We start from the raw sequence: 144,179 nt of genomic DNA on the forward strand, positions 1-144,179 counted from the left end.
TCTTATAGTCAACAGCCATAAACCCAATATTTTCATGACCTCTAGCTTGCATGCTCAATAATTCAATGGTTTTTTTATTGATATTCCAGACCTCTTTGATTTGCAATGGCTTTTTGAGTAGGTAAATTTTTTTTCTTTGATCTTAACATATGTTTCATTGGCGAAGGAGCAAACTCATGATTATATTGGCCGTGAAAGGAAACAACAAGTAACATACCATCCTTTTGAAGATGACAGGTCATCTATGCTAAACAATTTGTTCGTGAAATTGGGCGATGATAAGATGCATTTTCACTATGTTTGTCAACAACTCGTTCACCCTCTTTTGAGCAACTAAATGTTCTTATAATTTGCCTCGTATTTCCTTGTTTTACAAAATGTTTCCGTACACCAAAGCCGATTCGGTGAGCAAATTCCTTGTAAAATTCATATGCACTCTCATCACAATCAAATTTCATTCCAATTGCTAGAGTATTTGATTTGTTTAGGCTTCGAGGAGTAAGTTCTACTTTAGCCTCCACTTGTTGATCAGCTATCCAACCAATAAATTCATCTTCTAATACAATTTTTGTTACTTCTACAATTTCTTTGCTATGTCTACTTGGAGTATTTAATTTGTTTGGTCTTCTAGGAGTAAGTTCTACTTGAGCCTCCTCTTATTGATCAACTATCCAACTAATGAATTCATTTTCCAACACAATTTCTAGTACTTCTACAATTTCCTTGCTATATCTACTTGGAGTATTTGATTTGTTTGGGCTTCCATGAGTAGGTTCTACTTGAGACTCCTCTTGTTGATTAGCTGTGCAACTATTCAATTCATCTTCCAATAAAATGATTTGACTAGTATCCATCATCTATAGTCAAGATACATATTCAAAATTAAATAATAAAAAAAGGAAAATTTTTATAGATAGTTGGAAAAATACTCATTTGTTCACTTCTGTTTGATAGCTATTGTCATTCAGCATTCTTTTTCTTTTTTTAAGTGACAAACATTTTATTAGAAAGAAAGCAGAAAAACCCTCTAATTTCTAAAGATTTTTTTTGGTAGAAATTACACACACCCAAAAGGGAAATGGCATTAATCTAAAGAATTGCAAGCTAAAATGTAAATAAATAATTTACAAAGTCTACAAAAGAGAAGGGACTGTAACTTTGCCAATACTAGTAGTCCACTCATAAAAAGGCAACAATCATGAATAATTTAGTTAAAGAGTACCACCGCACTCCCTTAGTGCGATGATCACTCCACAAGTATAAGTGCTTATGGGGTGTGGGGGGCAAGGGTCGGAGTTTAAGTCTCCAGGAGGGAGTTTCACACACATATACACTTAGATTAGGCTAGAGTAGAATTCTATCTTGTATCAAAAAAAAAAAGTTAAAGACTAAACATTAAACAACTCAATGCCATTAAATATGTGACTATTTAGCATTCAATTTAAATTCTTTTGACAACTAATGAGTTTCTATAATTGAGACTAAAAGGTGCTGGACTCATGCAATGTCGTAATTTTCATATATGATATATCTAATTCTACATTGCTAGGTTATTAATATGCTTAGCATCCTTATAAGAATGTAAGTAACTTCTACCTGCCATGCTAATGAACTTAATGCACTCACCAAGTAAACATTGTTCACAGAACACCAATTAATACTTCTTCATTATATACACAAAATAACAAATCTGAATCATTGAGATTTTAGTTTTCAATACCAGCAACATTTATCAATTATTTGTACCTGAGCCACAATATCATTACCTTTGTAGACATTGTTTCAAACAATTGGCGGGCATTGAAAATTAAACGCAAACGGAAGATAAGAAAGAGAGAGATTCACATGATAACAGTAGATGGAGATTAAGGGGTGACCAGTGGTGAGAAGTTGATGAAAGAGAGAGGGATTGGGTTTCTGGGTTATAGAGAAGACTCAGAAGAGGGCTGGGTTTACAGAGAAGTCAGAGAGAGAGAGAGAGAGAGAGAGAGAGAGAGAGAGAGAGAGAGAGAGAGAGAGTATACATATAGGGATTGGGTTTTAGTTTTTTAGTTTTTAGTTTTTTTTTAATAGGTGGTGTAGTTAACTAGGGTTAGTTGGGTTAAGTTTACTTAAGTAATTATGTGCAATCCACATGTCATTTTTTACTCATGTCAGTTTATTAGAGTAGTTTGTACTCTTAGGCTACAACTGATTTTATAGCTAAATTTTGTCCTTAAAAAATAGTTATTCATAAAAAATGACTATTCTCTATAATAAAAATATAAGCAAACTATTAAATAGTTAAATCATAAGAATAGATTGAATAATTAATACATTACAATGCTTATTATAGTCTACCAATTGTATCCTTATTTTTTTGGAGAATAACCTTAAAAAGCAAGTCTTAAAATGTGCCAAATGTGTCTGTAATGTAGTACCATAATAAATTACAAATGTTATTATAGTACATGACTTAAAGGATTATTCAATAGATAAATAAAAACAAAGCTTCCAAATATATTTTATTGACATTCATATAATAATACCATAATAAATTTACAAATGCTACTTATAGTTCACGACTTACAAAGATTAGTTAAAAAGAAAGAAACTTCCAATTAAATATATTTCATTCACGTTCACATAATAATACATGCATAATAATACATGCATGCACATTGTAAAAAATCTCACATCAATTATGTCAATTATCTGCAAGTAAATACCTTTTAATATTTAGTAATGAATAATGCTAGAGATACAAACTTTTTTACAAAAAAATTTACAAACTGTTGATGTGGTGGGTATTTATTGATAAATGAAAAAAAAATGATGCTAATGATAGGCGTAGATGAAAACCAATAAAAAGTTGACCACATCAACTATTCGTAAAAATATTGTAAAATAATTTGTGACTGTAGCATTACTCATTTAGTAATTATAAATGTTCTATTTATAATTTTTTTTAAATTTAAAATCACTTAATTTTACTTTTAATATGAAAAAATCACTCTATAGTTGTATTTCTAAAAATCCATAATTCATTTTTGGAAAAATCCTAGAGTATTTGACAAATTAACGTGACAATAAATAAGAATAGTAACATTTCAACAAGATAATAAATGAGTATTTAAATTATACATTCCTTGTGATTAGTGACATATTAATTTATAAAACCTAAACAATTTCAAATGCACTCTAAACAACCCATATTATTTTTGTAAAAAATAAAATAGTTGCCAATGACTTGAGCTCCTCCTGACAGTGGCGGCTCCCTGAATTGTTTTTTAGGATGGTCCTTTAAAAACTTAAATTACACAATCTAATAAAAAGAGAATTTCATATATTGATAACAATATATACATATATATATATATATATATATATATATATATATATATATATATATATATGTAGGGGTATTGGGCCCAATAGCATATGAAGGATGGCCCAACGAAGTATTTTGGGTGGAAACCCAAAATCCGAAGACATCAAAATGGCCGTGGACTATTTACATATCCAAACACGTCCGAGGAGTAGATTTGTCCTCGGATTTCAAGGCCGAGGACATAGAAAGAGAAGTTTGGTATCCACTGGTTACACCAGAATGAGTCCTACAATTATGGGGATGCACGGTATACGTGGAGGGCGAGAGAAAGAACGGTGGAATGTCTAAAAATAAAGGCTCTACCACCGCCCATACATTAAAAGCTCTGTAAATTGATACACTGGCTTGTATAGATGGAAGGATGGGACCTGAACATCGAGCTTGGAACTTGGTCCCTAATCCCGGCGGAGCTTTAGGGAAGAATGGATGGGACAAGTATCCAAAAGGGGATAATTGCAACCAGAAAAGTGGAAGGTGATGAAGGGAAAGGAAAGGATATAAATAGGAGGAAAGGCATACGAAGAAGGAGGGGACTTTTCTGAGTAAAAGAGATAGAGCCAATAGTAAATGATAATCAACACTTGTATCCAAACTTGAGAAATATCATTAGAAACCATCCTCGGACACAATCCGAGGACGATTTCTCAGTCTTACTCTTTGCAAACGATTCTTTGTTACGTCTATTGGGCCCATAGCCCGTTCTTTTTTGTAATTGTCTAAACCATCCTTGAAATCTAAATTACAAGCCCATCCTCTACAAATTCATTGTAAAGAAAGGTCTTTCAAGCCCATTTTTCTCCAGCGTAGTTTGGGAACTTGAATTGTGTCCTTACAAGTGGCGCCGTGGGAATTTAGTCTTTAAGGAAGTTTAGGACATCATGGTAGGCTCAGGACCACAACGCAGTGCGGAGTCCGTGGGCTCTCAGCGTGAGGATCTCTCCTTGCATCCTGATCACGGAGAGAACCGAGAGGGAAGTGTACATACTACACATACCATCAGAAGTGCAAGTCATTCGCAAGGAGGAAGCAGAGCTCCTTATGAAAGAAATGCCGAGGGCCATGAGAAGGAGATTGACGGCCTAAAGAGGAGATTGCGCCACGAGAGGCGAAGGAGAACTCCTCCGACCTCGACCCCTCTTCGGAAGGATCCGAGGATGACAATTACGGGCAAAGATCCAAACTCCCCCAGGTGAATATGCCTCTTCCGAAGAAGACAATCTGCATGGGAGACGTGGCAGAGACTACCCCCCTAGGGGCTTAGGAAATGACGCAATGGGGAAAGACATTGCACCAAATCTCCGAGTCACCCTTCGCGCGCAATTGGAAGAAGGAAGGTTGCCTCGGCGCTTCACACAACCGGCCTTCACTCTTTACAATGGTCGGACGGATCTGGAGAGCACGTAAGCCACTTCAGCTGAGAGAATGGCGGTGCATTCCGGGAATGAAACTTTGTTATGCAAGATTTTTCCTTCTAGCCTAGGGCCGTAGCCATGAGATGGTTTGACGGCTTAAGGGCAGGCTCCATTGATTCTTTCAAAGAGCTTACTAGGGCATTTGGTTCTCGCTTTATCACGTGCAGGTAGAGTTCCTCGTCCATTGGATTCTTTACTATCCATGGCCATGAGGGGAAGGGGAAACACGAAAACATATTCGGACTTGGACTTGGGAAATGTTCAACGAAATTGACGGAGACTTTGACGATGTAGCAATAAGGACCTTCAAGGTCGGCCTACCAACAGAGCATGACTTGAGGAAATCCTTAACGAAGAAATCATCGAGAAGCGTACGTCGACGATGGATCGCATCGACGAGTACAAAAGGGTTGAGGAAGATCGAGGAAGGAGGGGAAAGGGCAAGGCGAAGGTTATCCCACAAGAAAGGAGGGGATTTCGGTCGGACCGATACAACAACAATAGGCCTACGCGGGATTTTTCCGGGCGGGCCGGCCACATACCCCCACAAGTGGTCAACACCGTCTTCGGGAGCCGGTGCACGCGTTGGAGAAAATAAGGCATGAGCCTTTTTCAAATGGCCAAATAAAATGGCGAGGGGACCCTTTGAGACGCAACCAAAATCTCCACTTGCCATTATCACCAGGAGAGTAAGTCATACCACCGAGGACGTCGCACTTTGTGGAATCATCTGGAACAATTGGTTAAAGAGGGAAGCTTGAAGGTTTGTACCAACCCAACGGGCGAGGAAACCAATCGGAGTGGCAAACCACGACGGTCCTTCATCCGGACCTCCTCTAGGCACTATCAACGTCATTTTTGCGGCACACAGTAGGATCGCTCGGCTCCTTTCGAGGGTAATGTCAGGTTGCTCGAACATTGGCCGAGGAGTCACGGGATCGAGCCGAAGAGGATCAAGGCAAGTATCCTGCCGATCCTAAGTTTCTGCGAAGAGGACAAGATGGGGACCATCCAGCCTCGTGATGACGATGCCTTAGTGGTAACCCTCAGAATTGGGAACTATGATGTAAAGAGGGTAATGGTTGATCAAGGTAGTGGTGCGGATATCATGTACCCACGACCTATTTAGAGGCTTGAAGTTAAGAGTTGAAGATCTTATGCCATATGACTCACCCTTGATAAGCTTCGAAGGGAGAGCTTGCGTTCCAAGGGACAGATTAGGCTGTGCAATCGAGGTCGGAGGTAGTAGACGTAGATTTCATCGTAGTCGATGCCTACTCTCCCTATACGGCTATTGTGGCGAGACCTTGGGCGCATGCGTTAGGGGCTCGTTCCTCAACCTTGCATGTCAAAATCAAATTTCATTCTGGAGATCGAGGTGGTGGAGTTACTTGGGAGTCGGTCACGTGGCTCGACGGTGTGTCACGGCTGCACGGTGCACGTCGACCTAGAACCGGACTCCCCGTCCTCGGCTAACGGTGAAGCATAGCAATCAAAGTCTCTTCCCATAGCCGAGGTAGATGAAGCAACGTGTGAAGAATTGGAGAAAATTATCATAGACAATGATCCTGAAAAGTTCTTCCGGGTTGGAGTTCAATTGCCGCGGAAGAAGACGATAGGCGATTTTATTTTTAAAGAAAAATATGGATGTATTTGCTTGGAACGCGTATGAGGCCCCGGGGTTGATCCGAACTTCATATGTCATCATTTAAGGGTCAATCCAAATGTAGTGCCGAGGAGGCAACCACCTCGGAGGTCCTCAAAGGAACATTCGGAAGCCGTCAAAGAGGAAGTGCTCAAACTCAAAGCGGCGAGGGGCTATCAAAGAAGTGTTTTATCCTGAATGGTTAGCCCATACGTGGTGGTGAAAAAGAAGAATGGGAAGTGGAGAGTATGTGTAGATTTCACGATTTTAAACAAGGCTTGCCCAAAGGACTCATTCCCGATGCCTCGGATTGATCAATGGTTGACGCTAACATTGGACATCCTCGGATGAGTTTTCTTGATGCTTTCCAAGGTTATCACCGGATACCTTTAGCCGTTGAGGACCAGGAGAAGACACATTCGTCACTCCTACGGGAAATTATCATTATAAGGTAATGCCTTTTGGCTTGAAAAACGCGAGGGCTACCTACCAAAGGATGATGACGAGGATGTTTGAGGCACGGCTAGGAAAAAATATTGAGGTATACGTGGACGATATGGTAGTAAAGAGTAAAGAAGTTTACGCACATCTGGAAGATCGAGCAACACTTTTCAAGAAGCTAAGAGAGTATAAATTGCGGCTCGATGCCTCCAAAATGCTCTTTCGGTGTGGGGTCGGGCAAGTTTCTAGGATATATGGTGACTCACCGAGGAATTGAAGTGAATCTTTGCTCGAGTTAAGGCAATAAGCAGCTTACACCCACCTCGGAATCCTAAGAGGTGCAAAGACTAAGAGTATGACTGCTTTGCTCTCAACCGATTTATATCTCGGTCCGCGGAGATGCGAGGCCTTTCTTTCGAGTTATTAAATAAATGGAAGGGTTTTGAATGGACCGAGGAGTGTGCAACAGCCTTTCCAACGGCTAAAAGAATATCTCTCGCGACCACCGGTTATGTCTCGACCGAGAGGTTGATGAGATGCATTTGCATATATTGCGGTGGCTAAACATGCGGTTAATTGGTTCTTATCCGAGATGACAATAACATCCGAAGGCCGGTGTACTATGTAAGCAAATCTCTGCATGAGACGGCGAGTTATTTGCCACGGAAAAAGCTATCTTGGCTTGTGGTACATGCTACACGAAGACTTCCCCATTACTTCCGGTCTCATACGGTTGTTGTTCTTACACTGACTCCCTCTCAAATCAATTTTGCGAAGTGCAGATTATATGGGAAGAATTGCCAAATGGGGAAGCGTCCTAGGGAGCTTTCGATATCAAGTATATGCCTCGCACCTCTATAAAGGGGCGGGTCATCGCGGACCTTGTGGCAGAGTTTTTGAGCCTTCGTTAGAAGACTATCAAGAAGGCATGGGTAAAAATCGGTAGGCATGATTTCGTGTGAAGGGCCTCCGTTATGGAAAGTCCATGTTGATGGAGCGACAAATCGAGGAGGGATCGAGGTATCGGATTAGTTTTGATATCCCGAGAGGATTACTTTTGAGAAATCCCGAGATTAGGATTCTCGGCCACCAACAACGAAGCGAGTATGAAGCGGTCCTCGCGAGGGATGAACATGGTTCATAAAATGGGAGGAAAGGCGGTGCAAATGTTCTCGGACTCACTATTGGTGGTAGGCCAAGTAGAAGGGAAGCTAGAAGCAAGGGATTCCGAATGCGAGAATACCTAACCCGAGGTCGGAGTTTATGCAATCTAAATTTGAGTCTTTTCTACTATTGCATGTATCCGGATGTGGCAATACCCATGCCGACTCATTAGCCACGCTCGCGACGTCCTCGGCACAAAGTCTACCACGAGTTATCCTCGTTGAAGATCTGTGAAGCCCACTTGGACGGATGGTAACTCCACTCAAATTCTTCAAATTAGGACGAGGACCTAGTTGGATGGATCAAATAGTAACATTTCTCAGAAATGACATCCAACCCGGAGAAAAAGCTGAAGCGGATAAGGTTCGGAGAAAAGCCACTCGTTTACGGTTATCCGAGGACCAAAAATTGTACAAACGTTCCTTTTCGGGACCATATTTGCTATGCATACACCCCGAGGCAACGAGAGCTACTTTTGGAAGAGCTACACGAAGGGATTTGCGGAAGTCACACATGAGGAAGGTCTTTAGCTCACAGGGGCCACTTACTCGGGGGCTATTGGTGGCCAAATATGCGAGAGAGAAGCGCAAGATTATGCAAAGAAATGTGACCAATGTCAAAGGTTCGCTCCAAACATACATCAACCAGGTGGAGTCCTAAATCCTCTATCTAGCCCATGGCCTTTTGCCCAATGGGGCTTGGACATTGTTGGACCCTTCCCCAAAGCAACGGGAAACGACGGTGGCTTCTCGCTGGGAACAGATTACTTTACCAAATGGGTTGAAGCGAGCCATTATCAAACATCAGAGACACGGAAACAAAAAAGTTTGTATGGAAGAATATCGTTACCAGGTTCGGCATCCCTCTTACTCTCATTTCAGATAACGGTGTACAATTTGATAGCAAAGCCTTTCGGAAATACTGCGTGATACGGGCATTACGAATAGATATTCCACTTCCGGCTTATCCCCAAGGAAATGGGCAAGCCGAAGGCCGTCAACAAAGTAATAGTGAGCGGACTCAAAAAAGAGGTTGGGTGACGCCAAGGGGAGGTGGGTGGAAGAACTGCCACATGTCTTGTGGACGTATAGAACTACACCACGAAGATCCACGGTGAAACACCCTTCGCCATGACTTATGGAGCCGAGGCAATAATCCCCGTAGAAAGCTGGGTTCCCAACTGAAGAAAAGCTCCTTTATTTCAGATAGCAATGATGATCTATTAATGAGAAACTTAGACTTAGTTGAGGAACGAGCGAAAGCGCCATGGTTCAACTAGCTTATTATCAACATAAGCTCAAGCAGGGATATGATTCTCATGTGAAACTTCGACCTCTTGGACTAGGTGACTTAGTATTAAGGAAAGTTTTGGGCACGATGAAGAATCCTGCGTGGGGAAAATTGGGGCCCACCGGGAAGGACCTTATCGTATTACTTCGGTCGCGAGGAATAGGGGCCTACACTCTGGAAGATTTGGACGAGAATGTTGTACAACGTCCCTGGAATGTAAATAATCTACGAAGGTACTATTACTAAATAAAGGGCACTTCGGCCGTTCTTTGTTGTAAACTACATTATATTCGTTATCTTCATTCGTCTAAGTATCAGTTTGAAACTTGGTATGCCTGGATCCTCTGACCACATACCTCGTCTAAATTGATATTCTTTACTAAGTGTTAAACGGAGAACCTAAGTTACGTCGGTCCTCTGATCATCTACTTTGGGAAAATTAACATTTTAAATTTATTCAACTAAGTGTCAAGTGAAACTTGGTATGCACTGGATCCTCTGACCACATACCTCGTCTAAATTGATATTCTTTACTAAGTGTTAAACTAGAACCTAAGTTACGTACGGTCCTCGGATCATCTACTTTGGGAAAATTAACATTTTTAAATTTATTCATCTAAGTATCAAGTGAAACTTGGTATGCACGGATCCTCGGACCACATACCTCGTCTAAATTGATATTCTTTACTAAGTGTTAAAGAGAACCTAAGTTACGTCGGTCCTCGGATCATCTACTTTGGGAAAATTAACACTTTAAATTTATTCATCTAAGTATCAAGTGAAACTTGGTATGCACGGATCCTCGGACCACATACCTCGTCTAAATTGATATTCTTTACTAAGTGTTAAACGAGAACCTAAGTTACGTACTGGTCCTCGGATCATCTACTTTGGGAAAATTAACACTTTAAATTTATTCATCTAAGTATCAAGCTGAAACTTGGTATGCCTGGATCCTCGGACCACATACCTCGTCTAAATTGATATTCTTTACTAAGTGTTAAACAGAACCTAAAGTTACGTACTTGGTCCTCGGATCATCTACTTTGGGAAAATTATCACTTTAAATTTATTCATCTAAGTATCAAGTGAAACTTGGTATGGCGTACGGATCCTCGGACCACATACCTCGTCTAAATTGATATTCTTTACTAAGTGTTAAACAGAACCTAAGTTACGTCTGGTCCTCGGATCATCTACTTTGGGAAAATTAACATTTTAAATTTATTAAAATAATTTTAAATCATAAAATTGTTATGCATGGATCCTCGGACCACATACATCTTCTAAATTTATATTCTTTACTAAGTGTTAAACGAGAACCTAAGTTACGTCTGGTCCTCGGATTATCTACTTTGGTAAAATAACATTTTTAAATTTATTCATCTAAGTGTCAAGCTGAAACTTGGTATGCCTGGATCCTCGGACCACATACCTCGTCTAAATTGATATTCTTTACTAAGTGTTAAACAGAACCTAAGTTACGTCTGGTCCTCGGATCATCTACTTTGGGAAAATTAACATTTTTAAATTTATTCATCTAAGTGTCAAGCTGAAACTTGGTATGCCTCGATCCTCGGATCATTTACTCGATCCTCCTGGAGTATCAAATTTCAATTCAAGTTGTTGCTAGTAACTTTGGTAAAAGACGAGAAGATGATATTTATGGAATGATATGATCAGCATAAAAACAAAAAAAAATATATGTATAAGAATCATCTAAAAAACAAACAGTCATTCTTGTATTAAATTCCAAAAAAGTACTTTTGCACCTATACTTAGGTATTACACTTGGAGACAAAATAAAAATAAAGAAAGGAAAGACAACAAGCAAGTCACTGTTTCAGCTTAATCTTCAGAGGGCCTTTGGAGTCTTGAGGAGATGGAAGCTGAGCCGAGGACTCAACGGCAATTCCTTTGCCTTTGGGATCATCTATCAAGGTTATTGGGTTAGCTTGATCACCCAACTCATCCTTTGAAGATTCGAAGATCACTTGAAGGTCTGGACGTCTTCAATTGCCTTTTCTTGTGCGGGGTCAAGTTGTTCAAGGGCATCTTCGGGGAAGAGTTGAGTCTTCGACCAAATCACCCCCCTTATCCTCGGATGATCTGGGCTTCTTGTGCGGTGTCGGGAATGGAAGAAGCGCGAATTGCGGGGAGGATAGTAGACACTCCGCTTTCCAAAGAGTGGAAGAGGCATCAACCCCGGCTTGGGAAAGTGCCTCATTCCACACTTGGAGGAAGGAGTGCCTACATACCTCGGGAACCCGAGCCTTGAAGGTTTCGGTGACCTCCTTCACGCCTATATCATAACCGTCTTGTTCGGCTTGGTCCCTCGAGTTCTCGGCCTCTTCCTTTGCTTTCTCGGCCTTTTTCTTCTCCTCGATGGCTTCTTCTTTGCCCTTGATGGCTTCTTCTTTGGCCTTCTCGGACTCGTGAGATCTTTCTTAAGATCCTCTACGAGCCTTCGTGCTACTAAGAGGTTATCCTCGGCTTGGCGAAGCATTAGGCACTTGATCCTCGGCCGCGTTTAGTCGTCGTTTTCAGGTTTAGCCTCGGCCGAAGCCCGCCTTGGCACTCTCAACCTTAGCCAATTTTGCTTGACCTCCTGAGTTTCTTCTTATGAAGGTCCGAGATCTTTTGAGGTTTCACGCTGGACTCCTCGGCCCTCGAGACTTATAGGAATTAATGGCAATCTCTTCCGCCCACGGGCGAGATTGAACGGCCTACAAACAAAACATATAAACCTTAGACGTATAGATATATATAGGAAATAAAAACAAAAGTCAAGGTTTTAGAGAAAACTCACCATTGCAAGCTCCTTCTTCTTGAAAGTCATGAAGACGGTGTGGTCCCTTTCTTTCTCGGCTCAATCATATCCTCGGGGAGTAACGGTGCTTGCTCCAAAGCATGCGACGCATGCCGCGCCTGTCCCTTCATCGGAATTTCTAATGGACGCATCCACGGTAATGACCTCATCGTCCATAGAAAGGTCAGGAAGCCATACGGGGGCGCGTACGACCGCCTGTTGGTCGGTTCTTCTTTCCGACCTAGTCGTATGGTGCGGGCTTGCTTTGCACCCTTTTCAACCTCGGGCTCCTTGGATACGTAACCCTTTCCTACCTCCACAACTTCCTTCCCTTTCGGCTGATCCCTTTTTCTTTTGAGATCGGCTATGTTGGCACGTTGAGTTTGGGAGGATGGAGGAGGAGGAGGAAGCCTAGCTTCAGGCGTTTGTCAGGACCCTTTTCTTGAGTCCGAGGGCGCACCTCTTTTGGAGGTTCTTGGACTCTAGGGTCCTTGTCAGGCGCCCTCAAGGACATCTTTCAAGGTGTTTAATCTTTCGTTGAATGCCCATAACATCAAGTTCTTCGGTAGTAACCTTTGAGATTGGGGTAGAAGTGCCGAGGATGGAAGTTGAGTCTTCGGGGAGAGTAGAGTTGATTAAAAACCTCGAACTCGTCCTCGGAATACGGTACGTCAACTTCTTCTTCTTCTTCTTCTTCCTTTACGGTAAGGTAGGAAGATGCAGCTTTATGAGAGGTTAAAATTGTGGAGAAAGGAACTGTGGGAATCCCAATGGAACAAATGGTGGCGGTTGGATTGGTTGGGTGACCAAGGTACCTTGAGGAATGGTAGTCCCCCCGGTAGCAAAAAACCCTCCACGGCAACGCTGTCAGGAAGACGAGGATCGCGGGCTTTAATCACGCACTTCGGCGCCGAAAGGCTTTTGATATTGGAGTGTAGCCGAGGGGATGAGATGAGCCGCGCGGAGTTGACCGTCGGTGTGCACGAAGATCTCGGCTTGTAGGATCCTATCCAATCGCCCGAAATCCACAAGGTTAGGATGACGATCCGCTGCGTGTGGATCTTGGAGAGTTGTCCAAGTAAAAGTGGGTAAGAGTCAGTAAATAGTCGAATGATAATAGTATGTAATAGAAACTTCACCTGGAGTCCATTCCCTTGTCGGACGAGGAGGAGGCCGTCGTGCCAATTTCCTTATGATCGAGGAAGTCATTTTTTAGGCCCTTATTTGATTCGATGGAGACATTGAATTACTTTGACTTCTGGGTGTCTAGACTTTAGGTAATATTCATCTTTTTTGCTTAGGTGATGGAGGTTATAAACCCAGTTCACGTCGTGGTGAGTGAGCCCTAGGTTCATCTTCTCATTTAAAGCGTCTATGGAACCTAAGATCCTAAAGACATTTGGGGCACCTTTGGGTGGGAGCCAACCTAAAAGCCCTAAGATAATCCCTAGTCACGGTTTCCCATGGGGATTTTCATTCCCCCTTCGATGAACGCAATCATCGGGATTACAACTTCCCCGTTTTTCTTTTTGTATAAAACTCTTCCTCGTTAGATACCTAATGGATACATCCGAGGGAATTTTGTACTTAACCTTAAACTGTTCTATTTTTTCGTTTGAATCCACCAGGGACGCAAATCTACCCATTCTTTTTGAAAAAAGGCGGGGTGTGGAGAAAAAATAACTATGCCGAGGATGAAAGACACAGTGAAAAAGAGAAGATGGGAAAGAAAAGAAACAAACGAAACCAAAAAGCTGATAAAGGAGGGGGAGTATTGAAGAACTTACTTTTAAAAAGGAAGACAGCACGGTCACCTCGGACCGGGTACTTGATAGACAGAGAGAGAGTACGGGGAGATGAAAAGTGTGGCAGGTACGTTATGAGGTTTCTGTAGTGTGAAGAATTTTGAAGAAAATTAGTATTTATATGTCGAGAAGATGTTTTAAAGCGGGCGAATTCCCGCCTCGAACCCAAGAATCGCTCTCGACCGTTGGATATGTGTCATATTAATGAAACGTGGGGGACATAAGAAAGCGCCAACAATCAATTCGGGGGCGTTTCGCATACCGAAGCATCGGGAACACGCGATGGGTGATTCGGGAAGTTATCTCTGTCAACAATGTTGCCAAAAGTACTGAGGGTAACGGGGGTCTTTTTAAGTCGAGATTCTATTTTTCTCCCGAGGTGAAAAAATAAAGAAACTCGAGGGGCTATTGTAGGGGTATTGGGCCCGATAGCATATGAAGGATGGCCCAACGAAGTATTTCTGGGCTGAAACCCAAAATCCGAAGACATCAAAATGGCCGTGGACTATTTACATATCCAAACACGTCCGAGGAGTAGATTTGTCCTCGGATTTCAAGGCCGAGGACATAGAAAGAGAAGTTTGGTATCCCTGTTATATTATAATGAGTCCTACAATTATGGGGATGCACGGTATACGTGGAGGGCGAGAGAAAGAACGGTGGAATGTCTAAAAATAAAGGCTGCTACCACCGCCCATACATTAAAAGCTCTGGAAATTGATACACGAACTTTGTATAGATGGAAGGATGGGACCTGAACATCGAGCTTGGAACTTGGTCCTAATCCCGGCGGGCTTTAGGGAAGAATGGATGGGACAAGTATCCAAAAGGGGGATTGCAACGAGAAAGGTGGAAGGTGATGAAGGGAAAGGAAAGGATATAAATAGGAGGAAAGGCATACGAAGAAGGGGGGGACTTTTCTGAGTAAAAGAGATAGAGCCAATAGTAAATGATAATCAACACTTGTATCCAAACTTGAGAAATATCATTAGAAACCATCCTCGGACACAATCCGAGGACGATTTCTCAGTCTTACTCTTTGCAAACGATTCTTTGTTCTGTTCTATTGGGCCCAAAGCCCGTTCTTTTTGTAATTGTCTAAACCATCCTTGAAATCTAAATTACAAGCCCATCCTCTACAAATTCATTGTAAAGAAAGGTCTTTCAAGCCCATTTTTCTCCCAGTCGTAGTTTGGGAACTTGAATTGTGTCCTTACAATATATATATATAAAGTTTTACAAATTCCTTCTACGAGTTTTCATATTTTGAAATCGTTGAGTAATAGTCACATTATCAATGTTACAAGTCACATCTATTTCAATGTACATAACCAAACTACAAGTTTATTATTTCTTAATACAATAAAGATAATAATTATTATTGTGTCTATTGTATGACTCTATTAACAATTCAATTCAACATAAATTTTTATTGGTTAGTTGTTTCATTATTTTTCATTATTAAGCACTAGTAGAGTAGCAGTCTAGCACCCACCCCACAACAATAAAAGGCAAGTATTAGACAACTTTTATAGGAAGTGGTTTTTTAATTTAGGCATGATCTAATGGATTTTGACATTCATATTGTAGCTGTGGTCGCACCAGGATTAATTTGTGGCTGTGAACATAACTTTTCATAATACTGTTGGGGCAATTAAGCACCAACCAGTGGTAGTTCGAAAGATACATAATATCTATTTTCTCATTAGAAATATGAATAGGCAAGCCTGAAGCCATAGGAAATGTTTGCTTCTTTGAACTAAAGCCAAAATTGTGATCAATAATTTATTTTATAAATGAAATTTACGGTTGTTAACTTGTTATGATTTCTCCATATAGTTTAAAAATGTTAACTCTATCTTCAATTTTTCACTCAACTTCTACCTCTATTTGGCTAAGCAACACCTGTCCCACCTTGTGCTAGAATAAGTGACAACAAGGTATTGAAAATTGGTTCTAGCAAAAATGCTCAGGAGCTTGTCAATTTCCAAACTGTGTATTTCATACAAATTTCTTTCTTGATTTGTGGGTTAGTAGTGGTCCCAGTGCCACTTTTATTGGCTTCTTGTGTTAATTTCTTAGGGTATGGACAAAGACTTAGAATTAGTTGTCACTTGTGATTTGTGATAATGTTCATGTCTCTAAGTCAGTCATCCAATTTACTAGTAGCAGTCTCCGTTGATTTTAGTCCTTTTCAGTGGAATAAAAAAAAGTTTCTATTCTTCCATCTTGATTGAAAGTAATTGACATTCTTGTATTAAGTAATTTAAGTATACAATACAGTTGATCCTCACTAGCCAAAACCAAGCTGTTCTTTGTAGAAGCTTGGTCATTACATCCTTTTCAATATCACACCTTACCTATGTGTGACGACTCAACAACATTGAGTATCTTTTTTTTTAGAAACACACACACACACATATATAGGGGAAATACTTGATTGAAAATAATTGACATTCTTGTATTAAGTAATTTAAGTATACACTATAGTTGATCCTCACTGGTCAAAACCAAGCTGTACTTTGTAGAAGCTTAGTCATTACATCTTTATTATACTTAATTAAACAATTAATGATGAAAAAAATAATAATAAAAGAGTATGTAAAAGAACAAAGTCACAAACAGCTAGCTATAGCCTATACCTAAGAAGCTCCTCAAATTAAGCCACCATCGTAAGGTACTCCCGTTTGAGGCAACCAATTGTCAGCCAGCAAGAAGTTAGCCACAGTGAAATTAGCAGCTTCCGTAGCATTATTAATCACATGGTAAGTAGGCCACGAAACTCTGTTCGTAGTGTTTGATCCAGGTCCCGTGTTATCATACTCGGCATAATACAATGTGCTTAGTGCAAAATCTCCATTCCAAGCAATCCAACCAGCAGGGTTTATCAAACCATCCATGAAAGTTTCCATGTAAATTGTCCTAGAGTAATTCTTCCATGGCCTTCCTAGGTATGTCTGAAAAGTAATATTGCTTGAAGCCAACTCATCGGCAGCTCTAATAGTACAATTTTGAATCGAGGTACCCGTGTTTTGATTTGGATCTGTTCGACCTTGTGCTGTGATGGCATTGAACTGTCCACTCATTGGTAGTCGGGGGTATATGTTACAATTTTGAAGAACAGCCACTGCGTTACCAAATATGAAATCTACCGTGCCATATATGTCACACTCTCTATAGAATTGCCTGAGAGAATGTGCATATAAGGTGTCTTGATAGGCTTCAAAGCTGCAGCTATAAAATGTGGACAAATCAGCCCCATTTCGAACTGCTACTGCTTGGTGCTTAATTGCCCCAGCAGTATTGCGAAAAGTCATGTTCACTGCCACAAACCCTGTTGCGACCACAGCTGCAATATGAATATCAAAATCCATTAGATCAATCCTAAGTTCAAAAAAACCACTTAGGGTGTGTTTGTTTGGAGTGAAAATAGGGAGGATGGAAAATAGGGAGAGAAAAATAGAGTGAAAAATGACATTTTCTACTGTTTGGTTGAGAGGGGGAGGGGGAGAGAAAAGTGGTGAGGCCCACAAGTTTTCTCTCCTCCCATTCAAAATACAATCTCTCCAAATTGGAGAGAAAATTAGAGTAAAAAGTGAGAAATTTTTTTTTGACAAAACTACCCCCACTTTTCTGGTTTTTTTTTTTTTTTTTTTTTAACGTCATGGGAAAAATATTATAACGTTTCTAGCTCTTTTTTTTTTTTTTTTTTTTTTCTTTCTTTCTTTCTTTTGTTTTGTCAGGAGGTGGTGGGTTCTTCTTTTTTTTCTTTTTTTTTTTGCTCTTAATTTTTATTTTTAATAGTTTAAAAAAAAAAAACACTTTTGGATGATTTTTTATGCTATTTTTTGAAATGTTCACTTTCATCTATGAACAATTTTAAAAAAAAGTATAATATATTCTTTTCTATTTTATTTAAGAGAAACATGATGGTAAATTTATAAAAATCTTATTTCCAACCAAACCAAAAAATTTTCTATCCTTCTACTTTTTCACCCTCTCAACCAAACACAACCGAGGAAAACTAAAAACTTTTCTATCCTCTCACTTTTCCATTCTCCTTCTATTTTCTATCATCTCACTTTTTCATCCTCCCAACCAAATGGACTCTTACTGTAAAAATTTTCTAATGCTTTCTTCTTGTTGTTGGCTCTTGTTTTATTTATTTTTAATCTGCCCCTCTCTCCTTTGTTTGAAAAGTAATATTTTTTTATTAATTTATTTGAATTTGATTTAAATAACGTAATTCAAAATTTTGTTTTTACTCATATATTAAATATTACTATCTTCTAAGGTTATGTTTTCATATATTAAATATTACTATCTTCTAAGGTTATGTTTTCTTAAAGTAAGGCCATAACTTGTACATACACTAAAAGGTAGTTTAAATAGTATAGTGAGACTCATAAATAGTAGCAAAAATAAGTTAAATAATAAAAAAATCTGTCTTTTTAAGTCAATGCCAAATGCACACTAAGTCTAACATTGCTACAAAAAATATGACGGGTTGATTACAATCGCGTAAAATAATAATAGTATCTTTAATGAATGGACAAAACTTATATACAATATCTTAGATGCTATTTTTTATGTTCCTATTTTAAAATTTTGTCATGTGACCATTTAATTAAAAATTACATTTTTATCTTATGAGGAAAAAAAGCTACATAGTAAAATTTTAAGAGAAAAATATAAGGAATAACGCATGACTACTGTACCTAAGTATTCTCTTAATATAACTTATCTTCCCTTAATATAATATGTGAAAATGATATGAAATATGTGAAAATGAGGTTATATTTAAGATAACTTGTCTTATCAACCATTTTTTATTTTTTATTTTTTAAATCTAAAAGTCAATTTTTTCCTAACTCCTAACGATGACCATAATATATACTTATCATACACATAGTACATATTTGTCAAAGAAAAAAAAACGAACATATTATATTTGAATGGCAGACCAAATTATCGAGAATTGAGCCGTTTAGTTGACTTTGGCACCTAGAATTTGAATGCGTAATAATAGTTCTTACCAAATGTTGCAGAATTGAAGGTTGTGGAGTTGTCCACGAAACTGCGGTTGCCTGTGATAATTGTCTGATTGATACCATCTCCAACCATCATCAAGTACCTCTTGTTCTTCGCAATGGACACATACTCTTCGTACACACCAGCCGTGACATAGATCAAGAAGTACCCATCAGTCAGGGCAGAATTGTTTGGAGCTGCAGAAATAGCATCATTGATGGTGGTGAAGTTTTCACTTCCATCTTGACTCACAGTCACAATGTCAGACACCGCAACCACCTCATCAACACCCTGTGACTGAAATAGCTTTCTCCGACTAACTGACTCGTATATTGCTTGTGTCTTGCTTGACATCTTTAAGGGTAAGCGTCCATTTCGGAAACCAAGTTGTTTCTTAATAGGTTTCCATGTTGTGTTTTGCTTTTTCTTAGGCACCCACCCCTTGGTGAAAAGAGCCAGAGAGACACTGTATAGTTTAGTGTCATTTGAAAGTGGGAGAGTGAGGCCTTTCCTTACGCTCCAAGCTGAAGCTGTGACTTGAAGGCCATCCAGACAAGTTTGTTCGTTGGTAAGAATAGCACTAAGCAAAGTCTGGATGTCCTCAGCTTTTGCACTAGAAAGAGTTTTACTAGTGTTGCTCACAGTTTGGAATGAGCTCAAGAGGAAATCCATGTTGAGTTCAGCTAGTTGCCTGCAATCTTCGAGGGCTTGAATTGCTGAATTTGTCAAAGTGGAGCTTTGCTTTAGATACTTGTCTATCATTGACAAAAACTTGCGGGATTGAGACAAAGATTTTCGGACTGTGTACCTGCCATAGTCATAGACATTGGCGGTTTGGTTAGGGAGCACTGTTTTGCAAAAGTGAGGATCTGGGGTGGACTTGCAAATGGTTCCTGGTGAGACTGGGCTGGTTGAATTGCTCTCAGTATCAGCAAAAGATACAGAGGCAAACAAGGCAAGGAAAACGAAACATGAAAATGTAAAGAAAGTGAAGAGCTTTGAAGCCATTGGGGTTTCAAAAAGAGAGAAAGTTCAAAAAATATATGTGATGTGGAGGTGGAATTCACTCAATGCATTAGGCTTAATTTATAGGGAAAGGGGGTGAGCTTGATGAGATAAAAAAATTGTAAAGAGAAAGAGAGAGATTTAATTTACATGGGGATATTGAATATGTGAAGTCAACGTTTACGATTTTTCCAAAGCGCGTTGGTCTTGGGCTTAATGTTAATCAACTTAATCTATTGGTTGCCATGGAGAATGAGGCGGCAAGCTGTAATCCAAATATTAATTAGTGAGTCTAGTAGAACTTAAGCTAATCACAAATCTAGTCTTTTGCCTAATTAATCAGATACTTTGCTGCGGGGTACTACTATATATGTATATGCATGTGTTATCTTTTGTCAAACATGGGGTCGGTGACAGCCACATTGGTGACATATTCAAATACAATCTGCTTATTAAAACATGAGTAGTTCTAATAAATTATTTTATAATTTTTTTTCTTCATAATTTTGACTTAGCAAATTATGAGTATTTAATTATCACTTAAATATAAATATACTATATTTTCTCCACTCCTCACACTCTGACCTATTATAATTATGGCAAAAAGGTGTTAAAAATTATATATTTCCGTGTGATTTTCCTAAAAAGAGACCTGATTTTTGACGTATCTAAATTCCTTTGTATCATCCTTCTCAAAAAAAATAAAAAATTAAATTCCTTTGTATTTTTTTTCAGATTCAGATCCTCTAGATTTCTTAGGGTACTCTACCAATAAATTTTCTTAAATCCTAACCACTCTTTAATGATTTAATGGTCAAAATTCTGTCATGTCAGCATTTTACTAATAATATTCTTAAAATAATAAAATAATGTTGCAAACAAAACAATTAAGATTATTATTAGTGAAATGTTGACATAACAGAATCCAGACTATTAATTTATTAAAAAATAATTAAAATTTAAAGAAATTTATTTGATAAAATACCTTAAAAAATCTAGAGAATCTGGATCATTCGTTTTCCCAAGAGGCAAAAAAATCGTCTCCGCTTAACAACTTTCCACCAAATTCGTCCTCCTTACTGTCAAACTTTAATTTTTAACGTCTTGTCATGTTGGTTTAGGGTCACCTAGTTAATTTAAAGACCTTGACAATTGACATGCAAGTCTTTGAGAAGAGTTAAAATCATGCCATCTAGACTCGAGTAAAGAGTAAGGAATTTTTTAGCTCTCCATTGAGGTGTTCAAGAGATGTGTCAATGGGAAAATAATTGTTAATCATTCATAATTTTTTATCTCGATAATCTCAATAAAATAAAATAAATTTGAGAAAGAATATGATGATGTATAAATTGTCAATCTAGTTCATTTAAATGGTGTTGAATGCTCGTTACTATTCCTATAAAGGTGGAACAAAGGCTCTCTTAAGATGGTCACTAGTGTGGTGTCTGCCACAACATCATCAATGTCAAAGTCAGTATATAGAAACCCTTTTAGAAAAATAAAAAAAGCTCCAAATATCTGAGATGTTTATGTAAGGGTATCTTTAGGTGGAAGTTCTGTACCTTCTTTGCTTCTGATGAGTTTGTATATATAGTTTTGTGGTCTCTAGTTGTTGGAGACTTGATTATGGTTTTAATGCTCTTCTTGTAATGCCTTAGGGCTTATTACTGCGAGTCTTGATGAGGCTCCAATGGTCTGATAGCTAGCTAGTAATTGTCCAATGCATTGAATCCTCTTATTAATGACTTGTCTGCCCTCGTTCATGCCGCGTTGAGGTAGACGAAGGTGTTTCATGAGGTCATCCAAGAAAAGTGGTTTCATCAGTACCATCAGAACATGTACACAAAACTCAAAACCCGTTCATCATTTTTGACCAACATTATGACAACTCATACTTAAAAGTGAATATATATCATTATCATAATGGATTTAGTACGCTAGACTCAAATTATGTAGCATTATTATTTGTTAGGAGCACAAATTAGCATAAGCATGTGATAAGAAGTGAAAACAAACGGTGGGCAAGCAAATGAGATAGAGACTTGCTTTCTCAATGGCTTAAGTTGAACTTACTGACACTGCTATTCTTTTTGTAATAAATGATGTGTCAAATATTAATAGTTGAATTTTTCATCCATGTCATATGGAAGACCAAATGCTACATGTAATGAGCAAAGTGCTCTAAAATAATAATATTTAGATAATGCCTACTAAAAACCCTCTGATAGTTAAGTTAGACATTAAAAGTATAAAATAATTTACATAGAAGAACAGATAGAGTTTCTGAATGATTATATGTGCCTCTTTCTGTCCTTGAAGGCTGATGCATGTAGTTTTCCTTCTTATTAGAGCATCCACAGTAGTGGAGCTAAATTTTAGCAATTTAGCTCCACAAAAAGTTACTTTATCTATTTTACCTACTCATTTTACAAAACATGTTGCAGCAATGAATCTATTTTAGCTTTCAACACAATAAAATAATATAAACATTACAATAAAATAATATATCTACTACAATAAAATAATATATCCCACTATCCAAAAAATATTCAACCACCATTTAATTGAAAAGGTGAATAAATTTTTTTTTTTTTTTTTATAGCTCTCAACTACAGTGCTTATGTATTGATACATGAGCACTGTAGCACTTTAGCTAAAATTTTTTACTTTACCTCCACTGTTGCAGGAAGATTTTTTGTGTTTGAGTGGAGCTAAAATAACTATACAGCTATTTAGCTCCACTACTGCAATTGCTCTTAGAGGCTTTATTCCTAATGGCCTGTTTGGGAGTTTAGAGAGGGAGGAGAGTAGAGGAGAGTAGAGGGGAGGGGAGTAGTGGGGAGGAGAGTAGAGGAGAATGATTACCCTCCACCTTGTTTGGATGTTTTTATAATTAGTAAGGGGGAAGGGAGTAATTAGCCATTCTCCTTGTTCTTAACATTGTAATTTTATAAATATAATAAGGGTAAATTAGGTAATTTACTTTATCAATAATTTTATGTGCTCTACTCTCCCTCCAAATCTCTCCAATTTGGGAGAATTAAAAATGAGGGGGTTGGAGGTAGTTGAAACCCCTTCAAACCCCTTCAAACCTTTCCCCCTCCTTTTTTTAAAAACTCCCAAACAAGGTAATTGAATTACTCCCATTCCCTCTACTCTACTCCCCCTCCTTTTTTAAACATTCAAACAGGCCATAAGTCTTTTATGGTGGTTGTAATGCTCTCGGTGATTAATTGCCAATCATGACTTCATCAACGGTATGTATTGTCTTCCGTTGATTACAAAAGAGTTAGGGGTACTTATTAATAATGCTATTTTTGGCAATAGAAATCTCTTTTTTTTTAAAAGGGCAAGTTTTTATTTAATACAGAATTGATATTTTTTCGTTATTCAGCAAAAGAAAGAGATCTAATTTGGTATACGTTTATCATATCTTTCCGACGACAAAGTGAACAAACTGTTTAGAATCTACGCCCGTAGTTAGCCCAATCGATGTGACCGATTACTTTTTTTTTTTCTTTTTTAAACGATAAAGACGTGTCCCACTGCACTTATCAAACAAATTAAGGTGGACTACTATTTTTGTACTTAGTTATACTTTTCCACTTGTCTCACGTGGGGGGCTCTATCCGTGAGATTGGTGTTAGAAAAATATCATCTACGGTGCGAAAATGATAGAGTAATATCAAAATAAAAGGTAGGCTATATTTATTATTTATACTTCTAACTTTAATCAAATTTCTATTTAGTGTCCTAACAAAAAAAAAAAATCAATTTAATAAGTATTTGATAAAGTCTTTAAGAACAGCTTATCTAGATAGCTAAAATAAAATAAGCACATGACTCAGGTAAGATTTACAAATAATAAGAAAGAAAAATTAAACTTACTTATAGTCAAAATTCAATCGCACACTTACTCTTGAAATATTTTATTCATTTCAATCATTTAATTTTTCCGTGGATTATATCTTCTTCTTATATCTTTCATACTTGTAAAATTTCTAAAAAAAATTAAAGATCAATAGCTATATCATCAATAAATTATTTAAATTGCAAGTTTTTGTAGTTTAAAATTATGTATAAAATATAATCTTATAGATCATATAGTAAATAATATCGGATTATCACAAAATTTAACATATATATTAAGAACGTAAAAAACATGCAATCCAACAGTTAGATTTTCAAAATATGTAGTAATGTTAAAGATATTGAGCAAGGTTGTAGACTTAAGTTACAACCAATTTTGTAGCTAAATTTTATCATTTTTTATGTATTAAATGTAATATTTACATCTCTTTCCATAACAATGTAATATTAAGTATCTTTAAAAACAACATTGTTAGCTAGTTTTTCGATTTTAAATGGTAGAAAAAATATTATTTTTAAAATTTTTATTTTTCTTGAAATAATTGATTAAGTAATATTAAAAAAAATTAAAGTCATAATCGTTTCTTTTTAATAAATTCTCTCTCTCTCTCTCTCTCTCTCTCTCTCTCTCTCTCTCTCTCTCTCTCTCTCTCTCTCTCTCTCTCTCTCTCTCTCTCTCTCCATGCATTTTTTGGTCGAAGTTGGAGTACTAGTCACTCGTCTCGCCAGCCTAGACCTCCCGATCCTCTAGTAATAAATATTACAATGAGCCAATAACGCATTAACACATGTTTATCCAATTAATTCGGCATGACTTATTACACATATTTAATTCTATTAATTTACCATTGACACAAGGCCGATATCCCCCTTGAGAGAAGCCATGACGCGTGACACTTATGCCTAGACGTTTTTGCTTTCTTTATGTCATATTTTTTTGTGTTATGTTATATTTTTTACTAGTTTTATAAGGTGTGAAGCAAATAAATCCAACTTTTTGAGTTTTTTTTTTTTTTTAGAAGAAAACTTTTTGAGTTGTGGTGTGCCTTTGTGTTAGAACTATTTTTCCTCTCTCCTGAGTGTGTGTTTGTTTCTCAAAAAAAAAAAAATTGAGTTTTACCTATCACTTTAATTTTGTCAATTTTTTATTAGATGGATCCCGCAATAACTCATCTTTAAAGAGCACTTATGACGTCTGCTGCTAATGATAACTCTTTATCATCAGATTAAGACCCTAATTAGTTTTTGATATAAATGAGAATTGAATCTCAAATCTCTTATTCAACCATAAAAAAGTGTAAAAAGTTATGCATAAGATATAAAAGCAAAAAATAAATAAATAAGGAAGAAGAAAAACCTGCAAAGTTTAATACTTGGGGCTTAGTCCGTTAATTTCTACTGGTATTAAATTAAGTTTAAAAAATAAAAAAATAAAAAATAAAAAATAAAAAGAAGGAAGAAGAAAACCCTGCAAAGTCAATGAAACATTCAAATTCAATACACTTGACTGAAAAGCACAATCTAACCGAGTGAAATTAATTGACCCATTTATTGAAAGACGTTAGCAAAAAGGGGCGCATCACGACGGTGGACGCGGACCCTAGCTAGTTTCACCAACTCTAAAGCTTTCAATTATCATTGTTCGTCTTTACCTTGCAAGAAGGGTTCGCTTTAAAAAGTTAGAGAACCAAGAATTTCTAACTTCAAAGTTGTAACGCGGAAACATGTGCTGCGACTGCGAGATAAGTACGAATGGAGTCAAGCTTCACCAAACCTTAATTCTGTTTTTAAGCTACTCCACTTGCATTTATGCCTTTGGATTATTAATAATTGACTAAACTGCAACGGCTAAGTCCATAAATATTTGTTTCCAGAGCTAAAATCTGAAAACAGAATAGCCTTAACTAGCTCAAAGTTATCATTAAAAAATTATTCGTATATCCTTTATAAAAGTAATTAACTTGAATTAATATAGGCCCTACAAAGTCAAGGTTTGTAGATTAGTATATTTTTGTAGGGTACTGAATGTTTGAAATCAAAAGCGTGTGCAATGTATGTTGCTGAGTCAATGAAATTGGAGCCATTAACAGGCTGGCTGGAGATGCTTCGAGGACATGGTTTCTGGGCGCAAGGGACAAAACTAAAACACCTAAATCCACCGACATTTCATTTGTCATGACTCATGACTCATGACTCATGAGGACCTTAATTTGCTTCTTACAACTTGTTTTTTTACGTCTCTCTCGGTCTCACCAAATGTAATTGATCCAGGGATGTTGCTTTCATGAAACCTTGATATTGCCATTTGATTTGTTTCAATATCAATACCATATGGGCCTGAAGCCCCTGAATCGTAATCAGCTAGCTGGCTCGATCTTCTCTTTTATTTTTCTTAGTAGTCATACTTGCAATAAGAACATTACCTCATTAAATTAATAAAAAATGTTAAAATTACTACAAAATTTACAAATTAATGTAAGAAAATAACTCTATTGGACAGTTTGTACAATGCTAATATCAGGAAATGGAATAATCGGGAATCATTGATGTAAAAAAAATTCTTTGTGTGTGCAACATAGTGTATTCATGATTTCTCAACTAAGTTTTAAAATGGAATTACTTTATTGTTTATAAGTTAAAAGTTTGACTCTATGTCTTTTTCTTCCTCCTAAATGAATGTGATTAGCGGAGTATAACATACTTCAACTGAGACTAATTTTTACATTTATCGAATTTGTGTTTGGTACTTTGAAGTTCGCTGTTCGGACAATTAATTCAATATGTGACGTTAATGTTGAGATTTCATTTATAAGTAATGTGCTTGGTTAAACGGTTTTTTCATATTATATTTAATATTCCACATAGGAACATAATAATACTTATTTCTAACACATTTTAAGAAGCATTTACATAGTTCATGTAACTACTTCTAAAAATGAAAGGAATATAGTGAATATATGGCTAATGGGGAGCCTAACAAATTAGTAGACTAACTTTAACTTTGTTAATGCTTCTAAAAATGTAGGGGATATAGTGAATATATGGCTAAAGAGATCCTAGTAATTAAGAAATTAGTAGACTAACTAGCCTCTGAGCACGCGCTCACGCGCGTGATCAAAGGCTCTTCTATTTTTTGGGTAATGGTTAATTTAGAGCATTTATTATAATTTGGGATTACTACATTTTTCAATCACAGAAAAAAAAAAAAAAAAAAAAAAACCTAGGGGTGTGATGATGAAATAATTTTTCATCATACCCCCTAGGTTTTTTTACCACACATATATACTCATCACACCCCTAGGTTTTTTTTCTGTGATTAAAAAATGTAGTAATCCCAAATTATAATAAATGTTCTAAATTAACCATTACCCAAAAAATAGAAGTGCCTCTGCGCGCGTGCTCAGAGGCTAGTTGTCTTCTATTTGTCTACTATGTCGATCATAATATCTCCATAGTTCTCGACGACGTTCTACGTCTTTGGTATGAGTCATAGGTGTATTGCACATATATACATATTCAGCACAATAATTATTCTCTAGTCCAAAGAGGGTGTATTTAAACCTGTAAACATTGTAGTAATATGTGCAATTCTAATAAAATTTTAGTAAAAGTGGAAGCATGTCTATGTTAAAATTTTGTCGTCAAATTTCTTAAATAAAAGTTTTACAAAATAATATTGCACCCTTATTTTTGAGTTGCAATGGTCTTACACTAAAATATGTAAACACAATATTTTAGCCATAATATAATGTTTTTTTTAAAAAAATAGCTCAATTGGTTGAAATTTCCCTCCCCCAACTATTGAAGGATATATATATTTTGTATAGAAAAGGCTTTATGTTATTAATTGGTTGAAAATCTATAAAACGTGGGTTTTTATTTTTTTCCTCTTTTCTTTAAATATAAAAGTAAAAAATCAGGGAAAAATTATTTCTAAATAATATCTAAATAATAGGTAAAATTTTAGGAATAAAAATACTTAAAACATTTATAAAAAAAAAAATTAAATGTAAAACAGTGCTGGCATATTAATAGAATACCTAAAACATTGGGATTTTTTTTTTTTTTTTTTTTTGCTTGAAGTTGTAAAAAAAATAGGAGACCAACGTTGAAGGACTCACCACCCCCAAAAAAAAAAAATGTTGATGCAAATTTATTAATTGAGGACAGGTAACACTTGATGCAAATTCAAAATGCATGGTTTGTTTGGAGTCTTTTTTGTCTTTTGGTAAGTTATTTTGGAACAGATTAAATTTTACCAATTTTTAAAATTTTAAAATTTAAAATAAAGTAACATTTCAAACTATCAAATATAAGATATATTTAAGGGTGTAGGTTTTTACCCCTAAAAGTTAATCTATTATTTAGAAGCAATTTTCAGCACAATTTTAAAATTTTATCTTTAAAGATAAGTTCTCCAGTATCATTCTTGCTTTAGTATCAAAATAATAGGCAAAATTTTAGGAATAAAAATACTTATTTTTTAAAAAAATTTAAATGTAAGATAGTGTAGGCGCACAATTGTACCTGGACCCAAAGACAACTACGGGCTCAGGCCTAATGAGCCTTAAACAATAAGATTTGTAGAGTGTGGGCTTGAAACCTAGATTAGAAGTACTGAGAACTTGATAACAGGCTAAGAGTTACAAACACATGTAAATAACAAATGATAATTATAAATAGGCCTCCTCGAACATAAACCGAGGACTACTTCTGTATTATTTCTATTTCTTACTTAAAAATTACAATTCTTAGTTTTTTTCTTCGTTGCCCATCCTCCCTTCTCTTTGGCCTTCACCCCCCTTAAACACTTCCTTCCCTGATATTTTTTGGACAGTGACTAGAAGTTTCAGCCCTACTGTTCAGGGGTCACTTCTCCATTAATGCGGCCAGGGAGGTAGGTACAGAGCCTTTAATGCGGAGGTGGCAGCCTTTACTCTTGATATTTTCTTTGACACTGGTGCATCTAGAAGGTTCAAGGTGTCCCCCTTTAACCATTAGTCTTTCCAGTGTTGTGCCTTGACCTTCATAATGAAGTTTTGAGTTCTCTTGGATCTGTCCGAGGAGAAGCTCGCCCTCGGCTATATCCTCAGGTCCTCGACGTATGGGTCAATTCGTAGAGTTTAATTCTGGAGTAGGTCGGCCCACCATGCTACAGTCCAAAGGCCCATATGCCCACTTAGGTCCTTTTACTCCCCACAATAGCCCCTCAAAACTCTATTTTTCATCGTCCGAGGAGGAAAAAATAGGGTTTTGATTCAACGAGGACTTACCCCACACGTTTTGTAAATAACTACACATGTGGAAATCGTTTCGCGTTCTAGAGGATGCCACTTGGCGGTTTTATTTTCAAAAACGCGCGCATTTATTACCGTAAGTTACACCTTGTCCCCCACGTTCAACGGTGAGATGAGCATCCAACGGCCCCTGTTACTCCATGAAAATTTGGGGGGGACAAATGCAATTTCGAGGCCGCTTCCCGCACGTCGTGACGCTTCGGGAACCTGCGCCCTCATTTATTTCCTCAGAGGCTAATCCCATCAAAACATCAGTAATCACCTTTTGTCTGCAGAAATTCGTGAAAATTCGCACAACTTGAAATTTGTAAGTTCTTATTCCTTTTCCTTAACCCTTTCTCCTTGGATCTTATCCTTGACCCCCCTTTTAAATGTTCCATCTCTTAGAACTTAGTCTTTCGTTTCTTCCTGATGGGAAAGTTTAAGTGTCTAGTAGATACTGCTGCTGGGATGGAGGGTTTTAGAGCTAAGTACCTCATTCCCAGCGATGTAGGTTTAAGATACTGCCCGGCAGAAGCCGTGGCCGGTTCTAGGAAAGCTGGAGAGGTCATCATCCCAATGGTTGCCTTCGTAGAAGGTGGGATGACCCTCCCAATGAAACCCGTTACCAGGGAGTATCTCCGCAACCACTGATTGTGCCCCGATCAGTGCGCTCCCAACGTTTTTAGGGTCTTAGGAAGCGTTGATGCTCTAAACGAGCAAATGGGTCTGAACCTTACGTGGCATGATGTCGTCTTCATGTACAAATGCCACAAACTCACTGGAGTAGGTTATTACATCAAATCCTGCTCTAGCGTAGTTAGGTTGATCTCTTGTTTGCCCAAGTCCAATAAAGGCATGAAGGATGACTACCTCATCGTCTCTGGCAACTGGCACGACGGCCTCCACTGCCCAGTTGAGTGGGGAGATCCAGGTGCGACACCTTAGGATTTAACTTCCCACTCCATAACTCCCTAAATCATCTAGACATGTGCATTCGCATTTACTTGAGCGTCTAACTTTAATTTATTATATGTTCTACAAATCTAACCATGTTTGTTTATTTGGATGTTTTTCTTTGCAGATAAGCAAAACGTGTGCCCACGCTTAAACCACTGCAACATTGCAGATTTGAATAGAGTGCTACGCTCCGAGGTGTTCGTCAGCGGAGAGTTACAACTTAGGGCGGCCCACTTGATTCTGGGGTACGATCCCATCTCCTCGGACTTCCAGGAGATCGAGAACGCAATAATCGCGGGTGATCGAAGGCGTAGGAGAATTAACGTAGCCAGACCCCACTTTTTGGCCAACCACGACATCCCTGTCGCCCCACACACAGTGTTGTACACACAGCCCATAGTGGTAGTTCCCCTCGTTGTGCACTCTCAGGCAATTGCTGTCCCAGAGGAGCGAGTGTCTTCTTCGAACACGTTGGACGAGGAGATAGAACAATTTCAGTTCGAGGATTCCCCACGACCTCGCGGAAACCCGTTCGTTGTTCTTTCCGACGAGGAAGAAGAAGCAGCCGAAGCCTCTGGGATAGAAGGTCTAGTGGTAGCGCCTCCAGACGACAGCTCCATTGAAGAAGAGATGGACGAGCTGAAGGGCCTTATGACCGCAAGAGGCGCACGAGTGGCGAAGAAGGGGACGAGGGGGTCCCAAGTTCCCCCGGCTCTACCACCACCTCCTCTTCCTACAGCCGACCCCAAGCCTCCAGCCGAAGATCCCAAGAAGAAAAGGAAAGCGGAGGCCGAGGGGGCTGGAGGTGAAAAACAAAAGAAGATAAAGCAGCCCGTGCCGGCCCAGCAGCAAAAATTGGACAAGGGCAAAGGGCGCGCTCGCTCAGTTGAAAGCGGGGAGATCAGAGATGTGGCTGAAGTGCGCCGAGCACCAGCTACCTGGTCTCCTGACTTGAGACTGGACGGCGCACCCATTCCCTGTCACTCCAGCATCAGGGCAGTCCAACAAGGCCACGCCCACCATTTAGCCGAGGTGTTGGAGCGTCCTCTTCTGCTGCCCAAGGACATGGAAACCTTGGAGAAGATGGGCCAGCCGCAGTTGTTCCTCTCATTAAAAAGGGGTTTAGCTCTGGTAAGTTCCACCTCGCACTCGTAATTTATATTTATTTATAAACACTTTACCGTATTTAACCTCCTGACATTTTTGCAGTCCATCCAAGAAGTTTTTGCGGCCGAGAAGTTCGTGGAGGATTCTCGGAAGCGCGCTGGGATGGAGCAAGAGCTAAGGCAAGAGGCAGAAAGGTCCCTAGGCCAGGCCCTAGCAGAGAACGGGAAGATTACGTCACAGCTGGCCGACCTGAAAAGAGAGAGAGATGGTGACAAGGCCAGCTTGAAGACGATGGAGGGCCAAGTGGAGGGGCAACATAAGCTTCTCCGCCAAAAGGATTACGAGCTCGCCCAAGTCCAACAGGCACGCTCTGACTTGGAAAAGGAGCTTACGCGGGCGAAGAAGGAGGCTCGCGCCCATAATCACGCACTAGAGGCCGCGAAGAAGGCCAGCTATCAGGAGGGGGTGACTAGAACGCAAGAACAGCTGACAGAGGCTTTTGCGGCCTTGTGCCGAGAGTACTGTCAGCAGGTCTGGGGAGAGGCCATGAATGCAGCAGGGGTTCCTCAAGCTTCCGAGCTGAGGAAGCCCGAGAACATTTAGCTTCCCCTAGACATACAGGAAATTGAAGACCCTCATGTTGCTGCCTCTCTTGCCCTTCCTTCTATGGTGCAAGAACTTGTTCTCGATCCTACAGAACCTGAAGGTTCCTATAAAGAGAAGGACAAGTGTGATGGCGTCGAGAAGGAGCAAGTTCAAGACACGGAGCCCCTCGTCCCTTCAACAGACAAAGGGAAGCAAGTTTTGTCCACCTTTGAACTGGAGTTGAAGAGTATCGAGGCTAGCAGCAGCTCCCTCCAAGACCCCCCTGCACAAGCTTAAGGCCTATGATAGAACCTTTTGTACTCCTCCCCCTTTTTTGTATATAATTAATGAAGAACATTTATATTCAACTTTCGTTCATGCTGTCTTTGTTTTGCCTTATTCTTTTTGTGCTTGCCATGAAAGTTTTCAATAACAAATGGTTAAAGGGAAAACAGAATAAATAAGTCTAACTCCACCATGCAAACAACTATGACTTCTAAACAGCCACATAACTTAATTTAGATATTAAATAATGTCATAGTTAGACAACTCACATGATGATTAAACCTTTGTAATCTGACGTATTGCTTTCAGTAGGATGTAAGGTCCAAAAACCATTCCTTATAAAAAATTGATTAACACTTAAAAATGTGGAACTTAAGATCCAAATTAATGAATGGTGAGATACTGATTTCCATAAAACATGTGATAAGAATAAGAACAGTGACAAGATATTAAGAACAGTGACAAGGTTTGTGGTCCGAGGACTATACTTAACCAAGTTTCTGTTTGATTCTTAAGAACAGTAACTCCAAATGTTAATTTCCCCAAAGTAGGAGGTCCGAGGACCCGGCATAACAAAGGTTCTGTTTAACAGATGATAAGATATCAATTTTCACAAGGTTTGTGGTCCGAGGACTACACTTAACCAAGTTTCTGTTTGATTCTTAAGAACAGTAACTTCAAATGCCAGAGGTACTTATAACTTTGAAATGTTAACTAACAAAAGCACATTTTATTAATAATAATACCTTCTAAGGTTATTTACATTCCACGGGAGTGGTACAATTCTTTCATCTAGGTCAGCTAGCCGATATGACCCTATGCCTGCTACTGAAACAATGCGATAGGGGCCTTCCCAGTTGGGTCCTAGCTTACCCCAAGCTGGGTTCTTAGAAGTGCCCACAACTTTTCTTAATGCAAGATCACCAGGTGCGAGCGGCCTTAGCTTCACGTGGGCATCATATCCCCATTTTAGCTTCTGTTGATAATAAGTCATTTGGACCATAGCTGCCTCGCGTCGTTCCTCAAGTAAATTGAGACCTTTCTCCAGGAGTCCATTGTTATTCTCTGGGCTAAAAGAACTTGTCTTCAGGGTGGGAAAACCAGATTCCAGGGGTATAACCGCCTCGGCTCCATAAGTCATAGAGAATGGTGTTTCTCCTGTGGACCTGCGCGGCGTAGTTTGATACGTCCACAGAACATGTGGGAGTTCTTCTACCCATCTGCCTTTCGCATCGTCCAACCTTTTCTTGAGCCCACTAACTATGACCTTGTTAACAGCCTCGGCTTGCCCATTTCCCTGAGGATAAGCTGGGGTTGAGTATCTATTTATGATGCCCATATCACCACAGTATTTCCTAAAAGCCTTGCTGTCGAATTGAACGCCATTGTCTGAGATAAGTGTGTGTGGAATATCGAATCTAGTGACGATGTTTTTCCAGACAAATCTCTTGGAGTCAACGTCTCTGATATTTGCTAAGGGCTCGGCCTCAACCTATTTAGTGAAATAGTCTGTCCCCACGAGAAGTCATCTTTTGTTTCCTGCAGCTCTCGGAAATGGCCCCACTATGTCCAATCCCTATTGTGCAAAAGGCCAAGGACTGGAAAGAGGGTTAAGAGCCCCTTCAAGTTGATGAATATTAGGGGCGAACCTCTGGCATTGATCGCACTTTCGAGCATAATCCTGAGCCTCCCTCTGCATATTGGGCCACCAATAACCTTGAGTCAGAGCTCTATGGGCTAAGGACCTTCCCCCAGTGTGGCTTCCACAAATCCCCTCATGTAGTTCCTCCAGTAGTGCTTCCATTGATTCAGGGTGCACACACAACAAGTACGGTCTTGAGAAGGATCGTTTGTACAGTTTCTGGTCTTTGGACAACTAGAAATGTGGCGCTTTTCAACGTATCTTATCTGTTTCAGATTTGTCCTCAGGAAGGGTGTCATTCTTAAGAAAAGATATAACCAGGTCGATCCAACTAGGTCTAGGCCTTATCAGATGAATGTGAACTGCGCTGACAATGGTAAGAGTTGGCTCTAACAAATCCTCCACAACGATAATCCTGGGCAAACCCTGAGCCGAAGACGTTGCCAACGTAGCCAAAGAATCTGCATGAGTATTTCCACTCCTAGAAATGTGAGCTAAGACGAAGGAGTCAAATTCGGCTTGCTGACGCTTGACCTGGGCCAAATATTCCTGCATTCTGGGGTCTCTAGCCTCCATGGTGCCCGTGACTTGGCCGACTACTAACTGAGAATCCGAGAACACCTGGACTACCTTTCCACCCATCCTATGCACCATCTTCATGCCCACCAAGACTGCTTCATACTCGGCCTCATTATTAGTAGCCGAGAACGCCAATCTCAAAGATTTTTCGAAGACAATCCCCTCAGGGGACATTAGGACAAGTCCAACACCAAACCCTCTTTGATTAGCTGCCTTATCCACATACACTTTCCAAGTTGGGGGTACTACAGCTGTGATCACACCAACTAGTTTTTCATCCATGTGTGCCTCTTTCAGGGTTTCTTCTAGCAATGATTCGGTAAACTCTGCCACCAAGTCAGTGAGGACCTGGCCCTTCACCGAGGTACGAGGCTTGTATTTAACATCAAAGGCTCCCAAAATGGTTCCCCATTTTGCCACCCTGCCAGAGTAATCAACACTGCGTAACACCGCCTTGAAAGACAATTGGGTCAGGACCACCACAGTGTGAGACTGGAAATAATGAGGAAGCTTACGCGTGGCGTGAACTATGGCCAGAAGTGCTTTCTCCAGAAGCAGATAGCGCGCCTCGGCCTTATTCAAAGACTTACTAACGTAGTAGACCGGTCTTTGCACCCCGCTTTCATTTCTTATAAGAACTAGGCTGACCGCGTGGATGGCCACTACCAGATAGGCGAATAAGACCTCGTCCACCTCGGGGCGAGACAAAATGGGTGGCCGAGAAAGATATTGCTTAAGCTGTTGGAAAGCTAACACACAGTCTTTGGTCCATTGAAACCCTTTCCACTTATTCAACAATTGGAAGAAAGGATAGCATCGGTCAGCTGACCAAGAGATAAACCTATTCAATGCAGCGATCATTCCGGTCAATTTCTGGATCTCTTTTGGGTTCCGAGGCGGCTGCCAATCCTGAATTGCCTTGACATGCGCTGGGTTCACCTCTATGCCTCTGTGAGTAATCATGTATCCCAAGAACTTTCCAGACCCCACGCCAAAAGAGCACTTTGAGGCGTTAAGGCGCAGCTTATACTTTCTTAGCACCTGAAAGGTGTCGGCCAGATCTTTCACGTGTGAAGGTATTGTTTTACTCTTCACCACCATATCATCCACATATACCTCAATGGTCTTCCCTAGTTGCTGTTCAAACATTCTAGTCATCATTCTTTGGTAGGTAGCCCTAGCATTCTTCAACCCAAATGGCATGACCTTATAGTGGTAGTTCCCTGTTGGAGTAATAAAAGCAGTCTTCTCTTGATCCTCCAATGCTAATGGAATTTAATGGTAACCCTAGAAGGCATCCAAAAAACTCATTCGAGGATGTCCGACAGTGGCATCCACCAGTTGATCAATACGCGGCATTGGGAACGAATCCTTGGGGCAGGCCTTGTTCAAATCTGTGAAGTCCACACATACTCTTCACGTTCCATTCTTCTTTTTAACCACAACCGTATGCGCCAACCATTCGGGGTAGAAAACTTCTTTAATAGCCCCAGCCCTCTTGAGTTTGAGCACCTCTTCCTTTACAGCCTCGGCATGCTCTTTGGAAGAGCGCCGAGGTGGCTGCCTTCTTAGCATAATGGCAAGGTTGACGTCTAAACGATGACAAATGAAGCTCGGATCAACGCTTGGGGCCTCATAAGGGTCCTATGCAAAAACATCAATATTGTCCTTCAGAAATTCCAACAACTCCATCTTCTCTTGGTGTGGCAAACGTATGCCAACTTGGAAGAACCTCTCCGGGTCATCTGCTATTAAAAACTTCTCTAACCCCTCACAAGCAGCCTCATCTCCTGTCACCGCCCCAGGTGCATCCGAAGCTGTTAATTGCTATGACTCTTGGATGGGCAAAGCTGACGACTCGGCTTCTGACTGATGAAGCACTATGGCCGATATGCATTGCCTGGCCACTGATTGGCTGCCGAGGATTTCCTCAACATACTCCCCCGAAGGAAACTTAACCTTAACATGCAAGGTAGAGGAGACAGCTCCCAGAGCGTGTAGCCATGGCCTGGCGAGGATGGCTGTATATGGGGAGTACGCGTTGACCACAATGAAATCCACCTCAACCGTTTCTGAGCCGGATTGGACGGGCAAACGAATCTGTCCCTTCGGCACAACGGCCCTTCCTTCGAAGCTTATGAGTGGCGAGTCATAAGGAGTAAGATCTTCCAACTTCAGCCTTAACCCCTTAAATAAATTAGGGTACATGATATCTGCACTGCTGCCCTGATCAATCATAACTCTCTTGACATCATAACTCCCTATCCTGAGAGTGACCACAAGAGCATCGTCATGGGGTTGAATGGTACCAACCTTATCTTCCTCCGAAAATCCCAAGACGGGTAAGGTCACCTTTAACCTCTTCGGCCTGCAGCCTGATTCCTTGGCCTGAGAATGGGAAACCGCCATCACCCTAGTGGGACCTGAGCCAGTCCTGCCAGGTGCAGCGAAGATAACATTAATCGTTCCCAATACGGGCAGAGATGGATTATTCCTCTGATTGTTCGAGCCAGATTGACTGCCCTGTCCACCAGGTTGACACGAGTGCTGCTTTAGTTTCCCTTCACTGACCAGCTGCTCCAAGTGGTTCCAAAGGGTCCGACAGTTCTCGGTAGTGTGACCCACATTCTGGTGGTACTGACAAAAGAGGTTCTGATTCCTCTTCGCAGGGTCTCCTGCCATCTTACAAGGCCATCTGAAGAAGGGCTCCTTACGAACTTTCTCCAGCAACTGATGTATTGGTTCTCGGAACACAGTGTTCACGGCCTGAGGTGCTGCCGAGCCGGACTGCCCAACATAATCTCTCCTCGGCTTGTTGTTGTGGTACCTGTCCGACCTGAAATCCCTTCTCTCCTATGGGATAACCTTCTCCTTACCCTTTCCTTGCTGCTGGTCTTCCTCCACTCTCTTGTACTCGTCAATGCGGTCCATGAGGCGACGTACGCTACAGACGGGCTTTTTAGTCAAAGACTTCCTCAAGTCATGATCAGTAGGAAGGCCTACCTTAAAAGTATTGAGCGCCACCTCATCAAAGTCTCCATCTATTTCATTAAACATTTCCCAGTACCGGTCAGAATATGCTTTCAGCGTCTCCCCTTCCCTCATGGTCATGGATAGCAACGATTCCAATGGCCGAGGTACTCTGCTACACGTAATGAACCGCGAAGCGAATGCTTTAGTGAGCTCCCCAAACGAACCTATAGACCCCGATTTAAGGCCGTTGAACCACCTCATAGCAACAGGTCCCAAGCTAGAGGGGAAAACTTTACACATCAGGGTCTCGTTGTGAGAGTGCATCGCCAACCTCTGGTTAAAGTGACTCACGTGCTCCACCGAATCAGTCCGGCCATTATAGATGGTAAAGGTGGGCTGGGTAAACCTCCTGAGAAGCCTCCCATTCTCAATCCTCCGTGAAAACGGAGATTTGGAGAGTTGGTGCAACGCCCGACTCATAGCATCGTTCCCTAAGCCCCTTGAAGGAAGCTTCTTGCGTCTGCGAGCTGGCTGGTCGTCCTCCTCACCAGAGGACACTGCACTGGGGGGTGAGCATGACCTTGAGCTGTAGCTACCTCCCCGTACCTCCTCTGAGGAAGGACTAGATAAGGACGGTGAAGACCTGCGTCTGGCGCGACGTAACTTCCTCTTCAAATGATTAATCTCCTTCTGCATGGCTTTAGCACCATCCTCATGGGTGGTACCACCCCCACCATGAGTATGGCTAGCCCCGGGGTATTCTATATGGACACTTCCCTCACGGTCCCTTTGACGCTCAAGACGCTCGAAAAAATCTTCCGGTTGTGATCCCTGTGACTCTGCATGGTGAGAACCCAGGCCTGCCATAGTATCCCAACTCCTTCTAGACTAGATTTCCCACAGACGGTGCCAATTGTAGGCGCACAATTGTACCTGGACCCAAAGACAACTACGGGCTCAAGCCTAATGAGCCTTAAACAATAAGATTTGTAGAGTGCGGGCTTGAAACCTAGATTAGAAGTACTGAGAACTTGATAACAGGCTAAGAGTTACAAACACATGTAAATAACAAATGATAATTATAAATAGGCCTCCTCGAACATAAGCCGAGGATTACTTCTGTATTATTTCTATTTCTTACTTAAAAATTACAATTCTTAGTTTTTTTCTTCGTTGCCCATCCTCCCTTCTCTTTGGCCTTCACCCCCCTTAAATACTTCCTTCCCTGATATTTTTTGGACAGTGACTAGAAGTTTTAGCCCTACTGTTCAGGGGTCACTTCCCCATTAATGCGGCCAGGGAGGTAGGTGCAGAGCCTTTAATGCGGAGGTGGCAGCCTTTGCTCTTGATATTTTCTTTAACACTGGTGCATCTAGAAGGTTCAAGGTGTCCCCCTTTAACCATTAGTCTTTCCAGTGTTGTGCCTTGACCTTCATAATGAAGTTTTGAGTTCTCTTGGATCTGTCCGAGGAGAAGCTCGCCCTCGGCTATATCCTCGGGTCCTCGGCGTATGGGCCAATTCGTAGAGTTTAATTCTGGAGCAGGTCGGCCCACCATGCTACAGTCCAAAGGCCCATACGCCCACTTGGGTTCTTTTACTCCCCACAGATAGTGCTAGCATATTATTAAAATACCTAAAACATCGGAATTTTTTTTTTTTTTTGCTTGAAGTTGCAAAAAAAAAAAAAAAAAGGAAACCAACATTGATGGATTTTTTTTTGTTGCTTGGAGTTGCAAAAAAAAAAAAGGAATCCAACATTGATGGATTTTCTTTTTTTGCTTGAAGTTGCAAAAAAATATATGAAACCAATGTTGATGGGTTTTTTTTTTTTTGCTTGAAGTTGCAAAAAAATAGGAAACCAACGTTAAAGGACTCACCACACTCAAAAAAAAAAAAATTGATGCAAATTTATTAATTGAGGACACATAACACTTGATGCAAATTCAAAAGACATGGTTTGTTTGGAGTCTTTTTGTCTTTTGGTAAGTTATTTTGGATCAAATTAAATTTTACCAATTTTAAAAATTTTAAAAATTAAAATGAAGTAACATTTTAAACTATCAAATATAAGATATATTTAAGCGTGTAAGTTTTAACCCCTAAAAGTTAGTCTATTATTTAGAAGCAATTTTCACCACAATTTTAAAATTTTTTCTTTAAAGATAAGTTCTCCAGTATCATTCTTGCTTTAGCAAATTTGTGTATATGACAATTGCTTATAAAGTCATCAAATGTGCAATGAAAGGCACAAAAAACGATAATATTAAATTTCATAAGGTAGGATATTCATATTACAAAAAATGTTTTTTAACAACTACTTGATAGATTGACTACCACTTCGCTCACCCGAATTCATCCAATGTGTCTGCTATGCAATCTAACCAAATTGTTGATATGTCACCCTAAAAAAATACAAAAAAATAGAGAGTAAGGCTTAAATGTAAGGAAAACAACAAACAAAAATAATAAGAGGAAGAGAGGGCACCACTTAGAACACATACACTAAAATAATGAGTCAAACCCGATAACCACAAAAAAATAATAAAAATAAAGACAAATCAATATATATCATTCCTATTCTTTAAAAAATAGTCATTAATTAGAGAAAATACTTAAACACCCATCAAACTAACCAAATTAAAAAAAAAAAAAAAAAGATAATGATATGGAAAGGATAATGATAATAAAGTGTAGTCCTTTTAAAATCTAAATCATGATAAAATAATAAGATTTTGTTGGAGATAAAACAACACATGGAGAAGAAAATTAACACATAATCTGATAATCGAAGACTTTTTTTTGCTAAACGATAATCCAAGACTTAAAAAAAAATCATTACTTATTAGCCACTTTCTTTCTTCTTCTTCTTCTTCTTCTTCTTCTTCTTCTTCTTTTTTTTTTTTTTTGTTGAGAATATTAGCCACTTTCAAGTTTGAACAACAAAACCTAGAAACAAAAACTCAAAACTATCAAAAAAAAACCTCAACCTTTCACAGCTGTCACACCCAAAATAGAACAAAACCATAATAATTATAAAAATTGAAAGATTTTCCATAACAATTATCACCTTAGCGTTTATAATAATTATCACCTTAGCTTATAAATGGTTTCAAAAGAAAAAAAAAGGGGGGGGGGAATAATTTCCATTAACAGAAAAGAAAAAGAAAAAGAAAAAAGAAAGAAAGAAGAGAGAATAGTATTAGATATTCGTATTGCACATATATAGAATGAAAGGGTTGATTGGAGGGAGCAACCCATAAATTTAAGCCAAGGTGATAAACACTGGAACATGGAACGTGTCTTCTTGATGAGTATTATGAGTATTAGAGTTTAAAACTAACCTGGAACGTGTTTTTTTGAGAAAATACCCTGCACCCAAAATCAGTTTACTCTCTCTACTTCTGACGCTGATCTCCTCTGCCTACACATCAAAAAATATCCAGTAAGTCCGGAAATAACAATAAGCAAAACATGACCAAATAAAGAGAGAAATTGGAGTGAGAAATGTAAAAATAAAAAAGTGAGATCAGAGATAGAGAGGGCTGAGATTTGATCTAAAAAATAGTTTATCTCAAATCTATCTGCTGTTTTTGTTGTTTGTAGTGAAATCTGAAGCAAAGAGGTAGGTGAAAGGAGTTTGAAAACATAGAATTGAGAGAATTGGAGAACTGAAGAAGAAGCAAATTGAGTTTGAAAACCAACGTGAGTGTACTGAGAGTGTGGTCCTATTTTGTAGATAGTGTTTTACGTGGAAGTTAAAGAAGTATTTTTATTAAGTTTTGCCCTTACTTAAACATAGACTGTAACAAAAAAAAAATCTATGTTTTTTATTATATATATAATTTTTATTTTGTAGAAAAAAATGTGTTTTTATTTTATTTTATATATATAATTTTTATTTTGAAAATCAAATTTATGAGTGGATAAAGTAATTTGAAAATTAACAGAAAAGTTATTCTATTTTATAGGTAATGTTTTAGTGGGAGTTAAAGTGACATTTTTACCAAATTGTTCTTTAATTTTATCTCTACTTAAACATAGGATTATAAGGGTAATTTTGAACTAAAAAAATGAGTTTTTACCAGATTGTCCTTTAGTTTTGTCTCTATTTAAACATAAGACTGTAAGGGCATTTTTGAACTAAAAAAATAGGAATCCAAATAGAGGAAGCTCCTTAAATAGTAGTATAGATACTTTAAGCCCTGAACCAATAGAAAACAGAATATCAATCACTTAGGCCTTGTTTACATTTTGCCGAACTCAATTAACAAAACTGAATTTTGTTAACTCATAACCCAAAAACCGTGAGCTCCACGTCACTGAAATTTGTTTGGCTAATTTTTCCCACAGTTCAGGCGGTTAATATATCTCACTTTTTTGAGATGTGAGTGACCAAACTTGGAAATAGCCACAAGGTGTTTTCAAGATACAAGAACTGAGTTAAGACGGCAAAATTGTAAATACACTCACACGATGGGCCCCACGGCGGTGATTAGTCAAATCAGCAACTTAGCCTTTGCTCCCTCCAACGGTTACATTCATTTCCAATTCCAACCAACTCTCTTCAAGCACTCTCTCATCAGACTACACTTGAGCAAGGCCTTGTTTTCTCCTCTCCCAAACCCACAGCAACACCAACTGAATCCACAAACTCCGATCTTGCACACCCATCTACGATCTTTCAAGCTACGGCCTCTGAACAACCTAAGCTTCGCTGCTCCAGTTCGGTACAATCCTAGAAGGCACCCCTGCTCCAGTTCGTTGCTGATCACCGAAGCAGATCTCCGATTTGAATGACATTGAAGATTATTAAAAAATAAAATGAGTCAAGGGGTCCAACAGTACTCCCTTCCCACTTGAAATCCCTCACGAATCCACAATACCACATGGAAAACAAAAACCCAGGTATAGCGGTGTTGGTAATCTTCAGAGAAGTCGTCGGATTCGTCGTGCCCTTACCCACCGCCGATCAGCCTTGAGGAGCAGAGGAGAGATCATGGATTTCTGGGCTCGGTTTCAGGGACGAGGAAGGAGGACAGAGGTGTAGTGGCACGTAGTGGGTTCGGTTTCAGGGATGAGGAATAAGGAAGATGACGTACGAAGGAACCATGGTGGCGACGCAGTTGGGCGAGGATGGAGGAGGTGAGCTCAAGGGTGGTCGGCGAAATCTAATCAGAGCCACGGTGGGTTTGGGTATTGTACATTTTCTGTGGGTTTGGGTTTTGGTTTTGTGAATTTTTTTTTGGTTTGATTATTGTGAATTTTCTGGGTTTGTTGTTGTTCATTGTGATGAAGGTTTGTTTTCAGTTTTGGTTTGCTGTGTGGGTGTGTTGTAAAGATTTGGTGAACAAAACTTTCCAGGTTAAGCTGTGGAAAATGAACCCAGGTAAATAACTGTTTATTAAAAATTTGTTTATGTTTATCAAAGAGAAGCAGAGGAGTTTGCGAGGGGAAAAAAGAGAAGTGGGGAGAAAGAAAGAGAGACGCGGGTAAGGAAAAAAAAGTGGTTGGAACTGTATAAAAAATCTGATACAATTTGACGTATGGGCTCCACATGTGGAATGAAAATTCACTGAGATATTCCACCCAAACAGGCCACCAAACAGAGTTATAAAAAATTGGGATATTTTTGAGCGCTGAATAATGAGGAATGAGTGATAAAAAATGAGTAATGAATAACAAAAATTGAGTGAAAAATGAGAAGTGATGAAAAAAATTAACCAAACAAAGCCTTAATTTGTCATTAATTAGCTTCACAATTATATAGTATATATCTACACAAAAGGGGGGTCATCGATCCGCATAAAACAGAATGAATGTTTTCCTAGGCTGTTCAAAAAAGCTCAAATGATTAATCAAATTCTAACTGAGCCCTTTTTTTTCCTGCCTCTCGATGGGTGTAAATGCTACATATATAGCTCTGAAATTTTCAAATTTTGTCACGTCTTAATGAAAAATAGGCATGCATGCATGCAGGAAGTTCAAGTACCAATTAAATCTACAATCATTTCCTGACTTCAAAGCTCAAGATAACGAATGCTAAACACCGATATGTAAATCCCAAGAAGTTGACAAGTGTGCACGTCTTGAAATCAAGATTAAGGGTTGAGATGAAGGGACATTAGAGTCAAGATTCAAGCCGAGCTCTTTAGTCTTCTCATGTACAGGATAAGGATCATGTGGAGCCTCTTCTGTCCTTATCTGCATACATATTAATTAGCCTTTGACTAGCAGTTGCATAAAATGGAGTCTTTATCTCTAGCAAAAGGATGTCAGAACCTTCCGTTGAAATTCTCTTGTATAAATATTCAAATATAAGTTTTGCAAAAGGATAAGATATTCAAATTCTAAAGTTTTGCATTACCATTATCGTATGTCAGAACTAAGAACCTTCTGTTGAAATTATCGTGTATAAATAATGTTCGCAGGGCTAAAACTTATTACACAAATTCAACCTTAAGAGGGAGTTTGGATTCAATTTAGGTTACATTTAGATAGAACTTATTTTGCTAAAACTGAAAATTAAAAACTGAAAACACTATAGCAAAATAATTTTTAAATGTGTGAATAGTTTGGTGGGACCTATTTTTAATGAAAAAGTTGTTAAAAAGTGAAATTTGTGAGACTCGTAAACAGTACATTTGTGCACTATTCATGGCTGAAAAGTCAATATATGCTGCTAGGTAAAAAAAAAAACAAAAAAAAACAAAAATGCGACGTAGACACACAAACGCGGATCCAAACGCCCTCTTATCATGGCTGCGTTTTGCGTTTCAGCGTTTAGAGTTTTTTTTTTTTTTTTTTTCTTCAGCCGTAGTTGTTGACTAATTTCACCATGAACAGTGCATTCGTGCACTGTTTATAGACCCACAAATTTCACTTTTCAATAATTTTTTCATTAAAAATGAGTCCCACGGCACTATTCACATATTTAAAAATTATTTTGCTACAGTGTTTTTAGTTTTCAGTTTTCAGCAATAAGTTCTATCCAAACGGATCCTAAATGATGAGACACTTGGATCTAAAAATGAAAACCTTAACCATGGAACGGATTCTTTGTTTCAGCCTGATGGTTTTTTTGTCATCCAAATCTCCACTAGCTCTCGGACAACACGTTTGATTTTCTTCTCTATTGAGAACCAGTTATTGTCAAGAATTGTGAGCTTCAAACATTCTTAATCTTAGAATAATAATTTGGTGTGGGTTGCAACAAAGAGGTAAGCTAGTTGTGATGAAATTGCTTTGCTGGTTTTGAGGTCTCCAATAAGCCATGTGACTTACTATAATAAATACAGCTACTTGCTTGAAATAATTTGGAAATAAACGAAACAGATTTGGAATTTTGGACCATCAATCACCAAATCAGTTGCACGAGGTCAGCTAGCTTGACACATCTTCTAAGTTCTAATACCCTGTAACCGGCGGGGCAAATTCCCCTTTTTATTGATCTCAGTGTTTTCCCCTTTTCTAGTTTTCTTTTTCTTCTTCAAGATTGGACAAACATACATTTTTGCAAATTGAAGGTCAAGCATTAAGGCTAGGACTTGTTTGATTTCGTATTTTACAATACCGAATTCGAATTAACTTTTCAACTTTATTGGGAAAATACTAAAATAAATTTGAATCAAAGATACAATATCAAGCTGTGCATGACCCAACTTATGGCATCACATGATTATTTATTTAGCTAAAAAATATATAGAAAATGACAAATTATACAGCCCTATCCAAGAAATTAGTCATGCTCTTTAAAAAAAGAGTAACTCATATTAAGCCACCGGTGTAAGGCACTCCTGTTTGAGGCAGCCAATAATCCCCCATTATGAATTTAGACACTGTAAAATTAGCAGCAGTAGTAGCATTAGTAATCACGTGATAACCAGGCCATGTCACTCTATTTGTAGCGTTTGATCCGGGTCCTCTATTATTATACTCCGCATAATACAATGTGCTTAATGCGAAAGTTCCATTCCAGTCATGCCAACCAGCAGGATTTATGAAGCTATCCATGAAAGATTGCATGAAAACCGTCAGACAGTACTCCTTCCATGGGCGGCCTAGGTATGTTTGAGTGGTACCATTGCTTGCAGCTAAATCAGAAGCTGCTCTAACGGTAGAATTTTGAATTGAAGTACCTGTGTTTTGATTTGGGTCCGTTCTACCTTGAGCAGTAATGGTATTGAATTGGCCAGTTATTGGCAAGCGAGGATATATATTGCAGTTCTGAAAAACAACAGCAGCGTTTCCAAATATGAAGTCAACTGTGCCATAAATGTCACACTCTCGATAGAACTGCCTAAGAGAATGTGTGTATAAGGTGTCCTGGTACCCCTCAAAGCTGCAGCTATAGAATGTGGACAAATCTGCCCCAGTTCGAACTGCAACCGCCTGGCCCTTAATTGCCCCAGCTGTGTTACGGAAAGTAATGTTCACGGCTACGAACCCTGGTGCAACCACAGCTGCAATATTTTGATGTGAAAGGAAAATGTTAAATGGTGAGCATGTGGATCAACCTTGCATGTTAAACTATTTGTGTTTATTCTTAAAAGATTAAAATGTTATATATTAACACTTCACTAAAAATGTTAGAGATGTGACTTTATTTGTCTCACCTTTAAGATATACAAGGCACTTTTGTTTAAATAAACTAACCAAACTTACATATAACATATTAGTTTAAGCTTTTGTAATAAATGATACTCCGTAATTTATAATGAGACAGTATTTCTTACCAAATGTTGCGGAATTGAACGTTGTCCACCCATCAGCGACGCTCCTGTTGCCTGTGATAATAGTCTGATTGATACCATCTCCAATCAACAGCAAATTGTTCTTGTTCTTTGCAATAGACACATACTCTTGGTAGACACCAGCAGTGATATAGATCAAGAAGTACCCGGCGGAAGAATTAGTGTTGTTAGGAGCAGCAGCAATGGCAGCATTGATGGTGGTGAAGTTTCCGCTTCCGCCCTGGCTCACAGTCACAATGTCATAAACCGTAACTGCTTCGAACTGAGCTGTCTGAAGCAGCTTTCTCCGGCTCGCTGACTCGAAAATTGTACGTGTGTGACCGGACATTTTAAAGGGAAAGCGTCCACTTCTGAAATTAGGATGATTCCTCTTAGGCGGCGAGTCATTCCTCTTCACAGGCACCCAACCCTTGTTGAACAAAGCTAGAGAGACACCATGGAGCTTAGTGTCATCATCAAGTGGCCCTGAAAGATCATTCTTTACGCTAGCATCAGAAGCCGTGGTTACTAGGCCCTCAAAACAAGTTTCTTGGTTAGTTAATACGGCACTAAGCAAGGTTTGGATGTCATCAACTACCACGCTAGATAGAGAAACATTAGCTATATTGACAGTTTCATAGGAGGTTTGAAGGTACTCCACGTTTAAGCCAGCAAGTAATTGGCAATCTAGTAGGGCACGTATTGTGGTTTCAGACAAAGTGGAGCTACGTTGAAGATACGAGTCCACAGTGTTTGAAAATTTACGTGCTTGTGATAATGACTTTTGAACCACAAATCGACCAGAGTCGTACACGTTGGCATTATAGTTAGGGAGCACTGATTTGCAATAAGAAGGGTCTTGGGTGGAGTTGCAAATGTGTTCTGGTGAGTCGGGACTAGTCAGGTCAGACCTATCTGCAAAAGAGAGACTAACAATGAAGGAAAGGAGAATGAACATTGAAAATGTTATGGGAGAGAAAAGCTTGGAAGCCATTGGCATTGGACAAAGGGAGGGTTTGAAGAGTGTGTATTGGTGGAATGCGTTATTGGGTTTAATTTATAGAAGGGAGAGGAGTACATAGAAATGATAGGATAAGCTTAATAATTTGGTACGTAGTTGATCGGAAAGGGAATATGTGACATGGGGATTGTTTTGTGGAAGTCAACCTGTATGTGTAGGACTTGGTCTCCCTATTTTTTTTTTTTTTGGGTCTAGCTAGGCATTAGTTTGTACTCAGCTCGTGGATGCATGTAGCTTGGTGTTGATGTAAGTAATTGTTGACTTGAATGGAGGAGGTTGATCTGATTCTAAAAAATATATATATAAAAAAAAAGTGGAGGTTGATCTAAAATAACTTCAAATTAGGGTTTCAAAAATTTTAATTGTATCAATATGGATCTATTTTTTTATTTATAAAAATTTCATGTACACGATATTTTTACAATATTTTCAAAACAAATCTTAAGTTGTCGGACATTACTGATAAGAAAAAAGTAATTTAAATAATGAATTCAAATTATAACCAATTACAATTTTTTATTTTGGATTTGTTATGAACAAATTATGAATGTGGCATTTTTGTTATTATTATTATTCACAATCATTGCAATATACAATCTTAGGAGGTGATAATTAGAAGTAATAATAATCTACATAAATTGTACTAGCTTCTTTGGGTGTATCTTCTTTGCCAAGTTACTTTGCGCTTATCTAGATACTAAAAATACATTCAAGTAAATTGCCTATTATAAAACTTAGAAAATGGTTTACTCGTGAATAAGAAGCCTAATAAATACTTAAAGCTGGATGAATGAATACGTACGTTATCGTTTTTTGTGCTTGTATATTTTATCCTAAAATGCTACTTACTGTACTATTCAAAAGAAATATTTTTTTAGCATCCAAATAATTCTTGGATCACGTTCAACAGAGTCTGTGGAGTTGAAATTACATTTGTATTATTAGCAAGTATTACTGGATTTTTGATTTAGAATAGGGTTGTTTTAATATTGTAAACTTCAATTTATTAGTTAATTTGTTTTCCTTGAGGATGGTGTTTGTTTTGTTGGGAGAGTTTTTCATGTGTCATAATATCATGCGTTATTTATTTCCGTTGTTATTTTATTTGTGCACAATATATATAGGTTGTAGATATTAACTAAGAGCTTAAACATAATAGGACTAATTAATAACTTGGTTTGAAGTTGGTTAATTTGCATATTCGAGGTTTAAACATCCTGAAATACAAATAAATATGGCAACTTTATAAAAACATTTATCCTTTTTTTGAGTTATTATTCATTTTTTTGAGTTATTATTAATATAAATTCTCAGTCTCATTTTTTAGTTTTACTTTATGTTTCGCCAATTATAACTTGTTATATAATTTTTTAGTTTTTTTATTATAAAATAACGTTAGTTTTTAAAAAATAAAGTCAAATCAAACCCATAGTACATCATGATTGGTAAAGTATAAAATAGAACACAAAATATGAAACTGAGGATTTGTATTCCTTAATATCTAGAGAAACCAATAATTTGTTTATTTATGCAAATGTTTGACCCGGTAGATGCTATGGTGTCGCACGATGCAGTGTACTACCAACCCAATCCCTGCATTTCATCCAACTAGCACAATTTTAAATCAGAATTCTTCCCTGATGTTAATTAATTCAATGAGTGACTGTAAACTTCACGTGTTATTGCTGTAATGCAATGGGCTCTAATGCCTACAATTCATATGTACAATTGCCTAGCTTCCAAGAATGTTCGTGCACAAGCGTAAGCACAAACTTTTTCCTAGCATGTTCATATTGTTGAGAGAGAGAGAGAGAATTCTGTATTTATGTGTATACCTAAGACCCACATTCAGACTAACAACAATGTAGCTCATATTTTGCAAGTTGCACATGTTTCTAAGCAACATTTAGTACAAAACTAGTGCAAATTAATTAAAAACACAAACCAACAATATACACATAAAATTCTAAGCAACATTTGGTCAAGACCACTCAAGTTGAAGCCAACCAATTTCATGAACTATCAAATGGAAGAAGCAAACTCTCACCTCTATTAGATAAGTGCGACCGTATATACCAAAACAAGTAAGACAAAAAGCTTTGGCGAATGTTGAGTTTGAGTGGATTTTTGGCTACAAAAGTATGACTTGTCTACTATATGACTTTATCGAGTCGACAGGAAATTAAATAAGACCAAGCAAATAGAAAAATGGTTCGAGTTCATCTGGTGAGGGTGGATTTAATTTAGATTTTCATTGTTCTGACTTCTGACTTCTGAGAGCTACCAGATGGTTGTGTCGAGGGAGAGAGGAAAAAACAAAATACCCATATAGTTGTGAGACCCACGTTACATGTTTTGGATTAATGATTAAGTTGGAAGGGAAATACTACTTAATTAATGATTGTGTCTGATGTTTCAGAATCACTAAAATGAATAAAGAAAACAAAATGGAGGAATTGTACTTTGGCTAGTGCATCAGCAAGAAAATTCGAAGACGCATGAACATGCATTCACACGTTAATTAATGAGTAAATATTTGCTCTTTAGGCGAACCTAAATACCAACCTTTTTCACATAGGTAATATCTATAGAAAAATTGTCACTACTTGCTAAGTAAAAAATAAATAAGGATTATAGTAGATCTATAAGTTTGACCTGTCTGAGACTGGCATTATATAGAGACGCTAGATTTGGATACTTTGAATTCCCAGAGCTTCATAGCCATACACAAAGGTTTGCGTAAGTCAGATAACTTGAACATGTTATTCCTAGTCAAAACCGTTGAGTTTGACTTCAGAGAGATATTAATTTGTTATAATATAATCGAGATGCTGTTTCAAGTAAATTAAATTTGCAAGACAAAGTCAAAGACTCATAGTTTGAAAACAAATGCGAATAATCTATCTGCTAGGCAAATATACTAATCAAGTTGCTATATATAAGCGGCTCCAGCAACGCCACTAATGACAATGCTTCATAGGACAGTGCTTTTCCTGCGGAAGTTCAATTTGACCATGCACATGGATCCCCATATATAACCTGAAACGAAAACCATGCATTTCAATGAAGCTTAACTCCTTTTTGCATAACAATTACGTAGACATAGATCAAAGAAACCACTTGATAAATAAAAATAACTCAAGTGGCATTAATGATTAACCTACTGTGCTGTTTGTCATTCTTGTCATACGTCCAGCGCATATCGGAGACTTTCCACAAGGAATGGGTCGTAAGGATCTAAACCCAAGAGGCCAAGATCCTTGAGCATTTGAGCTCAAGTACAAGTACTTGAGATTTTGATCTTGCACGATAGAAGAGTGCATCCAAGTACCATATATAACTGTATCAAATTATCAATTGTTTATCAAAATTTCAGTCGGCAGAGATTATTTTGGTTGGGTGAGGAATTATAATTAAGAAATCAGTAGGTCCATATACAGAATAACTTTCACAATTTTTTCACAATTACTAAGGCCACGGATTGTGATTAGCTAGGTACAATAAAAGTAATCAGTAGGGCTACTATATATGTGTCAATGTTATACTGATCACAATTTGTCATCTCAAATATTTTGATAATAATTGTGGATTTAATGTGTTATTAACTTTGCTGGGAAAAAAAAATAGACATATAAACTTTAAAATTATATGAGCAGACGAAATAATCTTAGCAAAAGCAAACCCACATTAGGATCAACAGAGGCCAACCTTAACCCCCAATGTGACCCTAGAATATTTTAAAAGTGATAATAATAATAATATATGGGTAAATTACAACTTACCTGCCTGTGATTTAACCGAAATTTAAGTTACTCTTTCATGTGGTTTAAAATTTAACATTTTATTTATCTAAAGTTTGACATAAATTTAAGTTGCTTGTGGTATGAAATCCCATTATGCAAGTGTTCCGCTAGGTCTTTTTTATTTTATTTGATCTTGTATTTTTATGTTTTTATGTATTTTTTAGAGGAGAGGGACATAAAAGTTGAGAAAAATGATATATTTAACCATATTTTTGGTAAAGGTAGGTTACATAACTCTAATTGAGCTAATTTCAAGTGAGAAAAGTGTTAAATTTCAATTCATGTAAGCAACTTAAATTTAGGTCAAAATATAAGTCCAAAAGAGATTCAAGAGCTTAAACCTATGTTTGGAGCAAGAGGGGCCAGCATTGGCCCAATGTCCTATACTCAAGAACATATCATTTTATTTGAGTTTGATTTCAGAGACATGCCCATGTTGGTCAAGGACTCACCAGCTAAGGTCTGCAAGAAGAAAATGACCGACTCGCTAGGCTAGAGACCAACTCAATGGAATTGGTTAGAGGAACTCTAACAATCAAGTTCTTAAGGAAATTCAAAAAATAATATAAAACAAAAGGGTAGAGTGTACAGTAGATGGAATGGACATCTTTCTCTCTAGTCTATGAGTTTTTATATGATTTCACCAATCTTCTACAGTAACTATCAAATTATTGAGAAAAAAACAAATCTTAAATATCCATTCAAATAATCTATTTTGACTTCACTCTTCACAAATAGTTATGTATGGGGAAGAATAAAGATTATAATAATTTAAAACCAATGGCCTAGAACATTAGAGTATCACCCACACATAACTATTTGTGATTTTTCCTATCTATATTTAAAGTTTGTATGCTTAAGGAAATTGGTTAGAGGAACTCTTACAATCAAGTTCTTAAGGAAATTTACAAAATAATATAAAAACAAAAGGGTAGAGTGTAGAGTGTAGAGTAGATGGAATGCACACCTTTCTCTCTAGTCAAAGAGTTTTTATATGGTTCACCAATCTATCAAATTATTGAGAAAAAAATCTTAAATATCTATTTAAATAATCTATTTTGTCTTCACTCTTCACAAATAGTTATGTAGGGGGAAGAATTGAGATTATAATAATTTAAAATCAATGGCCTAGAACATTAGAGTATCACCCTCAAAAAATGAGTGAGGTATTCCTAGTCTCAACATAATATTCTTTTTTTAAGAAAAAGTATTTCACCCTTTTTACCTATTTTTCGTCTTGAATTGAAATTGTGACAGTTGTTGGAAGTATATGGTTAAAATAATTAAATTTACCATATCTCAATAGTTTAAACTTTTGAGATAATCAGTTTTTAACATGGTCTCTTCTAGTACTCTACCCCTCATTAAAGTTCCTACATGTTGGGTTTCACCTATTAAAAAATAGTTTCGGCCCATACGTGAGAGGAAGTGTTAGAAATATGTGGTTAAAATAATTAAATTTACCATATTTCAATAGTTTAAACTTTTAAGACAATCAATAATTTAACAACAGTAAATAAGAATGTTGTGTAGTTTCATTTTGTTTATATTTATGTTTTTTTTTTTTTTTTGTTTCTTTCTTTCTAAATAGAAATATATCAATATGTAAGAAACAAAAATGAGCCAGGCAGTTGTCCTGATCATATGGCTCCAAATTCAATCATCCCTGGAGGAGTGAAAATGAACTAAATTATGAAGTCATTTACTTTATTGCAAGAGGCCCTTTCGGCATAGCAGATGGGCCACCCTAATTCTATCTTTGTTGACCCAATATAACCTGAACCAAATGAAAGGATGGGACTGTATGAGCCTTGTAAAGCTTTCATTTTTTCAACTGTTTGCCTAATTATCTCCCAGCTCACCCTTTTGGAAACTTTCACAATGGTTCCTTGATTGTTGCTGCAAACTTTACTGCGTAGCAGATACTATTAAGCTCTTCTGGACTAAAGCTTTGAGGGTGAAACAGTTGTGGTCCCTAGCTATTATTGCAAAGCCCTCGCTTTCCCTTCCACCCAAGTTGCATCCATGTTTACTTTACCGAGTCTTGTGAGGGTCTACATAAAGCTTAATTAGGTCTTTCCGTAAAAACACCTGGATAACTTCCATGTCCAATCCTTATAGTTCAAACGAAACCATACCATGTTCATATATTGACATTTGAGAAACACGTGAGTTTCTGTATTTTTTTATCTGCGTCCCAGATAGTTCACATTAGATGATGTCTATTAGTTTAAGTTGAGTGGGTATATAACTGTATATATTGCATTCAAGCCATTTAAGCAATTGAGAGATTATTGTCACGGATGTTTCTCGCTATATATTAGTATCCTATTTTCACAATACTGGATTCTACCTTTGATGACATGTTTAATTTAGACTTGATAATAATGTATTTTTGTTAGATCTTGAGCTTAAAAGTTAGATGCCAAGCTTGAGCTCTTTTTAAATAATGGCTGAAATCATGCCACGATGAACTTAAGCTTTTAGATTTTTTAACAAGTTTGAGTTCGAACATTAATTGTAGGCTAGGTACAAGCTCAAACGGAGACAAAATTCTTCTTGTTCACAGCCCTACCAACTAACCCTAAGAGTCCGTTTGATTGGGAGGATGGAAAAGTGAGAGGATAGAAAATAGAGGGGGATAGAAAAGTTTTTAGTTTTTCTCATTTGTGTTTGGTTGAGAAGGTGAAAAAGTAAGAAGATGGAAAACTTTTTAATTTGGTTAAAGATAAGGTTTGTATAAATTTATCATCATGTCTCTCTTAAATAAAACAAAAGTAATACATTATACTTTTAAAAAAAATTATGTATAGATGAAAGTAGACATTTTAAAAAATAGCATAAGAAATCATTCAAAAGTGTTTTCTTAAAAAAATAATAAAAATAAAAATTAAGAAAAAAAAAAGGAAAAGAAGAATAACCCACCAACAAAACCAAAGAAAGGAAAAATATATATATAAAGCCAACGTTATAAAATATAAAAAATAAAATAAAATAAAAAATAAAAAAAGCCAGAAACGTTAAAAGAGGTGAGGGTAGTTTTATCCACATATTTTTTCCACTTTTCACTTCAATTTTCTCTACAATTTGAAAAGATTGTATTTTGAAGGAGAATGAGATAAAACTTGTGAGCCCCACCACTTTTCTCTCCCCCTCCGCCTCCCGCTCCCCCTCTCAACTAAACAGTAAAAAATGTCATTTTTTTACCTTATTTTTCTCTTCCTATTTTCCATTCTTCCTGTTTTTACCCCAATCAAACATACCCTAAAGAAATTCCTCAAAAATATATGTAGTCTAGAAACAACTATGAGTCAATTTCAACATGATGAAGGGCATGTTTGGTGAGTAATCCAAAACTCACATTTTCACATTTTAAACAACATTATACACATTTCTACACACTTTTTCACTCACACGTATTTCAAAAAATTACAAATAAAAAATTACAAAAATCACATTTCAAACTACTCTAGCAAACACCCCAAAAACTCTTGTGAAAGGTCACTAATAATATTCAAGATGTATTTTTTTGAATAAAAAAGAATGAAATCCATTGAAAATGATAAAAATGAACAAATTAAGGATTGTGGCCTTTAATGTCTCAACTTTACCATAATTTTAATGTAACAAACTGTGCTTAGGAGAAAAGAAAATTTGTAAATTATTATGAAATACTTTGTGATTGTAAACTTTGTTTTTATGAAAACCAATCACAATAAATATATAAAAAAATATTTGTAAAAAAAAAAAAAGTGTAATTCTAGAATTACTCAACAAAGAGCGGAAGCCGAGTCCGACCGTCCGCGAGCCAAGAGACACTAGTCAGTAAATTAACGACATAGAAACGAAAAATACGAACTCCAAAGCCCAAAGGAGCGGACGTCATTTATGGATAGATATGATATAGGGACACACGCGCAACTTCCCCGACACAAATCTCACAATTAAGCACTGTTTAGTCCGCAATTCCTTGCTTGGCACCTATCTTCAACATAGCTGATAGCTCCTTTCCATGCTGTTCTTGCGACAGACAAACCCCATTGCTTTTATACTCTATTTAACTTGCATCAACCACCATATTTAGCACCACTCATTTCACTCTCTCTCTCTCAAATCATCCACAATGTATAATCTCAGAGAGAGAACTAGACTCTTGCTTACTATCTTGCCCATCTCAGCCGTTGCCTTAGTTTTGCTGCTCTACTCAACAACCCCTTTGAAAAAAAGCCCCAAGAATAGCACCACAGATATAGTAGATTTCCCCCACCTACACATCCACAACCACAAACACATCCAAGTAGCCCATTCCACATGCCAAGGAACACTATACCCAGAGCTATGTGTCTCAACACTCTCTTCCTTCCCTGACCTCGCTACCAAGTCACTCCCACAGATCGTCTCAGCCACTGTAAACCACACACTTTCCGAAGTCAAAGTCTCCTCCTCAAACTGCAGCAGCATCCGCAAGAAGCTCAAGAATCTTGACCCTCTTCAAAAGAGAGCCTTGGACGATTGCCTTGAGCTCTTTGATGACACAATGGCTCAGCTTAAAACCACTATCTCTGACCTCTCTTCTAAGAAATTAGCCTCCAATCATCACAATGACTTACAAACCTTGTTGAGTGCCGCAATGACTAACCAGTACACGTGTCTTGACGGGTTTGCTCATAGCAAAGCAGACGTGAGAGAGGAAATCAAGAACAACTTGTATAATATCTCTCAGCTTGTGAGTAACTCTCTGGCCATTCTCAAGAAAATCCCGGGGTTAAACACAAGTAAGTCCCAGGAGTTCCATGGGTTTGGAAATATGAAATATGGATTCCCATCGTGGGTTTCCCGGAAAGATCGAAAATTGTTACAAACAACAGTGAATACGATCAAATATGACTTACTGGTGGCTAAGGATGGCACTGGGAACTTCACCACCATTGGTGAGGCAGTGGCTGCAGCTCCAAACTCAAGCACAACCAGGTTTGTCATCCATTAATTGGCCTTGTAAATAATTCTAGAGCAATATTAGAGACACAATTTCTACAATAGTTTTCATAAATTATTAAAGTATGTTCTCTGATCAAAGTAATATCACTTTTGGTACAGTAATATATACATTAATTTACTTCAACAGTTGGGGAAAAAAATGTCCTTAAATTTATTATTCTAATAATTTGACATATTAGTGCTCAATTAGTGCTCACTAACTCGATCTATATACTTGTATAATAATCAATAAGTTCATTTTCATAATGTTAGTCTATTGTAATTATGTATTAGAGAATTGTTAGTAATTGAACTTTTGGTAAGTAGGTTTGTGATATACATAAAGGCCGGGGCATATTTTGAGAATGTGGAGGTAGAGAGGAAGAAGCCCAATTTGATGTTCATAGGTGACGGGATTGGAAAGACAATTGTGAAAGCGAGTAGGAATGTGATAGATGGGTCGACCACATTCAAGTCAGCAACCGTAGGTAAGAGATTAAAAACTTGAACTTTCTTCTAAATAATGCCTCTATAGCATGGTTTTCAAACTTGGATCGGACCGTACGGTCCGACCGAAATAACCGGAAACCTCTCATTTCTTTTAATCATCAGAACCGTTCTATGCACAAAAAGTATGAAACCGTTCAAACCGCGGTTGAACCGCCCGGTTCAGATCAACGCTTTTTAAAAAATAAATAAATACAATTAAAAAAAATTTTGAAGCTCACAGCACCATATCACCATGGTTGAAGCTTCAACCACTATGAGATGCTGTCAAACATTGTAAATATTGAGATTCAATCATCTCTATCTCGTTAGCTCTGTCTCTCATTTGTTATCTGTCCAGAACTTTTCTTTTTAATCTTTCTTCTCTTTCTCTCCCTGTCTTGTTTTCTTGCCTCTACTCCGTCGCGTGAACTGGTTTAAGAAAACTAAAGAAAGGTAAAAAATAAATAAATAAAATAAGGTATGAACTGGGAACTGGGAACTGGGAAGTTGGAGTGACGGAAAAAACAAAGGCTAAAAAATTGAAAGAAAGGAAAAATATGTAGGAGTTAAAAAGGCTGACTTGGTACAGGGATTTTTTTTTTTTTAAAGGTGCGGTGTAGATTATACCTTGGGAAATGGAAGCTTGGGGAAATTAAAAATAAAGAGGGGGTAAAGTTGATGTCCTGAGGTCCAAACGTGATGTATTTTTTTTTTCTTTTTGATAAGACAAACGTGCCACTGGAGTGGTAGGCGTGAATGGGGAATAAAAAGAAATAGATTTTAAATTTTTATTAGGTTAGAAAGTGAATGTTATGATTATGATATTTTTACAATAAATTTTAAGTGGTGGATTATTAATGGTTGTTATTGTTAAAAAAAGTAATTTTAATGATAGGTTTAAATTTGAACCAACTTATAATTTATTGTAAAAATATTGTGAATATAGATATTCTAAATTAAAAATTAACGTAATCATATTTTTACTTAGTATTTTTATAATATTTATACAATAAATTCTTGTATTGGATTAATATTTAAAGTAATGTTAATTCTATGATAAATTCACCATAAATCTTAAGCTGAGAAACGTTTGTTTTCAAAATAAATTTATATATATATATAGAACTATTTTAGTTAAATTTTCATTTTTTACTAATTTAATATATTTATATATTTTTTAGATAATTATTAAATTAATTATGATGTCATTATGGTTCGATTTCGGTTTGTCTTCGGTTTAATTTTAAAAATTTTAAACCTCTTTTTTACAATTTATTGAACGGTCCAAATTTTAAAACCATACTCTATAGTTGAATTTTAATTTGATTTGTTGCACACCCTTTTACAATTTGATGTAGAAATGTCTCTTGGCCGTGTCTATTATTGCATGATGTACATGTTATGTAATAATGTAATGGCCAGAGATGTGGGACATGAGTTGTTGGCCCATTCACGAGTGGGATTTTGCAACTCACTTACGTAATCATGTTGCATCCACTTTGGTATAGAATTTGAAATATTTAATGTTGGATGGTGAGTTGTACAACTTCGTCTTTAAATCAATCAGTGATTTGGTGATAAAGAGCATACCAAGGGGTTGTTTAGTACGTGTATTTATAAATTAAAAATGTGTTTAAAGAAATATGTAGAAATATGTGTAAATAAAAAAATATGTGAAAAAATATGTAATGTTATTTAAAAATTGCAAACATGTGTTTAAATAGGTGTACCAAATGGGACCTAAGAGTTCAGCCGGTTAAAAAGGTGGAAAATTGGGAGGATATAAAATGGAAAAGGGATAGAAAATTGGAAAGGTAAAAAAAGTTAGTTTTCTCTCCTAACTGTTTAGTTGTGTTTAGTTAAAATGGTGAAAAAAATGAGAGATAAAAAATATTTATTTATTTAGTTGAAAAAAAATGAAATGGTAGAAATTAGAAAATAAAGTTAGTATAAATTTACAGTTATGTCCCTATTAAATAAACTAAAAACAAAACTTGTTTTATTAAAATTGTTTTGTATGAATAGTACTTTATTTATACATTAAAAAAAATTTAAGAAAAACAAGAAGTTTAAGAACCCAAAATTAAAAATTAAAAAAAAAAAAAAAAACCAACTAGCTGTTTGAGAAAGGAAAGGATAAGCACATAATAAAAGAAAACAAAAGAAAATTGAAGAAAGATAAGCACAAATGGAAAAGAAAAAACGAAGATAAGCAGTAAAGAAGAAACAAAAATTGAAGAAAAGATCAAGCATCAGTTGTTCAGCACATATGAAAAAAAAAATAAAAAAATAAAAAGAAACGGAATGAACAGCAAAAGAATCCTATCAATAAAAAGACAAAAGAAGCAGAGAATAAAATGACCGAAAAGTTTGAAAATATTGAACGTTGGCTTGGTCAATTTTGTCCAAAATATTTCCAAGCATTTTTTTATAATTTCACTCTGATTTAGGGTGATTCAATTTTGGTGAGCCAAAGAGAAAACTGTCAAGCTCCACCACATTTTCCCCCTCTCATTAGTCCCAACCAAATAAACCTTAAAGTTTTTTAATGTCATTTGATATGGTACCATACAAACCTGTTTTTGGAGTGGAAATAGAGAGGCAAAGATTCGACAACACCAAAAAAGTGTATCATCTCATAAATCCAACAACTCCAATTAAAGGGTGATTTACGGGATTCTAGGCAATGTATTTAGAAGAGAACATAAAGTCTCATTAGAAAGCTTGATATGATGGGTGATCCAAGTTGGTAATAGGAAATTATCGTCCTGATCTTATAACTCTGTTTAGTTTGGCTTCAATGGTGCCTGACTGTCTGGCACTATAATCACTAGATAAGAGCCAAATCGTAGAGATTAGAGTCATTTGAAACCAAAAAAAAAAAAGGGTCTGACATGCCATCATTATTTTAATTTTAGATTAATTTTTATTACTTATTGTTGATTAATCTTTAAAACCCATTGCATTTTAATTTCAATCTTTCTTATTAAAGATGCATAATTTGATATTTTGATTTGATTTAATTCAATACCAATCAGTAACCCTACAATGCTCCGGAATGATTAGTATAATGAGTTTCTTTTTCTTCCTTTTCTTTTGTCCAAATATGATAAGTATGATAGATATTAATAGGAACTTATTTATTATGTTTGTGTTTGTAGATGAAATTAATATTTTAGTATTAGATATTTATAATGATTATGTTAGTATATGGAAGCATATCCATTATTTAAAGAAAATGTGATGTATTAAGATTTTAATAAATTTTTAAGTATAGAATAAAATTTATACTCAATATGTTCCTAAAAAAAACTCAATAATATATATATATATATATATATATATTAATATAACGATAAGTAAAATAAATCTTAAAAAAAGTTGATGTTACACGTGATAATAAATCAACTAAAAGTGAAAAGGCTTTAATTTTATATATATTAAAAATTATAAATGGTAGCAATTAATGAATTTAGAAGTATTATTTACAAAATATAAAAAAGTGGATAATTAAGATTCAAATAAGTACCCGATAAAAAAAAATTACAGGGTTTTTTTATAATTATTTTGAGAAGAAAATGCATTACAAATGGTTTCTCATATATTCTTGCAGGATTTAGTTAACAACTTAACAAATATCGAAAAAAATAAGGACAGAAATTAATATTATTTAAATTTATTTTAAAACATAAAGTCTATTTATACACAAGTATAAAACACACTAACCACCTTATTCATGCAAATCAATGAAATATATAATTTTTTTTTTGAGAAAGAAATGATAATTAATTGAGTAATGCTACCACACAACAAAATATCTCAATAATTTCGTAACATTTTTAAATTAGCATGTCAATTTACATGGGCTTACCATAATTTTTAATTTTAATTTTTTTAGTGTATAAATTTATAAATGCTGTAAAATTTTATTGTGTCCATCACATTATTATAATTTAATATTTAATATTTTAACCTTCTTATATTATATTATATTAACCGCGTAAAAAAAACCTAGATCAAAATTTATTTCGGCTATTGGCAACAGCTCAGTAAAAAGCATATTTGACAAATCTGTCTAATGTTCCTACTTTTTATCTTTTTCTAATCATATTTTGTTTCGATTATTGACAGCTCAGTAAAAGCATACCGATAAGACAAAGCTGGTCAATTTTCTTTTATTTTTTTTTTACCTTTTTTTCTCTTTTGCATCCCAGCAATGTACTTAAATAGATTTAAAACGGATAAGGATTACTGTTTTGGTCCCATTTCTATATATGGACCCCAATTTATAAAGCCGAGACCCTGACATGAATTTTAAGTGCATCGAAGAGATTAAACATCAACAACATTCTTTTTGCCAGCTTGATCCAGCGTTATGCTGGCTGTGTTTTTTGTTGTATTTTTTTTTTTTTTTTTCATTTCTGCTGCGGGGACAAATGGATCAGTGTGTGCACGATAAGTATATTGTATGTACTGTTTATGTACTGTATATATACTATTAACGTACTTCTTTAACAATTTTTTTATTAAAAATTGATCTCGCAATACTATTTATATATTTAAAAATTATTTTGCTACAGTATTTTTAATTTTTAATTTTTAGTAATAAATTCTATCTAAACGGACCCTTTATGAATATAAAAAAACAATAAATATTAGAAGAAAAATTTATACAACTGTTTTTTGCTATTCATCATGGTTGTGAGCGGTAAAAAAAGACGGATTACAATTGTTTGATAGATGTGTTTTAAAATTAAAAATTATTATTTTAAAATATTTATGAAAATATGTGTATAAAAATATATATAAAAATATGTATTATATTATTTAAAAATTAAAAATTATTGTTTAAAAACACAAATTAAACACCTTTCTTATTTTTCTTTTTTCTTTTTACCGCTCGCAATTTTACACGAATTGGGATAAAAATTGCTTAAATTACTGCTATAGGTGGCTTAGGCCCTAGGCATCTCCTGATCCAGTTGACACTCGTGGTCCGTGGATTCTTGAAAAGCGTGAGTTTTACTTATTTTGTCGGCAAAGGGCGTTTGTCTCTTAGTAGACTACTTGTAATTTGTAAATGATCCGATTAGACGTTTTTGTTAAGTAAGCAATCTTGTCAAAATGGACAAATCTTATAAATGCTAAAATTTAACATATAAAATGTTATAAATATTAAAAAAATATGCTCCATCAATACTCTCAATTTTTATTTATTTTGCAATCGAGTTACAGTTTACTACTATGTTTAGGAGCCCACTATAGCAACATTGTAAAAAAAATCATTTTATATTCTTTCCCTTGTTCTTTCTCCAGACTTTCTTTTCTCTGTCTCTCCTTCTTGCTCCCATTTCTCTGCTCTCTTGCTGTCTTTGCTCGACGTCTCTGCCTCCTTCTCTAACGAAACCCAGGTCAGAGCATCAAGCCAAGCCAATCTCTATTGCAGTGGTTTTTTTTTTTTTTTTTTTAAGTTTGTGATTTGATGTTAGATTCGGTAGTGGTTGTGTGGGTTATGGATTTGGCGTTTTGGGTAGTGGTTTGATGTGCTTTGAAGATGAGCTCCGGCGATGTTGTGGGTCTGCGTTCGTGGATCATCGATGTGACCGGCGTGGATCGTCGACTTAATTGGTCTCATCGGTGTGGGTCATCAAGAGGGAGAGAGGGAGAGACAGCGAGACTGAGAGGGAGAGAGGATGAAGAAAATAAAAACAAAAAAGGGAAAAAAAATTATAAAGAAATAATATTTACATGAAGTTGTAAAAAAAATAAAAAATTTGATGTTTGGTATATTGTAAAATGAAGTATTAAAATTAAAAAAAAGTAGTGTTTTAAGATGGTAAATGCTAAATTTTTTGCAATACTTGATAAGAATGCTCTAATAAGCTTCTTTTAAAGGAAATCGAAGTTCACATGTTATATCATCAATCGTTTAGTTTGTCTTTTTAATGTCCGTATTTTTAACCTTTTGAAATTTAGGATAATTACTTTCTATTCATTTCACTTTCAAATGCCAAATTTGGATGGTTGCATTTATCATATATGTTATGGATGGTGAATATTTAGGTATTTTAGAGAAATGACACTTTTTTATTTTATATCGATAATGGATACTATTATGAATTTAACGCAGGGACGGAGCTAGGACTTGAAGTTAAGGGGGGCAAAAGTATAAACAAAAGAAAATTGAAACTCTAAATAAATATTCATTTTATAAACCATCAACAAAGAAAAATACACAAAATTATTGTTTTTTAAGATGTTACAATGCAATTATTTATGAAAATAAGACATTAAATTTTCCTCAATATTAGTAGTTGGTAATGTTGTACCACTATTATTAGCTTCTAAATCATTTGAAGTTTTTCTTTTGAAAAAATCAAACATGGTAGTGAATTTTTTCATAATTTACAAATAAAATATAATTTGAAATTATCATGTTATTATATGGTCAATAATCTCTAATCATTTCACACAATAAACAAATACCATGCACACAAGTAGTCAACAAATAACCAACAAATTTTAAAGTGGTAAATAATCTCTTATTTACCTGAAAAAAAAAATAATTTCAAAAGACACTAATAGACAACAACACTACCAAACAAAACTACAAATCTACACTAAAGTGCACAGAACGGCATTGTGTTGTTTTACATAGTTTACAGTTGTTAATCACTAGACTAGAGACGAGACACCACCTGACCACCATTTATTAAAAAAAAAAAAAATATATATATATATATATATATATATATATATATATATATATAAAACTTTGGCCTTATTAAAGATTGAAAGAGAAAGATTAAAGATGGAGTCAAGTCAGAGTCTACCTCTCTCTCTCTGACTCTTTGTTTCTAGTCTCTTCTTTTATTTTCGGATGAGTCTCTCAGCTCTGCTTCTCTTTCAATTTTCTTCACAACACTGTCAACACATATGATTAAATCTAAGTTAATCAACCAACTAACCAAGCATTAGAGATTCAGATATGAGAGAGGGATAAAATGTTACCGGGTTTGGGGCCTTTGGGCAGTGCTGATTGCTGTGGTGGACTAGTGGTGGCCGATGATGTCAGGCATGGTGCACGGTTCGCCTTTGCTTTTGCTGCCGCTGCCCAAGTCCTCAGTTTTGAGGTCTTCTGCCGTAAGTTAGGTTTTAGGTTTTTTTTTTTTTTGGTAGTAGCTTAGAAATCCCCTGTTTTTCCCTTTTATTATATATTGTGTCTTGCCTTAAGTTGGCTTAGAAATCCCCTTCTAGTTAGAATTTTTTTTTTTTTTTTTTTTTTTGCTTGTGTTTATTTGTTTTGGGCAGATGTCTAGGCTTAATTTTTTTTGTTGAGTTAATATTTATAGCTTTTAAAAATATCAATAATATTGTTGAGGGGGTAAATAGCAATTTTATTGAAACAGATTGCTAAAAATAATAGATTACATATATAGTAAAAAAAAAAAATTTAAAAATCTAGGGGGGGCGACTGCCCCCCCAGGTCCAACAATAGCTCCGTCCCTGATTTAACGAATAAACTATCTTTATAAATATAAGATAAAATACTATGTTCTATATTTCGAAATAACTAAAAATTGCAGGTCATGAATTACTTGTACTCTCTATCTACATAGAAATCTAAAACTCATACCTTGGAAGACTAAATTTTATGCTGCTCAAAAGTCATTTTCTAATAATGTCATCCAGAAAAGTAAATCACTAAATTGTAACTAGAGAAATAATGATCATGATTTGATGCTTGAAAGTTGCTTAATGTGTCATTTCGCTTTACAGTTAAAGACTTTAGTTGTGTATATCCATATCTCAAACTTCTCTTCTTAATTGGTAAGGGAAAAAAAAAAACACTTCATTTGTATTACTTTAACCAGGAGGAAAATAAGAAATTTAAGTCTTTCACCGAGTCACAGATACAATTGAAAATACATTCTAAAAGTTTCAAATGAAGATGAACTTACTCTGGAAGTTAAAATTCGAAAACTAGGATACATTGAACGGACACAAACACACCTCTAACTTCTTATTGACGAACTATTTAAGCTCTTGAATGCCTAATAAGTCGTTTCTAGTAATTATCATATCATCAACATAAAGTAGGAGAATGAAGTTGACAAGGCCATATGAATAATAATAATGTGTCATATGAACCAATAGAGTAACCAAGATGGTCGATAGTGGTGTTGAATTTAGCAAATCAAGTTTGAAGTGTTAGTTTTAAGTCTTTTATAGCTCAACTTTCAGGTGGCTTGTAGGGTTGAAAAACACAAAAGAAACCAATTCTGCTTACCTTGAATGGTAATAGCTTCCAATTTGTATGGTTTTTAATATCTATGCTCTACATATAATACCATGATCCTTCATCTAACACTTTTTGTACATATATATTGTGATTATTTTTCAGCCGTGGTGGGGGATGGATTCATAGCCAAGGGTATAACCATTGAGAACTCAGCAGGGCCAAGTAAACACCAAGCAGTGGCATTAAGGAGCGGTTCAGATTTCTCAGCATTCTACCAATGCAGCTTTGTTGGCTACCAAGACACCCTTTATGTCCATTCCCTTCGACAATTTTATCGCGAATGTGACATATATGGGACAGTTGACTTCATCTTTGGCAACGCAGCTGTGGTTCTCCAAAATTGCAACATATATGCCCGTAAACCAGATGAGAAGCAAAAGAACATTTTCACTGCACAAGGTAGAGAGGACCCTAACCAAAACACAGGGATAGCAATCTTAAATTGCAAAGTTACAGCTGCTGCGGATTTAATCCCAGTAAAATCATCCTTTGAGACCTATCTAGGACGCCCATGGAAGGAGTATTCAAGGACTGTTTTTCTCAGATCTTACATTGATGATTTGGTAGACCCAGCTGGATGGTTGGAATGGAATGGCACATTTGCATTGAGTACCTTGTATTATGGTGAGTATATGAACCGAGGGCCAGGGTCTAACACAAGTGCTAGAGTGACTTGGCCTGGTTATAGAGTCATCAACAACTCAACCGTTGCACGCCAGTTTACTGTAGGGGAATTTATACAAGGAACTGACTGGCTAAATTCTTCTAGCATTCCATACTTTGTCAGCTTGAGTTGAGGACTGAGGAGGGTTATAAAGTATTGCCCTTTCCTCTGTTTAAATGTTAACGTTTAAGAAGCTCTATGATTGAATAACAAGCATTCATATGGCTAGCTTTGTCTAAATGAATTTTATGTGTTTATATTGTACTCGCAATGTAAATTTACATTGTGTACAACATTTGTCACTTATTGTGTGTGTTAACAATGTAAATTTACATTGTACTGTATAATGTAAAAGAAGAATTTCCCTTGTCTAAAACCTCTCCTGAGAAAGATTCCAATATGAAATGTATGACCACCTTAATGTATTTGTACTAGAATGGAAGTTTGGATAAATTGTACAGTTTTTGTTTGATTGGACTGGGTCATTGGTGCTTGATGCATTGAGATCATGCATCGGGCAATAGCATTTTTGATGGCTAAGATTAAAAGATTAAAAAAAAAAAAAAAAAACTTATTTTTAATCTCAACGCTTAATACTCTAAACTTTTTAACTTTTAATTTTTTTTACCATTTTACCATCTCAACTTCTTCCTCTCACAATTGCACCTAATCTGAATCCGGGACTTTTAGGATCGTTTGGTATATGTGTTTATCACAAGTTTTCAGTTTTTAAACAATATTACACGTATTTTTACATATTTTTTCAATCACACGTATTTTTAAAAAATACAAACAACATTACCAAACTACCCCTAATTTTTTAAGAATGAGATCCCGATCCACGACTTGATTACCTAAGTTGACAAAACTTATAAAACAGTGCCAATATTTGCAACATTTGGAGCTCTACATAGTCCCAACTTATCTTTGGAAGAAACCCAAGACCACAAATTTTGGGCCTCTACGCTATTACCTATTTTAGATGGGCAGGACATAATGCACCAGGCCAGCCCAAAGGGGCGCCTCAAAATTTTGAAACAATCTGTCAGAGCAGCTTGGGCCTTGCAAAATTCAAAGCCAATTGTGGTCAGCCGAACCCTATGCCTAACCGAAAAGGCTAGGCCCACTGTGATCACACCAACCCATGTTATCTTTTATTTATTTATTTTTCTCTAGGTGGGCCAGGTCAGAGATAAGTTAGGAAAGAGATGAGAGAGTAATATTACGTGGTTCCTATATCTATGTTCCAACTCCAAGAGCCCACATAGGATGCTCTCAATGCTCAAAGCTCAAAAAGTCCACAAATTTGCTGCAACAAACCACAAATCACGGGACGTAAAGTGAAAATGATGAAAAGCTAATTACTAATACGAACCTCTGAAAGAGGCTGTAATGATGAGACTGCTACCCCATGCGTAGCTTTGAGATACTTTCTGGTTTTTGTACTACAGTCTCGAAGGTGCACTTGGGGGAGCCTTGGCTTGAATATGATTTTTTTTTTTTTTTTTTAATTGCTTATAATAATAAGAAGAATAAGAACAAGAAAACATGCCATGCCAGCATACTCATATCTGTTTTTAATTAAATTGGTTTTGATGGAGTTTAAAAGGCATATCAACACGACAAAGAATTGAGTTTTTGAATGAGTGTTTATTCTAAGAGGATGACTTAGAGCTTGTTTGGTTTAATCAATTTCTATCGTTCACTAATCTGTTTCTATCACCAATTACTCTATATCTATCACTAATTTCTCACTTTTGGTAAGTCCCATGGTTAAGAAGTATGTTTGACCAAGTGTTCATTTCCAGTTTTTGTCACCCATAACTTAACAAAATTAATGATGAGTAACCTCATGAATCTATGAAATTTTGGATTCAAAATCTCTAGCCATTTTGAACTCATCATCAGGTTTACTTTTCTTTTTTCTTTTTATTTTTTTTTGTAATTAGTTGACATGGGTAGAATGGGAGGCCTACACGACTCGAAAAATAATTAGATATTTAAAGAATTTTAGACAGAAGAAAAAAAAAAAAAAAACTTCTTTCCAGTATCATTTGGAACTTATAAAATATGTTATAAGCCAAGTATAAGGCTTACAATACATCTTAAAATGAAATCTACCAATCTTAATTATTATTCCTTGACATAGATTCATAGAAAAATGACAGCAAATATTGAGGTGGTCCACAAATCCGCTGCATGTTAACACTCTAGACCTTAACACAATAAGCTTAATAGCTTTTTCTTTATTCTTTTTTGGGGTGGTGGGGGTGCTAAATCGATAAGCTTAATAGTGCTAGAGCCATCAAATAGATCAATATACATGGTGGTGCATTTTTTTTATTTTTACAAATGGAGGTAGAAAGTGATGGCATTATAGACAACAATCAAAGTCAAGGACCTAATTATTTTCACAAGTCATTGTAGCAGAGATTCTCTAGCAAATTAGGTGAAGAATAGCCAGGGGCATTTTATTGTCGCCTAATAGACTAGTATACAATCATTCAAAAGATTCATTTGGAAACTGTAAACTCTCTCGAGGTTCATTTTAGTCAAGTTGAATCCAATGCCCATGTCATGAAGATTTTTAATTTCCAAGTTCTCACCCAATGAGAAATGTGTTTGTCAGCTTTTTGCTGTACACTTTTTTGACATTTACAAGTGTATATTCTATTTTACAGAGAGGTGTAGCGTATAGCAATGAACATGAATGCATGCTACTGCATGTGGGAGTGTACCAGAGGAGCACATGCTGATATGAACAAGGGACTCTTGAGATATATTATTGGGTCAAATCTGTGGCCATCGTTTCTTGAACAAAAAAGTTCAATCTATGAAATTCCTTTTTCAAAATTTTAATTCCTGTCATCCAAATTATCATTTGTTTTATGCATTCTTTTCTATTCAATAATGAATACTTCTCCATGACTTTCTTTTTTGTGCATGTATTCCATCCAAAAAAAAATTCTTTGGCCCCTTCAGTGTATAATTGACTGAACCTTCTCTTCTGCTAACATGCTTTGGTCCGGAGACAACTCTTTATTGAGCAGATAATTGGAGATAAAGAACAATGTCAGATTTTTTTTTTCACAATATTTTTCATAACTTGTAAAGGTAAGGGTGACTAAAATGAAAAGTTATAATTAAGATAACGTTATTTTCATGTCATCCTACAATTAATATCATTTTTATTATATATCGTTATGATAACAAATTTCACTACTGCATATCTTTAGTGTGATAGTCACTCTACAAGTATAAGTGCTTGCGGGGTGTGGGGGCAAGGACCGAGATTCAAGTCTCCAGGAAATAGCTTCACACATATATATACTTAGATTAAATTAGAGTAAAATTCTATCTAGTATCAAAAAAAAAAAAAAAAAAAAAAAAAAACAAACAAACAAATTTCAATAGTTGTGAAAATTTGTTTACTTTAAATAAATGAAAATTTGAGAGGATTAAGGAAAAAGTGTAAAGTGCCCAAAGAAATAATGCTGTACCGCATAATCAATGCAAAACAGCCCAATCATTTGAAAGAAAATTATAGAGAGAAAATACCCTTCCCCGCCTGAAAAAAATCACAGTATTTGATTGCGAGGTTTTAACAATATTTCACCTGTTTTTATCTTTTGTTTGTCTTTGGAGAAATATTGTTGCCAAATATTTTGAAGTTCACACTTCTCAATTCTCAGACATGAAAATTCACTTGCTGCCATTGCAGCAATAACTACAATCTTGTAAAATAACAGTTCTGTTTCATTGGCTAAATCCCATATGATTCAAATTGGTCAATGGTGCTGTGATTTTAGACATAGCGATGTTATAATTTGGATATGTGCGCTCTAAACAACAGTATCCAAAGTCATACAATAGACTAAAATATAAATTACAGGTTGAGTGTGGCTTAAAGGTGGAGACAATAACACAAAATATTTCCCATGGAAAAGCTACACAGAATATATAATAAAACTACATTTTTTTGACCACCTGGAAGGAATCAGATTAGGGAATTTAATATGTTTTAATGAATTTTTATCTCAAGTACCCATAATATCTTTGTTTTATTAAAGAAAGGGCATTATAATATTGTTATTAAAAGATTCATTTTCTAAGATGTACAGATACTCTATTTTTGCTCACGTACCTGTATTTGATACATATCATATTTGTATCATATCGGATACGTCTAAGATACATGCCTAGTCTCTCTCTTTTTTAGTGCTAATGCATCTAGCTAGGATACACCCATGATACAACTTGGATACTATTGTAAGTTTATAACAAAACCCTCAATAGTGAGAGAAAGTCCAAACTTGTAAGAATTTTTATTTATATGTTTTATATATTGGTTTCAATATTGAAAACTTATCTAGTTATCTTTTATTTACTCTTTTAGATCTTGGTTTATTCTAAACATCGTTTAATGGTCATGGATTCATTTTATTATCCACTATTGCTTTTTAAATTGATATATGCTTAACAATAGTTACAATATCTTAAAAAAATGTTTAATAATATATAAATAAATATATCTAATAAGTAATTAATACACGTATCCCCGACATATTATATCCCAAGTTTTTCAAGAAATGGTATATCTCAGTACTTGTACCCGTATCGTACCCTTATCGGTAAGGCTGTATCCGTACTTGTGTATCTTAGTTTCCATTCAATTCCCAAAAAATATTATTTTTTGTTCCATTCATTTCTTTTCAAACATCCAAACAAAAGGGAGATAATTATTTTTTCTTCAATTACATTTCTTTCCATTCTTTTATATTTTATCCATTTCATTTATTTTTATAGCCTTAGAGAGAGAGAGAGAGAGAGAGAGAGAGAGAGAGAGAGAACTTCTAATTGTTAGGCTTTGTGGAGCCTAGTTGTGTTTGATCCGGTTGACGACCCAACCCGTCCCGAATAATGTTGCGTGATTTTTAAGGCTTCATGGAGCGAAGGCTTGGGAATTAATGGGAGATTTTTTGGCCCATTTTTTAGCCCATTGTGAATCATGTGCACAGGATGTAGAAAAACGCTATTTTGGTGATTAGGGGTTTTTTTCGGTTGTTGTTTTTGAGAGGGTGAAAAACTGTAGCCGCACTTTGCACTTTTCCTTGATAATAGTGAAATCCCTGCAACTCTGTGGACGTAGGCAAATTTTTGAATTACGTAAATACTATCTTGTGTGTGTGATTATTTTTCTTTGGCATATGTTTTTTCTATTTTTTGTTTCTCACAAGTTGGGAATTTCGTTTTAATTCCCTACAACTGGTATCGGAGCCTAGGGTTAGGTTTGAGTGGGAGCAACGGCAGAGGAAGCAGGAAAGGCATCTGGAATAGAAAAGTTCGATGGCACAGACTTCACGTATTAGAGGATGCAAATTGAAGATTATCTCTATGGGAAGAAATTGCGTCTGCCTCTTTTGGGGACAAAACCTGCGACTATGAAGGATGAGGAATTGGCTCTTCTTGACAGACAAGTACTGGGAGTTATCAGGTTAATGTTGCCTAGATCTGTTGAACACAATGTTGTGGAGAAGACCACAGCAGATCTGATGAAGGCTTTGTCTGGTATGTATGAAAAGCTATCAGCAAACAATAAGGTGCATCTGATGAAGAAATTGTTCAATTTGAGGATGGCAGAGAACGCATCAGTAGCACAACATCTGAATGAATTCAACATTATCACAAATCAATTGTCGTCTATAGAAATTGATTTTGATGATGAGATCTATGTACTGATCATTTTGGCTTCTTTGCTAAATAGTTAGGAGGCAATGAAGATGGTAGTAAGCAATTCCACAGGAAAAGAAAAGCTGAAGTACAATAACATACGAGATTTAATTCTGGTTGAAGAGATTCACTGAAGAGATGCAAGTGAAACCTTAGGATCTAGTTCTGCCCTAAACCTTAAGTCAAGAGGCAGAGGTAATGATAGAAATTCAAATCGGGGCAAATCAAAATCTAGAAATGATAATCGAAATAGAAGTAAATCTAGTTCAGGCCAACAAGTACAATGCTGGAACTGTGGAAAAACAACTCACTTTAGGAGGCAATGCAAAATTCCTAAGAAGAAGAATGGAAATGATTCTGCTAATGCTGTAATAGAAGAGGTACAGGATGCATTATTTTTTGCAGTAGACAGTTAACTTGATAATTGAGTTTTGGACTCAAGAGCTTCATTTCATACCACTCCACACCGAGAAATCATACAGAATTATGTTGCAAGTGATTTTGGTAAGGTGTATTTGGCTGGGTGCAGCCTTGGATGTTGTAGGTATAGGAGACGTCTGAATATTGTTGTCCAATGGGTCTGTTTGGTTACTGGAGAAGGTTCGACATATTCCTAACATGAAGAGGAATTTGATTTCTATTAGACAACTTAACAATGAAGGGCATACAATACTATTTATAGGTGGGACTTGGAAGGTTACAAAGGGAGCTAGAGTATTGGCTCGTGGAAAGAAGACTGGTACTCTCTATATTACCTCAAGTCCAAGAGACACAGTTGCAGTTGCTGAAGCAAATACTGATACAAGCCTATGGCACCGCAGACTTGGTCGCATGAGTGAGAAAGGGATGAAGATGATGCTATCAAGAGGAAAACTACCAGAGTTGAAGTCCATTGATTTTGACACGTGTGAAAGTTGCATCTTAGGAAAGCAGAAAAATGTGAGCTTCTTAAAAACAGGCAGGACACTGAAGGCTGAGAAATTAGAGTTAGTACACTGATTTTTGGGGGCCTTCTCCGATTGCATCCCTTAGAAGTTCAAGGTACTACATCACTTTTGTTGATGACTCAAGCAAAAAGGTATGAGTTTATTTTCTGAAAAATAAATCTGACATATTTGAAACTTTTAAAAAATGGAAGGCCATAGTTGAGATAGAAATTGGTTTGAAAGTAAAATGTTTGAGGTCAGATAATGGAGGAGAATACATAGATGGAGGGTTCAATGAGTATTGTGTTGCACAAGGAATTAGGATGGAGAAGACCATTCTTAGGACACCACAGCAGAATGGTGTGATTAAGCGCATGAATAGAACTCTCAATGAGCATGCTAGAAGTATGAGGTTGCATGCCGGACTACTAAAAACTTTCTGGACTGATGCTATTAGCACTGCAGCTTACCTGATAAACCAAGGACCATCAGTTCCCGTGGAGTTCAGACTTCCTGAGGAGGTTTGGAGCGGTAAAGAGGTAAAGTTTTCTCATTTAAAAGTTTTTGGTTATGTTTCTTATGTTCATATTGATTCTGATTCTTGTAGTAAACTTGATACAAAGTTTAAAATATGTTTTTTCATTGGCTATGGTGATGAGAAATTTGGTTATAGGTTTTGGAATGAACAAAACAGGAAAATCATCAGAAGTAGAAATGTGATATTTAATGAACATGTTATGTATAAAGACAGGTCAACTGTAGTGCTAGATGTTACAGAGATAGATCAAAATAAATATGAGTTTGTCAACTTAGATGAATTGACTAAAAATACTGTCCAGAAAAATGGGTGAAAAAGATAAGGAGAATGTAGATTCACAGGTAGACTAGAGTACACCTGTAGCTGAAATCCGCAGATCTTCTAGGACCATTAGACCTCCACAGCGTTATTCACCCGCTCTAAATTACCTCCTGTTGACTGATGGTGGTGAGCCAGAGTGTTATGATGAAGCCTTACAAGATGAGAATTCAAGCAAGTGGGAGTTAGCCATGAAGGATGAGATGGATTCCTTGCTGGGGAATCAGACACAGGAATTGATTGGATTGCCAATAAGAAAGAAGGCTCTGCACAACAAGTGGGTATGAAAAATAAGGAATGAGCATGATGGTAGAAAACATTACAAAGCCAAATTAGTTGTTAAAGGATTCCAACAGATTAAGGGCATTGACTACTCAGAGATATTTTCTTCAGTTGCGAAGATGTCAACAATTACACTGGTATTGGGAATGGTGGCTGCAGAAAACTTACATCTTGAGTAGTTAGATGTGAAGACGATATTCCTTCATGGTGACTTGGAGGAAGATATTTACATGATTCAGCCAAAATGGTTCATTATTTAGGGACAAGAGAATCTAGTCTGTAAACTGAGAAAGAGCTTGTATGGCCTAAAACAAGCTCCTAGACAGTGGTAGAAGAAATTTGACAGTTTTATGCATAGAATTGGATTCAAGAGATATGAAGCTGATCGCTGTTGCTATGTTAAGTTTTTTGACAATTCTTACATCATTTTACTGTTGTATGTGGATGATATGCTCATTGCATGGTCTAGCATTGAGGAGATTAATAATCTGAAGAAGCAATTGTCAAACCAGTTTGGGATGAAGGATTTGGGAGCTACAAAGCAAATCCTTAGTATGAGAATCATTAGAGACAAGACTAATGGTACATTGAAGCTTTCACAGTCAGAGTTTGTGAAGAAAATTCTTAGCAAATTCAATATAAATGAAGCTAAACCAGTGAGCACACCCTTGGGTAGTCATTTCAAACTAAGCATAAAACAGTCACTGAAGACAGAAGAAGAAAGGGACTATATGAGCAAGGTGCCCTATGCCTCGGCTATTAGCACCTTGATGTATGCTATGGTGTGTACAAGGCCAGACATTGCACATGTAGTAGTAGTTGTGAGCAGATTCATGAGTAAGCCAAGAAAGTAGCATTGGGAGGCAGTCAAGTGGATTCTGAGATATCTGAAGGGTTCATCAGATACATGTCTTTGCTTCACAAGTGCAAGTTTGAAACTGCAGGGTTATGTAGATGCTGATTTTGTTGGTGATATTGATAATAGAAATAGTACTACTGGGTTTGTATTTACTTTGGGTGGTACAACTATATCTTGGGTTTCAAATTTACAAAAGATTGTTACTTTGTCTACTACAGAAGTTGAGTATGTTCCAGCAACTGAAGCTGGAAAGGAGATGATTTGGCTACATGGCTTCTTAGATGAATTGGGTAAGAAGCAAAAGATGGGCATTCTACATGGTGACAGTCAAAGTGTAATCTTTCTTACTAAAAATTCATCTTTTCATTCAAAGTCGAAGCATATACATACAAAATACCACTTTATCCGACACCTTTTTGAAGATAAGCTGGTAATACTTGAGAAGATTTGTGGATCTAAGAACCCGATAGACATGTTAACTAAGGGTGTCACTATTAAGAAGCTAAAGTTATGTGCAGCTTCAGTTGGCCTTCTAGCCTGAGGATAGGAGGATGAGTTGCAGGGATGAGGGATTGTTTTTGGAAGATAGCGGCTGATGTTGGTGATTGAACTAGTCTCCAAGTGGGAGATTTGTCGGGTTCTGTGGAGCCTAATTATATTTGATCCAGTTGACGACCCGACCCGAATAATGTTACGCGGTTTTTAATGAGAGATTTTCTGAGATTTAGTTCATGGAGCAGAGGCTTGGGCCGATAGGCCCAAGCCGTAACGCTCATAAGCAAGCCTCTTGGGGGTCCATTGTGAATCATGTACGTAGGATATAGAAAAACGCTGTTTTGGTGATTAGGTTTTTTTTTTTTTTTTCGATTGTTATTTTTGAGAGAGTGAAAAACTGTAGCCGTACTTTGTACTTTCTCCTTGATGATAGTAAAATCCCTACAACTCCGTGGACTTAGGCAAATTGCCGAACCACGTAAATACTGTCTTATGCGTGTGATTTTTTTTTTTTACTTGTGTTTTCTCTATTTTTTGTTTCTCACAGGTTGTGAATTTCGTGGTAACTCCCTACACTGATTAGGTGAGTGTTGGTGACTTGGTGTCTTCTGGGTGGTAGAAGGAAGTTTAGTGATGTCAGTTCGCAGTGCGATTGAGGAAAAAAAAAAATTAAACAAGGTCAAAACAATGTAGGTAATTAAGCATGTATATAACTACATCATTTTAAGTTTACTTGATATTTGAGGACTACATCGCTCATGAAAATTGACAAAAGATGACAAATAAAATAATATCAAACGGTTAGGAAGTTAAATCAAAATCCAGAAAACATCAAGAATCAAATTTAAAATATTACATACTGCATACTTTTACGGTGTAAAACAATTAAGGAGTTATACTTTGCAAATTAATTGTACTTTACGCATGAAATCTACTTCAAGATAGGAGTACAATCTTAGCAAGAATTTTGTAAAGTAAATTGGTGCATAGTCAAACATTCTTCCCTCTTTTTTTATATTTTTACAATGGAGGAACTACGACCATCTCTCTCCTGATACCCGGACCAAAAATCAAGGGTAGGGGAGATGAGGATCTTTCCCACATTATTACTTTAATAATAGGGTCTAGCAATATTGTGTGCAACAAAGTTGGCTTCCGTAAAAGTATAAACTATAGTCCAATCAACAAAGGAATTCGAGATAGTTTTAACCTTAGTAATAACATTTACAATAGACCAATGAGAGACTTTCGAATGGTTGGACAATGTTTACAGGGTCTTCTTCATAAATTACATGCTTGATACCCGATTATCCTACCTTTTTAAACCTTGGTTCCTAACAATTGTTGGCAGTGCAAGATTTTTCTTGGACGATAGCTGCATCAAAGTTTATTTTCACAAAAATGGAGAAACGGAGATTCCATAAAACTTCACCTAGAGACCTCCAATTTTTTGATATTGTGGGATGGTAGGGCTGGTGACTCTTTTTTTTTTTTTTTTTTTTTTTTTTTTTTTGAGGATGGTGACTGGTGTTGTTATATGTAAAATAGGGATCAAAATCAAGTCTGCCTTTGCTTATCTATATCTCTCGATTTAAAGTGCTACATCCGTTGTACTACATCCATGTGCGTGGGCCTTTATTGACCCCTTAGTGACTCACTCATAGAACTTCAAAGGATTTTCAACATCATCTACATGCTTATGTTCACTACCTTTCTCCGACACCGATTTGAGTATAAGCATCAAACCCATATCCATGTTCATCACCTTTCACTGACAACAATTTTGAAGATTCTTTTACTCTGACTCTGCCTCAAATTGTGGGCAAGAACTCCCTTTAAACTCAATTCCAAAGTTGTTGGACTCAATTCTAGAGTTGTTGGAGACAGATCCATTATACTTTTAGGGGATTGCAGTATTTGGGGATAGTAGTAACTCTAAAACAATAGATCGATATTAGTCGTCACTGATATATTTTGTTCTCTTGATCAAATTAAAATAGTCTCTATTACAAGATTGACTCACTTGGTTGTAATTGTTTATCTATTATAGCAACTGTTGCCACCTGATAATCTCAAATTGTCATGAATGCACATCATATCTTTTTGTCAACCCCCCCCCCCCCCCCCCCCACCCCTCCCCCCAAAATATATTATATATAGCTATATGAAAATTTAATGTTGAGTAATGTCATCACTACAAACTGTTTTATAACATTTGTTACAAATTTTAAATATGAAAAAATTTTATTAGTTTTTATCTAAATTCCTTACTAATATCATTTTTTTTAATTACCAATAATTAACTATTCATCATATTAACAATTTGTAAATAAAAAGTTTGTAACTTTAACATTTTCCTTTAAAGTTTGAACCTACAAAAGGTACACATGAACTTTTCTAATGATCAAATTAATCCATACCGAACCCCCCGCTCCCCACCCCCCCCCCCCCCCCCAAAAAAAATGTTTATAAATCCTAAAGGTACCATTCAACCCTCTTAATAAGTGCCGCAAATTCGTGTACAAATCATCAATAATTACTTTTTTGTTGGAGAAGAATCACCATTCACCACCAATGACTTTGTCTGTGTTTTTTGTTACTAATAAAAGAATGTAATAAATACTTTTTTGATAGAGAGAGAGAGAGAGGTATGCAATGCCCATATTTTTAAGTTAAAAGTTAAAACCATTGCTTAATGCATAGTAAGTTCTGTGCTTAACGTGTTTGATAATCTGGATAACATCCTTTGCGAGAAGCTCCAAGCGAGGTACCTATCATCGGCACAAATTTCACAATCCAAATGGACTTTATAGCAAAATTGGAATCTTTACTTGAAGTCTTCTTTCGTTGTAGCATGAATGTAATTAAAATTCCCATGTGACCTCTCCTGCTTAGTCATTAATGCCCCTGAATGTCCTTCCTACCTTCTCGGCAAAGGCAAGCCCTCTGAATTGACATTACATGAAATTAACCCAAGAACCCATCTTTAAGAGAAAAAGGGTAGTCACAGTTAACCAATATATAACATAACAAGAAATCCCCACACCCAAAGGGTACCCATTTTTAATTGGAGTTTATTAAAGCCAAACCCTGTTGGAGGATGTGGACTTAATTATTGTACCACTCGCTGGCCACACACAGGAAGTTAGAGAGGCAGCTTTTGCTTTATAAATACCAAGGCATAGTGAGGCCACAGGTTCTACTCCACTGCTGTTTTGCAGGTTAGTTGCTGGTTGGTTGGGATCTTTTACTTTGGTTCGGGGAACCCAAAATGGCTCTCTCTCTTTACTCTTTCGCTCTGCTCTGCTTCTTCTTTCTCTTTCATTTCTTCACTATCAATGCCTACCCTGTCCACCATAACTACCCTTTTCACCGCCACCACCACCCTCACTTTGCCAGTCATAACTACAGAGATGCTCTCACCAAATCAATACTCTTCTTTGAAGGCCAAAGGTCTGGAAGCCTCCCTTCTAACCAGAGAATCACTTGGAGGAGGAACTCTGGTCTCTCGGATGGCGCAGCTATGCATGTAATTAACAAAAACTTGTTTCTTTTCTCTTGTTGTGGATAATGTGAAGTGGGTTTTGCTCATTTTTGGAATGTGAAACTTGAAATGCAGGTTGATTTGGTTGGAGGGTACTATGATGCAGGGGACAATGTGAAGTTTGGGTTCCCTATGGCTTTCACCACTACTATGCTTTCATGGAGTGTTATTGAGTTTGGTGGGTTGATGAAAAGTGAGCTACCGAATGCCAAAGAAGCCATTCGTTGGGCCACTGATTACCTCCTCAAAGCCACTGCACATCCAGACACCATTTATGTTCAGGTTTGTTCTCTCTCTGTTCTGCATTGTCACTTTTTTACTGCCTATTTTGTTTCTTAGCAAATGTGTCATTTTGGGTTCTTGTGGCTGCATTTGTGCACAATTGCAGGTGGGTGATGCTAACAAGGACCATGCTTGTTGGGAGAGACCTGAAGACATGGATACCCCAAGGAGTGTGTTCAAGGTAGACAAGAACTCTCCGGGTTCTGATGTAGCAGCTGAAACTGCTGCTGCTCTTGCATCTGCTTCATTGGTCTTCAGAAGAAGTGACCCAACATACTCCAATCTTTTGGTCACTCGGGCTATAAGGGTAAAACTTTTTAACTAGACCAACAAAAATGTTTTTGAAAAAAAATCAAATTAAACACTCCTAATGGTGTTTGTTCATGGATCTAGGTGTTTGAGTTTGCTGATAAGTACAGAGCAGCCTACAGCAATGGTTTGAGGAAAGTTGTGTGTCCCTTTTATTGCTCTTTCTCTGGTTATCAGGTAAACATTTTATCCCTTTTTAACTTTTTATTGTTGTTTCTGTAATAAGTGAACTAAAAGCTTTGTTTGGTGTCTTAACATTATGCTAGGATGAGCTTTTGTGGGGTGCTGCTTGGCTACACAAGGCTACCAGAAATCCAGCTTTCCTCAACTACATTCAAGTTAATGGACAGCTCCTTGGAGCTGCAGAGTTTGACAATTTCTTTGGGTGGGATAACAAGCATGTTGGGGCAAGAATTCTTCTCTCCAAGGTCCCTACTTTATTCACTTTTTTAAAATTCTAATCTTAGTATTTAATTAAACACTTGGAAATGTTTTTACCATAGGAAATTTTTGTATTATCAGGCTTTTCTTGTCCAGAATGTCCAATCACTCCATGACTACAAGGGTCATGCAGATAATTTCATTTGCTCTATTATACCAGGGGCCCCTTTTTCTTCTACCAAATATACCCCAGGTCTCTTTCTCTCTCTGACAGACTCACACATACGCACAAAGAGTACTTGTCCAATTTGTAACGGCTAATTTTGGTTTTTTATTGCTATGCTAAACAGGAGGGCTTCTGTTTAAGATGGGTGATAGCAACATGCAGTATGTGACCTCCACTTCATTCCTGCTCCTAGCCTATGCCAAGTACCTAACAACTTCTCACAAGTTTGTAGACTGTGGTGGAATCACTGTCACACCAAACAGGCTCCGAGCCCTTGCCAAAAGACAGGTACAGCCCATGGGAATATTAGGGCTGTTATGACTATCTTCTGCTAACATTGTTTATATTTTTTTAGATATATATAAAAGCAAAATATATATAATGTTGTATAATAACTGAAAATATATTTTTAAACGGGTGTACCAAAAAGGTCCTTAACATTCCTCTTTCACTTAACTATAATGATGAGCCCAAAACAATTTTATTCTAATTACACTGTTGGACTTGGAGTCTTGGACACATTAAAAGAACTTGAAAAACTATGTTTAGGGCCTAATATAAACTTAAATTGCATGTGATGGTGAACTAGAATTTAAAGATGAACCTAATATATTGGCAATTAATAATTGATTTTTTTAACTTTGTACTTTTAATTTCTAAAATTGTTTTTATCAGGTGGACTACTTGCTAGGAGATAACCCATTGAAGATGTCCTACATGGTGGGTTATGGTCGAAGGTACCCACAAAGGATACACCACAGGGGCGCATCACTACCGTCCATTGCATCACACCCAGCCAAGATCCAATGCTCTCCAGGCTTCAGTTTCATGAAATCCCAATCCCCTAATCCAAACATATTGGTGGGTGCAGTTGTTGGTGGACCCGACCAGAATGATAGGTTCCCAGATCAAAGGCCAGACTATGAGCAGTCAGAGCCAGCCACTTACATTAACGCGCCTCTAGTAGGGTCATTGGCTTATCTTGCTCACTCATTTGGCCAGCTCTAGTGTCTTATTAATTAGACCCTATAGTGGTAACTAGTAACTCCCATCTTCTTTTTTGGGCTTTAGATGATGAAGTCTTTTTTATTTCTCATCGAGTGCACGTGGTAATAGCCTATAGGTTGGAGAGCAAGGCTCGAGCCCCAAACCTTTGAAGCACAATGGTCAATGGGGTAGATGGTCTTGGCTGCTGGATAATATTTAATATTTATACATTATTATTGTGATGATTTGAGCTAGTTTCGTGCCATCAACGGCGTTTTTATTATGTTAAGGATGTGGACACAACATATAGTCCATTGGGTTGCTTTTCTAAGGAGATGAATGAATGATAGTCCCATTATGGGAATTTGCAATTTGTCCTCTATTGTTTAACTTGAAATTAACTTTCAAAACCTCTTTCTCTCTATCTCTTTCTTTGTATTTGTGTGGGGTTTCCGTCAATTACGCAGGAAATTGAGATAATAAGGACATAAAGTACGATGGACTTGGGAAGAAAAAGAAGGAAGAATGAGCCAGGTGGTGATTCCATTATATGTTATTAAAAGTTAACAAGTTATATTATATTTTTAGAGATAATTTCAATTTATGGCATTAGTCTTTTCTTCATGATATCATATCAAAGACGGGAATTAGTTTTTTGGAAATGTTAACAAGCACCAGTCGGTGCTTGTTAAGAGTTATTTTTTTGTGTTCACTTAAAAGAAATAGAAAAAAAGTTGTCAAAGATATTGTCAAAAAAGGTAAAAAAAAAATTGCCAAAAATTGAAAGACTACAAAAAATTGAAAAAATTACTCAAAAATTTATCCAAAGAATGTTGTTAACGGCACCTTAGTGCCGGTTAACAAAAACTTTAGTTTTTTTTTTTAATAAAGGCAAAATTAAATTTTAGATATTTTATTTTACGACAAGAAACTACTGCAAATAACCTATCTTTTTTACTTTTTTGGTTGGAGGAAGCAAATAAGCTATCTTACTAAATGGCCTGACCTAGAAACCGGAAAAAACTGAAAAAACTGAAACCTACTGCAAATAAGCTATCTTATTAAATGGCCTGACCTAGAAACCGGAAAAAAAAAATGCTAGTAAAAAGTGATTAGTATTATATAAGTGACTGTCAGTGGATAATGTTCTAATTGGATGCATAAAACGTTGTAGGGTTCGAGTATTTTGACCATTGAAAATAGGGGAATGAGAGGGGGGATGAGGATCAAGCAAAAAGATTTTGCTGAGCATGTGAAATTGTTTGGGGTTGTGGGTCATGTGGTCAAAAAGCTGTTTTTCTTTGGCTTGGCAGGGGTGACAGAGGGTGTCAGAATTGGGACCTTGGTCTCTTTTTGATACAAAGATTAGGACCCCAGGACTCCAACTGGGTTACACAGTGAGACTTGAACCCTAATAAAACTAAGGTGGGAAAGAGGTCATTTTTGAGGGCCGAAAGACATTCCTTTTCCTCCACTGTCTTAAAAGCGCCAAGATAATTTTGATTCCAGGACTATATTTTCTATATGATTCCAATTTTGACCCTACCAGTGCCTCAGTCCCAGCCCCAGTCTTCCAGAAGAGATCACCACTTGGCCGAGGCTCCGGTGGGTAATTCCTTACATTATGCTATGGACCAGATTATAAGTTAATTTTTTTTTTTTTTCATATACAGTTTTTTTTTTTTTTTTTTTTTTAATAAAAGTATATTTTAGTATACAACTAAAATCCTTTCTACACAAATGGGGCTGCCTAGTCCTACAGCAACACATCAAGAAGTGACTCACACCTTACACCCAGAAATTCCTGGTGTTTGGAATACTGACTTGAGTCTAATACTCTGATATACAAAATTTAAACAAACAAAATTAAAGTTAATTTCCTAGCAAAAGGTAGAGAGGACGAGCTCTATCACTTGAATATCATGCCATATTTGAGCCATATATGCTGCTGCTGCATATATTATGAATACAACACCATCCACAGCCTTGCTATCTACCCATTCTTGTGAGGAGAATATCATTAAAATCACAGCTCATTGACAACACAGCATGCTTCTGCCTATGATGCTGATTCACTAGCTTAAGCCATTAAAAATTGTGGACAACTGCTTCCATCATGGTTTGAATTGGCTTCTTAACATTCCATTTCTCTTTAATCTGGCTTCCAAGTTGTTTTTAAGGTTTTCTGTAAACTCAAAAATGATCTGCTTTATTTTAAAGATATTCATTATCTGTTAAAATAGGTTTCTTTGGCAGGATTGTGAGGAACAAAGAGACTGAAAAGAACCTAGCAAAGTGATTACCAAATAACAGATATAATAAGCATTTTCTCTTCCAACATAAAGCCTTGCCATTATTTCACATAAAAGCAGCTATCCCATTCTGATACATGGGTCATCCGCACAATGACAATGGAGAAGAATATACATAGCATTCTACACACAAACAGAACCTTATTTATGTCCATAATCTTAATACTCTGAAGGTATGGGTTCGCAGAGTACAGATTCGCGTGAGTACTCGCAGCTTAATGTGGGTCATCGCTTGCCAGAGGAACAGTTTTCACCTGAAAGAAGGTAATCATGATGAAATTCTATATATTTAATGAGTTTAGAACTAAAATATAAATAAACATCTAATCCATGATAATGAAAATTAGAATTCTGCTGTTACTGCTCTATCAGAATTTTGGAGTTATGATAAACACATGCCTTCCCTAAATTTCTCTACATTATTAGCTATGTATTGTATTTGTAGGGAGCAAATTTTGAAGCACTCACCAAATCACGGCACTTAAGAATGTAGAACATCTCAAGGTATCGACGAGTCTCACGCCGCTCTAGTTTTGAAACATACTTCCAGAAGCCATAAACTCCAGCTAATGTCATTAGCCTTTCAGAATAAATCTTCCACGTATACCTATGATTTTATAATTTTCACAGTAAGCCACACATAATACATTGCAATAAATAACCAATTTCATCAAGAAAGACAAACCTTTCATAAATTCTTTGGAGTCCCCCATCAGAAATTTTATTCCAATAACTTGGATCTTCCTTGCATTTTTGAAAGAAATCCACCATAACTGCAGCAGCTTGGTCAGGGTGATACGGATCAATGTGAAACCCTGATATACCATGCTCAATAATCTCAGCAGGACCACCATGGCAAGTGGCAAATGTAGGAAGGCCACAAGTCATTGCCTCCACGACTGTAAGTCCAAATGCTTCATAAATTGCAGGCTGCAAATCATTAAAAAGGAAACTTTAGACTAATGCTTTAGGACTTGCAAATCCAAGAAAGAACACTACATTATATACCTGAACAAAAGCACCTTTTGTATCTGCTATGTAGCGATATAGCTCACCATTACGTGCTCGATTCATTTGGGCTGATATCCATCGAATTTGACCATCTAACTTATATTTCTTAATAAGAAGATGCATCTTCTCAATTTCTTCAATTTCTTCTCTGTCTTTGGACTTATTTACATCAAAATAGCCCCCGACCACCACAAGATTTACCAGTTCCCTCAGTTGGGCGCTCTTACCAAACAATTCAACCAACCCTGTTATGTTTTTCACACGGTCCAGCCTTGCCATGGTAAAAATTAAGGGCTTTGATCGATCACTCAATGTACCACTGCAATACAAATAAAAGATTAACTATTAATTACCCACCATTTCTAATATCAAGTTCTATAAAGAGAACTCTATCACCAGTCAAAATAGTAGGCTTCATAACTTAACCTTTTTGACTATTCATTAACTAGGTTGATAAGAATGAGTAGAAATAAGCATGGAACTTTTGGCAAGTGCATGTATACATTTGCACCTCTTTTATAATTTAGTTGGTCATAATTTGCAAAGTATTGGCATCAAAAACTGAGAAGGGCAAATGATTAGGAGTACTAAAAACTAAAACAGAAAATAATAGACGTATTTTCCTGTTTTTCTTCCATTCTATGTTTAAAAGACAATTATCCTGCTCTGTTCCTTCTGTAATCCGCAACCGCTGTGAATTCTAGATACAGAATACTTATGAACTATTGATCAGGTGAATTATTCATTGATTAACAATGCCATAAAAGAAATTTATGTTAACTGTAGAAAAGTTTAGAATGAAAAAGACTCACATGTGCTCATCATTCTGCTCAGGATCATATAACAACTTTTCAATTGAATCATGTAGAGCTGTAAGTCGTTTTTCCTTTTCAGAATATGGGAAATATATGCACATATCTGCCCCAGGAGAGACAATATTGAACTTTGGGTCGAAAACATCAATGCCATGAACAACTCGGTACAGCCCTGGAAGAGTGAAAGCTGTGTGGCTCTCATACTGGCCAACAGTATTTTTTCTGAAACAAAGTGCATAAAAGTTAAGCATCTGATTTGACTAGCATTACTAAAGTATTAAGGAAGAATCACTCAGTTGCATAAACAAAATTTTCAGTTTCTTAATGCAGAGTTGATGCTTAAGTAAGCCTTTTTTATGATAGCAAAGGTAGGCAAATTTAGTTGACAAATCTGATACTGGAAATAAACATCAGTAAATGCCAGCATTTGTTGGACCAAATGGCATATCTCCCCCAATAAAAAAGAGATGGAGGGTGAGGACATGCATCCAATCCCGAACATTTGTGATTTGTGTGTATTTGCCTAATAAAATAAAGTTATCATCATTGAGCCAATAATTGGCAATGGATTAAGGGAATCTATTTTGGGTGGCAAAACATCCTGAATACCAATATAATGATATCACTGCATTTTTACACAAATTTCACTGAGTACGATCTGACAGCTATCTTAAAGAAAGAAAGTTACCTGTTAACTAAGGACCCCCACCCCTAATTTTTTTGGCTCCTCAAAGCAAGACTTTGGAATCTCCAAAACTAGATAGCCTGACGAGCTGTTGAAGTGTACAGATTCTCCTTAATGTGCTCTTAAAACTGAGCTTTTCCAGTGTAACTAAGTACCCTACTACGCCACACTCATGGAATAATTATTGATTAATAATGTCTTAAAAGATGTCAATCAGTCCTCCCAAACTATATATGAAAGATTCCAAAATCAGTATTCTCTCAAACACTGGTTATATTATGCAGTCACATCTCTGCAAAGATTCCTGTATCAGTATCCTCTCAAACCAGAAATGTAGTTCTTTAGCTCATAGGTGCTGTAAATGGGCATTGGTAAATGACTTCTCTGAGCTTACTCCCTCCTCTATTCTGTCTGAGGACTAAAGCACTGTTTGTTTGTTGTTTGTTTTAGTGTTTTTCCATTCAGCTAAAAAGAGTGTAGCCACATCTAGGACAAGAGACGCCAATTAAAAATAAGAAGTGGGTGACACATGCCATGTGCAAGCACATTTGTTCTATGTTACATGCATGAGTAATTATGCAATTTATTTTATCAACAGATTCAATTAGTCATAAGCTTCAACTAAGCAAAAATAAAACTAAATTTTTTGAATTCTAAACATAAAAATTCAATCTAAATAGTACACCAACATATCAAGATCAATACCCGACAGCATAAGGAAGAGACTTACGTTCCTGCAATCTCCTGGTATGTACTGGTGATGATAAAATCAGCATTGTTCATGGCTATTAGATCAGCAGTGAATTGGCATGAGAAATGGTATTTATCCTCAAACTTCTTCCAATAGATATCCGAATCTGGGTATTTTGTTTTCTCCAATGCATGTGCAATTGTACACTACGCATATCAAAGCTTATAACAATTAGATTGCATTCTAAGAAGATAATAATTTGAACGTCCCATTTGCATTATAAGAATACCAGAAAGTTTGCTAACCTGTGTGACTCCCATTTTATGAGCTAACAGGGATGAAACAAGATTCCCATCACTGTAGTTTCCTATAATAAAATCTGGTAAGCCCTGTAACTCAGCAACAAGTTCACTAGCTGCATCCTGATCAAATACATAAGCAGGAGCGTGTATGACACAACAGATTATGAGAAAGCATGTAAACAGTAAAATAAGCAAAAATTTAATAAAAAGATATTTTAGCTTTCTATAAGCCTGTACACATAGATGAGTGTCTGACAGATTGCATAACAAGGAGGTGGTGATGGTGGCAGAAATGGTACTCAGACCACAGTGGCATGGCATGGCTTGTTGGCACCACATAGTTATGAATATGGTAACATGAGAAGAGGTGGTCCAATGAGAACAGCGGAATCACAGCAGCAGATTGACAAGGTGGTAATCAAAATGAAAGTAATTATAAGACATGCAGGAGTAATGGAGTGGTCAAGATAATTTTGGTGAAGCATATTGATGAAATGACGGTAGTGGTGGTGTCATGATGGTTTTGATCTAGGGTGGTGGAATCAGAATAGGCGACATCACTAACCGTGAGGTGGTAATAGGTGCATTAGGTTTTATTAATTCAACTTAATGAAGTAAAAGATTTGTAAGCAAAGTTGATTGGGCAAGCAAGATCAAAATTTTATCTGGTCTAATTTTTACTTTCACTTCTTCCCCCCCAAAAGGAGTATAACCCAAATTTGTGCTTCTTTTTATAGAAGGTAATTCAGTGTGATTTATGATCACCACTTTCTCTCTCACATGGATCACAAACCTAGCATGTAAATGATTCCAAGATGTAGCTTAAATATGCGTTACCAATCTTGGTTGTTGAAGCATCAATTTAAAACAAAGCTTAATGAAAAGAGTAATTCACTCTAAGTGCTTACCTCTGCAAAGGTCTCCAGATAAGGCCAGACATCAAATCTTGAGATCCACTTACGAAGAATTCCTTTTTCCGATCTAAAAGGAACTCGCAAAATATGTGCATGTTCTGTTCCACTGACTCGTTCCAGCCGCTGGTTGCATGTGGTTCCTTTTGAATCAGGTATTAACCTAGTCACCTTGGAGAAATAGCATAAAAAAAGTATTACATTTAAATCACAGAAAAAAGGGGGGGGGGGGGGGGTGCAATTTAAGTCTACTGACCAGAGCTAAGCATAAATACACTTACAATAAGAATTCTAGGGGTGATATCTAGCCCTTGCCTCCGTATTCTAAGAAGCATTTCATTCTCCAGTGCACGAACTTGATCTAGTATGTACACAACCTTCACACATTAAAAAATAAATATATAAAATAACATTTCCAGCATATTTTGCCAATAACCATAACAACACTATTGTATGATAAGTGTTTCCAATGTATGCACTCACCAAAAACAAAAAATTATTTGCCATCTATGTAACGGGAAGAAGAAAGAAAAAATTATGAATACCTGGCCACCAGTGTCTGGTAAACCTAAAACATTTGCTTGCCCAAAGTAACCATGTGGAGATAAAATAACAACATCAAACACCATAGGTACTCTCCCAAGGAATGTTTCTAATGTAGATGGGTCAGGAGCATGAAGGATGTCCAAGAGAAGATGCATCATCTCCGTTACCCGTTCTGCTGTATCACCCCAACCTCTTTCAAAACCCATTCCCTGTAATCTGCACGCAAGTGACAAATAAAGCCAGAAAATATCAGGACTATATCATATCTTTCTAGAAGTAGACGTCTCCCCCATAATTTACCTACATGCTGAGAGAAAGATGTGCAAACAGATAAACATATCAAATTATAAATAAATTCATACATCCATATATTTGGAGATAGAAAGTGAGAGAATTATAGAACTTACGCATATTCAAAGTCAGAATAGGGTGCATCAGATGGAAGCTTAGAAATATATTCCTCAGCTTTAGTCAGCGCAGACTGAAGATGTGATATGCTGTGTATCCGATCATTTAACATCAAACCCTGCACATAATCCTCAATTAAATCACTTTAGTTCTTAAAAGTTCTCATACCAAGAAAGATTTCAAATAATTCTTCTAAATGTTCTACTCCACAGTATTAATACCAAAGAAAATCAAACCATAGCACGTAAAAAATAATATTAAGCAACAACACTAAAGCAAAACAAGAAACAACAGTAAACTTGTAACTGTAATACACTTCCAAGAATAGAACAGATGATAAAAGTTATATTTTAGCTCACATCACTGCAAATGAAAACCACATTTGGAGAAAGCCCCTTGCTTAGCAAACTTACATGTCCTTTATATTTGTGTGCTCGGAGGAAATCTAGTAATGGTGCCAATGAATCTCTGTTATGGAACATACTTGAAGAAAGGTGACGATTGAGGAACTGAACGCCATTGCCAATGGATGAAGACCTATTGGGGCGAGGAAAATTTGCATTGAATGGCTCAAAATCAAGCTCGAGGACATATTGGTCATTAGACCTAAAACATGATAAATACCAAAAAACAGTATGTTATAAATACGCATTCATAGGGTTATAAGCAAACATATATATATATATATATATATATATATATAAAATCTATCATCTTTGTAAAAGTGAAATTTCCAAAGTATGAAAATTGCTTACCGCCCATCTACAAGTGTTTCTTTGAAGTGAAGATATTCAGAAACATCCAGTTGCTCCACACTGAGTTCATAGACATTGACACGAACATATTCCCAAACACCAGGTCTTGGGCGAATTGCTATGGCCACAAATGGAGGCATAATTATGGCTTCCTGTCACCAAAATCAACTACAATGTTACAATTTCATTCCCAAGAATACAAAGTTCTGTATACCTTTCGCTATTATTATTATTATTTTTATTTTTATTTTTTTTACTTTTTATGAATAAGAATGTATTAAGGAAAAACAGGGGACGACTCCAAAACATCTCCAACTTCAGGATCTACCACCCAAGAAGGAAAAGAGGAGATGGACATAGGCCCTTCCCAATTACAGAGGGCAGCGCACCCATCCACATTGTGAGGCAAAAACTTTACAATTCGAGGAACAACAAAGAAATCTGGAGCTTGTGGAACCCTACAAGTTTGATGGCTTAACTTACAATAAGTCTTGTGACACAATATTTTACAACATTGTACACAATCAACTTACAAGTTTCCAAAGGACGTTAGGCATTTATTTCCTAGTTTTTCTTCAGTTTCCTTTGGCCATGTTAACCGCACTGGTAATATAGTAGCGGATGCCCTTGCAAAAAAGGCTTCTTCCATTGTAGGCTGTCAAGTTTGGAGGAATGCCTTGCCTTCAGACATTGCTGTTTTGGTAGACTTTGATGTCCATTAAACTCTGTTTTGCTATTCTAATAAAGTCCCAGGCTTGAGGTCTGGATTCTCAAAAAAAAAAATAACTTACAAGTTTGTAAGTGTTTTTTTTGTTTTTTGGCTTTAGCTCAATTGATAAAATCATATCTTTTTTTTTTTTGGTCTCACCCTCAAGCAAATACGCTGGCAGCTAACACGTATTGTAACCAAAAAAAAAAAAAAAAAATTTACACAACAGTTGAGTTGGCATGTTGTGATTGATGGTAATGTGCGAAGTGGGTCCTCGTTAAAACTATGTTGTACAAATGGAAACATAAATCGTGAAATTTATTGTGCCTTTAGCATTGCTCGCTCGCCTTTGTAATCTTCAATTTTCACTTCTCTTTTTTAATACCCAAAATAAATGAATCCCCAAAACAAAAGACTTTAGTTTATACAGAGTAAAAAAAAAAAATCAGCAATTAAATTAGAGTGTACACAAATTATTTGGCACAATGTTACTCACACCCAAGTCACGAAGACACGGTTGTTTTGTGTAAAACAGTTTGTGTGCAACAGCATTTTTCCATAAACAAAAAAAGATTGTAGCTATCAGTATAAGTTTAATTAGAAAAAAAAAAAAAAAAAAAAAAAAAAAGCCCTTAGACCTAAGACTCTGTTTTCACAGCCCCAAAAGCAAGGCTTAAATGGCATAATGAAGATCAAAGATAAAATGAGTCGGGTACTAATAATCAGAACAGGTTAAAGACAAACAGGACTCAGAATAGAGAATAGAGAATAGAGAATAGAGAAAAGAGAAAAGACCTGCGCAGATTTGAGGACCTCGCCAAAAGGACCATCCTTGAGTTTCAAGCGAGATGGATCATCGCCGATTACACTGTCAAGCTCGTCGATCAACGTGTGCGGTTGCAAAATCCCTTTCCCTTGAGACACGTACCTTTTCAAGCCAAACCCATCATTCAATTAATCATGGCCTTTTCAACCAAAAAAAAAAAAAAAAAACAGAGAGAGAGAGAGAAGGAAAGGAAAGTAGTAAAGGAAACCTGGAGAGAAGGGAAACGAGTTCGTTTCGATGAGCAGAGAGAGTGTCTTCAACTCTCTCTCTCATGCTGGGAATTCGAGCCAACTTAGGGTTAGACTTAGACATGATATCAAAATTTCTCCTTTGTGCGTTTACAGTGACGATGATGATGGTGAGAAAGTGAAGAGTAAGGAGAAAAGGTAGTGGCTTTAGAATCAGAGGGTGTGTGAAGAGAAAGTGTATCAGGGTCTGAGTGCTATATATAGTAGTATTGATATTGAAATGGATGGACGAGAAGCGGTGTTTGAATTTTAAGGCGGTTTTGAAGCGAAAAATAAAACTGGTGGTAATACTCGAGAGTCGAGTGGAGAGAGAGAGAGAGAGAGAGAGGTGACAGTGTGGGAATTTTTTATTTTTTTTGCAAAGAACAATACTAGGTCGGTAATTTATTGCAAAATTTTTGTCGCAACTTATTATATGTACGAGTTATAAGAAAATTTATAGGTCTATATGGGTTCATATTTTTACCGATTATAAGCCCAAAGGTGACAAATTGTGGTAAATATGGTAATAAATTGTAGTTTGCAACTTTGCATTACTATTGTAAAAACCAAGGAGAGGGGTTGCCGTTGTTTTTTTTTTTTTTTTTTTGGACAGAGGTGCTGTTGTTTTGATAGGTTTTTCTTTGTCCGGTTTTATCATACTGTATTGACACGTAGATTTGGACTATCTTTTTTTTTTTTTTTTTTTTTGAAAATAGATTTGGACTATCTGGCAAGCGTGACAACATGGTATGGAATTGGATTGGGTTTGGTAAATGGATAATGAATGGTACGTTACATTGATGATTACAAAATATGGTCAGTGTGAGCACTCATTGTGTCAGAGCACTCACTTGATGATTTATATAAAAAAAAAAAAAAGCAGTCTCAAATTTACATATTTTGGTCCAAAAACTTTCTAGGTCAGGCAAGTTAACATGGTAAAATTGAAAGAAAATAATAGATGATTGATGTTGTGTGTTAAAGAAAGATAAACAATTTAATTTTTTTTTTAATTTTAAAATGTAATGTAAAATGTACAATCTGACGTGAGATATTTTAAAAATAAATATATAAAATAGAAAAAAAAAAAATTTTGTGCTAAAATAGATATAAAATTTTCACAATAAAAATATTATTACTTTTTCCTCCGTGTCCTTCTCCATCATATTTGTTTTTGTCACATTGCTTAGAGCTAAAAAAAGAAAATTAAAGCAAAAATAGTGACAAGTTGTTATTAGTAAATAAAAAAATGATATTTATGAAAGACTAGATAGGAATCGGTAAAACTCATCAACTCATTTGTTGTTTGTTGTGAAAATTATTGTGATCCCTTTGTAGCATTACTTTTATTTATATATTTTCTATCATGTGCATTCACAACTATTCAAGCATTTGACTATTCCATGAACGTCTGTAAGCTTGTCTTCTCACACACCAAATGATTACAAATAAGAATTCCTGAGGGGTGGTTTCGAGATTCTAGTTGAAAGCTTTGATTCTAATTATAACAGAGGGAGGAGTCCATTAATTATATCCTCTTTTAATTTTGGTAGAAAATGAATGCATTAACATAAACTAGAGAACAACAAAATACTATCACTCACGCTATGAGAGACTGAAAAGCATGACAACATAAATGGAATTGGGTTTGGGTTTCGCAATGGATAATGAATGGTACATTACATGATAATTACAAAACATGGTTATTGTGTTTGTGAGCACTTAGCGGAAGCATTGTGTTACTTTTTTTTCTCCATAATCTTCCATGTTCTTAGTTCACTTTCTTATAGTTCATAAACTATTTGATTAACTCATACTAGCCTCTTATAAATTATATTGTCAAAATAAAAATTATATATATAAAATAAAAAAACATAGATTTTTTTTATTTATTTTACTACTACCACAAAAAAAAAAAAAAAAGCCTCATCCCATGCGCAAAGCGCGTGGGATGAGGCTAATATTTTTTTTAAATCTCTTTGTAATTGCATTTAGGAAAAATTGAATTTTGATTAAGTTACAATAACATTTTGTAATACAAAATAATTTTAGCATATTTAAATTTGACCGTCACCAACATGTCAGAATAAACTTAGCCTAAACCTCTAAAGATAATTTATGATATTCCAACCTCGAAAGTGTTAAAGTCTCCTTTAAAATTGCCTTTTTGTTGTTCTGTAGCTATGTGCTATTACCTACCAGTACCACCCACGAGAATAAACAAATTAAAGAACATATATTATTAATGATTACTACTTAGGATGCTCTTGTTTTACTCCTGAGTTGTTTTCCGCAGCCCATGGTTCTTTTAACTTGTAACATAAGTGTCATATGCTTTTCTTTTTTTGGGAGAATCTGTGTCATATAACTTTTTTTAATAAATAATTATAATATACTACTAATTTTGCAATTTAAACATTTTTTTTCTTTGACTTCAAGCATTGTACAGAGGTGTCTACTCAGTGTCGTATAATTATAATACTATAATTGAATCTGGACAAATATTGAGCCATGTAATTATCATTGTATTTTAGACCAAACTTCGGGACAATAATTTTTGCCATTGTTTGCAATAGAATTAAATGGGACCAACTTTCTCAAAAAAAAATAAATAAAAAATTAAATAGGCTCCATCATTGTAAACCGTCAAACGCCTGCTGATTTCTGAATTGACTTTAAAAAAAAAAAAAATCAACTCATGAATTTGTTTTGAGAATAAAAAAGATTTAAAAGAAGAAGATTTGCGATCATCCCTCGCTAAATTTGAGACAGGCTAATCTAATACCTTTCTTCTTGACCTTTTGGCTAAGATCAATGGAGAATCTCATCATGTTCTAAAGTTCTAAAGTCTAAAATAGGAGCGATACTCAATTAGAAAAAATGGGCTTAGGCTAAATCACATTTTGTAATTTTCTTATTTTCGTAGCGAAGCTTTTTTCTTGATGCCACTCTTGGATATAGGTCTAGGCTAAACCACATAAATTTGTGTGCTCCCATGTGCCATTGTTTATTTTATTCTTCTAAATCTATCTCGCATTAGTCCACAATTGTTAACTGTACTTGCAACAAATGAGCATTAAAGTTTTTTATTTCTATTCAGCCATACACAATATTATTAACTAAACTAAAAACAAATTAGCAGTTTAGAACCCAAGTTTACTCTTTCTCAACAAATTTATATCAAGCGTGGGTTCTTTGTTTCGATTTAGGAGCTATTTCAGTTTTGCTGCCGAGTCCTTTCCTTTATTCAAGTGATTGGATTTTCTGATAGCCAAAAATCTATTTGATTGTGTAAATATTATTTAATTGGATTTTACAGGATGGTAGCAAATGTTTCATCAACAATGAAATTTGAGGCAGAAAAAAATGATGGGAGATTTTTCTTTTTAAATTTGTGGCGTGTTGAGAAAAAGGGGAGGGAAATGGCCAAATATCTTGTTGAAAATTGTCTATTTAAGCAATTTAGTGAAAAATTAAGAGAAAAGAGGGAGAAAATAAACATGGAGAATTTTGTGTGGTTTGATAGTGTGACCATATCCAGAGGAGCAGTGGCAAATCCTTCACTATAAAATCCATTAGACCTAGGGTTAACTTTACTCTTTGTCAATTAAGACAATTGACTAAGGTCCTCAAATAAAACAAGACCCCATAAATTTGGTCTTATAAAGAACAATTTTATGTAACAATAATATATATATATATATACACACACATATATTGTGAGAGGGAAGGATCCGAATACATCATAGAGCCCATTGGCCCAGTTCGAGGATGGGCAAAGGCCCATTCGTGCACTAATCCAGACCTAACACATGGACTCAAGTCCGAGGAGGGAAGGCATAGATACCACACTAATCCATACTTGACATGTGGACAAAGGTTCGAGAATGGAAAACGGAAAGACCCATCATCCAAGGAGCTCGAGGAATGAATGCACCTCAAGAATGCCTCAATTGGCCACCTACACCGAAAGGCAGGGCACCGTGGAAGACATCAGAGACGTGTCAGTGGTTCGAATCCACTTCTAAATGGGCGAAGGGTCCAAAGGACAGGTAGCCGGGAGTGAGCTTTTAGGATTAAAGAAGAGAGGAAATATCTAAGAAAGGTAGCCACCATCCCCACATTCAATACACTACACCAATTTAGCTGATCTCATTAATGAGGAAAAGACACTTGAATAGTAGTTCCATAGCTCACAACACTCTCTACCACCACCAATAGAGTACTGATGGGACAAACATCCCAATTGCTACCCAAAATCGTACAAATTGAAAGCTCAGATGCATTTGGAGGGACTATATAAAGGAAATGAATCCCTCCAAGAAAAGGGTTGAAAGATTGAACTAAAATTAGAAAGAAGAGAGTATTAACTTGTACCAAGACTTGAACAAAAAATATATGAATGTTACCTCCTCGAACAAGCCCAATGAAGAATTTTATACCTATTTTGTGTTTCTCTCTATCATATTACAAGTCTCAATTCCATTAATTTTATATGTGGATCATATAGAGCATTATAATTTACCTAGCAAGCCTATTTTCTTATAAATTAATTGTGTTGGGCTAAAAATACCTAATATCACTGTTCTAAATGAGCCTAAGGCTATTTTTGAGCTCTTACACACACACACACACACACACACACACACACACACACACATATATATATATATATATATATCACATTTACTTTTTTCCTTTTTTGGGTGGGGGAGGGGTGGGAGAGTGTCAATTCCTAGCTAAAAGTTAAAGAGACACATATGCAATTTTTCCCCCCTTATCTTGTAAAAAGTCTTTCATCACTTTTTTTTTAAAGAGAAATGATATGTCCACAACATTTTTACAACATTTTTACAACAAATCCTAAGTGGCAAGTTGTTACTGGTTGTTATTGTTGGGACAAAAAAGTAATCTTAGTGTTAGATTCAAATTTGAACCTATAACAACTAACCACCTATGATTTGTTATAAAATTGTTGTGGACGTAGCACCTCTCTTTTTTAAAAGTCTTTCCGTCTTCCCTTCAAATGTCTCCTCTCCCTTCCTCTTTTAACAAGTGATCATCAAACCACATCAATTTTTCCTTTCTTTATAAGCATTTTTTTGATAATCAATCGCCATCAAACTATTCTTTTTCTATCTTATTTGAAAACTTGTTCTCTTACCTAAAATCAATTATGTCACTAGAAAGATTAAGAGAATTAGCTCTGCTTCTAATTACATAAGAAATTTAAGCAAAATTTGAATACAAAATTTAACGAATATTTTTGTATTTAAAAAAACAAGAGTAATGAATTTTAAGTTTAAAAAAAAGGCAAAATTTAGCTACAAAATTAGTTATAGTCTAAAATTACAACTTTACTCAATATCTTTTAATAGAGGTAAATTTTGACAAATCCACCCTTAGATTACACTTTCTTCTTTTATCCTCTATACTTACAAATTATCTAAAAAATTAAAGATCAATAATTATGTTAATTGTTTTAATTGCAAGTTTTTGTAGTTTAAAATTATGCATAAAATATTGGCTTATAAATTACATAGTAAATAATATCCGATTAATTAATACAAAATTTAACATGTGCGTATATGTAATTCAACGGTTAGATTTTCAAGATATGTAATGATATTTATTTTTTTAAGTAAGGCAATTTTGTAACTAAATTTTATTAAAAAAAAAATCTAAAATAAATATTACTCAACTTAAAATTGTCATCCTAAGCCCAAAATCTTTTCAAACCGGCCTGGATAGGTCTCTGTTCTAGAGATGTACATTACATTCTTATAATCTTATTTAGAATATAGTTGACCATCTCTAACCTATCTTTCGGTCCAGATAGCTTGGGAATCTAGAAAATGTTGAGATAATATAATGGATGTGCACGAATCGCCAAAAGACAAAAGTGACTTCAAAGAAGAATCTATGGTTTTCGCACACTGGGCTATATAAAGCCAAGATAAACAGTAGCCTGGTGCAACCCAAATCAAAAGAAAGCCCTCAAGTAGTTATTAGAGAGAGTTCTTGTTTGTTAAAAATGGCAACTCAAGTTGATCTTAAGAAAATAGGTAGAGAAGGTTTCGGTATTCTAGAACCGATACTAGAGAAGAGGAGAAACACAAGCCAATCTGGTGGTGATAACATGGCTAAAAGGTTCCCCATGGAGGAAGTCATGGACAGCAATCAGGCTGCGAAGCTGTTACAAGGAGTTTCCATTACAGATTATCGTCTGAGCAGAAAAGGCAGTCAAAAGGCTCGTTAACACTTCTGATAAATGCACTGCTCTTTTAGCACTAATAGCAACCACTTTGGCCTAATGTAGTGTTGTGCGTAGTATAATAGTATTTAGCTTTGTTAAATTTGTACATCGCTAGCCTGTAACATGTAAAGAATAATCTGCTTCTTCATAGCATGTTATAATCCGAATGATAATATTGTGTCATATTTTTAGCTTTGTACTTACATTGTCAAGTGTAGAAAAATAATTCTTATAACACGCGTAATATTTAGCTTAATTTGTATTGATTATGTGTAAAGTGTAGCGGACTTGTTAAATAGGTTGGGTTGGGCGGGTTTTAGGTTTGATCTTAAAAGTTACTGGTCAGAAAATTATTAGATCACAAGGATTTTTTTTTCTATGAGCATTTCCTTGGTCTTCTATAAGTCACCTATACAGTTAAATCACCTATAAAAATTAATGACATAAACTTTATTCTAGTGTATACTAGATAAAGAAAATAAATAAATGATTAAGAAGAATATTAATCTTAATTTAATGAACTTGACAAAAAAAAAAACTACTTGGTCGGGTTGGGTCAAAATTAGTACAAGTCGAACTGATTAAAATGAATTGCTATTTATGTTATCCATACCTTTTATTTTTCTTTACAGGTTTGGATGATTAACTGAGACCAATTTTATCAGATTTTAATAATTTGTCATGCTTCCCATAGTATTGTCTTTTTTTCTTTTTCTTTTTTTTTTTGGGGGGGGGGGGGGGGGTGTATTTGTTTTCTAATCCATAGACTAGAACCATTTCTGGATCACCTTCGCTGTAAGGCCCAAAAAACAGAAAATTGAATTTCTTCATCAACAGAGAAACTCAGTATCACATTTTAAAGCATGCTCTTCTCATTTGCCATGATTACGTTTCTAATGTTTCGGGGAAATTTAAAGTATACAACGTGAAGGATTCCTAAGTTTTGTTTATGAATAAAGAATGAAATAGTTTAGTCAAAGACTAAGATATCACTTCATTATTACCAAAAAAAAAGAAAAGAAAGATAATTTATGATTTTTTTTTTCCCTTCATCACCAAAAAGTATCTTATTAGATGGTTTAATGAGAGACCTCTCCCTTATTGTATAATTCTTGGTTGATCCGTCGAAAATCGAGAAATTAGACTTTGAGAGAGGATTTTTCATTTTCCCCATGACTCATGTCATGACCTAATCAAAATAGTATAAATACACAACTTAAGAGACGGGTCAAGACGTAGAAAATCAAGAGAGAAAGAGTACTGCATGTGCCTCATTTAGGATTTCTATAAGCATTCTTTTATATCATCAACCTTGTAGATGATAACTGATTGAAGAGCTACATGGTGTGTTCTTGGTGATCATGTTGAAGCTACTTTAGTAACAACACATACACTGCTATTATGAAGAAAATCTCCAAAGAGGTTCTTGGAGCCGGTCGAAGGTTTTGATTGTTAAGCTTGGGTATGTCATCTATGAAGATGTCAATGTGATTGAAGAGTCTAGAGGTTCCAAAAGCATTAAAAAGTTTTTTTTTTTTCCTGTAAATTGTTTACAAGTTGTAGAGCCTAAGAAAATGTTTCTCAAATTGTAAACTTCTCTTATCTCAGTGAACTATCATTTTTTTGGAAAATGTTTTCCTCATAATGGTTTTTTTTTTTTTTCCAGATTGTTTTCCTCGGATTTTTCACTTCATCCCCATATTGCTCTCTCTCATCTCATTATGATCGATTTTGTGCAATTGGTGACATCTACTTGATATATCTTATATACTTTAACTTTTTACACATAATTAATTAACCCAGAATCTGTAATATAGCATATTTGGACTTAATTGATAAAATCCGCAGCATAATAAATAACTGGTGACTAAAAAACCCAAATGTGTTTATTTCATGCTCAAAAGTTGGTTTGTGTAATTTTTGCATAAGTTTTATGAATTTAAACGCTTATATGACATCATGTCAATATCATCCCACAAAATAAAGAAATGCTAATTGATTAATTTAATGATGTAATGTAACACTAACACCAGATAGGAGAAATATATATATATTTTTAAACTAAAGTATTAATATAATGGCAATTGCGGTACAAACCTTATGCTTAGCTTGACTTTTCTTTTTTGATAATTCAATATTAAGGAAATCCGGCAATATTTCTTCATTATTAATCGTACTGCATGATTGTTTCCTATACATATCCAAATCAGGGAATTCTTATCTATTTCTTTGGATGCTACCACAAACTTTGAGCCAAATGGATATGTATTATTATTAGTGTCCAATTAAAAAAAGCCACAGATCAATTGGATATTTTTTAGAACATTCCTCAATTATTCCTCTCATCCTGATCCCTCTCCACCTGCCCCCACACCTTTTTCTTAATTACAATTTTCCTGCACCTTTTTCTCAATAATTTTGTTTGGATATTTCGAAGAGTATGTTCATTGTTCGCTACTGACCAAGTGGGCCACTAAGAGAGAAATGAACCTTGCCGGTGGAGATAGATAAGAACAATTAGACCAGGACCACAACTTTTGGTATAATTTTGTCACAATTTATTCCAATGGTGAATTGTGAGGGATAAAATTATAGATTTATTATTTTTATTTTATTATTTACAGTTTATCACATGAACAAATTATGGTAAAAATTGTGATTTTATTATTTTTGTTGAAAAGTAAGTCTACTCGTGGAAAAAAAATAGTGAAGGTATAATTCCATCACTCAAAAGCCGCCATGTGGACAAATTGCGAATTTCTTTTGTGGGATTAGATTTACTCATTTTCTGGATAAGAATTTACATTTTGCAACGCCACAGACATTGGCCGCCGAAAGCTAATCAATTCAACATCTTCACTTGCTTCCAATGATACGGATAGAATAAGAATGATCGATCAACCAAGTTGCATTATTCAAAAAGGAGAGGAAAAACACAGTGCTATAAAAAGGTACAGTCCTTAGCCTTCGTGTAACAAGCTTGCTTGACAGTTTCTTAATTAAGACTCATTAGTACAGAGCGACTTTTAGGTGAAATGGCGCCTCCTAATGACATTATGCAGGTCGGAATTGAAGCATTTACGTTGCTGGAGGCCTAGGAGTGCTTGAAGCAAAAGACAAGGCCCCCTCTTCATCATCGTCATCCACATCAATTTCCATCTACCGCTACTCCGAGTAATCATTCAAAAGAAGCCATTGATAGCTATCAAGTAGCTCAAACGTATGGGGGTGTTTTGATCGTGAACTATCGCAACAAGAAGCCGATACTACCACATCGTATATATAGTTAATTAAGCTATAGCTAAACGCTGTTAACTTGCATACTTGAAGAATACTATGATGAAACATGGCAAGATGCCAATCTGTAAAAGTGTTACGTAGCATATAATATATTATGTGAGTTAGAAAATCTCTCTCTCTCTGAACTTGATCTTCAGAAATTTGCAGATGCTCCATTCGCAACTATGTAATAGTATTATATAGTCGATCATAAGGATATAAGGTACGTAATTTACTCTCATCCTATACCGGCCCTACCCTTATGCGAATTAGGCAATTGCCTAAGACCTAAGTGGAAGGGAGGCCCCAAAATTTTAGAAAAAAAGGGTAGTTAGGGCCCAAAAAAAAAAAAGTTTCAGATGAATTAGAAATATTTCGTCCGTCCTTTTAACCAAAAAACAAAAGTTTTGGTAAATTCGGTTAAACATTGGTTCTAAATAAAATCATTGTCCAAAAATAACATTATTATCCTCTAAACAAACCAAAAATCAACAAAATAAACTACAAATCCAGTCTAAGAGATTAACCACAAAACAATCACATATCAAAACAAATAAAACAACTCAAATTCCTAAAATTTTTAGTTTTACCGTTCCTCTGCTTCTTTGATTCTTTCTCTCTGCTCTCCACCTCTCTCATCTCAAGGCTCAAGCAAGCTTTCTCCGTCTCTCTCATTCCTTCTCTGATTCTCTGCTCTAGGTTTTGAGATTGAGAGTTTTCTACATTGAGGTATAATTTATTTCATTATTTGGGTTTGGGCGCTTGGCTTTCAAGTTTCAACCTTTCAATTCATTGTATTTGTTAAGATAAAAATCTTGGGCCTGCAGCTTCAAGTTTTTTTTTTTTTTTTGGGTTGTAGATATTTGATACTATTTGTTTTGTGTTTTTTGTGAGTGGGTCTTTTTAATAACCCTTGTGTTATGGCTGTGCTTAACTTTTTTTTTTATGCTTGTGCTTAATTTTTTTTTAAATTTTAATCTTGTGTTTATATATATATATATATATATATATATATATATATATATATATATATATATATATATATATATATATATATATATATAGTTAGTGGTAATATATTGAATAAGTCTTTACTCTTTATTTATGTGGGTTGAAATTGCTAAAAACTTGTTATTGTTCGGTGAAACTACAACAATACTTTTTATATAAATCAAGCTGTATTTTTCATTTGCTCTACACTTAAAAGTTATTTTTTATTTTAGTCTTTATAAATATATTGTTTGATTAGAAATGTCTACTAGAAAATATGCATTTGGATATGAAAAACTTAAAAAAAAAAAGAAGAAAAAAGAAGAAGAAGAAATTAATAAATTCGTATCTAAGATTGACAATGTCCCAAGAAAGATTAAGTAGATTAGTTATATTATCGATTGAAAAAGAGATGTTAGAAGAACTTGAATACAAAAATTTAATTAGTCAAATTGCATCTCAAAAGGCAAGAAAAATATATTTTAAATGAAATATATTATAATATAAAAATGTTAAATAAACATTAATTTAATTAATATATAAGTATAAAAAAGACCCCATTTTTGGTACTCACCTAAGGCCTCAAAATGTCTAGGGCCGGTCCTGTCCCATCATTCCATTATCAATGTAAAATTGAATGAATTGGCAATCATATTATCAATCTCTATCCAACTCCCAATATATGTGTGTGTGTGTGTGTGTGTGTGTGTGTGTGTAAGCAAAGTTTGTGGGGGTGGTCGTGATGGAGTACATGTAAATGAAGTTTCATTTCTTTTTTTGAAGGAAAGTGCTAAAGTTACTACATGTATGTTTGTTTAGACCTCTTAAAATAGATCGTTTAATCTAATATTTTAGCCAATTAATTACTTAGGTTAATTATTCAGATCTAGATTAAACAAAATAAATCATATCATGCAAAGCAGTGGAAAATAAATAGTACCACAATATAATGACCTGGGAAAACTAATGAAACCAACAGTTTCAAGATAAAAACTTGAGGAGAATTTGACCTAATTATCCTCAAGGTAAAACAAAATCCACTAAAAGAGAATTAAAGTTTTTACAAAAAATTTAACCCTAAGTCTATTACTACCTCCATTAGTAACTTACTGACACAACCACGTGCAAGCTCTGAATCCACAAACTTTTTCTCTTTTGGATTTACAGCACACAAGCATCCACACTTGTGACTTTGAGATCCCACTCAAAGGTTTCAAATCACGGCTTGTTGATCTATGCAGCAACTAGATTCCACCATCACTTGATTGTAAATCGTGTTCCAGTAGATACTTGTAGAGTTAGAAGGTATAAAACCTCTCAAATCTCACAAGTCTTCTAAGAGTCTTCAAAACGTGGCTAGAGTTTTCCTTTTATACGTAGGAGTGTTGGACTAAAACCCTAAACGTTTTCGCGGGCTTGGGCCAGTTTAAAAATTCTGCAAAAATTATTTTTCTTCGATTCTCGATCAATCAAGCCACATCCTTCGATCGGTCGAGCTTCATAGAAAATTAATTCATTTTCCTACAGCTTGTACATTCTTGAGTTTTGACCTGAATAGCTTTGGGCAATGTATAACACCTATCTTAGATATGTTTTTGTTCTCAGTTTGCCAACATGTACAAGTTGAAATTCTAAACATTTAATCATAAATCTTTAGAACCTAACAATATCCCCTTTGGCAATCCGTGACAAAACACACTTAAAAAAAAGAACTACTCAACTAAAGAATTAGCCCAACTTACACATTGTTGCCTAAATACAATTCCATCACAATCCACTAACTATTAGTTGCTAGAATAGGTAGCAAATGAGAAAGAATTATACTTGTAAATTCCTGAAACACTCTGTGGGTTCCTTTTTTTTTTTTTTAAATGGTACCCAGGTCCATTGATGACAAGAGATACTAGGCTATAAGAATAGATGATTAATTGTTGGTTGGATTGAGTCCGACTCTCTGCAACCTATTGGGGTCGTTATATGAACCGATTTGTGTGCAAGTCACGTCAAGCTCCACAAGGCAAAAATGTGCTTTCCTCCTAAGCAATAAAATATCATTATAACTGTTTTAATTTCTAAGAATAACCTCTTACTATTACAAAATGAGTAAAATAATTGTTCAAAATGTTCATAATGAGGAGGAGGTTAAAATATAATATTTATGGCTTATCTTTTATTGTGTGAACATTTAAAAAAAGTTCACTTATTTCCTCCATGATGCTTCCTTGGGAAAGATGTTGCAGTAGTTCCTCCACCAAGGATATGAGAAAGATGTTATATTGGTTCCTCCACTAGCGGTTCCCAAGACGTGGGAAAGATGTTATGGTGGTACCTCCACCAACGGTTCCCAGGATGTGGGTTCATGGTTCCTCGAGTGTAATGCCGTGGTTCCCAGGGGTACTAAGTCTTTAATCCATAAAACCCAAAACATTGATTCCTTGAACCATGTTGCCTTTTAATTTAGGAACTCGAAATACTGGTTCCCTAGCCACAGGATCTTCTTCCATGTTTACTGGATTTTGTCATTTCCCTTTACCTTTGTAGGTCTTGCGTAAGAACTACACAATACAAATATTCTCAAGAAATTGTCAGTTTTTCAGGATAGCATATACATTTTAAAACACACACACACACACACACACACACACACACACACACACACACACATACATGAATGAACTTCATGAAAATGAGTCAGCCACAAGGATCCTGGCCCTAATCCTCACAGACTTAGTGCTTTGGCACGAGACTTGTGAGATTTGGAACTCAAGTCCATGTAGCTTTGCTTAGACATTTCCTCCCAAAATAGTCAGGTAAGGAGGATTTTATGGGAGAGAATAATATCTGATGTGTGTATGTTTTTGTACATTTCTTTGGAGTCTAAGTGATATTTTGAAAGGTTTCAAGGATATAGGATGAAGTCCTCTTCCTTGGCTCTCTTATTTTATTCTGTCTTTCTCCCCTCCCTTGCTGAACTCTTAGATTTCTCAAAATTAGCAATTTAAATCTCTGGAACTCTCCCCTTTTTCCCTAAAACTCTAAACTGGCCCCTCTGTTATGCTTTGGTATTCTTTTTATAGTGGAAATGGTCTGGTACCCAAGCTGAGAACGTCCTTAGTCAGTTGGGTAGAACCATGTCCTTTGATAGGAATCTAAAAGAGTGCATTGGGTAAAGGTTTAGCTTAATTTGAAAATTATAACTCAAAAGGAGTATTTGGCTTTAGTTACAAATGGAAAATGCCTTCTGGGAAATGGGTGACAACTTTGATTGAAAATGACAATTGAGAATAAATTGTAAGGAGATGTCAGGCACATGGAGGAAATGAGTTTTTTATTGGTTCATGCATTCCAAGCAAATACATTAACTAAGGGAAAATTTCAGGATCTTCCTTTCACCAGAAATCACTCCCCTACCAACCAAACCAATTCTCCCTTACTACCAACTTAAGATTCCATGGGCTTGAACCATGGGTTACAAAGATGATACCTAGTTTTGCTAGATTTTTTAATGACTTTTGCTGGGAATTTGAACATACACATTGACTTTCCCAAGTGTTAGCCAAGATCCTCTTCTCAAGACTTTAAAAGGACACATCAAGGTCCTAGAGTCTTGATGTTGACTCTTCTTGGTTTGGCCTTTTTCTAGAAATGACATAGATTCCTCCTTGCAATGGGTGAGTTTGGAAAGCATTTGACCATCCTCCCCTTTGATGCACGTCCTCTGCATTGACCAAGATCCCTCGGTTCCTACGCCAGGTACTAAACCCAAGAATACCACTCGTCCCTTTCACTTCTTTCTACCTCTTGATTTCGACAGGACATCTAACAAATCTTTCTACTTTCAAGGATGCTCGTGAGTGGTTTGTTCTATCTTCTGGAACACCAATGTCCTTCTCAGGATCTTCGAAGCTATCCACGTCCTTCTTAGGATCTCCTAGGCTTTTCCTCAAAAGATCTACTTCCTAGAGGATGGGGATCCTACTCGTGACCCAAGTTTTGGTCCTCTTCTTTTTTTACTTTTTTCTTCTTTTAGGACTTTGGGCCTTCATGGTCCCTCTTAACTTCACGAGCTAGACCTTCTTTTGTCAAGGCCCATGGTCTTTCTTTACTTTTCATGGAATGGGCTTTCTTGTAAAATTTTGGTCCTCACCACACTCAAAACAAACCATAAACGCATGTGTGGAAATTATAGTATAAATCCAATCAATAAAAACTGAACTTAAATTCACAGAACATAAGAGATAGACATAATATCAAATAAACTATCATAGTTAATGAACCAACAATGTTTGTGAAACAAGAATAATAAATCAAAAAAAATATATATACATAAAAAACAATGGGAAAGAAAAACACATCAAAATCTCTCATCAACAAAACAACTAACCTACTCCCCCTAAATACAAAATCTCTCTACTCTCCCCCTGTACAAAAGCCTATCCTATCCTAAATCCTACTCCCCTTTTTTGTTACGCATTGCCAAAGGCAACCATCAAGGATTAGAGGGTGGAGGAGGTGGAAAAGCACTCCTATACTTAGCAAAATCTGCTCTCAAAGCAGTAACCTCCAAGAGTAGCTCGTCAATAAGCTGTCCATGAGTCACCTTAGTAGTCATAAAGGTCTCCATCATGGCATAGAGTGAGAGAGAAGGGGTAACTGTAGGATCAGCAGTATCATCATCACTAGCAAGATCCATGGCTACAGTAGGATCCACATGAACCTCCTCAGTAGCAAGTTGATCACCAGAGGCAAGGGCTATAGTAGAAGCTTCACCTCTTGATCTTTTTGAAGTCCTAGTGCTTGATTTAGCATTCTTCATCTGAGCCTGTCACTATCTGAGAAAAGTGGCTCCTATAGGGGTAATGATATGAACTAATTCTAGAGCTAGAAAGTCTTCTAACCCTAGAAAGTTCAACACTTTATATATAAACACAGGAAAGAACGACTTTTGTGCTTTAGATTTACTCCTATAAATTTCAACAATGGTCTAAATGAATAGGGAACGAAAACACATGGACCCGTTTGTAATGAAAGCATAAAGAAAAGTACATCTATCTAAAGGAATGATGTAAATGTGAGAGATATGAAATATGTTATGACAGGCTATCCTTAAGTAAAGATAGTTAAGCTCAGTAAACTCACTTGAGTTTATCCTTAATTCAAATCCCCAAGTTACTAGTCTTCCACAGAGTAAAGACATCACATCATCTATAGGAGGAGACTCAATGTATAGATATGTGGGTCTACGAACCAAAGGTATGCCTAGAGCTTCATAAACTACATGTTTAGTTATCCTAAACTCTTTACTTCTAACCTAGGTAGTCAAATAATGACCTCCTGTGTTCTCAGAATAAATAGATGGATTTGAGTAGAATTCTCTGATTTATGCAACAAGAGAAGGATTAGAAACATCACACAAAGATACCCAGTTCCTAGACACTAGATTCCTACGAATGGAAGGATATAATTCATCTAGGACAACTTGTCTTTCCACCCAAATAGATCTAAACTTGGTTAAGGTCTCAAAATTTTCCATAGACTTAACTGTAGGAAACCTAACCCTATCAACCTGAGTAAGAGCAGAAGAGGATGTTGTGGTTCTATTGGCTTTGGCCTTATACTTTTTACCAACCTTAGGAGCCATAACTAAGGTTAAAGAAGAAGGAAGAACCAAAACAAAACAAAAACCAAAGGCAGACTACATCAAATAGAGTTAGAGCACAGGATAACATGAAATTTTAAAAACTATATGATGCATGATGTATATACACATATGATGTATGATCTAATGCTCTAAAATAGTTCAGTTTATCCCAATTTTGAAAATTGACCAAGAAAATTAGAAATTTAGCAAAATTCCTATTTGATGCTCATTTTGGGAAAGCCCAATAGGAAGAAGAAGCCCAACAACATGAGCAGAAGAGAGTTAGTAATTGGATAGAAAAGTCATTAAGCCCAAGGGGCAAGAATAATGGATTATAGGTCCATAAAACAAACAAATGGACTTTGAGGAAGCAAACGGGCCTAAAAATGCCCGAAAAGAGAGAAGTACCAAACCCATGGGCAGTATGTGATGTAGAAAAGTGAGAATGGGCCACAGCAGCTACAGCGAGCCCAAAGTAATGCAAGTAAAGAAAGTAAGGGTAATGGAGAGTCCATAAGCCCTAAGAATGAAAAATAGAGTAATTGGGCCAGGGAAGCCCAAAGAGTTAGTAAAAGCCCATGGGAAATGCAAAATTAGAAAGGGCCAAGGATGCCAAAGGAAAGTAAATGGGTCAAGGATGCCCAAAAGGAAATAAATGGGACACAGGAGCCCGCAAGTAATGTAGTAAAAAGTTCAATGATCATACTGGGTCATCAAAAAAGAAATAAGCAGCAGGCTCAAAGAGGCCCAGCAAGTTTAGGTCAAATCACAACAGGAATAGCAAAATGATACGGCAGGAAATGATAGGAAGACCGCAGGAAGAAGCAAAAGAGTGGCTTGAGGGAAGGAAAGCCCACAATTAAGCAACGCCCAGCCCCCTAAAAAAAGCAATAAAGAACGAGAAAACGGGAAAATAGCTCACGCTGTAAGAAGTCAAGGATGGACGGCAGAATGTGCAAACAAGCCTTCAAACCGCAGCGAACGTATGAATAGCAGACAGGTTTTGGACGAATATAAAAGTGAAGCACGCGTAAGGCCCAGACACCACCAGCCTATACCCAGCCAATACAGGAAGTGGTGGATCATGGGTTAGAGGTAAGAGGGCATGGTCTGGCGGTGGAGAGAAGGGAAAACCTATTCCATGGTTCCTGCTCAGGCTCTTTTGGGGGGAAGTATCTTGCTAGGATGACATATCGCCCAAAAGAAGAAAAAATGAATTGGAACCACTAGGTGCATGCCATGAGGGATGGAGAGAGAGAGAGAGTACCCACGCCGTGGTAGGTAAAAATGCCACAGCAAGCAAACAAACAAAATAGTGGTGCTAGTTGGGCAACTGACTAATCAGCAATATTCGGCAATGATACCCACACCAGACAAAAGTGGTTAAAGATTAAAATAGTAAAAGCCAACCGCGGCAGACATTATATAAAGGGGGAGGAAGAGCACGAACAGGGCAATAGTAACCTCTAGGAAAGAATCACAACAAAAAAGCAAGCATTGAAAAAGAAAACGGAAAGAAAAGAAAGAATTAGAAAGAATAAAAAAGGAGAGAACATAGAATGGTAGACATGCACCAAATAGGCTAATCCCTTCTCTCCCTCTAAGCCCCTACTCTCTGCTAAAAAATAAGAAACTCTTCTGGGCACAAACCATTTAGCCCCATTCCCTCAAAGCAATTAATTTTTTTTTTTTAGAGAGATTATTTACATTGAGGAAATGATTCCCTTCTTAGTTCCGGTCCTATAAGATAGTTTGGCACGGCAGACTAATGTTCTACTCTATAATTCAATAAAACTCATTAATATCCTTTCCCCATTTAGTTTTGTTGTTTTATGTATGGAGAGTCTTTTGTTATCCCCTTTATTTATTCTGTCTAAATAGTGAACGCATTTCCTTTGTTATCTTTATCATATATGCCTGCCATAATTTCTCATAGCAGCTCTGCCTACCATGGGCATGTGATCAAAATCTTGTCAAATGGGGCATAGTTTGTGCACAAACCGGACCAATGTGGGTTGCAATTGGACCGGTCCCAACTCCCTAATCTAGAACATTTTGGGCCTAGTACAGCAAGAGGCAGCCCAGCCCAACATTACAAAAAAAGGCCCACCATAATTCCCAATTTTGAAAACCCTAATTTTCCAAAAATCCATATATTGATCAATTGAATAACACAACAAGCATAAAACATGTTATAATCTCTCAATTAAACAATATCATAAGCCAATTTCAATCAATTTTACCCAATTGAAAAAAAAATCCCAAATTTCTCAAGAACACATAATCCCTAATTTCGAAACTTTGCACAAATCATAAAATTTTTGAAATTAAAGCATGTGAATCATGTTTATATGATGCATGAACAAAAACTCATCCAACAAATTGGATCAAAAAAATCAAAATCATCAAAAACCCTAATATCTCTTTAGTTCGAATTTTTTGAAAAATTGATGAAAAATGCATGAATGCATGTAATATAAACAAAAAGGAGGGCCAAAAAAGTCTTACCAAATGTTTAGGAGAAAAACCTTTGAAGTTTTGACTTAGAAAAAGACAAAAAAAAAATGACTAAGAGGAATCGAGAGAGGGATCGAAGAGAATGACAAAAGAACGGAGAACAAGGTTCAAATTCCTTTTATTTCTTTTTTAAAGAATGATTTTTGATCGGTCGGAAGGAAACGAGCCAAGAATTGAAAACATTTTAAAATCAGGTTCAACTGATTGGAAGGAATCAAAGGAGGAATCGAGTTAACCTGAGAGTTTTAGCCTTAAAAAAATGAATTTTTCGATCAGTCAAAAAACAAGTTCAATCAATTCCTTGAAAAATCTGAAAATTTTGAAAACTTAGAAATTTTCCACAAAAACATTTTGAAAACAATTTTTATGATATGAGATGCATGTTAATGATTCCAAATATTTTCAAAAACTCTTTCCCTTTAATCAAATAGAATTTTTATCAAGCTTCAAGAATTTTCCTCACATAATTTTTACCTCAAAACCCCAAAACGTATTAAGCTTTTCAAGAAGAACAATTTGGATGGCCACAAAAGTTAACACACAATCACATGTACAAATTTTAACAAATACTTACTTATGGTGTGTGCAACTAGTAAGTGTAGATAAAAATTAAACACAATTTCCACATTATCAATCACATAAGTTTGAAAGTGACTATCACCTAAAGAGTTACATTATATAACTCTCACATCTACTAGAAAACATGCTTGCAATCATGTAAAAACTTTTTTTTATTCTATTTCATTTGATGCTTTCTTTTTTGTTTGCTTTTATTTTTCTTTTGATTTTTCTTTTGAATTCTCTTTTGATTTTTCTTTTTATTTTCACAGTATTTTCACAATTAACACCTCGTTTATTCTTGTTTTGCAAGTGCTACACCTTACCAAGCATGGCTTTTATAATTTGCACACAAGTGTTCATGATTGACTAGTAACAATAGTGAGATGGTTATTTATGCCTTTCTCCTAGGATTTTTTAGTCTTTACAATCAAAAGAATTTGACTTCAAAATCAAGAGCATGTATTTAAAAACCACAAATAACTCACACAATATAAGCATTACATAGCACAAGCTAGCAAAGTACTAAAAAATAGCTCATCTAAGCTAAACAAGGTACACAGTCATGCAATGCAAATTTCATAGGCCAACCTTAATTAAACACTTGAAGCACATTTTTTTTTCTTCTTCTTTTTTATTTTATTTTTTTATTTAAAAAAAAAACTTAAAAACATCATAAACAAAACTAGAATGAAATGCATGAATGTAATGCAAATGCAAATCCTAATAAAAAAACATTTTGGTTACAAGAGATTGAAAGAATTAGCACAATGACCTAAAGCATCCAAAGGGAGACTATGGACAAGTAATAACACCAATCACTGGAAGAAGAGATTCAAACTTGTTCCTATCAAGCGGTTTGGTAAAGATGTTAGCATTCTAACAACCAGTGGGGATATACTCAAGAACAACAACTTTCCTTTCAACAAGATCCCTAATAAAGTGATATCTAATCTCTATATGCTTGGTCCTAGAATGTTGAACCGGATTTTTAGAGATATTAATAGCACTAGAGTTATCACAATACATAACCATAGTATCCTGTGACAAACCATAATCACCCAACAGTTTTTTCATCCAAAAAAGCTGTGAACAAAAATTCCTAGCAACAATATATTCTGCTTTTGCAATTGACATAATTTTGCTTTTTACTCATTCAAGCAACCAAGTTTGTTCCAACATAAAACCATCCATTAGTAGTGCTTTCATATCATCACCATTACTACCCGCCCAATCAGCATAAGAAAATCCAGCAAGATAAACATTTGACTCTTTGCTATAGAACAAACCAAAATCATTAGTCCCACTCACATATTTAATTATTCTTTTAACAGTAGTTAAATGTGACATTTTGGGATTAGCTTGAAATCTAGCACATATACCAACACTAAAAGATATATTAGGACGACTAGCAGTTAAAAATAATAAACAACCAATCATACTTCTATATAAGGTAATGTCAACAGGCTGACCTGATGGATCAATTCCCAGTTTTGTGTTAGTGACCATTAATGTTCTTGCATGTGCAACATTCTCAAGTCCAAATCTCTTGACAAGATTTCTTACATATTTGGCTTGGTTGATGTAGATCCCTTTGTCAGTTTGCTTCACTTGCAATCCCAAAAAGTAGGTAAGTTCACCCACCATGCTCATCTTAAAGATTTTCTTCATTTCATCCGCAAAAGATTTAGCAAGAGTATCACTAGTAGAGCCAAAAACTATATCATCCACATAGACTTGTGCCACCACAAAATCTTTCTTATTCCTTTGAATGAAAAAAGTAGCATCAACATTTCCTCTTTTAAAGCGGTTCTTTATAAGATAAGAAGTTAGCCTGTCATACCAAGCTTTTGGAGCTTGTGTAAGACCATATTGTGCTCTTTAGTTTGTAGGCATTATTTGGCCTATGTGGATCCACAAAACCCTTGGGCTACTCTACATATACTTCTTCTTGCAACATTCCATTCAAAAAGGCACTTTTCACATCCATCTAATAGAGCTTGAAGTTCAAGTAACATGCAATAGCCAAGAGTATTCTGATAGACTCTAGTCTAGCAACCAGTGCAAAGGTCTTATCAAAGTCCACTCGTTCTACTTGGGTGTACTATTGAGCTACAAGTCTAGATTTGTTCCTTATCACTGTTCCATGTTCATCAGGCTTGTTCTTGAAGATCCATTTTGTACCTATCACATTTACGTCTTGATGAGAATACAAAATGTCATATTTTTCTACCTTAATGTTTAGTCTTCTACACTCATTTGGTGCCTAAATGTACTCATTATTCTTATATTTTGATTTAGGATGCAAATGGAGGCGTTAAGTGCAAAATGAAGTTAATTAGGCGATTTTGGATAGCTTTGATATCGCTTGGTAATCTGGGCATAACTCTCTCATCCGAGCTTCGATTGAGATGATTCAAGATGCTATGGAACACCAAGACAAAGCTCTACAACTTTCATGTTTTGAGAGATATTGGCTGCATCAAGGTCAAAATCGGGCTTAAAGTTGCTGCACTTGCACGGCTGACGTTCTGGAATGTTCCTTTGCCTGAAATTCGAATACCTGATGCAGTTTATTTTCAGAAGTTTCCAGATCTGGTGTACGAAAATTCCAGCTGAAAAAAAAAAAAAAAAAAAACCACTTTCCTAGTTATATTAGGACTTTGTTTTATTTTTAATATTTTCCTTAATTAGTCAGATTTAGATGTTATTATTTAGAATATTTTTAGGAGATTTTGTAGGCTTAGGAAAAGGGAAATTAACGTGTAAAAGTGTAAAAGAGGGGAGGAGAAATCAGATTGGACACACACGCCTCTCTCTCCCCTCTTCTCTAATTTTCTCCTTCGAGTTTTCATCATGGCCCGACTTGGCTAAACTTTTATACTTGGTTGAAGGAAACGGAAGCCTCAGAATTAATAAAACTGTGAGATCTAATTTGTTTTTATTGTTCAATTTATGCTTGAGTATCTGATGTTCTTCTATGCCTATGTTCATGATTGTCTTGTTTAATTATTAGGAGGCCTACTAGTTTATTATTCATTGCAATCTATTGCTAGGTTAGATATCAAATCCATAATTTTTTGATCCTTCTAATTTGTGAAGCAACCAAGATTTAATGATTTTCTGCATCAGAAATTATTAGATCTTAGGAAAAACGCTCGATTAAATTAAATACAACCACTTGTGCTTGTGTTGTTTAGCTTTATTGATCTCTGTAGTTCTTAAAGATGCTACTAAATTAAAACTTTAGTGCTTGTCTTGGGTTGTTTAGTAGTTAGGGTTAATTAGATCACTTGTTTTCTAATTAACTGCGACTAAGGAAAAATAGGAAAATAGTTCTAACGGTGAATATTCAAAGTGTGAATTAATATATACTTGCATCGATGATCAATTGTAAAATTTCAGTGGTGGATGTTGACTTAGACCAAGGTTTGTTCTTTTGATTGAATTCGATACTTTAATTTGAATTGTTTCTTAATTGTTTTTCTTAAAACTGTTTTCATTATACTCAAACCTCCCCTTGTTCACGTAGCATAAAACTAGGCTAGATACTCTCTGTGAGAACGATCCTTACTCGCACTACTACATATATTTTTAAGAATATAGGTTTTATTTTTGGTTGCCTATGACAGCACACCATGTTTTTTGATTTGGGAACCAATTCCCAAACATCATTTCGAATGAATTGATGGAGTTCTTCATGCATGGAATTTATCCAACCAACATCTTCTAGAGCTTCATCTACCTTCTTGGGCTCCACTTGAGACAGATAGTAAGAATGTGTAATAACATTCAAAGCCTTTGACCTCAAACGCATGTTATCATTAAGGCTTCACAAGATGTTAGTGACAGGGTGATTCAGCTTGACCCTTGCAAATGGGCCTTTCACTAGTGAAGTTGATGTGCTTTGAGGTTCTGGAGTGGAACTTGTTCTTGTATCCTCTTACGAACTAGTGTGGTTGGTTCAGACACAGCATCATTCAGCACTTGTAATACTTGGTCATCATTCAACACTTGTATCCTCTCACGAACTGCAGGTTTATCCTGAATACTTTGAATCACTTTAGAATGGTCTCCATTACATTTCCCATCATTGATTACCACATTTGCATATTCCATTACTATTTTGGTTATGAGATTGTACACCCTGTATGCTCGGCTTGATGTGGAGTATCCAAGAAAGATCCCCTTATCACTCTTTGCATCAAACTTTTCAAGATTTTCATGATCTCAAAGAATGTAACAATCACTACCAAATATTCTGAAGTACTTGACAACTAGCTTTTTCCCTCTAAAGAGTTCATATGGAGTCTTCTTAGCATCTGGTCTGAAATACACCTTGTTCAGTGTATGACATGCAGTGTTTACTACTTCTCCCCAAAATGATTTTGCCATGCTTTTGCTATTCAGCATGATTCTTGCCATTTCTTGAACAACTCTATTCTTTCATTACACAACTCCATTTTGCTGAGGTGTCTTGGGTGCTGAGAACTCTTGCTTAGTTCCTTGATCATTGTAAAAGGATGCAAGCTTAGAGTTTTCAAATTCTTCTCCATGATCACTTCTAATGCGAGCAATCCTTGCATTCTTCTCAATTTGCAGCTTCTTGCATAAATGGATCATCTTATCTAGAGCTTCGGACTTGTCTTTCAAAAGAACCACCCAGGTATATCGAGTGAAGTCATCCACAACAACTAGAAAGTACTTCATTCCTCCTAGACTTTGAACTCTAGCAAGACCCATTAGATCGATGTGTAACAACTCTAACGGTCTGGATTTTTGAACTTTTCTTATGGATGGATGCTTGGATTTCACTTGTTTACCAATCTGACATGGTCCACATATATTTTTCTCAATATTCTCAAATTGTGGTAAACCTAGAACAACTTCACAGTTGGAGATTTTCTCAATTTTCTTTTGACTTACATGTCCCAATCTTTGATGCCATAAGTCCACCTGATTTATCTTTACACTATAGCACTTGTGACTGATGCTTGGAGTTATGCCATAGTAGTTATCAGCAGTCCTTATTCCAACACAGATGCAATCACCTCCACCATCAAGTATTTCACATTCATACTTAGTGAACAATACATTCAATCCATTGTCATGGATTTGACTGATACTTAGCATATTTGCCTTTAATCTGTCTACGTACCAGACATCTTCAAACACCGGTAGCCCTGGAATGTCTACTATTCCAATACCTTTTACGATTGCTTTGTTTCCATCTCCAAATATGACATTCCAATCTTTCCTTCAAAAAGAGTCTTGAACAAGGCTTTGTTACTTGTCATGTGTCTGGAACAACTACTATCCAAATACCACAAACGAGTATCACATACTTTTAAGGCCGTTAAAGCAGTATAACAAACATAATTATTGCAGCATGTAGGTATACCAAGGAAATTAAGAATAGGGTTAGCACATTTAAAAATCCACTTAGTCCAAGACCAAACTCATTCAATTTTCAATTTAATTGAATGCAAAGGAAAGACATTAGAATCTATGACAACATGGGTCAAGGATCAACTCAGGGTAAACTACCCAAACAATAGCTAACTTGCTCTGATACCACTTGTATGTTTGTTTAGACCCCTTAAAATAGATTTTAACCTAATATATTAGCCAAGTAGTTACTTAGGTTAATTATTCAGATCTAAGTTAAACAAAGTAAACATATCATGCAAAGTAGCGGAAAATAAATAACATCATGATATGATGACCTAGGAAAACCAATGAAACCAACAGTTTCAAGGTAAAAACTTGAGGAAGGTTTGACTTAGCTATCCTCAACGTAAAACAAGTTCATTAATAGAGAATTGAAGTTTTTACAAAATATTTAACCCTAAATCTATTGCTACCTCCAGCAGTAACTTATTGATAAAACCATGTGCAAGCTATGAAGTCGCGAACTCCTTCTCTCTTGGATTTGCAGCACATAAGCACTCACGCTTGTGACTTGGAGATCCCACTCAAAGGTTTTAAATAACGGCTTGTTGATCTATGCAGCAACTAGATTCCACTAGCACTTGATTGTAGATCTTGTTCCAGTAGATGCTTGTAGGGTTAAAAGGTATGAAACCTCTCAGGTCTCACAAGAATAACTCAGAAGTCTTCCAAGAGTTTTCAAAAAGTAGCTAGGGTCTTTTATATGTAGGAGTGTTAAACTGAAACCTTAAACGTTTTCACGGGCTTGGGCCTGGGCCTGTTTAAAAATTCTGTAGAAATTATTTTTTTGCGATTCTCGATCGGTCAAGCCACATCCTTCGATCGGTCGAGTTTCATAGAAAATTAATTCGTTTTCCAGCAATTTGTTTATTCTTTAGTTTCAACCTATACAGCTTTGAGTAGTGTCTAATACCTATCCTAGACATGTTTTTGTTCTCAATTTGCCAACACATACAAGTTGAAATTCTAAACATTTAATCCTAAACCATTAGAACCTAACACTACAAATTTATAATATAATATTTACAAATTGATATATTGATTTGTGAATTTAAAAAATATAATAAATGAAGAATGTTTTAGGGATGTAGGATATATGTTAGGATTTTAAGATCCTACCAGATTCGGATACTAATAACCAAACCACACACCGCCATGGGCTTTTATACCATTTGTTGGGGAATTAAACACCTTAGAGAGACTTTTTAAATAATTAATATAATATATAAAGACAGGGACGGAACCAGGATTTGAACTTAGGGCGGCCAAAAACATTTTTGTTTGAAAATTTTTAGAAATTATGTTAATACTAAAAGTTGCATCATCAATATTGGTTCTCAAATAATTTGTATTTTTTCTTATAAATTAATCGGACATTGTAATTGACTGTCCCATAATCTATGCATCAAATAAAAGTCATATTAATTATAGGGATTTATAATGAATACTTTTGTAGCTAAACTGACATTTCTTAGTTTTTAGTGTGTCTAACGAAGACATACATGGTTCAAATCCTTCTTTTTGTTGAAGTTGTCAAATTATTTAAAAAAAATTATAAACAATTTATCATGGTTTTAAAAATATGACTGCAAAGAGAACTGAAAAAATGAATGGTTATAATTTTAACTTCTACGTTCTTTGGTTTGATTCGAGTTGCACTAATTCTTTAATCTTTCCTTTGTTTTAAAATCAATTTATTTATTCACAAAAAAAATCAGTTTATTTAATATTTTTACATTATTCTATATTAACCTATATTAATAACTACATGTTAAGGAAAAAAAGGAAAGAAAAAAAAAAACTGTAGGTGTACAGTGTTCCCCTGTTATTGGATTGTTAGTAGGCGCCATGATTTTGTGGCTACTTGTAATAAATTTCACTAATAGTTTTGGAATAAAAGTTTCCACTCTCCACCTTCAAAGATTAAAGAAAGGCAGAGTAGCAGCTACCTCACAACTCACACACCACAAGGCAAAGAGACAGAGAGGAGGGAGAAAATATTAGATCAAAGAAGGAAGAGAGATCCATCCATGAGACCAAACCTTGTCTAAAGGTTTTTTTGTTGTCCGGTTTTATGAATTGTCCAAAGGATTGTCTCAAGATTTTTGTTTTTCTTAGGCAAATGGAATGCAAGAATGGTTAGATAAGTTTTCTGTTTTGATTTCATGGGCCAATTTGAAAAGTATTTTGAGAGAGGGGGCCAAAATATAAATTTCAAGGACAAAATTCTAAACTTGTGTAAAAATACATACTAGTCTTCGGGTTTCAAAATCTGGAGGGGAGGGGGGATGGCCCCCCAGCCCACACATAGGTTCGACTCTATATAGATATTAGAGACACACTTAATTAAAAAAATCTAAGCCCAATGAGTATGAGTTCAGCTATGTTATTTTAATACTACTCATTCTTTTCTTTTTTTTTTAAATATGAAACTTCACTCACATGTGTATACTTAACAAAAATAAAAAATGAAAATTTATTTAATGACATATCAATAACAAATGATAATATGATTAATAAGATTGATTTAATATATATATTATCTAGCCAAAAGTAGCTTTCCAGTCTAAACACTGAAATTTACAAAAAAAAAAAAAATATATATATATATATAAAATGACAATTTCTCATCCAATTAATCCCTAGTTATGCCCAAGGAGTCCTTAATCCTTATCCATTTCTTGGACAGTCAACCACAAAAGTTCAGACAGGCTTCGATAAAGACAATAGTGCTCAATTAAAAAAGCACAGAATTGGATATCTTTAGAACATACCTCAATTATTTTTCGCATCGTGATCCTTCTTCACTGGTTCCCGAATCTTTTTCTCCATTACGAACTGCCCCATGTTCCTGCGCCTTTATTTGTAGGGAAATGATTCCATTCGCATTTTAAAATATGTACATCAACTTGAGTAATTTTTAGATGCTCTTAAAATAGGGAGAATAGTATTTTTTTCTCTCACATTTATAGAAGGGTTCATCATAACTGTGAGAGGAGGGAATATCGTGTCTTCGTACTCCAAGAGTATCTAAGAATTTTTCTATCAACACATACTTGTTGATATTGTGTGTACGAATGTGTGAAAAAAGTGTTGAGAGAATAATTATCATTTTATCTATGGACAAAGTTTTATAAATAATCTCTTCTAATTTATTACGTGATAGTTTATAAAACTATTCATATATATTATTTATAAGTTTTGGGATTGTTCTTTGTCTTACCAATGGTGGCAATGACTTGGGTATTTTTTTTTTTTTGTTATTTGTTTTTGTGTTACGACTTGTGAATCTTGTTAAATAAAGGGTTTTGTCGTGGCAATGGGATGGATTGTGGGCTTGCGGCAGCCAGAGGGTGGGTTGAGCAATTGCTGAGTTGTTTGTTTGTTTTTTTTTTTTTTGTGGGTTTAATGGTTTTTTTGTGTGACAAATATATTATTTTAATATGATGTATTACAAAACAAATAATAAGATACAAGGTTGGGATTGTGTCCAGTGCATCAGTTTCACTAGACACATTAGGATGCAGATACATGTCCAATTTTGTGCATGAATCTGTATCCCAACATGTCCAGTGCACTAATGCACTAGACACAAACCATGTTCTAAGATACAAAGTGTATTATAAAAGTAAGAATATAAAATAGATAAAATGGTTTTCTAATGAGGCAAATGACCCTGTACATGTACATGCTAATAATCACTATGGCCTCGTCTTCGTAAAAAAATTACAACAACCCTTTAGTTTGGCACACTAGGGCTTTGGGGGCAAAACCCCCCCCCCCCCCCCAACAATTTTATTTATTTTTTTAATTTCTAGTATATATAGGTATTACTTTTAGCAATTTTGTTCTATAAATTACACTTTGCCTCCCCTAAACGATATCATTGATTATTTTAAGAGTAATACTATAACCATAAATTTTTTTATAATATTTTTACAAACTGTACATATGGGCTTGCCATTTACATCTCTTTTTTACTTACCAATAATCACCCACTATACAGTACACTAGTCAATGCATAAAGGAATGCTAACGTGGTTGGATCAGAACTCTACACATGGAATGGCTCTGAGCAAGGGAAAAGAATGTTGGCTAGGAGAAAGGATCTTTGGTCCGTGCCAACAGCGTGACCATTTTGGGAAAGAGTGAGATTTGCACCTAACATGAACACCCAACACTTACAAAAGGGAAATAGTGACCTTCTTTGGTCAGAGGTTATGAAATTCTTCCCTCTCATTGGATGTGCTTGTGTTGGACCACTGTTGGGACACGTGCATCATTCTCAATGCCCCTGATGTTCTTTTCCTTGTCTAAGGATTGCTCCCCATGTAGTGGCAGGGTCACTTTTCACGTCGCTATACTGACTTCAGCATGCTTACTCTCTCTCCTCCTGCCACTACATAGTACAAAAATGGTATTAGGGTTCAAATGGAGGAATCACAGTTTGATATATGTCTCTTGTACCTATAAGAGGAATATGTTACTATACTATTAGGGCAAGAACCGGGATGGAACATTAGAGAAAATGGTAAAATGTTTGTAAGGAGGTGAAGTAGAGAAAAGACCTCTCCGTTAGAAAGAACATCATCACTGTACAAGGAAAATCTCAATTTTCATAAAATAGAAAGCTTAACAGAGTAAGAGAGACATTCACCTTTACTCACCTGTAATTTTTCTTCCCTTTCAAAGGGTTTTCCACGTACATCTCATTGTTATCTTTACTTTCTTGCATTACTTTTTTTTTTTCTCTCAATGTTATGATATTAAAACTTTTATTTTTATCATTCTTGAGCTTTTTCATCAAAATGTATTGTTAGATATCTCATACGTTTTTTCATATGAGTTTACAAATCTGATTTGTATGTACACACACCATATTAGTAATTTGTAAAAAAAAAAAAATTGTAATTCTAACATTTTTCTTCCTTTTAAAGGCCATAAAAAAATTTATACATCTAAAGTTTAAAACAAAATATATAAGCTCAAAAAAATTAGTCCAACAACAAAAATTATAAATAACAAAGCTAAAAAAAAAAAAAAAATTAAGCCCAATTTACCAATATTTTACCCATTAAAGACAAAAAAAAAAAAAAAAAAAGGCACTCACAACGGCTAAGTAGCAACAGAGCTGGTGGACAATATTAAAATCGCCCCCTAACTTCAAGTCGTAGCTGCTGGCTCTGTCCCTGCTCATAGATGTGAGTTGGGTTTGATGTTTCCTAACAAGAAATGTGCCTTGCCTGAAGAGATAGATAAGAATTTACATTTTGCAACACCACATACGTTGGCCACCGAAAGTTAACCAAATCATATCAACATCTTCACTTTCCTTCCAATAATACGGATAGAATAACAATGATCAACCAGGTTGCTTAATAACGCAAAAAGTAGAGGAAAAACAGTGCTATAAAAATGTGGAGTTCTTAGCCTTTTGGTAACAAGCTAGCTAGAAAGTTTCTTAAGACTGTTAGTGCAGAGAGACTTGGGTGAAATGGCGCCTTCGACTCACCTTGTGGAAGTTGGAATTGAAGCATTTACGTTGCTGGAGGTGTGCTTGAAGCAAAAGACAAGGCCCCCTCTTCATCATCGTCAACCACATCAACTTCCGTCTACTGCTACTACTAGTAATCAGTCAAAAGGCTTCAACCACGTAGCCCAAAAGTATGGTGGTGTTTTGATTGTGGACTATCGCAACAAGAAGCCACTACTACCACATCGTATAGTTAATTAAGGTATAGCTAATCGCTGTGAAGTTGTACTTTAAGAATACCATGATGAAACATGTATGGCAAGATGCCATTCTGTAAAAGTAGTATATAATATAATGCAATGTAAGTTAGAAACTCTCTCTTTCTCTCTCTCTCTCTAAACTTAAGAAATATACAAAATCTCCTTTAGTGACTAGGTAGTATTATATACTCGATAATATGGATATATATAAGGTATAATTAACTCCATGACCTATGTATGCAATCTGAAATAGAATGAATTGACAATAATATTGTGAACAAGATAGTACAAATTAATAAATAATAATACCCACGCATTGATGATAAAGAAGGAGCCGAATAGGCTGCTACTTTCACTGCAACACGTCAAATCAAATGCAAACAGAGACGGAGAAATGGAGATGGGTGAGCTAGCTCAAGGGGCCATAGACTCATAGGACATCGCTAGATATATGTTTTTCTCGTAAAAAAGGTCAATTCAAGGGATGAGATTTAAGAGCTTGTCATTTTGATCTGAACAGAGCTTTAAAAGCATCCATAATAGTAGGGTTAAAATTTTAGTAATTTAACTCCACAACAAATTATTTTATCTATTTTACTTATTTATTTTACAAAATATGTTGCAGCAGTAAATCTATTTTAGCTTTTAACACAATAAAATAATATAAACATCACAATAAAATAATATATCTACTACAATAAAATAATACATCCCACAAAAAAAAAGAAACACCACAAACCGATCCACCACCACTGCCAACCAACCAAGAACAACCGCCCACAACCGCCCACAACCACCCAACAACAACTAGCAAGCCAAGAACAACCACCCACAAACACTGCCAAAAATCCAAATTAGCCAAAAACCACCATACAATTCACCACCAACATAGCCACACCACCACTGACCCACCGCGGCGCTCTTGAGTTTGATGAAGGCAGTGCCGGTGGAGCTTGGATCGGCGGTGAGATGGAGGACTGGGTGAGATGGGTCGGTGGCATGGGATGGTGACGTGGGCGATGAAGATGAAGATCGACGATGAAGATGAGGATCGGCGGTGAAATGGAGGACTGAGTGAAATGGGTTGGCGGTGAAGATCGACGATCCAGAGCAGGTCAGTGATGAAGAAAGAAGAGAAGCAGAGAGTAGATGAACAGGTCGGCGAAGCAGAGAGTAGATGAGGGAGAGAAAAAAAAAGGAGAAGGAAAAACGAAGAAAGAAGAGAAGCCGGAGAGAGAGAGAGAAAAAGAAAGAAAGAGAAAATATTTTTTAAATGAAAGAGAGAGAGAGAGAGAAATTTAATAAAATAATATATATATATATATATATTTTTTTTTTACCTTTGAGCTACAATGCACATCTATCTTTAGATGTGCATTGTAGTTTGAAGCAAATTTTTTTTTGCTATAGCTCCACTGCTGGAGCATAGTTTTTGGTGTTTGAGAAGCTAAAAAATACCAATATACCTATATAGCACCACTGTTGTGAGTGCTCTAAAGCGTCAACAATCTTCTAAGAGCAATTGCATCTGCCATTGCAAAATATAAAAATCATCAAAATTTATTGTACAAAAAATGCCCGCATCATTTTTTTTTAAGTTTTGCAAGCAAATATAAAAAATGTTATAGTAATTGTGTAAATATATATGGTAATTTTGAATATAATATTTTATTAATTTTTTTCTCTCTCTCTTCTTTGTTAGTGACTGTCTCAATTTGCTGCAAATTTACCAAACACCGTCTAACTACCACTCAATCACTACCACCACAACCCATTATATTCCAATCACAAAATCAACCAAAATCAAAGAAAAATCAAACCAAAAATCAATCCAAACCCAAAATCAAACCTTCAATGGAAAACTCAACAACTTAGAGCCCAAAATCAAACTTTCAACAAAAAACCTATCAACCCAAACCCAAACTCAAATCGAAGCCGTCATCACCATTGCCATGGAAAGCTTGCTGCTGCCATTAGAGAAGAGAGAAACAAGTGCTTGAGAGCTACGACAAAGGAAAATATCAAAAAAATTTTAAAAAAAAAAATGAAGAGAAAAGACCATGAGAGAGGAAGTAAAGAAAAGATGTGATTTTGTGAAATAAAAAAGGAAAAAATAAAAAAAGAGGGTAAGATGTTTTAGTGGTGGGAGTTAAAAGTGAGGGGAAAGGAAGCTTCCTTGCTTGTAAATTTCTCTACAATATAATTTAATTATAAAAGAATTATAATTGAGTTTTTTTTTTCAAACAAAGCATGATTTTTTTGGAATTTTATTAAAGTCTATATTAAAAATTTTAATTCAAATCAGTGCCTTTTTTTTTAAACTAAAATCATAATAATAGTAAATAATATATATATATATATATATATGTGTGTGTGTGTGTGTGTGTGTGTGTGTATCTATATATATATATATATATATATATATATATATATATATATATATATATATATATATATATATATATATATATATATCTCAAATGCGTAACCCTAAAATGACACACCGAAACATTTCATTGATGGCAGAATGATGGTCGAAGATACCGATCTGTCGGTTGTCACCGGAACCACTATTTTTGTGGTCTAGCCACTAGTGCTGGTGGCACGGTGGGTGGAGACACCAATCTAGCAGCAGTTGCCAGAAACACTCTTTCGGCAGTTTGACCATTGAACCTCCAACATGAGAGGCTCCACTGGCCGAGCCACCAGTTTTAGTGGTTTACTTGAAATATAAGCTTAAATTAAAAAAGTATGACTATTAGAGAAAATAATAAAAAATTAATAAAAAACGAATATTTTATTGAAATATCTTCTAAAATAGATTGACTGATATAGATGGCTTGGAAAAGTGATTGTGTAAGATAGAAAAAATAGATTTTTTTTTGTTAAAATAGATGGAAAATTTTACACGGACTAATATGAATGCTCTTAGAAGGATGATGAACTAGCAATTAGGGCATGTGTTGAATAGTTTTCTATGAGTGAAGGTTGATGAACTTGCAATTTAGGCATAACGACTATGAAAGTTTAATAGTGTAAAATAATATTGCTTATTTAGACCTCCAATTTAAATTTTTGGCTAAATTGCTTTTACATTAGTCAACTAAGTATGGAATAAGAGTAAATGAAATGCAATAAAGCGGAACTACTCTCTAATGCATAGGCATATACAATAAACAATAAATGTAAAGCGCAAAGAGTAAGGGCAAAGAGATGCAAACACAATATAACACTGAGATATGTTATCGAAGAGAAAACCAAAATACTCGACGAAAAACCTCTCCGCGGCCCTCCAAGCTGAAATGATCCACAAGTGAATAAATATGAAGTACATAGATATCAAAAAGACCCTCCCGGCCTAATCTATCCATTGCACTTGATCGCTTCGAGTTCCAGATCTCAACGGACTTCACTAAGTCATGTATGTACTAGTTATCTAGATCCCGCAATTAGTTTCGAATTGCATCTACCATAGAATGATTTTTTCCAATGCTACCCACATGCACCAAAACAACTTTTAACACTCAGATTGGATGAGGTATTATTTTGGGCTAAAAACCTCTTAAGAATTTGTAATTAGAGAGGTAAGAGTAGAGGAAAACTAAGAAAAATATGTAAATGATTGTGGGTTTGTAATCTCTAACTTTCAAGTGTATTTCTAGGGCTTTCTCTTTAAAAGTCTCCTTACAATTTTGTGGGTAATGGAGGCTTTTATAGTGTGGGTAAAAAAATTAGGAAAGCACATTAAAACAGCCAGGTAGTGCATCTCGCGAGTCATCTCGCGAGTTGGCTTAGTCATGAGATGAGTCGCGAGATGCCTCCTAACACTTGACTCTTTAGCTTCTAGTATTTTCTTCTCACGTGGCCTTCGCGGGTTGTCCACTCGTGAGCTAGTCATGAAGTTCTCTGTTCTTCACAATTCTTCACTAAATTCTCACACTCAACCCTTACAATAAATCTCACAAACATACAGCGAAATGATTGACTAATTATAATCAAACTTGACACGGAATTAAATCCAACAAAACATAATAAAAAATCACAACTTTACAAAATGTCAACACATTACCCCTCCCACGAATTCCAAGGGAAGACTTGTCCTTGTGCCTTGCTACATACCTCTTCTTTCAATGAGAAAAGGGATTTTATAGTCTTCTATGAGTAGTGGTAGATGAATTATTCCCCAGCAATCAGGTACAAAACCTATCAGCACATCACCCCTCCCATGATTCCAGAGGAAGGCCTTGCCTAAGATTATTCCTCAATGATTTCAGAGGAGAAACTTGCCATATCTTAATGCATTAAATATCAATGGTGATTAATTTTGCGTAAACAGAAAAGTTTGATGTCCACAACATTTTTATAATACTTTCACAACAAATTATAGGTGGTTAGTTGTTATTAACTTTAATTTGAACTTATCATTGAAATTATTTTTTTGCCCCACTGATAACAACCCATAACAACTTACCACATACAATTTATTGTGAAAGTGTTGTGAAAATATTGTGAACATAACATTTTTTGCGTAAATGAATGCATTAAATGAGACACATTACTTGATTTTTTTAACTTTTAAATAAGAAGTAGAGTATAAATATATATTTATACTCATTCAGAGAAGGTTGTATTGGTTTTGATCCATATAAGGATCAAATCCAATACAACCTTCTCTAAATGAGTTTTTTCTCTTGTATAAATAATGCATCACATTGTTATTGGTTTTTAATTACTTTTCCAATGGAGATGAAAAATCGCTTCATTAATTACCATTACAAATTAGCCAAAGCTCAAATAATTTTTTTTTACAAAAGAATATTTATAGCCCTTAAATTTTAAAGTATTGGAACCAATAACTAAACAATTTAAATTCTCTGTTTTATTTTTCGTGTTCTTTTTATATTCCATCAATTATAAGTTGTCATGTATTTTTATTTTTATTTTTTGGAGAAAGTAGTTGTCACATATTTATTTGACTTATTTTATAATAAAATAACTAATATTTAAAAAACTTATTTAAAATAACTTATTATATCCACAATATTTTCACAACAAATTATAAGTGGTTAGTTGTTATTAGTTATAATTTGAAAATCTTTCACTAAAATTATTTTTATAACAATCTATAACAACCTGTTACTTATAATTAATTTGTTATGAAAGTGTTGCGAATATATTATGAACATAGTATTTCTTAGTTTAAAATGGGAAAAATTAACTATATATAGCATATCATAATTGGTAGAATATAAAGCGAAACACAAAAAGTGAAATATAAGATCTAGTAACTTAGGATAATTTAGAACTTAGTAGTTTCCAAGTCAGAATCCAAACATTTTTTTTTTTTTCGTCGTAATATTCTAAAGTTGACAAGTTCTTATCCATGTTTTGCATATGGTCCTATTTCTCAGTTAAAAATGGGGGAATAATCAACTATATATAGCATGTCATGATCAATAGAATATAAAGTGAAACACGAATAGTGGATTATAACATCCCGATAACTTATGATAATTTATAACTTGGTAGTTTCTAAGTCAATATCCAAACCTCTTTTTTTCTTTGTCGTAATATTCTAAAGTTGACGAGTTCTTATCCATATTTTGGATATGGTACTTTTTTTATCGCATGGCTTGGACAATCAAATAAGGGATCCTTGTGCATCCTTGATCCCTTATTCTCGTCGCCACCTATTGCCTATCGGTCCATATCGATCACCTTGTGCTTTTAATACACAAATATCTTTTTTTTGGTAATCTTACACAAATATCTTTGTAACCCTACTTTTGGCATAATTATTTGTTTGAGAGATAGGAATATGAATACGAATTCACATATGCACCAGTTCATGCAGTGGCACCGAAAACGAAGCGAATAAGATCAGTTATCTTCAATATACGTATAACATTTTTTCTTACCTGGTGAATATAAATTGGCATAGGTAAAAATGTAATGATAAGTGGAGCAATATCAATATATAGTAATACTATAAAAGTTAAAAGGGCATGTTTTCTTAACCTTTGGTTTTGTATAGGCTGTATAGCACAGCTTGATTCAGTGGGTATTATTAGTAAGAAGATTCTGAGTTGAAATGGCGCCTACTGACCTTGTGAAATGTAAAAACCACAATCATTTTCCTTGTCATCTACCACAAATACAACTCTTCATATACGAGAAGTAAATGATTGCTATCAGCCTATCATGCACCTCAAATTAATTAATATGTGGTGGTGTTTTGATTTTGGATTACTGTCGTAATAAGAAATCACTGCCAGTTAATTAAGCTATAGTTAAACGCTCTTAATTTGTATACTTGTAAATCTCACAATCTGAGATGAGTTTGGAGTTTATGTTTGTAAGTTTTTTCTACTTTTTTTAATACATAGTAAAAAGAAAAATGACTTTATGAAATATGGCAATGGTAAGTGCTAATATAGTCTCCTTGGCAAGCTCCCTTGTAATGAGTTATGAGACTTTGTACTAAATTTAATAAGATGCAACCTTCTTCAGGCAATCTCTGTGTGCAGGTGCATACATGCATAAAACGTGCGCAATACATTTGAGCATGCAGTGATTTCTCTTCAATCCTATAATTTGCATTCTCCTCAATCTCTTCATCGTTATTAATTATTGATCCAAGATTTTGAAAGTACTTATTGTTTAGTCATGCTTAGTTGAAAAAAGTGATTAGATTCTAAATTAAAGTATTTCTTCAAATTTTTAACTTGACATTAACTCTACATCCAATTTCATCCACTAAAATTATATATAATCTGTAAATAAAAAAATTAAAAATAAAACAGACAGCAAGGAACTATATTTTAAATTGATCTATCTTTTGTAACTAGTGCAAAGAGATATACTGATAAAAACCTTGATATTGATCTTTAATGCAAATCTATATATACCGATGTAAATTCACTTGTAATTTTATGTTTATGACGTTTATAGTCTTGGAAAATTGAAAGAGATGGTCTAATTATTGTATAAGTTCCAAAAATGAATTGCAGTTTATAAAAAAATAAAAAATAAATAAAAAGTTCCAAAAATGAAAATTTTGAGTCCAAAGTGCAATTGGCCGTAAATTTTTTTTTATATGTATTTTTTAAGAAGAGTTTTTTTTTTTTTTTTTAATATCTTTTATCTATATTTAGAAAGAAGTCAAGAACTGACATAAATCATAGGTTTGACTTATTATGAGCAATTTTTTAATTTTTTAATTTTTTTTATAGATACAATGGCGGCTATTGGGAGCAAACTTAATTATGAAGAGATGACTTTGGTCGTCAAAAGAATAGAAAATGGTTGGATTGAGTACATAATTTAAATTGAACTAAAAAGGATTTTGTTATAATTTTAGTTCTTCATACACATGCATTTCAAAGAGCCACCATATATATACTATTGATGTGGGACTTTGTACACAATTGTGCAAGGCCTTAATTAACAATTTTGACAATGTTTATCATGGCATGATATAATTACATAGTATATATAGTGACATGATATTTTTTTTAGAATTACACTAAGTAGAATTTTTTAGAATAATTTAATTGATAATCCAAATACATTGCTTGGGCTATTGTCTGGTACATACTATACCATGCAACCTCATTTATTTTCTAAACTACCACCAAAATCTTCAGGAAATTAATTCCTTACATGTATTAATTCTCCAATCTATTTTAATTTATAAAATTCATATTTATTAATGGAAGTTGGATTATTAAAAATACTTTAACTTCTAATATAGTATATTGTAATTGATGCATAATAAAAATAAGTCTATGTGAGAGCAGAGTGCCGGTCAAAACCTACAACTTTAAAATGTGAAGAAAAATATTTTCAAAAAAATTGTGTCCCTAGATTTGTTATTTGCTAAATATACGTTTGTAACATATTTCAATTCTACATCATCAATTTTTTTTTTCCCCTTTAAATCTTTGGGTGAGGAACTCTACCCGAATAAGGGCCAACGGAGGGTGCAGGAGTTGCCTTTCGTTATTTAGTGGTGTTAGAATTCCTATAAGCTAGGTGATCCTCATTCAGGAGATTTACGCAACACTAATATTGGAAAATTATCACTAAATCAGAGAAAATTAACCAAATTGTTATTTCTTGATTCTCGTTTCCGTTAAAGGCTACTAAAGATAGTTAAGTGGTCATAAATTTCAGGCAACTAACTAGTGTTATAAATTCAAAAGCCATCAGCTTGAGTTTCTTCAATTTAAAACAAAAACAATAAAAAATCTGTAAGACCAATTCCTAAGGCCATCATGACAATTGCAGGAAGATTTGAAGTTAGAGCCATTCTTGTTCTAGGCTTAGCATTTTCCTGTTATGTGGCCGAAGCTACACTCCGTCGTGGCCTTGTCGGCGCTGCTGGTCCTACAGATTTCAGTGTTAACTCTCATGGTGCTAAGGCTGATGGCAAGTCTGGTGCTGGTGCTGGTGGTGGCAAGCCCGGTGCTGGTTCAGAATTCAATGTTAACTCTTATGGTGCTAAGGCTGATGGCAAGACCAATAATGTACAGGTGAGTTAAGAAACAATTGCACGCTTATTAATAGACCATTTTAAAAAGTTTTTAATATCACTTTCATGAAAGTTTTAAAAAACTGTAAAAGAAAAGATCAATATTTATTTCATAAAAAGTTTTTAGAAATATTTTCTAAACCAATTCTTTAAATTTTACCTTTATCATTTGCACGAATGCAAATGTTCGCGTAACAAAACTCATTGTTCGTTTTTAGAGCTGGAAACACTGAATATTGTAAGCACACACGCACGCACGCACAAACACACACACATGTATATGTGTGTGTATATATATATATAATTGAGTAGGTACACTACTGAGGTCATAACCAATCGCAGAAAACCAAAATATAGACAACTATGAATCAGATTTTTATTAAAATAGAGAAAGTCCTTTCCATTATTAAGATTTTATTTAGCGATTCACATACTGCTATTCCATTTATATTTTAAACTACGTGACAGTGAATAGAATAGGTCAAATTTCAAATAGTAACTCGTAAAGAAGGTTTCACAATATTGGATCCAAATAACCTCTATTATAATTTTTGCTGCTATGGTTTCTTACAGGCATTTATGAAAGCGTGGGTTGCTGCATGTAAATCTGGTGGTGGTTCGGCAAGGCTTGTCTTTCCCAAAGGGATTTATGTGACAGGGCCTGTCGTGTTTGCAGGGCCATGCGCGGCCTCAAAAATAACTGTTGAAGTTCAGGGAACTATTAAAGCTACAACTGATATTAGTGAATATACAGAACCAGAGTGGATTTCGTTCGAATCAATCAGCGGTTTGACACTTACTGGTGGTATTTTTGATGGTCGAGGTGAGACTGTCTGGAAGTACAATGACTGTCATCAGAATTCCGATTGCCAACTCCTCCCATCTGTAAGCAAATTTTGGAGAAATTACATTTTACCTGCTTTCTTTTTATCTTATTACTATATAATTTTTCAAATTTTCAGTTAATATATTTGAACATGGTACTGCATGTATTGAAATGATTATGTGCATGATTAATTTCTTGATTTTGTGCAGTCACTCAAATTCACCAAACTGACCAATACCGTAGTTTATGGGATCACTTCTCTAAATAGCAAATCGTTCCACATGCATGTATATAATTGCCAAGACTTTAAAGCCCACGATCTCACTCTAACTGCTCCATCTGATAGCCCCAACACCGATGGCATTCATATAAGCTCGTCCAGTCTCCTCAATGTATCAAACAGCAAAATTGGAACTGGTGATGATTGCATTTCTATTGGACCAGGGGTTACTAATCTTGGTATCACTAATATAATCTGTGGCCCAGGACACGGCATAAGGTACATTTTTCTGCGTTTAAAATGAATATATTTCATATTTCAGATTAAATAATATTAAAAATTTAAATACGCATATATAGTTAAGGCAATGATTGTTACTGTTCTTCGATTCATCCACGAAACTCTATCCTTGCAGTGTTGGCAGCCTTGGCAAGTATCAAGGTGAGAAAGATGTGAGTGGCGTTACTGTGCGTAATTGCACATTAAGAAGCACAACCAATGGTGTGAGGATCAAAACTTATTCAGGATCACCTCCAAGCAAAGCTTCAAGCATCACTTTTCAAGATATAATTATGGATATGGTTAAAAATCCCATCATCATTGATCAGAAATATGGTTCACGTAGCAGTGCGGTAATTCATCTAAATTTCTTACTATTTCTGCTAACCCATTTGCTAGCACAACTTGCTTGCTTGTCAAGAAACTTGATTTGTACTCGGCTTTGCTTTGCGTAGGCATCCAGAGTGCAGATTAGCGACGTTCATTACAAGAACATTGTTGGAACCTCTACTACAGATGTTGCAGTGTCATTACTATGCAGTGCACAAGTGCCTTGTGATGTTGAATTGGTGGGCATTGATTTGAAGTTCCAGGGTAGTAGTAACAAAGGAAAATCAATTTCATCCTCATGCTTGAATGCAAAGGTTAAGACCGGAGGCAAACTGAATCCACCGGCTTGTCGATAGCTTCTTTATGCACCAATATTCTTTTTTCGTTTTTTTTTTTTTTTTTTTTTTTTTTTTTTTTTTTTTTAAATAATAATAATTGAGCTTAGCTTACTGTCACCAGCAGGGAACTAGGTGTTAACGTAATAGAAGAGGCTAAGTTAGAGAATTGGAGCTTCTTTTAGGAGACATCTTGATCCCTTGAAACTTGTAAGTTGCACACATATATCATATAAGCGTAAATGCACTTTTAATCTTTACATTTTGGAGTCATTTTTATTTTAGTACTTACATTTTCATTTTACCACTTTTAGTCCTTAAATCAATTAGCACGTTCCATTTTGGTCCTTACCGTTACTCACTTAACAGAAATTGCTGACGGCACAGTAAAATAATAATTAAAAAATCTATTTTGGCATTAAAAAATTGTCACGTCAGCATTTAAATTAAAAAAAATTAATTTATTAATTTAAATTAAATAAAAGAAATTAAAAACAAAAAATCACATTAATTGAGATCTAAGAGTGCCTTGAACAAGAACAACAAGAAGACAAACCCAAATCTAAGAACACAAACCCAGAAATTAAAATTAAAAAAAAAAAAAATAACAACAAACAACCATTCAAGATAATGCAGATCAAAAACCACAGATCAAAAGCCAGATCAAGCCCACCTGACACAGATAAAAAACCACACATCAAATCAAATCAAATAAAAAGTCTGTATGATAGTCAAGAAAATGAATAAATCTCTTTTATTCAGCTGAACCAACATTCATCATCTGCTTCCAATACCCAAGAATTCATTTTTCCATTTCTTTTCATTGTTCTTCGGAACCAAACAAAGCACAACTAGATTAACACCAAAAAAAAAAATTCATTCTTTCGAAAACCAAATAAACTCCAACAATTAATTTTTTTTCTAATCATTCTATTTCCCCAGCAAACAAACAGAACACAAGAAACTCAACAAAACCAAAACTTTAGCTAAAAAAGAAGAAACCTAGATCAGAAAGAAAAACCCAAGACGGATTGCAAACCCACCACCACGGCGCCGGATTTGAGCAGAGGAGATTGAAATGTCGCCGGACGTCGCTGGATCTGAGCGGAGGAAAGTGACCAAAACACACACCCATAACAATGGTGGTGACGAACGTGAAATCGAAGATGATGGCTCTGATGGACGAGGAGCACCTTGGAGGCCGAGATGAACGCCATCATCGACCCCTTCCTCACGTCCCCCTCCTCCTCCTCCGCCGCAAGATCCAGATTTGAATCCGGGGCTGGGTCGGGTGGCGTGGCACGGGCTCGGGCGATCCATTTAGGGAGATGGGTCGAAGGTTTGAGTGGGTTTGGGGATTAAGAGAGAGAGAGAGAGAGAGAGAGAGAAATGGTGAGAGAGAGAGAGTGATGTTCTGGGTTTGAGTGGCCGTGCATTTCTTGAGTTTCTTGAGTTTGAGAGAGAGTGTGATGTTCTGGGTTTCTTGAGTTTCTTGTGTTCTGTTTGAGTGGTCGTGCATTTTTCACTTTTGGGTTTGATGTTTGTATGGAGGGTTTGACTTTTTATGTGATGTTCTGGGTTTGCTAAAGATTGAGGTTTGGGTTTGGGTCTGTGTTCATTGTGTTTTGAATCTTTGAAGGTCTTTGTATTGTGTAGATCTGTGCCTTTTGATTTTGGGTGTTTTATGTTAGCATGTTCTTGATTTTGAGGAAGAACTCACGATGACTAGGAAGAACATCATGTAAATTTTTTTTAATTTAATTTCTTTTTTAAACAATCTGTTTTTAATTTTTTTATTTAGTTAAAATAAATAAATAATTTTTTTTTTAATTTATAAGCTGACGTGGCATTTTTAGTATTATTTTATTGGCCAGGTCAGCATTTAATGTACCAACAGTGGATGTCGTTTGCCACATCAGCAATTTCTGTTAAGTGAGTAACAGTAATGACCAAAATGAAACGCGTTAATTGATTTAGGGACTAAAAGTGGTAAAATGAAAATGTAGGGACTAAAATAGAAATGACCCCAAAATATAGGGATCAAAAGTGCATTTACGCCTATCATATATATAATGGAAAATGTAACATCCCCCGTTTAGTAAGCTGCTTTGGATTTTTTTTAAGATTAGCTTTCATTAAACGGGGAAAATTAATTTAGGGTAAATTGCAAAGTACACCCCTAGCATTTAGGAGTGATTGGATTTTACACCCCAAGGTTTTGGAACTTTGATTTTACACCCTAACGTTTGGTTCCATTAGCAAATCACTCCCTCGGTTAGTTTTTGCTGTTAACTGCCATGTCATCTTGCTGACGTGTTTTATTTTTTGCCAAATAAGCCCCAAAATGACACAGTTTCAATGGCAATGGAGTGATGACTTGGCACATGCAAAACGGTGCTGTTTGCCCGAAGAGAAAACCAAAAAAAAAAAAAAAAAAATTTGCAACTTCACTGTTTCCCCCACCAAACAAAAAATCTCAAAATCCTAAATCCTAAACCCACGAATCCAACCCTTGCCTTCCTAACCCTGGGAATAGTCTGTCTCTACTGCTCGTTGATCTAGTGTCTATGATATTGGGGAAAGAAGAATTTGAAGCAAAGATTGAAGGGTTAAAATCTGGACTCAAATGGGCCAGTACTAAAGAAGAGGATTCCCTGGTGATAAACAAGATTGTCATTGTACTGTAACACGCCATAGTATTGAATGAACTGGTGAAAAAAAACTAGGCTGGTATGGAACAAAGAGAACTAGATGAAAGCAATCAAGAGAAAAGCTCAAAGAAAAGAAGCAAAATTGATGATGAATGTGATCAATTCCTCAAGAATGCTCTGCCTCTTCCCCTTAATAAATTCTTCAAATTAGCTGTAGATTTGGAATCTTTTATGAGTCATCCACAACTTCCAAAAGCACAAAACTTAACATATATGGATCTGTCAACATTTGAATGTGATCTCAAGAAATCAGAGAAGAAGCTGAAGGGTCTACTGAAGTATATTGATATATTGAGGGGGTTTTTTTCATTAAAACTAGAGGATACAGATGTGAAGATAATTTTGCGTGTAATGGAGCATGTGATAACTGAATCATGGAAGTTTGAGTAGAAAGTTTGTGAGTGCTGATTGCAAATTGCAAATTGCAGAGCCGATGTGGTGGTCTAGGTTCATAAGGGTTAGGAAGGCAAGGGTTGGGTTCGTGGGTTTAGGATTTAGGATTTTGAGATTTTCTGTTTGGGGAAATGGTGAAGTTGCAGATTTTTTGTTTTTTTTTTTGTTTTCTCTTTGGGCAAACGGCATTGTTTTGCATGTGCCAGGTCATCACTTCATTGCCATTGAAACTGTGTCGTTTTAGGGCTTATTTGGCCAAAAAAAAAAAACACGTCAGCAAGATGACATGGCAGTTGACAGCAAAAACTAACCGGGGAGTGATTTGCTAACGGAACCAAACGTTGGGGTGTAAAATCAAAGTTCCGAAACGTTGGGGTGTAAAATCCAGTCACCCCCAAATGTTAGGGGTGTACTTTGCAATTCACCCATTAATTTATTTATTTTTTTGCATAAGAATTTATATTGTAGTAGCAAAACATTAATAATCTATGAAAGTATGAAATCTAATATGTGGATTGTAAAGCTCTGTTGAAAGACCTAGGTAAAATGGTGCACCTTTAGTTAGTGGCTGTTCTAAAAAATTTTCTAGAATGGTCATTACAAGTCTTAAATTTTTTTTTTAAATAATAAAATAATACTTGAATATTGACTTCACAAAAAAAGTACAAATACATAAAGTTTAGGATTAAATCGATGCAATACTCCACTAATTTCTTTTTTTGGGAAATTATGGTCAAGATGTTGAAAAAATTAAGTGTCTTTGTAAATATACTATTTTTATTTCATCATGATTATTAATATGAAAAGATAAGACATTTTCTTATAGCCTAAGATCTAAAAGAAAATTATTCAAGTAAATACAAATTTGCTTAGAAAATGAATCTTGTAAAATAATTGATTTCTATATTAGAAATTTGTCTATAGTGCTAACAAAAGAATAAATGATAAACTATAAATCCGTTCAACATATTCAACTTACACATTCAACCATTATATTGTTCAATCTCGTATCCAAGCATTATTTTAATACATATGCATATGTACAAAATGTATCACATAAATCCAACAAACTTAACTAAAGAATAAAGCAAGCATTAATAGACTAGCTATTTGAAAATATGCATTTAAAAAAATAGTGATTTTAAAATATGCCTTTAGAAAACACAATTTAAAAAATCAAAATTAAATATTTAAATTGGGATTTTAGGAATGAGTGCTACATCCACAATATTTTAGCAACGCTTTCACAATGAAATCTAAATAACAAGTTGTTATTGGTTCTAATTTAATCCTATCGCTAAAATTACTTTTTTGTCCCTACTTGTAACAATAGCATGAAAAAGTAGTGAAAATATTGTAAACATAGAATTTTTTTACAATTTCTTTTGGTTCGAACTTTATTGGATCAAAATCTTTGGAGAGGTCAAATTTTTATTTAGGGTGTTCAATTTTTTTTTTTAGGGTGGTCAAGTTTGTTTTCTAGGGTGATCATCAACCATATTAATTTAAAATTCAATATTTTTAAAGTATATATATAAAAAAAAAAATTAATTAGGTCTGGGTGGCATGGCGCTGCCCCTGTCTTCGGCCAACCTTGAAAAAAATTAATTCTCTGGAATCGCTGCAGTGTGTGTTTGTGTGTTCTTGATCATGTTCATCATATAAAGAGAGGTAAGCGTTTGTTATCAGCCAAATGCATGTTGGTGAATTAATTGATTAATTGTTGATTATCATTATGATTAAGAAACCTCCACAAAAACTTTGGAAACTTAATTTGTTAAACTAATTGAACACTTTCATTACTTAAAAGTGATGATACCTAAGCTGATTTTGGATTAGATTTTTCTTCTAACTTTTTAGTTTATTTTCTTATATATAGCTTTTTTTTTAAAGCCTCATTTTTTATAAATATAAATATACCTTTACTACTTTTTTCTCAAATAAGAAAATAAAATTTAAAAAAATCCAAATGCAACCCTAGTATAGTATGGGACTAATTAGCTGATTATATTCATAAATATATAGTTTGTTTTTGAGAAAGGTATTCATAAACAATTGACCATAAACATGGCAACATTTAAAAACACTAGCCTATGGCCTATGGGGGAAAAGTTATTTACACTCTTCTTTCACGCATTTTGATCCCCAAAAAAAAAAAAAAAAAAATCCATAATAGAAGTTGGAAAGCCTTTGAATAATGGATGCCACTTATCTAACCCTTAACAGTTACAATATTAATAGTAATAGACGATAGGGTCAATATGAAAATGAAATCAAATATAAAGAGTTAATTAAAATGAAAATTTTGAAACACAAACAACTAGAATAAAAAAAAAAATCCCAAACATTACGAGCCAAAAGTATATTCTAGTAAAAATTTAAATAATGGCCCCTAGATTTATTATTATTTTAAAAAAATACATTTACGAAAATGAGTAATAGATCAATTTCTCCCTTATATTAACTAAAGTATATTGAAGTTATACTTTCTAAGAATAATTAAGTTTTCTTATTAGAAGTCTCATTTCTTTTCCAAACACAAAACTCCTTTCTTATTTTGTATTTTGAGATTTAAAGACAGGAACACTATGCTTGGTTTTTCTTGGGTGCTTATTATTGAATAAAATATAATGTGCTTTTATACACACTATAAAGTTTTAGACTCCTTAAAACAATTTGATTAACCTAATATTAAGTCAAGTTGATTAACAAGTTTGTTAATTAACACTAGGTTAAACCAATATCTACAAAACAAATATAATGCGGAAAATATAAAGAACACAAAGATCTGATGACCAGGGAAAACCAAACTGGTAAAAAATCTGGAATGATTTAACCTAACTATCTTCAAAGTAAAACAGATCCACTATGAAAAAATTGAAGTTTATACAATAGAACTTAGACCACTAACATTTTATTACTACTTCGAGTAGAAAACTTACTATCACGACCAGGTGACAGCTTTGAGTCCACGGACTACTTCTTTCTTTTGATCCATTGCAACCACAAGTTCTCCTACTTGTGACTTTGATCTTCTTGAATGTTCTTTGTGCAGCAACTGAAACGATCACCAAGCTCTTAACATCAATCTTGATCTTGATATTCCTAAGTATGTATGAAGGTAAACACCTCTAGATCTCACAAGAGATTCACACACACAGCCTATCAAAGACTTCTAAAACGTAGTTAGGGTTTTTCTTTTTATATGAGAAGTAAAACATAAAACCCTACACGTCAAACTAGGCTTAGGCTGAGTTGGAAAAGCTGTAGGAAAAACAATCTGCACGAGGTTCGATCGATCGAGTCTAATTTTCTATCGATCGAGACCTGCAAATTTAGTCCAATAAGTTCTGTAGTCACTCGATTCCAACTTTATAACAAAATATACTTTGAGTTTACCAACACAATACATATTGAAATTCTAATACATTAGTCTCTAAGATCTTAGAACCTAATACACACATAATAAACCTTAGGGTTAGGGTCTTCATAATGGGATGCCAACATTGGGCCCAAGAAAGGCCCAACGCCAACACTCTTTCTCATGCCGTACACTATTCCCTTGTGGCCTTTCCAAGGTATTGGACTATAGGCTACGGTGGCAAGAACACGAGAAAGTGTGATGATTATTTTACACTACGTGTGCGTTTGGTAGAAATGAAAAATGAAAATTATTTCACTATTCAGCTTATTTTTGCTACTCTTTATTGGGCTCACTGTACTTTTTACTATTATTCATGAGTCCACTGTACTTTTTTAATTAATTTTTACTTTTATCTATAGTACTTTCATCAATCATTTTTTAGTTTCAACAAAATAAGTGGTATCAAATTATATCTTGTGCAACATATAAATTTGATGGTAAAGAACAATTATTAAGAGTAAAACTATAAATTGAGACTGTTCAAAAAAAACTTATATTTACTTGAAATTACAATTTCAATTTAAAACAAAATAAATTGAAATATTAATTTTTTTATTTTTTATTTTGTGTTTGAAAATGCGAAACGAAAGCTATACGTATATTTTTGGAGGTGGACTTATTGAACGTCTGAGCTAGCAGCTAGTCAGCAGTTTTAACATTTAGTACTGTAATTCCTCATCTAAATAAAAATATTGATTTGAGTCACAAATATTTAAGGTCTCTATCCTCCATTTTTATTGGAGATTATCACCACGTGATTTTTTTAATGCGTAAGCAAAGTACCCTTGGCCTTGGGAATTGGGATTACAAGAAAAGAAATTAATACAGCCAAATTAACCAAATGTATCAATATAATTTTATGCATGAAGTTAGTGCTTAGTATGAACAGGATCTGCAAGCATAAAGAAGAATCAAAGATTTGTACTTCCTCACAACCCATGAGCTGGAATCTTGAATTATTAATCAAAGAAATGATCTAGTATGTATCTACCTTTGAACTTGCCCATTATATGGTGCATATTCATTGCCAAAAAAGGTAAAGAGAAGTCATTTATAGGCTCAGTAAATACAAGCCAGCCTCGTTGATTTAGTCTTCTTAAATTTGTATTTTCTGTCACCATTAGCTAAACGTTTCCTCCCATGTATGTTGTCTGCTTTGTAAAATCCAAGCTTGAATCTGTAGACAGATCTTGGCATAGAAAATTTAATTAGCCGAATGTCCTTGAGAGTACAAAGAAGAGAGTTAATAACTCAAGTTTTTTTTTTTTTTTGATGGAGAGAGGGTGTGGTGCCGCCACCAATGGATTTTGGATTTACAGAGGAACCAAGGTCGTTGGCTTTGATATTATGTTAAAATTGGAGGATATTGACAATAGATGTGGAAGCTTAATAAAGTAACACAAGAACTTGTCTATCAAGAATTACATGGTTTGGCTTGATGGCCTCCATCCTTTGAGAAAAACTTTTATTGGGTTACATCTTTACAATAAACACAATTTCTATATCATAGTGAACCCATTATGAGTATTTATAGTACGCCAAACCATAGGCTAATCATACATCAATTATGGTTAACAGATTTGCAATACAAGTATAAGACTTAGCTTGTACACCAAGATTATTCTTGAATATATTTCTGACAGAAGTAGAGAATATTCATGGAATCATGGTTTACAATCTGATTGCCCTGCGAAGTGGCAAATCGTGGTAGAAAAAAAAACAGCAATTTCATCGGTCCAATCAAAGTTAGATGTTATTCACTATGGTTAAAGCAAGGAGCAATACGCAAGGCAGAGCTAGCCTTTCTACACGTATAAAACAATACAATATACAATGAAATAGATATGATCGAGCGCCCAATAGCAAACCAATCAATAAAAGCTCATTTCCTGATTAGGAAACTGCGGGGAAAGCCATCATAGTTTGATGTTTTGGAGGGAATATAAACTATAAAAGGCCTTCGCACATATGTAGAAGACAGGTATTGGACCTCTTTTCAAGGCTGTGTGATGTGGTTGGAACATGGTTATGGTTCTTACCCTTCTCTGTTACTAATCTAATGCTGGTGTTTGTTGTGTGGATAATAATCCATGAGAAGAGCATCCGCAGATCAAGTTCATACACTAAGTGATCAGTCAAAGAAACGAGGTATATCCATATTTAAGTCTTTCTAGCTATTTGGATGCAAAAGCTATAGAGTAATTCTTGTTAGTTGATACTATTCCCACCAATACAAAAACCAGTGACTAAGTTGAGCTGCTTGGCTGGGCAAGTCAATAGGCTGTAAGTTTCCCTTTTGTTAAGAAAAATAAATCATTGTTTTATGTAATTGGAGCAAAATTTGACTCAGTTTTTCAGTCACAACCACCAACTCTTGTGACTCGTAAATTTACAGGTGAAGTTTAAGCTACAGTAAAAAAAAATCATACTTGACAAGACAAACAAAACTTAGGCCACTTGGGATTCTAGTGGATAAAGGTCTCTTCTTTCTCTTGTGGATGCTATGACTTAACCCAGAAAGAAAAAAAAAAAAAAAGTGTTATAAGTCCTATGGTATATTTGTTTGATATATCAACAAACTTTTTCTGTTTGCTGAGTATTACAAGTAAAAGAGAATTGAATAACAATAGCTGGCAAAATGAGATCATTTCAAATTTCATAGGAGTAATCAAAAGAAGCTTCGAGGACAATTAACAGGAGTCTAGAAATGAACGGCCTAAACAACTAGAATTGCTTACTCTCAATAATTATTTTTTATTTTTTATAGAGGCTATAGTTTATATTGAAGAAACTTTCTAGTTGTTGCAGGCCAAGTGAATTGCTCAAAAACATGTCATTTCAAGAGAGCAAAACAGGTTGCAAGGTTAATTTGGTGACTCATGATCAGGAAGTCACTTTCAAACGTTCCTGGTTTATAAATAATCAATCGGAGATTTCAATTATCATGGAAGTAAAGCCAAATCCAAAAATTCCGACGCTCATTCCCGAATCAATATCCATAGCGGATGTGCCTATATATAGTTTATTGCCAGATTCTCAACCTTTTCCTGCATCACTTGTTGCAACTACAAGCAAAGAAAGTAAAAATCCTAAAGAAGTGAAGCTAGCCAAGGAGACTTCTCTACATGATAATGCGTCCTCAATAAAATCTTGTCCGATCAATTATATGCCAACATCACCATTGCAGTTAAGCCAGGAAGAAATTAAAGACATGACATTTGGGAGATGTAACTTTCCATGTGACAGATGTCGTCAGTCCCGAGCTTTGGTAAAGAATTTCACAAGAGTTTCGAGTGGCCTACTCAAAGCAGAAAAAACATCAGCCATTTCTATGTACCATAAAAATATACTAAGGTTGATAGGATGTCACAAGACTGAAAATACTATGATTCTGGTTTTTCCCTCTGTGGAAAGAGGGAGCCTGGATGAACTTATTTGCAGTAAGTTCAAGCTCTCTCTGTGTTAGATGACGATATAGCTACTCTTGGTGGATCTTTTTTGGCTTCTCTTCATTTTTACATTTCTATATTGATTTATATGGACCATACTGGCTGCTGTTTATGTATTACAGGAACAGGCTCTAGGGGGAAACAGTTGGAACTGACATTTCAAGATAAACTAAAGATTGCCATAGGAATTGCTGAAGGTGTTAGATATATGCATGAAGAATGTCCAAGAGGCCCTGTGGTTCATGGTGAATTAGTGCCAAGCAACATTTTTCTGAGATATGACTTACGACCATTGGTGAAAATCTCAAAACCTAAAGTCAATTGAGGATTTCAGGTTTGTAAGCTAATTATGTGTCTCTCTTTCTTAATTGTGGTTTAATTTACTAGATCTCTGGTTTCGGACAAGCTAAGTGGCTTCATCTACGAAAACCATTGCACATAACCCACAACAGGTTTGCATCTAACCTACAAACTAAGTTTTCAAAGTTTCAGTTAATAATGCATGGAAGAGGTCTACATCTTGAACATTGCAGGTCTTTGTTATAAGTACCAAACAAAGTATTTTTGTAAACTAGTTTTTTTGGTGACAGAAGTTGCCGGCTTCAGGATTGCTTAGACCAAGAAACTATGAAACTAGCAAAATCCGACGTCTTATCTTTTGGAGTTTTGCTGTTAAGGCTATTTTTCCGAAGATCTGCACCACATGATGATAGAACTTTGATTGAGTGGGTTAGTATACTATTAATCTATTACTATCATGATAGGCCTGATGAGTGTTTTTTTTTTTTTTTTTTTTTTTTCATCAATGTGACATGGTCTCTCTATTCAAAAACTTCAAGCAGCCCATTCTTGTTTCACATGCCTATTTGTCTGCATGTATTTGTGGCAGGCTCAGCCATTGTTGCTGGAAAGAGCATTGCCTGAGTTACTGGACGAGGGCTCAGAGGATGTTGACATACACGGAATTTATAGGGTAATGTATTCTGCATGTATATGCACAAGGACTTGTCCAGATTCAAGACCATGTATGAGTGAGGTAGTTTACTTGCCTAGCCAATATGAACCTTCCTGCTTTGGGGCTATATAGTAAAGTCAATTTTTTTTTCTTTGTATTTAGGTAATTGCCACCCTTAAAGAAGAAAAATTTTGTGATATGCAATCATCTCCAATTTCAGAAATAGTCTACAAAAAAGAAGCTGAAATGCTTGCACCCCTAGCTCAACTCTCTTTACATTCATGACATCAACCTTAGTGAGGATGCTATTATGCTATGATGGAAGATAAAAGTATCAAGCGGATTTGAGGAATAAATTATAGAAAAGAGTAAAAGTAGAAAGCATCTCTGAGATCATGTAATATTTAATATTGCTAGGCAGAAGAAACACATAGAGAATAACAAAAATGCATCATGTACTTGCTTTGCTTTAGCCAAAGAATCAAATAATGCTAATTTGTGAAACGTTTTCATTATTGAAAACGTTGAGACTATCTTTTGTGATTTTGTCGAAATTATCTTTCTCATAGCCAATTGCAATGGATTCACAAAGTATGTCAACTTCAGTAATCTATCTCTCTGTCGATTAGGAGGGGAGGAATGGGATTGGGGTAGAGCAAGGACTATCAATTGGCCATTGCCTCACTCACGTTAATATCTAGTCACTGATGCTGATAGGCCTTTTAGGTTTTTCCACCTTAAGCCATGAAATGATCATTTTCTTGGATGCTTCTATTTTCCTGAACTGTTTTTTAAACACCTTAGGTACAAATCATGAGCGCAATGCATCTAAATTCCCATAATTTACACTTGAATATATATATATATATATATATATATATATATAAGATTTATTTTACTATGAGTGCTTGTAATTCTGCATAAATGAAATGATCAATTTCTTCAAAGTTCCTATTTATCTCAATAAATTGTAAAGCACCTTGGGTACAAGTCATGTGTACCAGTCTTTAGTGTAGTCTCCCCTATATATCCCCATAATTGTCACTTTTAAATATGCAAGAGAAAGAGAGAAATTTTATTGAGTCCTAATTATGAACACTCATTTGGAGGGTATTGGGTGATTTCATAATCTATGTAATATTTAAAAGTTAAAACGTAACATTTATTGTTGTTAAGCTCTGGTTGAATCACATAACATTTCTGTCCAGTCCACTTCGGTCCACTTTTGTTTGTTCGGTCTATTTTAGTCCATTTGGTGCATTTGGTTCGTTCGGTCAATTTCGGTCCACATCAGTCTATTTTTCTCTTATTCAGTCAATTTCTGTCCTTCGGTCTACTTCGCTCCATTTGGCTCATTTAAGTCTACTTCAGTCTATTCGGTCCACTTTGGTCCATTTTAGGTCTAAATCGGTCCGTTTTGGTTCAATTCAGCCCATTTCTATCTATTCGGTCGACTTCGGTCTGTTCGGTCCATTCCATTCCACTTTGGTCAGTTCAGTCCATTTGATCCTTATTTGGTTCATTTTGGTCAACATCAGTCTATTTTGATCCAATTCAGTCCACTTTGATGATGCATTGGGAAGAGAGGTTTATGTAGAAATAAGAATTGCTTCATTGACAATTATGTTACATTTTCAGCATAATATTTGTAAATTTTTTATAAAACTACATTTTTATTATATTATTAAAGTCTTTTTTTTTTAATATAAGTGATGGATTTACTTATATATGCTTTATTCAAAACATATAAATGATGAACTGTTTAGGAGTACTAGAAACAAATTCTAACTATACATTACATCTTGTTTTACATAATAATCGAATGTAAAATGCATTATATTTCCTTAAAAAAAACTTACAAAATTTAAGACACTTTCAAATAACAAATATAAATAGTTTAATTTATAAAATCTAATGTATTGTTCTAACTATACTTTGTTAAAAATAATCACTTATAAGTCTTATCTATTATTTTCATTTTCACTA

General features: G+C 35.4%; 7 protein-coding genes, 2 long non-coding RNA genes and 1 pseudogene across 12 annotated transcripts; 6 read left to right on the top strand and 4 right to left on the bottom strand.

Moving 5' to 3' along the window:
* LOC142612311 (protein FAR1-RELATED SEQUENCE 5-like) overlaps positions 1-854 on the bottom strand; it is a 2,652-nt pseudogene extending 1,798 nt beyond the window's left edge.
* A 15,520-nt stretch (positions 855-16,374) lies between these two features.
* On the bottom strand, positions 16,375-20,019 carry LOC142611575 (putative pectinesterase/pectinesterase inhibitor 7). Its single transcript, XM_075783643.1, has 2 exons — positions 18,973-20,019; positions 16,375-17,285 (listed from the first exon to the last, which is right to left on the bottom strand). Exons 1-2 carry the CDS (start codon positions 19,973-19,975, stop codon positions 16,591-16,593), a joined length of 1,698 nt encoding a protein of 565 aa, XP_075639758.1. The 5' UTR covers positions 19,976-20,019; the 3' UTR covers positions 16,375-16,590.
* Positions 20,020-22,744: 2,725 nt separating this feature from the next.
* On the top strand, positions 22,745-89,257 carry LOC142613593 (uncharacterized). The gene is made up of 2 exons (XR_012840290.1): positions 22,745-23,169; positions 88,831-89,257. It is a non-coding gene; the product is annotated as an uncharacterized LOC142613593 (long non-coding RNA).
* On the bottom strand, positions 44,829-46,996 carry LOC142613703 (putative pectinesterase/pectinesterase inhibitor 7). The gene is made up of 2 exons (XM_075786164.1): positions 45,983-46,996; positions 44,829-45,709 (listed from the first exon to the last, which is right to left on the bottom strand). Exons 1-2 carry the CDS (start codon positions 46,977-46,979, stop codon positions 45,015-45,017), a joined length of 1,692 nt encoding a protein of 563 aa, XP_075642279.1. The 5' UTR covers positions 46,980-46,996; the 3' UTR covers positions 44,829-45,014.
* On the top strand, positions 54,720-65,611 carry LOC142614117 (pectinesterase-like). The gene is made up of 3 exons (XM_075786664.1): positions 54,720-55,774; positions 56,108-56,268; positions 64,674-65,611. The coding sequence occupies exons 1-3, from the start codon at positions 54,927-54,929 to the stop codon at positions 65,366-65,368; spliced, it is 1,704 nt and encodes a 567-aa protein (XP_075642779.1). The 5' UTR covers positions 54,720-54,926; the 3' UTR covers positions 65,369-65,611.
* LOC142613600 (endoglucanase 17) lies at positions 77,563-80,485 on the top strand. Its single transcript, XM_075786017.1, has 8 exons — positions 77,563-77,912; positions 78,003-78,209; positions 78,316-78,516; positions 78,603-78,695; positions 78,785-78,946; positions 79,041-79,152; positions 79,250-79,413; positions 79,801-80,485. Exons 1-8 carry the CDS (start codon positions 77,655-77,657, stop codon positions 80,131-80,133), a joined length of 1,530 nt encoding a protein of 509 aa, XP_075642132.1. The 5' UTR covers positions 77,563-77,654; the 3' UTR covers positions 80,134-80,485.
* On the bottom strand, positions 82,409-90,537 carry LOC142613592 (sucrose synthase 2). Its single transcript, XM_075786000.1, has 15 exons — positions 90,292-90,537; positions 90,053-90,185; positions 88,549-88,700; positions 88,207-88,399; positions 87,793-87,911; positions 87,385-87,601; positions 87,121-87,216; positions 86,837-87,010; positions 85,932-86,048; positions 85,666-85,832; positions 84,248-84,472; positions 83,433-83,754; positions 83,110-83,354; positions 82,893-83,031; positions 82,409-82,678 (listed from the first exon to the last, which is right to left on the bottom strand). Exons 1-15 carry the CDS (start codon positions 90,393-90,395, stop codon positions 82,640-82,642), a joined length of 2,442 nt encoding a protein of 813 aa, XP_075642115.1. The 5' UTR covers positions 90,396-90,537; the 3' UTR covers positions 82,409-82,639.
* Positions 90,538-99,373: 8,836 nt separating this feature from the next.
* LOC142613802 (uncharacterized) lies at positions 99,374-99,978 on the top strand. The gene is made up of 2 exons (XR_012840311.1): positions 99,374-99,520; positions 99,632-99,978. It is a non-coding gene; the product is annotated as an uncharacterized LOC142613802 (long non-coding RNA).
* A 29,036-nt stretch (positions 99,979-129,014) lies between these two features.
* On the top strand, positions 129,015-131,282 carry LOC142612313 (exopolygalacturonase clone GBGE184-like). The gene is made up of 6 exons (XM_075784419.1): positions 129,015-129,110; positions 129,201-129,272; positions 129,845-130,156; positions 130,307-130,596; positions 130,733-130,949; positions 131,052-131,282. Exons 1-6 carry the CDS (start codon positions 129,015-129,017, stop codon positions 131,280-131,282), a joined length of 1,218 nt encoding a protein of 405 aa, XP_075640534.1.
* Positions 131,283-139,655: 8,373 nt separating this feature from the next.
* Positions 139,656-142,646, top strand: LOC142614290 (putative receptor-like protein kinase At1g80640). 4 transcript variants are annotated; one of them, XM_075786874.1, is made up of 7 exons: positions 139,656-139,937; positions 140,589-141,229; positions 141,361-141,533; positions 141,626-141,690; positions 141,829-141,967; positions 142,128-142,274; positions 142,356-142,646. In XM_075786874.1, exons 2-7 carry the CDS (start codon positions 140,620-140,622, stop codon positions 142,476-142,478), a joined length of 1,257 nt encoding a protein of 418 aa, XP_075642989.1. In that variant the 5' UTR covers positions 139,656-139,937; positions 140,589-140,619; the 3' UTR covers positions 142,479-142,646. The 4 variants fall into 4 exon arrangements, with proteins under 4 accessions (XP_075642989.1, XP_075642992.1, XP_075642991.1 ...); XM_075786877.1 differs by having other exon boundaries at positions 141,832-141,967; XM_075786876.1 differs by having other exon boundaries at positions 140,598-141,229.
* The last annotated feature ends 1,533 nt before the right edge of the window (positions 142,647-144,179 follow it).

The sequence above is a fragment of the Castanea sativa genome, chromosome 10, assembly GCF_040712315.1.
Source record: "Castanea sativa cultivar Marrone di Chiusa Pesio chromosome 10, ASM4071231v1".
NCBI lineage: Eukaryota > Viridiplantae > Streptophyta > Magnoliopsida > Fagales > Fagaceae > Castanea > Castanea sativa.

What these genes read in the sequence shown, in the direction of transcription:
- LOC142612313 (XM_075784419.1), top strand. Translation starts at nt 129,015, where the DNA reads ATGACAATTGCAGGAAGATTTGAAGTTAGAGCCATTCTTGTTCTAGGC. An exon ending in GGCCCAGGACACGGCATAAG is followed by an intron (nt 130,597 to 130,732) that starts GTACATTTTTCT and finishes CTATCCTTGCAG; the next exon opens with TGTTGGCAGCCTTGGCAAGT. An exon ending in ATGGTTCACGTAGCAGTGCG is followed by an intron (nt 130,950 to 131,051) that starts GTAATTCATCTA and finishes TGCTTTGCGTAG; the next exon opens with GCATCCAGAGTGCAGATTAG.
- LOC142613703 (XM_075786164.1), bottom strand. Translation starts at nt 46,979, where the DNA reads ATGCCAATGGCTTCCAAGCTTTTCTCTCCCATAACATTTTCAATGTTC. An exon ending in GTTCAATTCCGCAACATTTG is followed by an intron (nt 45,710 to 45,982) that starts GTAAGAAATACT and finishes AAAATATTGCAG; the next exon opens with CTGTGGTTGCACCAGGGTTC.
- LOC142614290 (XM_075786874.1), top strand. Translation starts at nt 140,620, where the DNA reads ATGTCATTTCAAGAGAGCAAAACAGGTTGCAAGGTTAATTTGGTGACT. An exon ending in TTGCACATAACCCACAACAG is followed by an intron (nt 141,691 to 141,828) that starts GTTTGCATCTAA and finishes TTTTGGTGACAG; the next exon opens with AAGTTGCCGGCTTCAGGATT. An exon ending in ATAGAACTTTGATTGAGTGG is followed by an intron (nt 141,968 to 142,127) that starts GTTAGTATACTA and finishes TATTTGTGGCAG; the next exon opens with GCTCAGCCATTGTTGCTGGA.
- LOC142614117 (XM_075786664.1), top strand. Translation starts at nt 54,927, where the DNA reads ATGTATAATCTCAGAGAGAGAACTAGACTCTTGCTTACTATCTTGCCC. An exon ending in CCAAACTCAAGCACAACCAG is followed by an intron (nt 55,775 to 56,107) that starts GTTTGTCATCCA and finishes TTTGGTAAGTAG; the next exon opens with GTTTGTGATATACATAAAGG. An exon ending in ATTCAAGTCAGCAACCGTAG is followed by an intron (nt 56,269 to 64,673) that starts GTAAGAGATTAA and finishes ATTATTTTTCAG; the next exon opens with CCGTGGTGGGGGATGGATTC.
- LOC142613592 (XM_075786000.1), bottom strand. Translation starts at nt 90,395, where the DNA reads ATGTCTAAGTCTAACCCTAAGTTGGCTCGAATTCCCAGCATGAGAGAG. An exon ending in CTCGTTTCCCTTCTCTCCAG is followed by an intron (nt 90,186 to 90,291) that starts GTTTCCTTTACT and finishes TGGCTTGAAAAG; the next exon opens with GTACGTGTCTCAAGGGAAAG. An exon ending in GAAACACTTGTAGATGGGCG is followed by an intron (nt 88,400 to 88,548) that starts GTAAGCAATTTT and finishes ATCATGTTTTAG; the next exon opens with GTCTAATGACCAATATGTCC.
- LOC142611575 (XM_075783643.1), bottom strand. Translation starts at nt 19,975, where the DNA reads ATGGCTTCAAAGCTCTTCACTTTCTTTACATTTTCATGTTTCGTTTTC. An exon ending in CTTCAATTCTGCAACATTTG is followed by an intron (nt 17,286 to 18,972) that starts GTAAGAACTATT and finishes TTCATATTGCAG; the next exon opens with CTGTGGTCGCAACAGGGTTT.
- LOC142613600 (XM_075786017.1), top strand. Translation starts at nt 77,655, where the DNA reads ATGGCTCTCTCTCTTTACTCTTTCGCTCTGCTCTGCTTCTTCTTTCTC. An exon ending in CAAGAATTCTTCTCTCCAAG is followed by an intron (nt 78,947 to 79,040) that starts GTCCCTACTTTA and finishes TTGTATTATCAG; the next exon opens with GCTTTTCTTGTCCAGAATGT. An exon ending in TTCTACCAAATATACCCCAG is followed by an intron (nt 79,153 to 79,249) that starts GTCTCTTTCTCT and finishes TATGCTAAACAG; the next exon opens with GAGGGCTTCTGTTTAAGATG.